This window comes from Jatropha curcas, chromosome 3 (assembly GCF_041381405.1).
Source record: "Jatropha curcas cultivar XTBG-Jc1 chromosome 3, XTBG_Jcur_1.0, whole genome shotgun sequence".
Classification (NCBI taxonomy): domain Eukaryota; kingdom Viridiplantae; phylum Streptophyta; class Magnoliopsida; order Malpighiales; family Euphorbiaceae; genus Jatropha; species Jatropha curcas.
Genome location: NC_143153.1, coordinates 26,299,577 through 26,431,231, shown reverse-complemented (window position 1 = coordinate 26,431,231; position 131,655 = coordinate 26,299,577). Strand labels below are relative to the sequence as shown.

At 30.4% G+C, this 131,655-nt stretch overlaps 10 protein-coding genes and 2 long non-coding RNA genes across 18 annotated transcripts; 7 read left to right on the top strand and 5 right to left on the bottom strand.

The window, feature by feature from the left end:
- The first annotated feature begins 24,139 nt into the window (after positions 1–24,139).
- Positions 24,140–24,954, top strand: LOC149497806 (putative E3 ubiquitin-protein ligase XERICO). Its single transcript, XM_089718777.1, has one exon. It carries the CDS (start codon positions 24,230–24,232, stop codon positions 24,716–24,718), a length of 489 nt encoding a protein of 162 aa, XP_089574903.1. The 5' UTR covers positions 24,140–24,229; the 3' UTR covers positions 24,719–24,954.
- A 14,769-nt stretch (positions 24,955–39,723) lies between these two features.
- Positions 39,724–40,227, top strand: LOC105636504 (E3 ubiquitin-protein ligase RHA1B). The gene has a single exon (XM_012219786.2). The coding sequence runs from the start codon at positions 39,724–39,726 to the stop codon at positions 40,225–40,227; it is 504 nt and encodes a 167-aa protein (XP_012075176.1).
- A 5,643-nt stretch (positions 40,228–45,870) lies between these two features.
- LOC105636505 (RNase L inhibitor protein-like protein) lies at positions 45,871–54,497 on the top strand. Of its 2 annotated transcripts, none has more exons than XM_089719071.1 (10): positions 45,871–46,070; positions 46,156–46,184; positions 46,330–46,376; positions 46,581–46,648; positions 47,919–47,957; positions 48,140–48,276; positions 49,256–49,346; positions 51,740–51,811; positions 52,245–52,357; positions 53,979–54,497. In XM_089719071.1, exons 1-10 carry the CDS (start codon positions 45,991–45,993, stop codon positions 54,089–54,091), a joined length of 789 nt encoding a protein of 262 aa, XP_089575197.1. In that variant the 5' UTR covers positions 45,871–45,990; the 3' UTR covers positions 54,092–54,497. The 2 variants fall into 2 exon arrangements, with proteins under 2 accessions (XP_089575197.1, XP_089575196.1); XM_089719070.1 differs by having other exon boundaries at positions 45,877–46,070; positions 53,976–54,497.
- Positions 54,498–56,347: 1,850 nt separating this feature from the next.
- On the top strand, positions 56,348–57,943 carry LOC105636506 (60S ribosomal protein L30-like). Its single transcript, NM_001308764.1, is given in 5 exon segments — positions 56,348–56,368; positions 56,483–56,588; positions 56,673–56,774; positions 57,745–57,813; positions 57,903–57,943. Coding segments are annotated over 5 exon segments (339 nt in total).
- Positions 57,944–60,332: 2,389 nt separating this feature from the next.
- On the bottom strand, positions 60,333–60,767 carry LOC105636508 (uncharacterized). The gene has a single exon (XM_012219791.4). It carries the CDS (start codon positions 60,669–60,671, stop codon positions 60,444–60,446), a length of 228 nt encoding a protein of 75 aa, XP_012075181.1. The 5' UTR covers positions 60,672–60,767; the 3' UTR covers positions 60,333–60,443.
- A 3,092-nt stretch (positions 60,768–63,859) lies between these two features.
- LOC105636509 (RING/FYVE/PHD zinc finger superfamily protein) lies at positions 63,860–71,643 on the bottom strand. Its single transcript, XM_012219792.4, has 7 exons — positions 71,345–71,643; positions 70,601–70,686; positions 69,614–69,760; positions 69,384–69,492; positions 66,132–66,255; positions 64,777–65,047; positions 63,860–64,352 (listed from the first exon to the last, which is right to left on the bottom strand). Exons 1-7 carry the CDS (start codon positions 71,466–71,468, stop codon positions 64,245–64,247), a joined length of 969 nt encoding a protein of 322 aa, XP_012075182.1. The 5' UTR covers positions 71,469–71,643; the 3' UTR covers positions 63,860–64,244.
- On the bottom strand, positions 68,432–69,377 carry LOC149497805 (uncharacterized). Its single transcript, XR_016320047.1, has 2 exons — positions 69,098–69,377; positions 68,432–68,851 (listed from the first exon to the last, which is right to left on the bottom strand). It is a non-coding gene; the product is annotated as an uncharacterized LOC149497805 (long non-coding RNA).
- A 424-nt stretch (positions 71,644–72,067) lies between the features above and the next one.
- LOC105636510 (UBP1-associated protein 2B) lies at positions 72,068–75,253 on the top strand. Of its 3 annotated transcripts, none has more exons than XR_002284664.3 (3): positions 72,068–73,423; positions 74,596–74,675; positions 74,977–75,253. XR_002284664.3 is itself a non-coding variant. In XM_020680290.3 (3 exons), coding segments are annotated over exons 1-2 (1,266 nt in total). In that variant the 5' UTR covers positions 72,068–72,158; the 3' UTR covers positions 74,597–74,643; positions 74,977–75,253. The 3 variants fall into 3 exon arrangements, 2 of the variants coding, with proteins under 2 accessions (XP_020535949.1, XP_012075183.1); XM_020680290.3 differs by having other exon boundaries at positions 74,596–74,643; XM_012219793.4 differs by lacking the exon at positions 74,596–74,675 and having other exon boundaries at positions 72,069–73,423.
- A 3,484-nt stretch (positions 75,254–78,737) lies between these two features.
- On the bottom strand, positions 78,738–82,235 carry LOC105636511 (uncharacterized). The gene is made up of 3 exons (XM_012219795.4): positions 82,097–82,235; positions 81,274–81,430; positions 78,738–79,430 (listed from the first exon to the last, which is right to left on the bottom strand). The coding sequence occupies exons 2-3, from the start codon at positions 81,391–81,393 to the stop codon at positions 78,987–78,989; spliced, it is 564 nt and encodes a 187-aa protein (XP_012075185.1). The 5' UTR covers positions 81,394–81,430; positions 82,097–82,235; the 3' UTR covers positions 78,738–78,986.
- Positions 82,236–100,267: 18,032 nt separating this feature from the next.
- LOC105636512 (transcription factor TGA1) lies at positions 100,268–107,561 on the top strand. 4 transcript variants are annotated; one of them, XM_089719333.1, is made up of 9 exons: positions 100,268–100,447; positions 102,147–102,387; positions 102,486–102,560; positions 103,002–103,061; positions 103,151–103,228; positions 103,352–103,415; positions 104,139–104,410; positions 105,158–105,385; positions 106,941–107,561. In XM_089719333.1, the coding sequence occupies exons 2-9, from the start codon at positions 102,193–102,195 to the stop codon at positions 107,091–107,093; spliced, it is 1,125 nt and encodes a 374-aa protein (XP_089575459.1). In that variant the 5' UTR covers positions 100,268–100,447; positions 102,147–102,192; the 3' UTR covers positions 107,094–107,561. The 4 variants fall into 4 exon arrangements, with proteins under 4 accessions (XP_089575459.1, XP_089575462.1, XP_089575461.1 ...); XM_089719336.1 differs by lacking the exon at positions 100,268–100,447 and adding an exon at positions 100,493–100,625; XM_089719335.1 differs by lacking the exon at positions 100,268–100,447 and adding an exon at positions 101,039–101,967.
- Positions 107,562–109,421: 1,860 nt separating this feature from the next.
- LOC149497804 (small ribosomal subunit protein eS17w-like) lies at positions 109,422–110,103 on the bottom strand. Its single transcript, XM_089718649.1, has one exon. The coding sequence runs from the start codon at positions 109,984–109,986 to the stop codon at positions 109,549–109,551; it is 438 nt and encodes a 145-aa protein (XP_089574775.1). The 5' UTR covers positions 109,987–110,103; the 3' UTR covers positions 109,422–109,548.
- A 1,422-nt stretch (positions 110,104–111,525) lies between these two features.
- LOC119369203 (uncharacterized) lies at positions 111,526–121,829 on the top strand. The gene is made up of 7 exons (XR_016320048.1): positions 111,526–112,305; positions 112,522–112,649; positions 113,359–113,443; positions 114,246–119,648; positions 119,865–119,992; positions 120,702–120,786; positions 121,589–121,829. It is a non-coding gene; the product is annotated as an uncharacterized LOC119369203 (long non-coding RNA).
- The last annotated feature ends 9,826 nt before the right edge of the window (positions 121,830–131,655 follow it).

Genomic DNA, 131,655 nt, shown 5'->3' with positions numbered 1-131,655 from the left:
ATAGAACCGAATTAATTTAATCTAACTGCAATCTAGTCATCAATCTAACTAGATTTCGGTCTGATTTTATTGTCAGGTCAACCAATTAGAGTTACTATTGTCACGATTAAATTCAACATAATTAAGAAATTGAATAGTCTGAATTGAATTCAACCCAAAACTCATCGATAAGAATTAGGAAAAATAATTATTTCGTACGTGAAGCTTACCATAATTATCTAAATAGCACATTCTTTTGTAAATATATTTATAATGTCCTTATATTTATCTTTCTCGTGATTCTTAATCATACGGTTGAAAAATATACTTTTTTTCATTAATTTTAACGGTAAAAAGGAAAATTTAATCTTTATAAAATTCTTAGCCATGTCGATCTCAATTCTCTCTAAAAATTCAGATTCTCTTCGCCTCCTTCAGCCCAATGTCGCTCTTTGCCGCCATAAACCATCACCGTGTCGCCGTCGAACTTCGTCTCCATAACCAAACCACCACCGGAGCTAAAATCCAATATTCAAACCCGATCCACTCAGTTTGTCCTTCCTCTATTCTCGCCTTTACTCTCACCTCTTTGAAAATGTCGCCGTTGATCACCACCTCCTTTTCTCATCCTCAGCAAATAGAAGCACTTGTCGCCTCAGAGTCGAACAGGTTGCATGTTAGCGGAGCTAACGACTTCGAGCGATGGAGGCCTACAGAACAGTTGGTGTTGTTGCTTTTGCTTTTGGTGAGAGAAATTGGCGCCAGATGCGAAGCGAAGTCAGTAAGGTAATCGACGATCGAGAAGAGGGAGAGACCACTTGAGTGCTCATGAAAGCCATGGCAATGGCAAGCAGGCTTGGTATTCCTGACTGAACATGAATTCTTTCAAAGTTTAATCTTATTAACAAATTATGGATTATACTATAATAGTATTAAGTTATGGACTATTAGTTTTGGTTATAATCATTTTGCAACAGTTGAGAAGGCTAAGAGAGTAGGCAAGAATGGGTTTAAGGAGCAGAGGTGGTTTTGAAATATTTTAGGAGTTTTGATAAGCTTTGGGTTTTGCTGATTTTGGTTTTCCAGGCTCGTCTAATTGTTGGGATGGTATTGACTGTTCATGGCAAGCATTGAAGAAACGTAATACTGGATGAGTTGCTTATGTCTTTTGACGTTAAGGGCAGTTTTGTCATTTTGAAAAATTTCTCTCGGCTCTCTGTGGTTTTTTTTTTAGTGATTGAAAGGAAAATATTCTGCATATTGCATGGAAGGACTACTTAGATTCACGAACGAAAATTTTAAGAATGCGCTCAATATTTGCCCAAAACGAAGGGAGTACTGTAAGGCCACAACAGAAAATGTACGTTTTAAGAACATCATGCTCCTAATTGTTTAATTTCCTGGAAAATTACCAGGATGGACTTTATTGCTGCTTACTTTACTTGAAGAAGAAGAAGAAGAAGTAGAGACTTTCCTTTCTCCGGTGGAAACATTTCCGCCGGTTCTATTTCTTTCCTCTTAGGCTTTCTTCAGTTTCTCCTTTAGCCTCTCTCTAATCACATACACTTCAGCTCCAATGGAAGACATGAATTAAAGGCCATTAAAACTACTCCAAAACCCAAATCTATTTTTGTGTTAAACGTGTATATGGTGAGATTAATAGGAGAGGTTGGAGGGATTTAATGGAGTTTCATGATTATGGAGTGGGTGAATGATAAGTAAGTTATATTTAAGTAAATTAATTCCAACAGTTAATTGGTGGGTGCTTGATTATTTATATATTTATTATAGCTAGATATATATTTTTATTTAATTTGACAAATTTTCTTTTCCGATAATTTTAACCATGTGGTAATCAATAAGTGATTAGACTTCGTTTATTTCCGGAAAATAATTTACCTTTGGAAAATATTTTTCAAGAAAAATGTTTTACTCGAAAAATATTTTTCAAATAACTTATTTTTCAATTGTTTAATTGTAATATTGAAAATTAAATAAAAATATTAAAATTTTTAACTCATAATATAATAACAATATAAATTTCGTATTTTAAAAATTTTATTATTAAATATGAGAATAATACAAAAAAATGGCAAATTATAAAAGTCACCGGTGACCGATAATGGTGGTAGGTGGCGGTGGTCGATGGTGAACGGTGAGTGATGATAGTGGTTACCGATGATTAATAAATTAAAAAATATGAATTTATAAGGTTATAATAAGTTTGTCAAAGTCCAAAAAATGTTTTACGCTTTTGAAAATAAAAAGTCATTTTCTTTAAATATGATTTAATTTTCATTTGACCAGATAAATATTTTCTGTTGACTTATTTTCTTGAAAGCCCCTAAATAATGAAAAATTATAAAAAATATTTTACTGCAAGTTATTTTACGAAAACAAACGGAGCCTATATCAGTAAATTTTAGGTAATTCTGACCTACAAAGCAGAGATTTAGGAGTTCAAAACCTGAAGCTACTACTATTTAAAGTTGAAAGGTCCACCTTAACTTGAGCATGCAGAAATTTATACTAACACACACAACAAAAAAAAAAAAAAAAAAAAAAAAAACTTGTAAATTCTTTTTTTTTTTTTTTAAGAGATTGTAAATTCTTTTTTTTATGAAGAACAAAATCTTTTATTTTTATTAATTTCATTAATTTGATTGGGTAAGCAGTATAATTTTCCAATATTACAAGTCACACTTGTTGTTTTCCTCATTTATAAATATAAATTATTAGCAAGCATAACCGGTAATTTTATATATTTTATAGAATAACAATCATACCTAATAATGATAGATAGCACTTTCAGTAGTAATAATTTATTTATTTTATCATTTTACAGAAACGTAAATCACTCAACTTCCTTAAAAAAAAAATAATGATTCTGTCATGATTCATGGTATATATAGGATGGAATAGAGCATCTTTATGAGAGTTAATTATTATTATTTAAAATTTGCATACTACCAAAAAAAAAATTGCAAAATGTACAGTTTTGGTACACAGATAGAAAACGGTTTTCCTTTATTTGTTTCTGTCCATAAAGAAGTTAGCAATTTAAAAAGTGGATTCTACTTAGGAATGGACAAAGCGACAGAAATATTTTTTTTTCCATGCAGTTCAGTTTGATTTATGTTAGTATTAATTATATTAATTAATAGTGTTGAACTAAATTTTAAATTATTTTTGTTAAATGTAGTTAGTTTTAGGTTGTTTTATTGAAATTATATAATTTTAGTTAATTAATAGGTAAATTAAACGAGTTTAATTGTTTTTTAGATTGTTTATGTTGGAGTATATGGGTAATCCCACATCGGATAAATACAACTAAATGAAAGGGTATATAATGTGAAGGGTGAACCAATCAAAATGGCTTAGGTCATTTTGTGTTAACGGTAAGCCCAACTCATTATAAGCCTAATATTAAATATATAATTGAATTTGATTTGATTAATTTGCTCCTAGGGCCCAGATTCTCGACAGTTTAGTTCAATTAAGTTAATTTTAATTGAATCTTAAATAAAGTTATTATTTAGTTAATTTTATGTTAGTTTGATTAATCTAGTTAATTTTGTGTCACTTTGATGAATTTTTTTAAGCTCAATTTTAGAAAATTTTTTTTTTTATTTTGAAATTAGTTATTTAGAGGTTTCTTAGTTAAAATTAATTTATTTTAGTTTAATTTTAGGTAATTTTAATTTTAATTTTTTGTTCATTTTATTTTAGTTTGATGAATTTTAGTATTGTTATTTAAATTTTAACTGTCCTTACAACAACAGAAAATGTTGGAGTTTTACAATCTACTGCTCCTTTAGCTCGTCCAGCTTCTCATGCAACTGAGCTAGCTATAAACTTAAATAAAGCCACATTAGTACCTTGTTTTTTTTTTTTTTTTTTTTTTTTCACATTAAACCAATACAACTACATTTTTTTTTATCTTCAAAACGGGAAACGTGAAAGAATTAACAAAGAATGAATTTAAAAAAAAAAAAAAAAAGCTGCTGATGTATCTTTATTTCATTGGTGAGTCTATAACTAACATGTTAGACTGAGTTTATCTAAGAATTTCTCTTTATTTGGATGCTCCTCTAGCTCGTATACAAATGACTCGGCTCGATTTAAAATTTTGAATTTTAGATTTTAATTTTATTTCTTTTTATTATATAAATCAGAGATTGATTAGCCACGGACTAGCCATAAAATATAAAATTATCTATACACATTAGCGATAGATTTGTGACCGCGATAGACTGTAAAACTACTCATACAAAGTAGTGACTAATTTATCATCAATTAGCAAAATTTAGCAACAGAATAACGAGAATTGCGATAGATTAGCGATGAGAAAATGACAAAACAAATTGTGATTTGGGGTATTAAAACAGCAACGACTATTTTACTTCAATGTTGGATTACTTAGTCGCTAATCAGCTACGAATTTCTAATTTGTTGCTAATAATTTAGTGACAAGACACACTGTCAATGTTCTTAATCTCTGCTGATTAGTAAATAGTGAATGACGTCAGAATTAGAGACAGATTTATAGGTTGTCAATTCACGTGTTTTTTTCGTAGTGGATGCCACTATTAGTTTTGATCTAACAAGAGAAAGTATTTAGATAAACTCACTCAAATCTAATTTCATTTCTTTCAATATATATATATATATATATATATAATAAAGTTTGTCTGTCTAGTGTATAGATGATAAAATACACTGGTTAGAACTAAACTCATTTTTAATTGATTTGATGTTTAAGACGAGATAGATTTGATAACGATAAGTGTTTTCTGATATATAGATATAAGCTGGGCCTTTTTTTCCACCCAATACATAGATTTTTCTGGTCTTTAATGCTAATACTAAGCTCTACGAAGAACTTCTAACATCGACAACAATCATCCTCGATTTTTTTTTTTTTTAATCATACCTTATCCATAATTTTTAGCAAAATACAGTCAAAACATATTAAGTTGTAAAAGAATTTAAAGCTTCGAAGTTCATCTGACAGAAATTATCAAATTAACAAGCTCCAAGTTTAATGATTTCCAGAATTATTTATCCCAGAATATACTAAAATGAAGTCTCTCTTTTGGCAATTTTCAGACAGATGGAGAGTTCTCAACCCTACCAACTTGACAAAACCCATTAAGTATATTTGTTAAATTTCTTTTAGTTATTATATATAAACCATGTGAGGAGCTATAGGTTGTTGGAACTTAACAACATGCAAGCACTAAGCAAAGATCACCAACAAACACCTTAATATTATTTCATAAAACCACTATAACGCATTACAGAACAATTAAAAACTAAACAGATGAACTCCCAAGTTTACTATAGCATAATCACCCCAGTAATTAACAGTATGCACAAAACTAACACAGCTCACACAATAGAAAATGTACGTTTTGAAGCACACACATCATTCTCCTTATTGTTTAGTTTCCTGGAAAATTACCAGGATGGATCTTGTTGCTGCTTACTTTACTTGAAGAAGAAGAAGAAGAAGAAGAAGAGACTTTCCTCTCTGCGGTGGAAATATTTCGTCCGGTTTTATTTCTTTCCTCTTCTGCTTTCTTCAGTTTCTCCTTTTCCCTCTCTCTCATCACATATACTGCAGCACAGGCAGCTCCAATGGAAGACATGGCTTGAATGCTAATTAGAATCACTCAAAAACCCAAATCTATATTTGTGTTAAATGTGTATATGGTGACATTAGTAGGAGAGGGTTCGAGGGAATTTATAGAACTTGATAATTAAGGAGTTGGTGAGTGATAAGTAAGGTTTGTATGTACATTAATTTTAATAATTAATTAGTGCTTGCATGTTTATTTATGCATCATATCTGACAAACTTGGCATTATCAATCTATTTTATTTTGAGAGAGCATGCAACTGGTCATTAGAAAATTATGAATGCACGGGTTGCATTTTCTTTCAGATTATTTTTAAGTTTTTATATGTATTCAATAAAATATAAGAAATAATTCAACTCCGATGGGTGATATGGATGACAAAGATTCTTTTTTTTCTTAACGAGATCTCGAGTTTAAACTATAGGCATGGAGTTTTTTAAATACTTGAGAGTGAGCGCTCTGCCCTTTTATAGTCTGCCAGCGTGAATACAAATTACTTGAACAACTGAGTTTCAGACACCTGATAGTTAAAACTAAAAAATATAATTAATTCGATTGAATATACATTCTGTATAGGTGAATATTCTCCATCATATATATGTATAAAGCATTTATGACAATTTTTTCAAATTTAAAATTTACAACACGTTTGTAGTACACAGATAGTTAGAAACAGTTTCCCCATTTTGTTTCTTTGGTTTTAAAGAACTTGAAAATAAAGAAGTGGATGCTACTTTTAGGGGTGACTCTCTTCATATGGCCATTATAGGACCATAAAGCACCACGTCAGCTTTTGCCTTGTTATGGGACAGAATTAATGGTGGGTGCATGATTGGAACTCAAATTGACCTTAAACAAATTAGGGTTGGGTGGTCCTTCAATAAGACAGTAAATGGGCAATGGGCATTCTCATGGTACATTCTTGGGTCTTTGTCTTGAAGATGAAACGAGAAGAAAATAATGTGAAAATTAAATTTTTGAAAAATTATAATCGTATCATTTTAAAAAAAAAAAATTATTTTTATCATTGCCTTTTTAAAAATTAGATAATTAGATCCTCGTCTATTAAGTCTCTTATATTAGATTGCTTTGCGGTTCAATATTTGTGATTTTAGTTGTTAAATGCGCACGACGTGATTGGTCCTGATTCTACCTATCTAAGTCTCTAATTTCTCTCATCCTTCAATACTTTCTCAAAACCATAATTCTCAATTGCCACTTGATGAAGAGAATATCTCAGCCTAAATCTCAATTTTTTGTGGGTTTAATTTGGAACTCGATTTTCTTGGAGGTTTTTCACTGTATGTAATTGGAGGTTTCCAACACGTAGAGTCTCAAGAGCATATGGCTGCAATTGGTGCCTTCTTCTTAATGCAGGTTATCATACTCGATCTTCTTCCATATTGCAGAATTATTATACTCTTCTTATTTTATTTTTCAAAAGAAATTGTTTAGTAATTGATGCTTGATTAATGCTTATATCATTTATTGATTTATTGATGCATTCTTGTGTTTTTTAACCACATTTATCACTGTCAAGAATGCAATTTGTTTTAAATTCTCATTTCCTTCGGTTGGCTGTCAGGAGCTGGGCGGCTTTTTTTTAGTTTTCACTGTAGAAGAAAGAATTTGTGAACGATTTGCAAGAGAGCATCGAAGCATGAGAGATTATGGCAATGGCAGCCATTTAAGATGGAATGCAGTTTCTTGTATTCTAAAATCACAAATATTAGTTGGAAAGGAAATCTATTGTAATAGACTTAAAATATAAGAATATATTAATAAAGTAATTAACAAGTTTCAAAAAAGAAGTTTTTTTAAAATAAAATAATAATGAAGTTGTTTAAAAAAAACAATTTAAAATACTTGGCAATTAATGAGTTTTTTGTTTTGGATTATTGTAGTACCATTTCCAAACTTAGCATCTAACAACTCAAATCTTGTAATAAAAATGCTGAAATTCTTCAAATAAAAAAAATGAAGTTCAGGAGTTTTAGCTATCAATATTTGACCCTTTGACATTGACATTTAGCTGCAATTTTTTTTTTTTAAAAAATTTTTTGGGTTTTACATAGAGTGGCAAAGCATCAAGAAGGAGAATTGAGACAAATACATCACAAACGCAGTCAAACCACCTGCTCCATATCCCATTTAAGGATATCCATTACTTCTATTGGAGGATGATGAGTAATTAAGAATATGTCTATCGAGCCATTATCCGTAGCCAAATTAGCCAAATCATCAGCTGCTTGATTTGCTTTATGAAACAATGGAAGATAACAACCTGCCAATTAAGACCTTGAATCTTGGAAATAATATTTGAAAACAAGATAATTGATTAATAACTAATCAACTTCAACTACTAATAATTGATTGTAATTGTTGACCAAGACCGTTAGTGGAATTTGATTATTATTTCAAAGATTACAAATAGATATTATTTAAATATAATATACAAAAAAAATTTTAATTTTCTTATGAATGAAATAAAATAAAACATTAAGATATCACCTCTCTTGTTAGATAGTGATGTCGAGTCCTAGGTGTGAAACTGAAAAACTTTATAGGGAGAGCACAATTAATGTAAATATTATCTAAAAGAAAAGAATCCAGTGTAAAAACTTAATGGGATTTTTAATTTTTACTTTGATTTATCGAATACTTCAATTTATAAAATTACATTCGCTAAAATACTTCAACTTGCAAAAGATATTCTATTGAACACTTAAACTTATAAATTAGATCAATTAAACACTTATTGCATAATTAAAAAATGTGTGAATTACTGTTTCAAAGATTATGTTAACTATATATGTATTAAGTGAATATTTCGCAAACAAATATTAAAAATAAAAAAATATATTATTAATATAACAAGGATTATAATATTATTAAAATTCATAACTTTATGGACGTATCATAACTTATAACTTATTAAGTTTAGAAGTTTTAGAGTGCGGTGAGACTTTTTTTTTTTTTTTTTTCCTTAAAATACAAAATAAATTAATGCATTGGCCAAAGGAAAAGTAATAATGGACGAAAGGGGGCAAAGGGATTGAAAGGTCAACAAAAAAAGCTTATCAATCTTGGTTTGAACCTCGATTATTGCTTGAGATTTTTTTTTTTTTTTTTCTCCTTGGAAGGAAGGGGGCAATTGCGCACTTTCAGTAACACGTGGCTTCGCTACATTACTCTCTCTAAAAGACAAGGTGTACAAGGTCCATAATTATATATGTGAGATTTCATAATTTTTCTCGAACACCCCCATCTTGCAACGTTGCCCCTTTCTACCAACTAGGTTAGCTTTTATACTAGCTACTTTAATTTGTTATGAGGCCATTATTCTCTTTCCAAAAGACTACTAGGCCCACCCAAGTTAAAAGTTTCAATGAATCCATGTCCTACCCACTTCAGATTCTTTCAGACATGTGTCAGACATTTTGCAAAACCATATTCTATTAATTATCTTATTTCATTAATTTCAAGCATTAATGAAAATTTTAAAATGATTATCTTAAATATATATTTTTAAATTATTAATACTTCAAATACAAAATTAAAGGAAACCCAGAAGAATAAAAAAAAACTCTATTTTATTATTTAAGATTGATAATTTATTACATATCTATTATTTTCAAATTCAAAAATTAATTCACAAGATTGATTTGAAATCAGTAGTTAACTACGATTATATTAAAAAAAAAAGAGAATCAATAATATTATATTGAATAAACTAAAATATATGTGGAAAATTGTCAGAATTAATTTAACATTTTTAAAGATGTTAGAATTTTTGAAATTATACTTATTTTGTATGATGTGTTCTAAACGTGTCAGTATCTTACCTTTTCAAAAATTATTGTGTCCACGTCGTATCATGTCTTATGTCCGTGTCTATACAACTTAAATGCCTACGTTTATAAGCTCGGGACCCCACTCTTAGTTATCCGAAACATAGAATAGGCAAGAATTTTGAGTAATTTGTAAAGCACAAACATGACCTGAAAGCATATGCATTATAAATTAGTGAGCCACAATCATAAAGAAGGATATAATGTGTGGTTATTGTAGCTTTGAAGGTTTCCTTAGGATGCAAACGTGTACTCAAACAACTATTTATATTGATCACAAACAAGCTAGTCTTCCTTTTTCAGTTTTTCTAGCACAAAACCATTATTGTATAACATACAAAGTGGGAGCTGTGCACATAAGCTAACTATAATATATACCACTAACCATATTGTCATGCATTAATTAAGTCTAAAATGTTGCGGTTGCTCTACCACTAAAACCACAATAAACTTTGTACACCAATAATAATAATAATAATAATAAATATTGTGGTTTAGAGTGCATTTGGTTTAGTCGGTAGTAAGCAACTTTTTATAAGCGTTTTCACGTTCAATTGATAGTAGTATTTAAGTAAAATGTTTTTAGATTACGGTGTCTTTAAATTTTGAATCTTTAATCTTACATGTAAAATTTACCTAGATAGATAATCGATTTTCACTAATCCAATCATCTATTGATTACTAATGAGCAACTTTAGTTATTTGTGATTGCCAATTGACAATTAAAGATCAGAAAACCAAATATCAATCGTTAAAAATATTAATTTTCAGTATAAAAAATATATGGTAATTTCAAACACTAAACATTGGTTTTCAACCTAATGTCACTGCATGATCATGCTTAAATTAAAACCCCCTCAAATTCATTAATCAAATTAATTAAAAAAAGATACAAAATACTCAATAGACACTCACAATCCAACCGTAATAATATTTAATTAGTGCTTATTAGACAAATATTCTGTTCCAATTCATGATACTCTATTATTCAATAAGTTTATCATTACTGCTCCATTAGATAATTGCCACATTCAATAAGTTAATCCATCCACATCATAGATAAAAGACATTTCAATTACTTCGGGCATAATATTCTTTCTTACTTCCTCTGTTCTCTCTTTTATGTAGAGAAAATAGTATTTGCATAAGAATTAATGAGATAGTTTAGTGAATATTTTGTCCATTTTTTTTCTTAATTTGCCCTTAGAGCACCATTAAAATATGTCTTAAGTTTTAATGTTAGTCAATTCAATTTTTAATTTTTAAGATGCATAATCCATATATTTTGACTACCATTATCTCGTTTCTCTCATAAAATTAGCCAAGAAAACAGAGCTAGGTTAAGAGCATTATAATCTTTTTCCTATTGACATTTTTCCAAAGTTCTCAAATCAAGCAATTTCTCTATATAAAAAAGATACTCTAATTAGAAATTTTCTAATTGCTAGTTATGCAACATTAATCCATATAAGAGAAAACATTAATCGTAATTAATCGAGAAAACATTAATCCTAATTAATCTAATTGCTGGTTATGCAACATAAAATGATCCTAGGCATAGATCAAGTATCAAAATTTGATGAGGCGCCAATTAAATGTGGTATGGGAATAAGAGGTCTCAAGTTCTGAGTCTTCTCCATTATATAAGTTATCACCAATTTGGTGAATGATATTCAAAGGAGAGGGCAACCCCTACTGTATAGCCCACAGAGTTATTTGGGTTCATCGTGTCTCCTATATTAAAAAAAAAAAAGGTGGTCCGATCAATTTAATGCTATTGTATATCCTAAGACTTAAATTTAGTAAAAATATGAAAAGTCGGAACAATTTTCCAACTTGTCTAGTTATATTTCATTCCATCAAGCTGAATCCTCATTATGTCCTCGTCCAAAAAATGAAAAGGATAGACTATATCCATATTGAAATGGGATTGGAAGTCTACTTTACGTCCACTATTTTAGAACAGAATTGAGAATTATCTAATCTCATCTCATGCCGACTCAGTCCTACCTCCTAATATCGAGCATCATCCTTCAATTCTAAATGAGATGTATGAAACAAAAAGAATTCGAGTTATCTAGATTTAGTCTATAACTTCATTCATGTATCCAAACATTAAAAACAGAGGTTTTTTTTAAGTTGTTATCATTCTATTCTTTTGTCTGAATGGTTAAATATGTCTTTATTTCAATAAAAAAAAATAAATTATTATTCATTAATTTGGTCTATAAATAGATCTATAAACGAGATCAAGCAAATAGTCAAAGGAAAAGAACATTGGAGAGATGAATAAAGGGAAAACTTATTTTGATGTTTATTGATGGATGGATAATCTTAGGTGCTTATAATCCAAAATAGAAGTCTAACTTGGAAAACTAAAAGGCACAATCTTAGGTGCTTATAACTTTGATTGAGCCTAACTTTTAAAACCACCATCAACAATAGTCTTAAAGACGATTTTATACCATTAAATCAACCCTACCCTTGATAATTGTCTACCCTATCTAGATTAAAAACATACTCCTTCTGTTCCAAATATAAACCGTTTTTGGTGATTATTTTGTTCCAAAATATAAGTTATTTTGAATATTTTAAAAATTAATAAATAATATTTTTTTCTAATGTTACTCTTTTACAATAACTGTCTTTATGAATAACTATTGGTTGTGAGACAAATGATAATTTAGTTAAATTACTCTTAGTTTTATTATAATTTAGGAGAATTATATTTTAGGACCGACAAAGTAAAAGAAATTGTTTTTTTTTTTTTTACCTATGAAGAGATGTGACTCCTAATAATTAATATTTTTCTTTTAATATATCTAAAATTCTTAAAAGAGAAATAGACTGTCAAAAGTAATGGCAACTAATAGAAGCATGACAACAAAGGGTGCAAAAAAAAAAAAAAAAAAAAAAAAAAAAAAGTACAAGTGACAAACAGCTTTGACAATCACCTAATTAAGTAATTATAATGAAAATTATATGTCACTTGTCAAATAAGAATAGTGTTTGGTGCCCAAAATAGCAATTATAGCAAAATGAAATTCTGGTAATGACAGCCAATACAACAATAGCCACATCCTTGTACAAATATGTAAGTGATAAGAGAAAGTTTTATTACATGAAGTGCTTGAAGATAAATTTTCTTATTAGGTTAGTGTCCTTGATTACGAAAGATGCCATTTTTAGTGGACAACTTTTGCAAAAAGCTATTTAGGTTGTTTGATTAATAGTAAGTGTAACTAATCATAGTTTAGAATGATGTTTGTCTGCCTAATTATAAAACTTGTAATGGCATTAGATTAATTAGCCAATTAATTCAGTTTGATAGGATAATATAAAAATGGAACATTATATATAGTAGCATTCACTTATAAAGTTACATATATAGTATTATACAAATGTAACATGTGCTTATCTAATTCTAAACTCACCGTCTACCCAATTGGTGGAGACCGCCCTCATTTCATGGCCTACATGTTTCTTCCCATCTTTTTGTTAGTATGTATTTGTTTGGAACCTAAAAAGTGATAGCAACTTCAAAACTAATCAATTGCATAGTTGTATCTACGGGTCAGCATTTGGTTCAGTTAATCAAACATAGAATCGAATACATTTTATTTCAATTATTATAGTTTTATTTTTTTAATAATTCAATTTGATTTTATTCTCAATTTTATTGAGTTTTGATAATATTAAATTAATCACATTTGATTTCCAATACATTTATATATATATATATATATATACACACACATCGTCCCTTCTAAAATAATGAATGAATTGAGTTAATATGTAATTTTATTTTCCTAAAAAATAGTATAGAAAATTAAAAATAGAAAGGAAAGAGCAAAGAAAGAACCCACAATAATATTAACGTTGGTTGGGATGGAGTGGTTGAAACTCCTTCTCCCTTAATCGAACGTCTTGAGTTTAAGCATTGGGTATGAAAATTGTTATGCTGCCCCATATATGGGCTTCTGCGGTAATCAAACTATACAGAGTTCAGTAAGCTTTTGGATTTGGATAACGGTAATTATTTTTTATTAATTTAGTTTAGTTATATTATGAAAACAAATATTAATTTTTAAACGTTATATTGTGATATGAAAATGAAATCCGTTGGCCTAATTAACCAACCTTAGGCTGGAATACCAAAATCTATTTAAAATAAGATCTATTTTCTATTGATTTTATTAGAGTGGGCTAAAATTTATTTTAACCAAGAATAAGATGATTAAATAGAAGGCCCATATATATTATAGAAGGTCCACAGCTATTTTGTCAAACAAATAAACCCATAGAAGAGCAAGGAAAAGAGCGTCTTCTTCCGCATCACAACTCTCTCTCTCTCTCTCTCTCTCTGTCTCAGTCATCTTCTTCTTCTTCCTGTTCCCCTGACTGCTCATCTTCGTGTTTTTCATATTAACATTCTGTTTGTAACAAATAAATCATGACTGTAAATGAATTTTTCATATTTAATGTACCATATTTTAAAATAAAAAATTCAATTGAATTTTATAAAATTATGTTTGAAAGAAATTTTTAAATAAACTTTAATTTATTCTATGTTTATTGAACTTTTTTTATGCTAAGAATAAAAATTAATTTTTTTCAGAAAAAAAATAACAATTAATTTCTTCTAAAGAAAAATAATAAATTGATCCCAATATTATAATCAAATTAATACATGAAAATTTATGATTTAAAAAACTAACTAAGAGGTCTTTAATTTATGACTCCGTCCACGCAATTTGAAATTTTAAACCATAATTCCTCCTTCAAACACAATTTCAGAATTTACATTTCTATCTGTTAAATTAACTTATCAAATTACTTATATTTGCGATCTGTTAAATGTGACAGCAGCTAAAAAGAAAGCAACCGCACAAACTCAGGCAAATAGTTGCTATCCTTTTCGTTGACAAAATGTGATATTTGCAAGACAAAGTATCAACAAAATGGATATTTTTCTTGTACCAAAAAAGTAAGGATATTTTTTGCCAAACTATCTTGTTGAGTTTTTTTATTAGCCCTTTAATAAAGAGAGAAAAAAAAAAAAGCGATAGGATATGGGAAATATGAGGTTTTAAATAAAAATTCTCAATGAGAAATTCTCTTTTAAAATGTCTTCGAAAATAATATAAATGCAATTTTATTGATTCAGGCTAATGTAAAGCTCTTTAATCCTTCTTAATTGATTAAATGATAATGTAAATTGTATTTTATTGAAAATCTTAAATAATATTCCCTTTGGTCGATTAAATTTCATAGTTTTTGACTTTAGGGAATAGTTAAGAAAATGATTGAATTATCTTAATTTAAAAAAAAATAATGGCAATTGAGTAAATTATATTTTAATTAATACTTAATTAAGTTTAGTGAAAATAAATAAGGATAAAGTTGAAATAAAATAATTAAATATTGTATGAATAAGAAAAAAATCAAACTGTCAAATTAAATGCAACGGAGGAAGTACAACAACAAGTAGTGATATGCTACATTAATTATTGTAGGAAGTACAACAACAAGATTACAGTACTCCAATCCTTTAAAAAAAAAAAAAAAAACTTCTGGAAAAAAAAAAAAAAAAAAGTGAACAGGAATGAAAGTTGGACCGTTGAGCATGCATTAAAACGACATCATTATTTTAACAAGACATCCTAGTAAATCAAACAAGCAAAGCTCTTAATTTGCCACCTCATCCTCATCATTTTCTTCATAATTTATTTCATCGAAGCCGCCTTATCCTTATCGCTATAAAAGTGCAGCTGGCACCTAATAAATTCGTCATTATCCATCTTTATACTACGATTGGCATATACTAGTACCTTTTGTGAAAAATTCTAAGGCATTCTTAAGTTGTATTTTCACTCGTTAAGTATTTAAATTTATAAAATTATATTTATTAAAATTTTGAAAAATATAAACTATATAACCTCTATGCCTATGGAGACATTTAGCTTCATCAACTATTGTATAAAAATAAATAAATGAATAAATAATAAAAACCAAGATGTGCTCTAGTCGTCCAATCTTAATTTGAGTTTGGTACTATCATTGTTGGTCAATGATAACCTACCTTCTATGCATGTTTTTTCTTCACCTTTTAGTAAACTTAAATATATTTTCCTATATTATATCTGTTTTTGTTTTTATTATTGTTTTATCACCGATTTTAATTTTTTTTTTATCCCTTCTTTGTGAGAATTTGGTCCATTCTTTAAGAGTTTATTACTAAATAAATGTATGGTATTTAATTTTGACAAGATATATAAATTCACCCATCAGCTTTACAATTTTAATTTTGTAGCACTCTTAACTTTTACTTTGACTCATCAAGCACTTCAGTTTATAAAATTACATCTATAAAACACTTCAATTTTCAAAATTATTCTATTGAACACTTCAACTTACAAAATTTAGATCAAATTAGATACTCCTTAAAAAGTTAAAATTTATAAAAATTATTATTGTAAAAGTCATGCTAATTACATACATATATTTTACATACAAAAGTCAAAAATCCTAAAAATTATTGACAATAATGTCGAAAATAGTGTGATATTACCAAAATTTATAAGTTTAAATGTATGATAGATCATTTGCGAAGTTCAGTATGCCACAAGCTTAAAGTTGTAAAGTTCATAGGTGAATTTATGTATTCAACCATTTAATTTTATTTGATTGAAGACTTTTAAATCTTGATTTGCAAATGTGGGTCTTTGATCAATAGAGGTTGGTAACATACCTTGTTCATCTATTGATATTATTGATGCATAATAGCGGAAACTCATTTGTGTAGGTCATATGTTGTAAGGTTTTGAAAAAGTAATTTTGTCATCCAAATCAATTAAAAACTAATTGCTACTATCATCATTTATATATATATATATATATATATATATATATATATATATATATTTATTATTGAAATCATCTTCAAATAGAAAGATCAAACCTATAATTTAAATCACAGTGATTAATCCCGCAAGTACTTTTATCTTTGAGCTACTCCATTCGGGTTAACGAATTTTTTTTCAGTTACTTATAGTAAAGTTCTACATGATATTACTACTACTGAATTATATTTAAACAAAAAAAGCGTCCTATGCTATTGAAATAGAAATGTCCAAACGTTGTGCTGCCTTTCTCCACCATAATTCTAAGTTCCCAGGTGGCAGGTGGTGAGGTCCCCTTTCCAAAGAACGAAAGATAAGAAGGTTTTTGGATTCTCTTATACATTTCTGGGTTCTGAGTTCTGACCCAAACAAGGATAAGGTAATTTCTTGTCATATACAGATTCGATGACCCTTTCCCTTTTCTGTCTCTCTTTTTCTCGTAGCAATTCAACATATAAATTACAAACTGATAGAGACTTCCGTAACTTATCCACGTAATTGATACAATACATCCCACACTATCATAACTCCAGGCTCTCCCGTCAACTTGACATCTTTCCTTATATATAAATAAATCCAAATTTTTCTCAATAATTTTTTTTTTTTAATTAACAACTCATGCTTAACCCGTGTAAAGTGTTTTAAGTGATACAATACATTTAAATTCAATGGATCTCTATAAAATCGGAATTTCAATCCGTAAAAAGTTTATTTATAAGAGAAGCAGTCACGAATAAAAGACGAGAATAGTTTTATATCTAAAATTATAGAACTATGGACTTAAAAAAAATAATAGAATGCATAGCCTTTTTTTTATTTTGCTTTCTGAATTTGTCTAAAAAAATTATATAAAGAATTGAATTTAATTAAAGATAGAATTTATTGCAATAATTAATTCAATTCCATTACTTAGTAGTAGTACTATCAAAACATGAAATAAATGCATTTATTTTTTATTTTATTTTTTTCTAGACTGAGTTTTTTAAATGAGTCAAATTCTTACATTATAACATGGCTTTTCTATTTATTTATTTATTTCTCAATTGTACACTATGTATTCTTTTTTGTATCCATTATAATTTGATTTGAAAACTTTAATATTAATTGTATTCATTCTGTCTCTCTTTATTTTCTAAATTTTTAAATTTTAAAAAGTGTGAAATCCAATAAATAAAGTTCTGTAAGAAGCTCGAGCATGATCAACTTTTGACAGTTTAGCTTGGAGTGGATGCAATGACCTTCAAATATTTTATTTTATTTTCATTTAATTAGAAATTATATTTAGATATAAAGTTCAATTTGCCCCTTCAATTTGACAGTTTGACGGTGGGATGCAATTTATCAAAAAATTAATATTTTTGTATAATTTGTTGCTTGTTTTCGGCAAAAAAATAACATAATGATTGTAAATATTTTTTTACTAATAAAAATAAATTAAAAGTTTAAAATTAGGAAAGAAAATAAAAAATAAAAAATAATTATAAACTTATAAAATTATGTCATGTCTTTTATTTAAAAAGTAATTAAACAAAATATTTAATTTATAGAATTAGAAAGGTATTTGATTATATTGAATATTTGGTTTATACAATATTCTTTTATTTAATTACTTAACAATTATATTTTTTAAAAATCAAAATTTTCTTTCTAGAAATTGGCCTGTTGTTTAGTGAATGAAATTTTAAGGGGTGAATTACTAAAAAAAATTAATTTTTAAGCAAATTGCATATCATTGCTAAATAAATTATGCTTTATTTATTTATTTATCTATCTTTTTGTCAAAAAAATTAAGCTTTATTCTTCACTGTTATACTTTATAAAAAAAAAAAAAAAACTTGTAACACTTTAAATTTTACGAACCACCTATTCTACTTCTAAAGTTATCAATTTGATGATATTGTTCATCTCTCCATATTAATAATAACATCTTTTTATTATTTTTAACATTTATATAAAACACATTAATATAATATGTGGTTAATTAGTATAATTTTTACAACAATAATTTTCATATTTTTCAATTGTTCAATAAGTGCTTAATTAATCAATTTCACAAGTAGCAAGTTGCAGTATTTAATAAAATTAATTTTTAAAATTAAAATATTTAATAGATGTATTTTTTTATAAATTGAAGTGTTTAACGTATGAAAATAAAAATTAAAGATGCTAGTGAATTTATGCATTTGGTATTTTTTTTTTTTTGAGAAAATTACGGTATGATCCATATGGTTTGCGAAATACAATTAATCCATCCATGTCTTTTTTAAAACATACTAATTTATCATATTTTGCTTTCGTTACACTATTAGATCTTTCTGTCTAAGTTTTTGCATCTTTTCTGTTAGGTCAACAAGAAAACATAGAGTTCAAATGAGAGATGCTAAAATTTTACACTGGAAAAATTACAATACAGTCATTGTGGTTTGAAAAATACAACTAATTTGTCGCTGTGATGCATGGACACGCAAGAGGCTTGACGTTCACGTTTTGAAAACGGAAACACCCGTCCGTTTCCATAAATAGAAAATCAGACACCTATTTCTCTTCCTTGGAAACGTTTCTTGCATTAAAAAAAAAAAAAAAAAATCAGATTTCAAATCCAAATCAAATTTGGATGATTTGTATATCTTATTTGGGAAATGAGAAATAATCCTACTTTTAATTTTAACATTCAAACTTCAAATTTAATACAATTTCATTATCTTTTTCTATTTTGACATTTTAATATTTTGTTTTCTTTTTTGTTTATTGAGTGCGAAACTTATGAATTGATTGTCCTTTAAAAATTTTAAAGGAGCTCTTTCTAAATTATTTTTATATCTATTCATATATTTTTCAATTTTATAAATAAATCCCCATATTTTTTATATTTATGTGTTTCTCCTCGTATTTCCGTTTCCTATATTTTTTGAAAATGTCACCCGCGTCCGTTTTCGTGTTTCCCTGTTTTTCTGTTTCCGAGTCTGTGCATCAAAGGTTTGTCCCTATGTCTTTTCAAAATAAAAAAAATATTTTCGTCATTTCATAAATCACTTAAAGGAAAAAATGTGAAAATTGGACAAAAATATTTTATAGTCTAACAAAAATAAACTATAAAAATATTTTTAGTCTATTTGCTAAAGGATATTGATTGATTAGTTATATTTTGCAAACTATAAAAAAATTGTACAGTAATTTTTCCTGTTTCTTAGTGGGAAATAAATGAACAAGCTAACAACAAACCAGTACAACGCAGCACTGCCGGCCGGCCGGCCCCCCATAGCCATTTATCCATCACATCGACAGTAACGTGTTGACAATGGACTGCCAAAAGGTAGTACTACGTGGAAGACTATTATATGGAAGTTTGCAATGCTAATCACACATCTTGGTTATATGAGCTTTGCTTACGATTCAATGGAACGAATGTCGTGTCCATTTCAACTGAAACCCTTCTTTTAACATTCTTCTCATTCCACGTGACTTTAGCCTGTACTATTTGAAGGCCGAGGCCGGACGGTTGCATGGAAAATCGGTGAAATCTTTACTATTTTCCTAGTTTGAATTACTTAAATATTTCTATCTAGGGCTGCGTTTTTAATTAAAAATAAATTGTTTGAAAAATATTTTTAAATTTTTCCGTATTTAAAATTTTTATGAAAATTAATAAATGAAATATAATTTTTTGTCAAAGAAAACTAAATTCTTTTTAAAGAAAATAATTTTTAATTTTTAAATAAAATGGCTTCCAATTTGCAGCATGGAAAACATTTTATGAATATTGATAAACTTATTGTAATCTATCGAGAGACACCATCATCGTTGGTCACCACCGGTAAAGGGTGACTACATAATTTTCATTTTTTATACATTTTTTCATATTTAACAATAAATTTTTAAAATATGAGATTTCTATAATTACAATTTATTGTGGTCTCATAAGTTACAATTTTTCTATAATATTTTTTACCTAATTTTCAATATTACAACCAAATAATGGAAAGTACAATATTTAAAAATATTTTTCAAAGAAAACAAGTTAAATGGAGTCTACCACGTGAACTGGATCTGGTCGTCCTTCTCTCTCTGGCTCTCTCTTTTTTGTGTTCTTCTAGATTTTATTTATAAACTATCGCCGACCATCTTTTTTGGTTGACAATGGTTTCTTTTCATTTCTCTCTATTGTTTTTATTTATTTTACTTAGTTTTCTTTTTAATAATTTTCAAACATATAATTCTTTTAGTAGGGTTATTAGTTTCTCTCCATGAGGTTGTTCCTCTTTATTGAAGAGTTTTTTATGTGAATCTTTTATTTCGCGACCAGTTCAAATTACAAGATGGATTATTAGTTGCTTGTGGTTAAAGGCTTTAGATTTTCAAGTTCAGGTAATTTTTTTTTACTAATGGAGCCTGGTAGTGCAGCATGTTTCTCAATTAAAGTTTGATATATTAAATTATTCTGCAAATGTCATTTATAACAAGTTTTCGAAAAAGCAATGTTTGGAACAATATTGCGGAATATTTCTTTTATCGGCTTATTTGAACATGTACCAATTTTTACCCAAAAAATTAACAACTTCTGCCAAGATTAAGAAAATCTCTAAAAAGAAATTTTCAATTTTCTATATTTATATTTCTTATTTCTAAAGAAATATTATGAGGTATTCAATTTAAATTTATTATGAATGAATTGTTAAATTTTTTTTTTAAAAAAAAAGACGCGCAAATTTGAAATTCGTGATTTGCCAAAAACATAGGTACTGAATTCTTTTAGAATTGACATTTGAAACAAAATTCTATTAATATTATGCAATAATTTGGCTTAAACCAATATTAGTATGAAATACATTCAACTATGAAATTGGTAAATTTATGGTTAATTATAAATTTAGTGTCTCAATTCTCTAAAATTTTCTATTTTAGTGTATTAATAGAAAATATTTGTAATTATGTGTTTAAATTTCAAGAAGAAAAATTCAATTAAATGTCTCAGGCTTACATGATATGCTGAAAATATAAATAGTACAGAAATATTGTACAAGGAAGATTTTTTTGGTGACGTTAAGAAAAATGCTGAGTTATCAACTAGTGAATAGATATTGTTAGTCGACAACTCAGCAAACCTTCTCCGTTACTTTTTTTTTTTTTTTTTCTCCCTTATCATAATGGAGACTCCTGCTCACGTTTGCAAGCTTTTCTCGCCAAGAAAGTCGAAGATAATTACAAGTCTACAAGCAGTATTGGAATAGCCCAATCAGACTGGTACACTCCAAGGCGACTTCATGACAGCCACACCCGAGACAACTTTCCAGTACTAACCCCTCTATCTCTTCATTTTTCCCTTTCTTTCTTTCCAAACACGAATATGGCCGAACTATGCTTTATTCAACAATTGTGCTTCTAATCTTGTTTCTTGTTTTTGATTTTGCAAAGGGATCGACTTTTGGATTATATTTATCCATTTAATTTATTTATAGATTTTAGGCAATGGATGTTGCTCAGGAGGTTTCAGGCAATGGATCTTTCTTTGACTGACTTTATGGAGCTTTGACTCATTCGATGGCCTCATAATGAACTAACAATATCTAGCATTAGTTGACAACTTAGCATTTTTTTTTTCCGTGTCAGGAAAAAAATCAACCTTGCATGATATCTCTATCTTGTTTGTATTTTCGGCATGCTAAGTAAGCAGAAAACATTTGATTAAAAATTTTTTTTGAGTTTTAAATACTTGATTACAAATATTTTCTGTTGAGACATCAAAATAAAAAAAATTTTAGAAAATTAAGATAACAAATTTATAAATAACCCATAAATTTAATTAAACAAACAACAAAAAATAGAGAAAAGTTCTATATTGATAAAAAGAATTTTACCCATCTAACTGTCTTTGGTTATTGTAGACATATTTTAAATATCGCGCAATTTTTCAAATATTCAAGCGAAGTCTGTACGGATTCTTTCGTTATACTACTGGGTCCTTCTATTCAATTTTTGCATCTTTTCTGTTAAGTCAACAAGAAAACATAAAAATTAAATGAGAGATACTAAAATATTATATTAGAAAAATTACAGTAAGATCTCTATGGTTTGAAAAATATAACTGCTTGATTCTTGTATTTTTAAAAATAAAAAGGTTATTTTCATCATTTTATAAGTTTTTTAACGGAAAAGATGAATGAATTGGACGAAACGACTTTATGTACTAACGAAAGTAAAGTATAAAGAAAATTTAATTTATTTCCTAAAAAACAGGGGCATACTAGTTATATTTCACAAACTACCAAAACCAAACTCAAGTTTTTGTATAGATCTCGAGTTATCTGAAGAGTGGGAGATCTCGAATTCAGATTTTCTTGATCATAATTATTTTATCAATTTGGTGAGTTAATGAAAAAGTTACCCTCTCTTAAAAAGATCACGGTGTTATTTCGATCGGTAAAAGTGTCCATCGAAGGACTTGCTTTTTCTTGGAATTCAATTGAAGACGGAGCTAACTTTTTCTTTAGTGAACTCAATGTCGTATGGCATCTCTGCCACCTAGCCGCTTCCATTGGTATCTATTGTTAAATAAATTTTGATAAATGCTTAAGAAATGGCAGTGATCACAACTTTTTCTTTATTATTTTCGCTAAATACATAAACTTTGATAATAAAAAAATTTTGAAATTTTAACAAGAATAATGCTTTTGAAAAAATTATTTTCAAATATGATGCGAAATGAAAATTATTTATAAATTTAATGTTTTGAATCACTTTGAATCATTTTTGAATCAATTAAAATTGAACAAATAAAAATTGAAATCTATTGAAAAAATTATATCCTAGTTTTTATAAAAATTGTAATCGAAACAATATATAGGTGAGACCTTCTCAAATTTTTTATTTTCAAATGAGTACTTTGGATTAACATTTTAGAGATTTTTTAAAAAATGTTTAACCATAATTTATTAAGTAATTAATTAAATGATTAATTAAGCAAATGTAATTATTTAATTTATTTTTTTCCTCTAACAAAATAAAATATATGTAATATCACAAGTAAAAACAATGATTTTAAGATATTATAATAATTATTAATTATTTATAAAAAATAAAAGTCTAGTTAATTTTTTCTTATTATTAACTCATTAATTTATCCAAATTGAAAATTTTATAATTCTTATCAAATTTTTTAATAATTTTTAAAGGTTGATATAAATTTAAAAAATAAAAATTGAATTTTGATCAAACCTTTTCAAAATCCTTCTTAAAAACATATAAAATTTTAACTGTTCTTGTCGAAATAAACCTTATTACATAGATTTTGGTCCCAGTTTTGTATAATGGAAATCAAATCAGATCTTATTATATAAGTTTTGATTGTAATTTTCTACAATGAGAAATCAAAACATTGGAGGCGGATTTTTTCAAATCTCTCTTTCTGTTTTTTTTTTTTTTAATGCCAAACATATATTTTAGTCAAATGAAAACTTTAAATTTTTTAATTATAAAAATACATTCAAAGGATTCATAATAGAGTTTGATTATTTTTATGCTAACCGTCAACCTATAATAATTCTCTTCTTCTATAGGCAATAAATTTTAGGAGCAGCAAAATTTATAATCTAAATATTTACTAAATAAAAGAAATAAAAATACAAGAATTTAGACAATTCGACCATTTTAAACGGATAATAGAGATGTTCCACGTGGCACTACCTGGGTTAGGTAACAAGCGTAATTCCGTAACTTCACCGGTGAGAAAAACATTAAAAAAGAAAAAAGTGTAATTTTACCAAACCAAAGCATGATTAGCTGAACCTAGCGAGTAGCCATCTCTTCCGCGCTATATAAACTCCAATTTAATTCACTTAAAAAGCTTTTCCTCAGCAGCCATGGGAGCTGTTTCTGAATTCCTCTGCCGCCTCTACACGGTGGCCATCGTTTTTCTCAGCCTTCTAGTTCTCGAAGCTGTAATTCTTTTCCGTTCAGTCACCGGAACCGTCGCGAATTCCGACAAGCGCGTCATTAGCACAACTGAATATCTCAAATTGATCGAAGAGAAAAATCCGGCAATTCTCTACACAGAAAAACTCCGGCAGCAATCGGAGGTAGAATGCGCCGTTTGTTTATCGGAGTTTTTGGTCGGTGAAAGCGTGAGAAAATTGAAATGTAAACACACATTTCACAGAGATTGTCTCGATAAATGGCTTCAACAATATCTGGCTACTTGTCCTCTTTGCAGAACTAAGGTGTTGCCGGATGAGATTGTGGCTGATTATCACCGATTGCAAGATCAGGTAGATCAGTACGATGGGAGTGATGAAGAGATGATCTTCTTGTTATCCGGTATACACGGTAATGGTTTACATAGAATTTTTTAGTTAATTAATCAATATTATTCGATTAATTAGGGGATTTAATAATTATATTATGTAAAACTAATAAACTAAAGATTAATAGATAGTTCTCTTAATTGTTCTTGAAATTTTATAATAGTAGAAGAAGAAATTTTTGAGTGGGTACCAGTGGGTAGGGACCTTGAACTTTAATTATGAGTGATGTACGATATTTCATTTTCATCCAATAACTTTAGTGGATAAGTGTGCTTTTCTTTTAATTTCCTTTAGTATTTTTTTTTTCAATAAAAATTAAAATTGGAAGCCAAGCTCCAAGCAATTAGTGGAATTCGGCGAGCTGTAATAAAATGTAATAATAATAATTATATATTAGGATGTAGCCGCTCAAATTTAGACTTAATAAAAGTTTACTTGAGTTTATTTGATGAATTTATTAAATTGAGCTGTTCAACTCATTTTAATAAAAAAATAAGCTTAAACTCAGCTCATAATTCACGAGCTAACTTAATAAGTTATAAATGAATTAAGTTTGAGTTTAATTATTTTCAAATGATTTGAGCTCCACGTATGATTTCTAAACTCGAACGTATCCTTAATAAGTGGAGCTCTAGTTTACTAGAGCTCTATTTGGCTCAACTCGGCTTATTTACTATCCTTATAGTACAATGTAATGCAGGCAAAAACAATTTAGTGTATATTATACTAGCACTATCAAAATGGACAACCTGGCCTACGCTGACTTGGTCCCAAAATGGGCTAAGCCGAATATGCTTGTTAAAAAACGGGCTTCAAAGCTCAGCCCTGCCCGTAGCGAGCCCGTGAACATGTCCATTATTTTAAAGAAAAATGTCAAATAGAGGTTAAAGTTGACATTTTTCCATAATTCCACGTCAGCTTCCGTTTATTTGGCAAAAGTGCAACTCTTTTTCGCCAAATCAGTTGTCACGTGTTAAAAAGTGGGTCTCACCCTTTCGCAATCAAATTTCTGATTAGTCATGTCATCTAGAAACATTTAATTGCAAAATTTAAATAATTTAATATTCAATTATTGTCATTTTTTATTAAGACACCAAAATAAAAAAGAAGTAAAGGTTCTAACACTAAAAATATAGTTTTTTTTTCAACCAAAAATATAATAATATAATAATCCTTTTTTTCTTTTGCCAAACAACGGTGACAGATGCAAACTAATTACAACTTTATAAAGCTTAATTAATTTACTTATATAGTTAGTAAATAAAGTACCGTCAAAAGTCAAAAGTTTGAAGGCTTTTATTTCTTCCACGCGTGTGTATATATTTCTATTTGCAGAAAATTTAAGTTGTTGTATGTATGTCGACTCTAATGAGAGCAACTGAGGACAAAAATTTAATTATTACTTTGGACTTTGGGAAAAAATTTTATGTCGACTCTAGTAAATTTTTAGTTTTCCTTCTAAAGCGGGCCATCTGCGTATTCATCCGATTCGATCCACGTTGGTTTGGCCCCAAAACAGACCAAGTAAAAGAAGCTCATTTTGAATACGATTCTCAATTTTATTATTCAGATCCGACAAAAAATATAAGCGATCTTGAGCCGTCGACGGTCTTAATCCCATTTTAACGATACTATATTAGATTTATATAATCATGCAAAAGCCAAGAGATCAATCCTTGAGGAGGATCTTCTAAAATGTGTGTACCAAAAGCATAGGCACAAGCAATGTTGGAGAAATTCGCAATAAAATTCATCTCTTTGCACACATGAGCCACATCACAGTTCCGGTTATCCTTGATAAGATTTGGATTGCAAGCACAAGCTGCTGAACTACACTGGACAAGCAAACTTTTTCTTGAATAAGCTGAACCACAGTAGAGCTATCACTTGTTAGGATACCGGCAATAAAATTACGAGAATAATAACACAGCGGAAAAATTAAAATGGGACACATAAAGATTTACGTGGTTCACCCTCAACTGTTTAGGGCTACGTCCACGGGACCAACTCCGAATAATTCTTCTACTATTACAAAATAATAGGCTTACACGAGAGTAATACAAAATAGTGGCACTCACAAGTGTTTCCCAAAAAACACTCTAATAATCTTCACTATTTTCTAAACCCGTAGTTTTAAAAACCCTTTCTTAAAACTATAAACTTTCAAATCTTTTCTTCACAGATAAAACTGATCTGTGGCTCACACTGAAACGAGGCAACTCCTCTCCTATTTATAGGAGAGGTTAGCGAATATGCAGCGTAATCATCGCCTAAGAATGAGCTGCTTTCACCAACCTTTGAATAGCGCAATCACCGCCTAAGAATGAGCTGCTTTCACCAACCTTTGAATTTCCTTTTTCTTCTTCCGCGGTATGGTTTTGACTGGCAAGAAAAACGTGTGTTTTATTATTATTATTATTATTATTTTCCTTTTCAAATGTGAGTGGGTCCCACTTGAGTGGGCACACCACCACCAACAAATCTCCCCCTGCACGCTCAAGTGGGGACGTCAGCCATATTCTCCATCATCCCTGAAGCTAATCGACAATATTCAAACTTGTCTTTTGGAAGAATCTTCGTTAACATATCTGATCCATTTTCATCTGTATGGATCTTCTCAAGCTGTAACTGCTTCATCTCCAGTACATCCCTGATCCAATGATATCTAACATCAATGTGCTTTGATCTTGAATGAAAGGAGGAATTCTTCCCAAGGTGAATGGCACTCTGACTATCGCAGAATATCAAATATCGTTCTTGATGAATTCCGAGTTCATTCAAGAACTTCTTCATCCACAGCAACTCTTTGCATGCTTCTGTTAGTGCTATGAATTCTGCCTCAGTTGTTGATAGAGCAACACACTTCTGCAATCTTGACTGCCATGACACAGCTCCCCCTGCAAATGTGATTAGATACCCTGATGTGGACTTTCTCGAGTCAACATCCCCAGCCATATCTGCATCGGTATAACCGACTAATACTGGCTTCTCATCTCCAAAGCATAAACATACTTTGGTCGTACCTCGAAGATACCTGAAAATCCATTTCACTGCAGCCCAATGTTCCTTTCCCGGATTTGAAAGAAACCGACTCACTACTCCGACTGAGTAAGCAATATCTGGCCGTGTACAGACCATGGCATACATCAAGCTTCCAACTGCTGAAGCATATGGGATCTTTTCCATCTCTTCCTTCTCTCCATCGGTAGAAGGGCACTGTTTTGAGCTTAATTTAAAGTGATTAGCAAGAGGACAACTAACCGCTTTAGCATTCTCCATTTTGAACCTTTGAAGTACCTTCTCAATATACTTCTCTTGTGACAACCATAATTTCTTGGTCCTTCGATTTCTCATAATCTTCATACCAAGAATTTGCTTTGCTGGTCCCAAGTCTTTCATAGCAAAAGACTTACTTAGCTGTTTCTTCAAGCTATTAATTCTGACAGACTTCTGACCAATAATCAACATATCATCTACATAGAGCAAAAGAATAATGTAGTCATCATCAGAGAATTTCTTTACGAAGACACAGTGATCTGAAGTAGTCTTTTTGTAGCCTTGCTCCCCCATAATAGACTCAAACTTCTTGTACCACTGTCTTGGTGCCTGTTTTAAACCAAACAAGCTTTTCTTCAACTTACAAACATAATTCTCTTTTCCTTTTTCGATGAAACCCTCTGGCTGCTCCATGTATATTTCTTCTTCCAAGTCACCATGTAGAAAGGCAGTCTTCACATCCATTTGCTCGATTTCCAAATCAAAACTGGCAGCCATTCCGAGCACTGTCCAAATGGATGTCATTTTCACAACTGGTGAAAAGATTTCATCAAAATCAATACCCTTTCTTTGATTGAATCCTTTCACAACCAGTCTAGCTTTGTATCGTGGTTGGGAGCTGTGTTCTTCCTGCTTGATCCTGAACACCCACTTGTTCTTCAAAGCTTTCTTGCCTTTGGGCAACTTTACTAGCTCAAATGTTTTATTCTCATGCAAGGATTTCATTTCATCTTGCATGGCTTCAATCCAGTTCCTTTTGTGTTCACTTTCCATTGCTTCTTTAAAGCATTCAGGTTCTCCCCCGTCAGTCATCAATACATATTCATTTGCTAAATATCTAGTAGATGGTTGTCTGACTCTACTAGACCTTCTTAATGTTTGAGAACCTTCCGGTGCTGGTGGCTGAACATGAACACCATCAAAATCTTCTTCTGGATCATTTTGATAAGGAACTTCTGGATTTTCTAACTCTGGCTCTTGTTCTTGTGGAACATTATCTTCATCTCCAACTTGTCTTTGTTCTGTTGTTGGAGGAACTATTTGCACATCTGTTGAATCATTTTCAGATCTATCGGCAGCTTCCTTCTGAGTCGTTTCAACATCTTCAATAGTCTGATTTTCAATAAATACAGCATCTCTACTTCTTATCATCTTTTTCTGGACTGGATCATAAAATCTATAGCCAAATTGATCTTGGCCATAGCCGATGAATACACATTGTCGAGTCTTGACATCAAGTTTAGACCTCTCATCCTTAGGAATATGCACGAAGGCTTTGCATCCAAACACCCGCAAATGATCATAGGAAACATCCTTTCCTGACCATACTCTTTCTGGAGTATCATACTGAAGAGGAACACATGGAGAACGATTTATAAGATGAACTGCTGTAAGAAGAGCTTCACCCTAAAATCTTTTAGACAACTTTGCATGTGAGAGTAAACATCGAACTGTCTCCATCAAAGTTCTATTCATCCTCTCAGCCAAACCATTCAACTGCGGCGTCTTGGGAGGTGTTGTTTGATGTCGAATACCATGCTCTTTGCAGAAAGCATCAAATGGCCCAGTGTATTCTCCACCATTATCTGTTCTGATGCACTTCAGCTTCTTGCCTGTCTGTCGCTCAACCAAGTTTAGAAATTGTTTAAAAACATCTAAAACTTGATCTTTGGACTTCAAAGTGTATACCCAGGTCTTCCTAGAATGGTCATCGATAAATGTAACGAAGTATCGATTTCCACCATATGACATCGTCAATGGTCCACACAGAATGTACAAGATCTAACACATTCTTCATTCTGGAAGGCTGAGAAATCTTGAAGGCTACTCTATTTTGCTTTCCTGCCATACAATCAGAACATTTCTCTAAATGGACTTTATCCAATCCAGATAGCATGTTGTTTTTGACCAGAGTTGTCATTCCTTTCTCACTCATGTGGCCTAGTCGTTTATGCCACAATTCAACTGCACTGTCATCCTCTGCTACATTAAAAGCATCTCAGGAGAGCTTCGCATGCATCACATACAGCTTTGGATCTTTCTTTCCATTTGCTATCACCATGGAACCTTTTGTGATCTTCCACTTCCCATTTCTGAAGGTGCTACAGAAATTTTCATCATCAAGTCTGCCAACCGAGATTAAATTTGAATGCATGTCTGGTACATGCACGACATCTTTTAAAATTAATCTCGAACCATTTTCTGTCTCCAGGCAGATATCTCCCTTACCGACGACTTTCAACAGTTTACCGTCTGCTATCTTGACCACACCCAAATTTTCTGGTGTGTAAGATGAAAAATTCTCTCTCCGGGATGTTGCATGAAGTGTAGCCCCACTATCAATTACCCAACTGGTCTCTTGGGTTGCAAGATTGATAGTGTCTTCAATGAACAGTTGGAATTCAGCAATGACATTAGCTTCATCATCACTGCTTTCTTCTTTCTTTGCCTTGCCTTTGATCTTCTCCTGATCACTTTTGAACTTCCGGCAATACCTTTTAATGTGCCCCTTCTTCCCACAATGATGGCACACAATATTGGTAAATTTGTTTGATCTACCTCTGCTCTTATCTCTTGTATTTGTACTTCTAGATTGGCTCCTCCCTCTGGACTGGTTATTTCTTTTAGCATCTGCTAAAAAAATGTCTGACTGAGATGAAGAAGGATTCTGTGCTTTGCATCTCATTTCTTCATTCAGAACAGCATTTTTAACAAATTCCCAGCTAACTCCACTCTGTGGTGTAGAGTTTGTTATTGATATCTTCAGAGTCTCCCAAGACTCTGGTAAGGAGGCAAGCACCATAAGGCCGAGGATTTTATCATCAAATTTTATACCCATATTTGACAGCTGGTGAATAGTCGTCTGCATTTCACTCAAGTGATCTGCTACAGAGGTACCTTCTTGGTATTTGAAATTCATCAGCTTTGTCAAATAAAATAATTGGTTGTTGCCGGATTTTGAGGCATATAGCTGTTCAAGCTTGTCCCATAATGTTCTAGCGTAAGTCTCGTTACAGATGTGGTTGTACACATTATCATCGACAAATTGTCGAATATAACCACAAACTTGCTCGTGCTCGAAAGCCCATTTTTCATCAGTCTTGTCTTCCGGTTGGCTTGAACCAAACACGGGCAGATGCATTTTGGTTACCATAAGGAGATCTCTCATTTTATTTCTCCATATATGGTAATTTGCGCCATTTAGACTGATCATTTTGCTCATCCTAGCCTCCATAATTTTTGAGTGAATAGTATCCGTATATGCAAACAGTATCAGTATACGGGAATAGTAACTGTACACGTGAATAGTACTATATGTGAATAGTACCTGTATGCGTGAATAGTATCTGTATGCGTGAATAGTACTATACGTAAATAGTGCTGGGCTTAACAGTGACGGGCTCAGCAACAACGCCAATAGTAACTATTCACCATCAACCACGAGTTACTATTTTACTATTTACCACTAGGTTGATTTTGCAACGTCTTTCCGAGCGGACTGCACCAACGGACTCGTCGTAATTTTCTCGTCTTCGTGGTGTATTTATTTTCAAAATATATCCACAGATCCGGTACCGTTATCTGACCGGCTGAACCAGGCTCTGATACTACTTGTTAGGATACCGGCAATAAAATTACGAGAATAATAACACAGCGGAAAAATTAAAATGGGACACACAAAGATTTACGTGGTTCACCCTCAACTATTTAGGGCTAAGTCCACGAGACCAACTCCGAATAATTCTTCTACTATTACAAAATAATAGGCTTACACGAGAGTAATACAAAATAGTGACACTCACAAGTGTTTCCCAAAAAACACCCTAATAATCTTCACTATTTTCTAAACCCGTAGTTTTAAGAACCCTTTCTTAAAACTATAAACTCTCAAATCTTTTCTTCACAGATAAAACTGATCTGTGGCTCACACTGAAACGAGGCAACTCCTCTCCTATTTATAGGAGAGGTTAGCGAATATGCAGCGTAATCATCGCCTAAGAATGAGCTGCTTTTACCAACCTTTGAATAGCGCAATCACCGCCTAAGAATGAGCTGCTTTCACCAACCTTTGAATTTCCTTTTTCTTCTTCCGCGGTATGGTTTTGACTGGCAAGAAAACCGTGTGTTTTATTATTATTATTATTATTATTTTCCTTTTCAAATGTGAGTGGGTCCCACTTGAGTGGGCACACCACCACCAACATCACTTTCCACAAGGAGATGGCTAATACCCCGTTGCTTAGTAAGCTTAATCCCTTCCATTATTGCCTATAGTTCTCAATTGGAACAGACCAAGAGCCAAAATGAGAAACGAATCTAGAAATTCATCTACCCTCGTAGTCCCGAATCAATCCCCATCCACAAGCCAACTGCCTAACTAGTGATCCATCCTTATTCAGTTTCAAAAGGGAAGGTGGAAGTTTCCAAGAGATACAGTTCCAATTTTTCCTCGTCCTATTACTTTCAAACCCAAACAGAAAAAGAAATCAGGGTTATGAATCTCCAAAGCTAAGAAAAATAATTATCCTTATATGGAAATTTCAAGTATAGAAGTTGCTTATTAATTTGTTATACGTTTTTTGAGGATTAAATTGTTTTGCGTTAAGGAACTGAACAATAAAAGGTGCATAAACATGAAAAAGATATGCAGAAAATAATTGCCCCTTTTTTTTTTTTTTTTGTCAAGAGATATTATGATACAAAGGATATTATTATAATTTTGTAATTTAATATGTCTAAATTCCTTTCAAAAAAACTTTTAATATGTCTAAATCTAACTAGATTAGAAATTATAAATTGCATATTTATTATAGGCAGAAATGCAAATTTACAATTGCAATTGACAAGGATTGGGATTTGATCCAAAGACCCAAATATTGTCGAGTGTCTATGCCAAAAAATTAAGTTGTCTGCCTTGAGTTAATGAAAATGAATATCTCTTAGCAAATATAGTATCATCTTACAAAGAAAATAAAAAAAAAAAAAAAAAAAAAAAAAAAAAAAAACTATTTAAGAAAAGCATACAAATTACCTCAATTCAGAATTTCATAAGCCTAAAGTATACATATTTTTTTGCTTTCCTAGACATGAATTTGTTAGAGGGATCATATAGCGAATATAATGAACTGTGAAATCTACTATTTGCCAATGGCTGAATGGAGAGTTTTTATGGGCTGGAGCTAGCTTGGATGTCCATTTTGGAAGCAAACTGGTTTTGGGTGTTCATTTCTTCGAGGCCCCTCCCAAGATATCTTGTAGCTTGCTGCTCTATGATGTTTGTGGAGTCAGCTATCCAAGATGAGTGAATGTTTAGTTCTTAGCTTTCTTTTCTCTTATTCCCAAAAAAAGAAGAATCCAAGTTGGAAAATACTTAAGAAAAACAAAATTTGGGTAAAAAAAGTAAGCCCATAATTAGGCTCAGCCCATAATGAATCGTGAATTAGAAAAACTTAATCAGCACTAGTAATATTACATGCAAGTCAAAAAAAAAAAAAAAAAAAAAATCAAAGAGATTGTTTATGTCATTTTAATTTTTTTTTATGAAAAAATTTTAATTACTTCAAGAAGAAGAAGAGAAATTGAAAATTGAAAATGGTGGTGGTAATTAAAAATGGTTATGTATGGGTGAGTTTACGTGAGGAAGAGACGAAAGAAAAATTATAAATTTTGAAAATTAATTTTTTAAAATTTATATTAATAATGTGGTTTGAAATATTCTCCATTACTCCAATGTCAATTCTGTAAGAGAAAGAAAGACAGAAGTGACTTAATAACCACTTTGATACTTGATGCTTAATTAATGATGGCTCTAATGTGAATTAAGAGGTGATATTCTAGTACAATTATAAAATTGACCGTACTATGGATTTTATCTCCCCATGTATAAATTAATAATAAAATATTATATTTTTATTAATTTACATAATAATACAACCATCAATAAATATTTAAATTATAGTATGAACATTTGAATGTTTAAGATAAACTATAAATATAAAAATATGTAAGATTTGAGGTTTTAGATATAGTGCATTTATCTCGTATGTGTGAATTATCAAATTTAAGTCTTTTATAGTATAAGAGCTATTATCAATTTGATATATGTTATTCAAATGGTAGAATTAGCTTTTCTTTTTATGTATTCGATAACATAAATAAAAACTTCTATAAGTAAAAGACAAAAATAACCAAGTTGACATATTTGATGACATCAATAAAAGCTTTTTATACAATTTTATTTAAAAAACTATATTATTTTTTAATGATTGATAATATTTTATATATATATATATATATATATATATATAATCAAAAGGTTTAATTCCCTCAAGCTATAGAGAGTAAAAGTTTTTTACTCTCCCGCAAAATATATTTTTTAATATTAAACTTATATTTTCACGTTAACAAAGATTGAAGTTGCTAACCATTCTAATCAAATCATTGTTGTTGGTCAACCATCGACAAACTTTTAATGTAAAGATTTTAGTGGAATCGACAATGGAGCTACCATTCACTCCTAGAACCGTGGGAGAGACTAAACCCTGACATTTGATATATGTCATAAATATAATTTCTCTCCATTCATTTTATTATTATTGTTTTTAAATTTTGGCCCATAAGTAAATTAGTTTATTAATCAATTACAATTTAAATATTAATACATTTAAGGTTATATACATCAACCAATTAAGTTGCCCGTTGAGCTGTTGATTATCTCGTTTAAGCTCATTTATTAACAAGAGAACCTCATATAAATTAAGTTTGAACTTGTTTAATTATCGAGCTCATTTTATGAATGAATCTATAAAATATAATTTAGATGACTCAAGTTTGAGTTTGATTATATACGTTACCATCAAATGTTGGAGTACGTGGATAATCTCACATCGGATAAATACTAAAAAGGCATATAATGTGAAGAGTAAACCAACCAGGTCATTTTGTGTTAAACATAAGTCCAACTCATTATAAGTCCAATATTAAATATGTAATTAAATTTGATTTAATGAATTGCTCTTAGAGCCCAGATTCTCAACATCAAGTCCAATTTCACGACTTAACTCATTTATAATCTTATATAATAATAGATTTTAAGATAAAGTTTAAAATTAGATTAAATAATCAAACTAATTCTCAATTTATAGGTCATCAAAAAAAAAAAAAAAAGAAAAATAAAACGCAAATAGTTTGAATTTAAATATTTAAATTAATACATAATATAATAGCCTTTAAATTTAAGTTTTAGAACTTTCTTTTCTAGAAAAAGCTTAAAGTTTAAATATTTCCAGAAGGAAGAGGGGACACCTTGCCGTAAAATCCAAGAGTAAAACACAATTAAGAAGCAACTAATCTCACTTTTTATAATTATTTTTTCCTTTTTGTGAGTTGAAAAGTCGCAGTATGTACCGTACAATTATGTATACCAAGCACAAGTCAAAGAAATGAAAGCTTTTGGAGGTAAATTTGATTGTAAGATGTTTTTAATAGACTTATGGGAGACTATATTTATTGGTGTGATACTACATATCAATCCAAAATCTTTTTGAAATCCTTTCAAGCTCGAACCTTTTTTCTATGTAGGGCTTAAAATTTATGTTATCCCAAGTATAAGCCTTTTATTTCTTGGATTTGCGTCGAACAGATTCACGAAGGAGCAAAATATTTCTTCTAAAATATTTAAAAGAATTTCATACTCAATGTTTAAATTCAAAATCTCTAATTAAGGAAGAAATGATCATTGTCATTCACCATCAGGATTAAAAATTAACATTTAACTATGAATTAAAAAATAAAATATATTTTTATTAAGATTCCGTAAAAAAAACATTATTCTTTTATAAAAGGTGATATTATTTTTATAAAGATTAATGATTTAGTCACAGTGGTCATAAAAGGTAAATCAATTACAAAATAGAACGTGATTTTATCAAGATTCTACAAAAGACATAGTCTATTTTGTAAAAATTAATAATTTACAGATAGACATTCTAAATTCATCATAAAAGGTAAATCAATTACGGAATAAAATATATTTTTATCAAGATCACGTAAAAGACATCACTATTTCAAAATACATTATATATATATATATATATTTTTTTTAACAAGAGATTCTATAAAAAATATCACTATTTTGTAAAAAGTGATATTTTTTATAAAAATTATGATTCAGCCACAAATTTACAAAACAAATGTATTTTTATCAAGATTCCATAAAAGGCATCGCTATTTTATAAATGTAGATTTTCTATATAAGGGTTAATTTCCCAAAAAAAAAAAATTATCAAGATTCCATAAAAATTATTTATAAAAAAAATCTTATAATTATTATTAGCATCAATCAACAGTAAATCATAAATAAATACATCAATCATTTAAATCAGATACAGAACCAGTTACTCAGGCTAATATATGAACCAGTAGTCACCATAGCAGAGCACCCTCAAGGCCTCGCATATATTCAACGTCATAAGATAAGAGAGCTCATGTAACTTCACAGAAATTAGGACGTCCATTGCAAATTACCTTGACTATTTTTGTATTGTAGGAGAAGTAGCTAGAAGAGATCGACTGCTATCTCTTAATAAATGATTTATTGTGAAATTTTTTTTTAATTATTTTCTTTTCAAAAATAAATAAATAGCAATCAGCGGCCGCGTTTACGGTTGGCAGAGGCGGTGGATAACGATATGATCCACATGGATGGCAACTTCCAGCCGTTTCCGCCAGCGCTGCTCCTCCCCACCAACTGGCAGTACCACGTTATCATAAAGCAAAGGTCCACCAAAATATATGGCCCACTATCTTATCCAGGGAAGGGTTTTTGTTCCATACTGTTGCAAACTTGGAACGGAATATCTCATCCACATCTGCTTCCATTTTTTTCCAATTTTTCGTGTGGGCCACATTAAACAAGACTTCCTGTCTGGCGACTCAATAGAATCTATGAAAAAATAGAAAGAAAATCTATGTATAATCTGTAATAAAATATAAATAAAATGAGTAAACAGATGGCAATTAGTAGCTAACACTGTTAGAACAGGGTTGATAGCTATCCCAGTAACTAAGAGCTGCTGAGACTCTCTTTGGTAAGCTTTTCAATGTTTTATACTAACATTTTAAAGTTTAACATAAACCATCGCTGTGGTACACTTTAATGTTCAATGAATGATAGTAAATTATAGATTACTAAAATAATTAACAACTATTAAAATAACTATTAAAACAACTATTAAATTAATTAATTTGGTCAAACATAAACTAGATTTCAATTTGCGTACTAATTGTTTTAACTTTTTAAGACCTCGTTTGATTCAAAATAGCTAATTTTTCCGGAAGTATACTTCTCAGAAAGTACACTTCCAAAAAAATTATTTTTGAGTAAAATATAATTTGTGTGTGTTTGGTATGTAAATAAACTTCCAGTAAAGTAAATTGCTCTCAAACTATAAATTATAATAATATATGTAATATAAATTTGAGTGAATTTAAATAATAGAATAAATTGGTAATGCATTGCACTTAATTAGGGAAGTGCAATTTCTCATCCCATATCTAAGGAACTTACTTCCATTGTGTAAGGGAAGTTGGATGATCTACTTTCCAGAAAGTAGAATTGATAGTGCAAACTAAACACAAGCATTTTATGCATTTTTCAAAAAGTTCCACTTTCTTAGTCAATTTACCCCCAACCAAACATCACCGAAGTCATATTTAAGAAAATTAACTAATTTAGTAGTTGTTAACTATTGCAAAAACTATATTTTATTAGCATGTCATCAAATATTAAAATAAATAATGTTTATATTTTCTCCGTTTCAAAAATACAATTTATATTTTTTTTTTGTTTTGTCTCAAAATATAGTTTATTTTTCTTTTTTAGATTATAATTAATCCTTAAATTGTCTATTATACTCTTATTAAATTTTATCTTATTTTCAATGATTTTCATTAATTTTTATTTATTATTTCAATATAATATTGCTCATGTATTATTTAAGATGGACATAATAAAAAAATTATATAAATAAAATTATTTTTTAATTATAATAATAATTATTTTTTTAATTTGTATGAAAATAAAAATCGAATTGTTTCTTTGGAAGGAAGGAACACGGAACCGTAGTTTTTGACTAGACATTAACGGAGGGAACAGTAGTTTTTTAACTTTAGTCAAAACACTCGACTCCTATCTCAAAAGCTATTGTTGACTAGACATTAACGGTTGACAATCTAAGCTTTATCACTCAGGTTATGTATCATTTGCAGCAATTTATTTTATTTGCCCACTATTATAGTGGGCAAATAAAATTAGGGGTGGCCACGGAACTGGAACCTGTTCCGGTCCCAAAAAAATTAAAATTGGAAACGAATCGAAAATTTTCAGTTCTGATTTCGATTTGGAACCGAATGGTTCCGGTACGGTTTCAAAACTGATAATTCCGATCGATTTTTCGGCAAATCGCATAATTTTAAATTTTAAATTTTGAAGACCGGTTTTCAAAATTTAATAAATTTGTGAAAGTTATTTCTAAAAAAAATACACCTAAAAAATTTAAAAATGATTCAATTAAATTTATTTTTTTAAAGACTTGAACTTAATTATTTTTTTAAAAAAAAGTCTTCAACTGAATTTATTTTTTGTTTAAAAAAGTTTGAACATAAGTTTAAAAAAAATCCATTGAATGAAATGAGCTATTTATAATAAATCCAAAAAATTATTTTTTCAAAAATACCCTTGAAACTAGCCATTATGTAGCCGTTTATGTTTGTTGGGAGGGGTAATTAAGAGATTTCACAATAATTTTTTTTAAAAAAAAAACTGACAATTTCTAACGGCTAGAACCGCCAGTTCGAACCGGCGATTCTAACCGGCCGGAGAACCAACGGTTCCATCCGGTTCCGACCGGTTTGTGGAACCGTCGGTTTGCGGTTCCAACAAAACTGGAATCGAAACCGAACCAAAAATCTCCGGTTTTGATTCTAATTCGGACTAATTTTGGTTCTCACCGGTTTTGGTTATGGTTCAAGACCGGTTCGAACCACCGGTTCCGGTTCCCGAAACCGTAATATGGCCACCCCTAATTTCGCTTTCTTGAGTTGAAATTTGAACATCTAAATTGATTTATTTCTATTTTGAAACTCAATAAAATATTTATGATATAATTTTTAGGATGAAGATTATTAGATAAATTTTGAGCTAAAAGATACGCATGTGAACTGGAGGCTGGAGCCTTATCTTTAAGAAACATCTTGGAACCAGACAATCAACTTCCTCGTATACGAAAAAATCTGACTTCCAAAACTAGGACACGATTTTTCAAATATTAGCAACTTTTTTAAAAAAGAAAAACAAAACTCACGCAAAGAAAAGTAAAAAAAATCAATTTAAAAAATAAAATATTCTTGACAGGTTGCATGAATTATCAGTGTGTCATATGTAATCAGTCATTCATATAAATTATTTAATTTGGTGGACTGATTTATAAAATTTGGATAAGATGGATATTAATTTATACCTAAACTATTTCAATTTTAGAGTTTAATCTTAATTTTAAATTCCAATATTCCTTACACAGATAAGTAAAATTATATATTAACGTGTCGTCAAGGAATAATAATAAAAAATTAATATAAAAGATGCCAAATCTAAAATCAATGTATCCAGTCATATTCACCTCAATCACTATATATAGATGTACGATCTTTTACTTCTTATGTGCATTTTGTATTCAAAAAAAAAAAAAAAAAAAAAAATCTTTTTCTCTGTACCAACCATGGCGGCTTTATCTCTCTCTCAACTCTTCTCTGTCCTCAAACTCCTATCTTTCCTCTTCATCAAATTCTTTCTAATCAACACAACACTTGCCATCCAATCTTTAATCGCAGTGGTTGTCAGCTCCGGCCCACGCGTACTCACCGCCGCGCAATTCCTGTCTTATATTGAGGAGAAAATTCCGGCGATTCGCTACACGAAATCGCTAATCTGGCTGCCAGAGTCACCGGGATGTGCAGTTTGCTTGTCGGAGTTTGTGGAGGATGAAAGTGTGAGAAACTTGAAGTGTAAGCATTTGTTTCATAAAGATTGTGTTGACCAGTGGTTTCAACAATGCCGGTCTACTTGCCCGCTTTGTCGGACTATGGTGTTGCCGGACAAGGTGGTGGGCAGTTATCGCCGGCCGAAAGATGATGATGAGACAGAGTTTGATAGAAGTGAGGGGGAAATTGTTTTCTTGGTATCTCCTTTGCATGGAAATGGGATTTTCACTTATTTTTGGTAATCAATTAACAATTATTTTAATTATTTGTAAAAGATTAGGATTTTTTTTTTATTAATTAGGATATAGAGGGAGTTATGAAAGTGTTTGATTTCTGAGTTTTGACTGCAGAAGAAATTTTTATTTAGCTTCTGCAGAAATTATGTGAGCATAATGTAAATTTTTGCAACCCATATATTTTGGGTTCTTGTATGTATTCTTTAACTATATATTTAAATATCTTCTCAAAAAAATTATATATTTAAATATTTATTTATGTGAAAAAGAAAATATTGCGAACAGAAATTAAATTAAGGCAATATTATGTTTTTATGTTCAAACTTGATTGACTATTGTTAGAATATTATCCCATAGAGGTTGGGATTAAAAACATAAAAGGACATAGTTGTTGAATGAAAATCATCTAAATAGGTACATTTAATTACTTTAGGGTTGTTAAACAATATTAGCTATTTTAGTATTTATTAAAAATAGCTGTTTAATTTAGAATAATAAAAAATGACATTGATTATTTTTTTGAATAGGGAATGGGGGAATCAAATCTAGATTTATTACCGGATCGTATATGCATTTACCACTAAACTATGTCTTAGTATGCAGACATTAGTTGTTTTAATTAGCTAAATTTAAAGAAACAACGATCAGTATGATTGTCAAAAAATTTAATCAATCTTTGTGAAATTGTTAGAGTATTTGACGTTTTATAAAAAATTTTCTCAACCTTTAAAAACTATTATAAAAATTATGTTATCAAGTACCACAATTAACATAAACAAAATTTTTTACTTGATTAAAACACACTCAAACGTTACCGTGGAATGGCCTTAGCAATGATTAAATCTCATCCTAAGTCTAAATGTAAATCCTACATAACACGTTTATTTTTGCTTATTTTAAGGTTTTTTTTTTTTTTTTTTTTTTTTTTGTTTTGACAACGTTAGACGTTTTCTCTTTTTTAATTGGTTTTAATTTATTTATGATGCACCCGAAAATTTTAAAAAAATTAAAATTGGAAAAATACATGAGAAATATAAGAAAACTAGGGAAGACCCGTGCATTGCTCGGCTTACGGTATTATTATTTTTTTAAAGAATTATTTTATTAGTATATTATAATTTATACTTCATAAATTGCATTTACTAATAAATTAACAAAAACAAAAAGATCTTTTAATTAGTGTGAACCAATAAATTTATCTTTATAGGTGTAAACCAATAAATATAGTTGTATATATAAAGTTTCAAAAATGAAAAACTAATTTAAGAGTCTTGTTTAATAGTTTCTTCTAAAAATATAAAATCTAGAATATATATATACACGGAGCAATGACCATATTTTGCATTCATAATCACTTCATTCAGCAATTTGAAAAATTCAACCAATCCCGCAAGGTCAGGTTTATGCATTAATAAAATTAAATAGTTTAACATCACCACAATCAAAAGAAATAATATTGCAAATGTGAAAGTTTATATTAGTATCAATCTAGTATATGCAGAATCTTTTTTTTTTTCTACTTGAAGCTATACTGAAAAAATAGAAAGAGTTCATGCTAACATAAATTTTTGAATATTAATAATTAATAAAAGCAACAAAGAACATTAAAAAATAAATTGATAATCAAACACCGTTACAAGTTGAGATTTTAAAAAGAGAATAATCACAGCTTCAAAGTCAGGTGGAACAATTTTAAATATATAACTTCAAATCATGCATATTTTTAATTGAATATCATTGCCGGGTAGGAATGATGACGGAAGCGAAAAACTCTTCTTAAAAATACTATTGAGCCTGATTAGGAGTATGATGGTTTATGCTTACTTGCGAAAAGATAATTGGATTGTGAATGTAAATAAAAATATATATAATACACTAACTGATGTGCTATAAAAAGGAGAGAAAAGAAAAAAATTCAATATACAATAAATTAACAAAAGAAAGAAAACAAATTATAAGTGGCTTGTATGCTCTTACAAATAAATCTCATTTTTTTATTAAAAATTTAAAATAGCAATGTCTTTAGTTATATTATGTTATCTTTTGTTATGATTTATAAATGTATCCTAATTGTTGGATTATTTTCGAATTGATTCGGTTTAATTTGACCAAATAGATTTCATGGTAACCGAATGAAGAGTATGAAAATCAAATCATCTATTTTGAACATAAAAGTCAATTCAATTAGTAATGCAAGCGACTGAATCGAAAATCAAAAATCATTCGGTTATCACTATCCAAACCGAATAGTAACCGAACTCTTAAAATGTTGTCCGTACAAAATTGAAATGAGCCAATTTGATCCAGTTTGATTATTTGGTCGAACCAATACTGCTTACCTTAGTCTCACCCTCTGTTTAATGGTTGAATGTCTCATTTGGATCGAAGATTGATTATGTTGAAGTCTTCCCTAAAATGTCGACTTTTCGACTCAATTGATCAACAAGTGGATTCAAGTGCATTTCATTCGGTGAACCAAGCTATTATTACATTTGAAGAACTAAGTTGTATTTTTATTCCTTTCCAAAAGAAAAAAAAAAAAAGTTGTATTTTGATATTTTATGTTGTGGCCTGAATATTAAATTATCATACCCTAAATATTATTATTATTATTTGATAATTAATACAACCTCCTTTTAATTAATCAGAAGAATTTTGAAGATAGAATTCTAGAAAAATAAACTGAAGCTGTACCAATAATTTGTTTTGTAGATTTTGAAATAATAATAATATAGCCTGCATTAAAGTTATAAATAAATCAAACCACTTATAAGTTGTTTGATAATCGGCTAGAGGTTTTTTTTTTTTTTTTTTTTTTTTTAATAATCGGCTAGAGTTTTTTTTTTTTACCCATATATTTTATGCAAAAACAATTATCTTGTTCATTTAAGCTACTAACTATGATTATACATAGATAAATATGTATAAAATTAAAAATTTCAAAAGCCAAATTATTTTTAAAAGTTTTAAATTTTTAAAAAATTAAAATCAAACATTGGATAAAATAGGATATTTGTTAAATTAGATTAGATTTCAAAATATATTGTTATTATCTAAATCTTAATTTTAAAATTAAAAAAACGTACAACCATTCAATTAAAATATAGAACAATTCAAAAATTTCAATTAAAATTTTTCAAAATTTTAAATTTTGAAAAAATAAAAATCAAATACGAAATAAAATAGAATAGTTGTTAAATTATATTAGATTTCAAAATATATTGCTATTATCTAAATATTAATTTTAAAGTTAAAAAAAATATAACTATCCAATTAAAATATAGAAAAATAAAGAAAAAATCTAAAAATTGCAATTAAAAATTTTCAAATTAAAAAAAATTAAATTAAATACCAAATAAAATAGAATAGTTGTTAAATTAGATTAGATTTCAAAATATATTGGTATTATTTAAATATTATTAATTTTAAAATTAAAAAATATAACCATCCAATCAAAATATGGAAAAATAAAGAAAAAATTCAAAAATTCCTAAAAAAAAGGATAAAATAGAGTTCTCAAATAATAGAGTGCCAACTCACATTATTTTGCTTTAGGATTATATATATATATATATATATATATATATATATATATATATAGAGAGAGAGATCATCATTTCAAAACATCAAAATAATAAAAACTTCTATAGAAACTATATAATTTTTAAAATCAATTGACAAGTCCATATGTTTTGAAATTTTTTATTCAATTATTTTGGATCTTTCTTTTAAATTTTAAGTTACATGATTTAAGTTTTTTTAAATGTAATAAAAGTTTTTGAGATGAAATATGACAATTTTTATAATTAAATTAGTTAATTTATCAAATTTAAGAGTAAGTTTTTATTAAAAAAAGGAGACAAAATAAAGAATATTGAAAGAATAAAAAAGAGGAAAAACCTATAACCTTTAAAATATTGTGACAAAAATGAAAAAAAAAAAAAAGAAGGTATTTGACATTGATTGATGAAATCTTATTGGCATTTTATTTTGAGGGATTTGGTTGAGCTGATGAGAATTTTAATGAGCTACTCAGTTAATAGTTAATTTGCATATATTATAGGGAAAATTTATTTGGTCTAATTTGGTTCTCGCATAATTTTCATTGTATCAGGTCAAAACACTTAAATTTCTATGTGTATATTGTGGGCAAAATTTACCACAGAAATCTATTAAGGGCATTACAAACATTTCGAAGTGTACCATGAAAATTATGTCAAATCTAAATTAGACCATTTAACACGATTCTATATTTTATAAAAATAATTACTAAAATTATTTTTTTTAAAAAAATATATATATATATACTTTATATTTTAAGAACAATCATTATTGAAACTTTATTAAGTAATAAATATGCATTAGTTAATAGTTATGAACAATTGCTATGAGCAATCAAATATCACCAAGAGTTAAATTAAATATACCTTTCCACTAGAGAGGTTATTATCAATTTATTGAAAATTATTCAAATGAGAGAATTAACCCTGCTGTGATATATTTTTTCTTTCTTTTAATTTCAACATTAATAGAGGGAAAATTAATATTTTTAATAACATTAACGGACTGTTTTTATTTTTTTTAATGATTAATAAAATTATTAACACAATTAAATTCTTTTTAACTAATAAAACTTTTGAGCTACTTTCCTTTATAATTTAAATTTAAATAATTTAAATATAAATATCATATTATAAAATATTAATTTAGAAAATATTATGAAAAAAGGAAAATTTCAAAAATTTCTAAAAAAAAAAAAAGAAAAATAGAATGTTGTGAAAGAAAAGCTGTCATGTCAGCATTTTTTTAAATGTTTTTCACCGTTGGGAGTAATACGTGGATGATTGTCCCAGTGAAATTTCACATCATGAATTATTGATTGAATAAATCCTTTATACTAAAATTAATTTATGGACATAATTATTATCAATTTATTTTAATGAAAACCAATTTATTGATTTATAACATAATTTATTTTTTATCAGTTCATTTATCTATAATAAATTCTATGCCTATTAAATAAATCTATATATAAGTAATTTAATTACATATTTGGAAAAAAAAGAATTCATGTAAGTTAAAGGAAAATCATATATCAGCAATTAAAAATTTATTAGAGGTATTGAAATATATATATTTTTTGTTAATAAGGTGTGGTGTGCTCACTAATTTTATAAGAAATTTGGTAATAAATTCTCTTTTTTTTTTTTTCCCTTTCTTATTAGTAAGCAAATGAATTAAGTTGCTCATTTGCTATGAGATTTTATCTTTTGAAAGAACTCTTTTTATCACAAAATATAAATTGTTTTTGGGTGATTATTTTATCCTAATACATAAGTCATTTTGAGCATTTTAAGGAACAACAAATGATAGTTTTCAATTTTACCCTTATTTATAATAGATATAATAAATATTTTCACAAATAATTACTATTAATTTTGAGATGAAAGATAATTTAAATTAAATTATCCTTAATTTTATTATAATAAAATAATTAATTGCTTCTTTAATTTTTATATAAAAACTTTAAACGATTTAGATTTTCAGACATACGTGTAATAACTAATGATGTGAGTTGAGCTCATCTTTGATCAAAGAGAAAGAAAAAAAAAAAAAAAGAGAGAAGTCTGCCTAGAATGCACGTGAATTGCACGTGCATGCATAAACCCCACTGGTTGTTATTCTCTGCTGTGAAGGTTCTCCTTCAATTCTTGCGGAGAAAGCCTGTAAGTCTGTAACTTACTAACAGAATCAATTACTACCAAAATAATGGGTCATAACAAAACTAGGCGATCGAAAATTCACAATTCCCATCGTGGGCAATCCAGCAGGACCAATCAACTGGATCGGTAATTCCGTTTTTAAACATTAAATTCATATCATGTCATTGTTGGAAATTCGCTGACTGAATGGTTTTCGTCTCTACTATCGCAGAGAAGATGAGTCGCTTCCATCTGATCAAGGTATTACTTCTTCTCTCGCTATTTTTTTAATATAGTACTTGATTTCTTTCCTTTTTTTTATTGCGTATCAGGTGTTTGATATATGTTCGCATTGGTGTGAGTACCATTTTTTTTAATATTTAAATTAATTGCTTACTGTTTGCAGTTCCGGAAGCGAACGCAAATGTCCCCAGAATACAGCTTGCAATGTGGGTATGATCCTTTTACTGTCTCTCTTCTCTTGTCTTTTATATACCTTTATTGTTAATACAATCTTTTGACATTTCATATATAGTAAAAGAAAACTTCGTAGAAAAGCTGTAATTAGTAATTTAAATTGATGCTAACTTTTTCTGATTGATTTTATTTTGTAAGCTTCAGTCTAATTGTTACGACTTTATGCTATGCCTTGTTCAGGACTTTGGACAATGTGATGCAAAAAGGTGTACAGGACGCAAACTTGCAAGATTTAGTTTATTGAAAGAAAGTATTTCTACAACTTTTTCCCTCCATGTTATATTTTCACCAGTTGTTTACTCATTATGTGTGACAGGAGTTTGTCTTATGCTAACCATATTATATGGATGAGTATAAGATCTCATGTCGTCTTTTATATCATTAACATATCATCTTGAATTAGTTTATTTCACTTGCTTGTGGGGAAGACAAGAGCACCTCTATTCCCATAATAATAAGATGCAATTTCAATGCAAGACTCATTATTGTTTCTATTATTTAGTTACTGGGTGGCTAACAGGAAAGCTTGGAAAGAGAGATGGTGTGGACTCTTTTAGATCATAATACAGATATTTTATATGTAGAAAGCAGTCGTGTGAAAGGAGATATTCATTTGAGAAGGTTGATAGACAAATTATTAACAGATGCAATAAAAAAAAAGAAAAGGAAATCAACTATGAGGATCTAGGTCTGAGATCATCAAAGTATTACTTCATAGATCCCTTTGGTACCACGGTGATATATGTATTGGTTAATGAAAGTCGATGTTAATTAATGAAAATATCCATAAATACAAATATGTGACATTGATAGAGTAAGGAAATAACCAAACAGAAGATCAAAGAATTCTAGAATGGATATGAGAAGAAGAAATCTATATCTCAATTCAGAACCAAGTGTTACAGATTACAATCTTCAGATATTGAAAATGAAGAAGAAGAGAAATAGAAACTAGAACAAAAGGGAATTCTTGAATCCTAAGAATCAAGCCAAGAGCACCTCTAAGAATCAATACAAATGAAAAGGAATGTTTTCTTCAGATGCCCTCCTCCTTGCACTCTGCTGTACTATATTCACGATCACCCCCTTGGTTGTAACTAAATTTGGACAGGTGTCCCAATCATTGGTGTGGCTGATGTGTCTCCCTTAATTCCCAAGGCAGCAATCCCCATGTTGATCTTGGGCCCTTCTTTGGACCTTCTGGAATATACCCTTAACGGCTTAGGCTGAGGTCCATCAGACATCATGGTCTGTTATGATAAATTCGTTGCTTTCATTAGTAACCATAACCAATATTGCGGGTTGCATCATTTCATACTTTAAAAACCTCTGTCACCATTTGCAATCACACAGCTAATTAGGCAAAATAATAAAGATTAAGCACTGTAGTCGGTTTCACATATTTCATGGATCATCCGGCTTGTGTTCATTATGGTTTTTTTTGCATTGAGACTTTCAATATCGCAAGTAGTTGCTACTCGTGTCATTAAATGAACTATTGAATGGCTATATGCAGGAGTTACGTGTCAGTAATGGTTTTGGAGGCATTGTTCTAAGGTAACAGCAACACCCTTTCTTCATTACCTTATAAGTTTGTGATATCATTTCTTCCCCTTCAGTGACTTCCCTTCTAATCCATTTTTCATACTTCCTTCATCCATTTGCTTCGTTCTCAATATGGAAATCATTTGTCAAGTTCCTTATTCATCTTACTATGTGCTGTATCTCTTTGTTGGCAGTCCTGTTGGGACTCAATGTGTCTCTAAAGAAGATCATAGCTTAATAAAGAGGAAAGGATTAGCTGTCGTGGATTGCTCGTGGGCACGTTTGAGTGATGTACCATTTGTGAAATTGCGTTGTGCTGCTCCTCGGTTGTGTATGAACATCAACTCTTTTTAAATCTTACCTTTCAGAATTATCTTATTTTACATAAGAATGTGACCACATGCATCTGCACTTTCCTTTACCAGATGTCCGTCACATACATCTTATACAGGTTTTCCTTTAGGGATCATTAGTAATTAATTGTGCATTTTATGGTTCAGTGTTGTTTCTGATCATTCTTCAAGTTGCCACCATAATAGTGGAATGTATTTGTGTAATTTCATTGCGTAATCATTGAGAACCTTATTATCCTTGAATTTGGGAATTTTCTTTCAGTTTTCTTTATTTTTTATTTTGTATTCATTTGAAGAATTGTCTATTGTCAAAAAAAATTAATGAAAAGAAAGTTTCATAAAGATGGCGGGTGTTTGTTTCCGAAAATTGTGTTTGCAGTTGTTTTGTACTATGAAGTAGCATTTTGATGTGAATGGGCATGGTTACCCAATTTGCTCAAACCCCTAGGTAGCACAGACTGGGATGTGTGTGCCGGATTGTGGTACTTTCGCAATCTGGATCACAATGGTACAGATCTGGATCCGCAAAAGTAGCAATCCTGTTCTTATTTGAAGAAGGAGATGATAAAGTTTTGGCTTGGAAAACATCAATGAACTTATGGGCAGGTCATAAACAGAAGAAGAGGAATGGGAGAGAGTTGCAATGTGAAGAAGACAATTTTTTTTTTTATTTTTTTTTATTTTTTTTTATTTTTTTTTTTTACGTTATGGTGTTTCTCTATCTGCCTCTCTTCCTCTCTGTGTTTTAAAACCTAACCCCCATTTTAAATTTGGGCCTTCTTTAACATAATACCTATAGGGCCTTCTCTAATATAAGGCCTGATTTTAATGACTTTAATCTTGCAGAGTAAATAGCTCCTGCAAAGTAGGTGATTATCTACAATTGAGTAATTTTCCATGCTTATATAATGAATTGGTTGCTTTCTGATAAATTTGGAATTTTCCTATGAATTGCAGTACCGTGGCTTGTAGCAGCAAATCCTGTAAATTATGGTCGACCCTGTGAACTGTCTTGCGTAGAAGCATTATCTGCAGCTTTGATAATATGGTGCCAAAATTTCCAACCCAATCCCATATGAAATGTTTATTATGTGCTGATGTTGTGACAATTCTTTTACCTTTAAATATCCCGCTTTTACTGAATTATGGTTACTATATCTAAGGTTTAATTGTAGAATAGAAGTTGTATTGATAATCATTTTGGTCATTTCTAGACCAGTTTCTTTGTCTGGAGTCAAGTTATAACATTTTATGTTGCAAGCTCTTTTGTTTGATTTTGGCTCTTAATGAAGCATTCTTGCTGTTATTGCACACGATTAGATGATGGAAATTTTGCTATCTGTTTGTTTAAGTGACAAGGAATAAATTTTAGGCAGCATATGTTTACACAGCTCGAGATGCCCATCTGAAATCACTACTGTTGCTGCCAATGGTTTTAGATGCTAAATATTGCATTCTGTTACATCCCACTGATGAAGACCTTTTCATTGAACTCCACCAAGGACCTCTAAAATTCACTATATAGCCATTGAAACCTAGCATTTGACAGAAGCTTGGCAAAATTTTTTCAATATAAAAGGAAGTTCATGTTACACATTTGTATTTTAAGGTTATTAGATGTAAGGATCAGTCAAATCTCCTTAATGTGCTTGATGAAAGGTGCACCACTGAATCAATAGTTCCAAATCAATATAAGATATTGATAAACCTTTACTTGTGAGAAGGTAGGAGTGGCACCTATCAAGTAATAAACGAGAGAAGAAAGGTTAAGGTGGGTTAGCCATTTATGTCGTACACCACCATAGCCCTCGTAAGGTAAATGGAGTACCTTGAAGTAGATAAGGCTACTATAGGGAGAGAAGATCCAAGATGACATGGAAGAAGTGATTAAGAAAGATCTTGATGTGCTAGGTTTTTCTCAAGAACCAACGCAAGACAGAGTGGAATGGATGATTGGCCGCCTCAAAACTAGCTTTGGATTAAGGCTTAGTTGTTATTGTTGTTATACATTGATAAACCTTAATGGGGTTTGAAACTAATTCTCTAATTATATATCTGATACTTTTTGACACTATTTTATATTGAACATTGATGTTTAATGACTTTTCTGAAATATGTTACAATGATGCGCTATTTACGCATTAGGCTTCTAATTGTTTTGTAATCAAGTTTTTCCACTTGAATTACTTGTTACTTTTAGAATGAGATATTATCAGTACAGTTTTTGATATATTTCACATTAAATTATCAATGTTCAGTGCGTTTGACCATGCCTAAGTACCAGCATTTGCAAACATCTTTTGTGAGGACAATTTAAAGAGTTGTTTTTCCTCAAGAATATTATGAATATTCTTGATAAATGCTTGTGGCATGTTTAATTCTGGTTTTGATTTTCTGTTCTTGTATTATATTTCTGAAAATGAGAGTATTTTTTTTTTTTTGTTCATTGAAAAAAAAAAAAATCTTTCAATTATTTTTTAGGGATTGAAAACAGTTTTTGGAAAATCAGAAAGCTATATCCTGAAAAATGTTGGAATTTTGGGTACGTCAAACTTATCTTACAAGTTCTTGAAGAGAAAGTCGGCCAAAAGAAGGTCCATTTCAGAGGATAATTTGCCCTTTTCTTTTCCATATACAACTTTTGAAAATAGGAGCCAAATGAACCCCATGAATATTTTTCTTGTAAGATATGAAATCCATGGCAAGGTATGATTCCATGTCAGTGGCAATCTATGAAGTACCGACATGGTACATGGGATATTTAAAACATGAGTTAGACATGCATGCCTAAATTTCTGTGTCTACAGAAATTAACACGATATACATGTTTATGAGTGTTATGTTAGATAAGTTTCTAATACGACACGACACAGACCTATGACTTGGACACATGCTGAAAGCTGAAGTGTTCATGATTCATAGGTTGCAGACTGGCAGTTTATTGGTTAGCAGCTGTAGCAAGCTGGCGATGTTAAAACTAATGGTTGTGATAATGGCATAGGTAATTATTGTGCTGGTAATATAGGTCATTTTGGTGAAAATGTGAAACAAGAGCCCTCAGTTTAAGTATGTGATTATAGTATAGAGTTCCTGAATTCTGTCATCCTATTTATTTTTTAGATTAGATGATCATAATTGATAAATTTGAATTACTTCAAGACGGATACTTGAACCTTCACTTTACCCTAAAGCATCTGTCAGACAGGGATGCTTCAACATGCTTATGACACTTTGACACTCCAAATAAAGGCTTCTGGAATTGTGTATATATAGGATATTCTTACCCAAGTCAAAGCAATTGCGCTAATCTGTATCTAACACAATGGGATTGATAATATTCTAGGAAACTGTTTAAGCTCGCTTTCTTTGAGTGTGAGTTTCATATTCTGGTCATAAACTAAATTGTCTTATGTTTCGCACTAACATCGTATTTTCTAACAGTGGGGAAGAGGACACTGCAGAGTTGTTGCTGGGGAAATTCAAATGGGGTCATGCTTTCTCGAGTCTTAACAGGTGCTTTGTTTTCATGTATTCTGAGTGACATTTTACTTAAATATTTTATGAAGCATGGTTTTCTTTAAACCCAATCAACCTAAAGTTGATAACTTCTATCTTCAATTATTAGAAAACAAAAATTAAATATTCCTCTACATGAGCTTAAAAAGGCTGTTTGAAGACTCTTCAGTGGCTATAACTTCTATGCTTTGTAATTACTGTTTCGTTTTATTCTATTTTACATTTTTTCTCTATGTTCATGTGCGTGAAGAACAAAGTATGTTATTCTTGCAACAATTCTCTTGTATCTGGTTCTCTGGATAGGTGTTCCCTTGTTTACTCTGAATTTTATGTTGCCTTCCATTTCCTATGTCAGAATACTTTTATAACTAGAGTTTGAAATTTCTTTTGGCATTGATTGTTATGTTGTTTTGGCTTCCAATTGATACAGAGAACTTCTAAAGGCATACTCTGAATGTGAAAATAGTGCTGCCATCATTTCTGTCCAAAATGATTGGCTTTCTGCACAAAGTCAGGTTCCAAAAGCAGTCCCAGAAGTTGAAGGTACTTCTTCTTCACCGATAATCAGACTTCTCTTTTCACATCATATGGCTACTCAAAAATTGAAAGATCTTATTTTTGAAAGTGAAAAATGATACAAATGCTTTTGTTATCAGCAAAAGCTTTGGATTATTTACTTCTCTGAACCTTTTATCCTGTATAATGGAAAACTGGATATGCTGTTTCTGGAACTGTTAAACCAGTCAGCAATTTCAACTTTTAGTTTTACATAGAAGGATCTATATATTCTCATTCAAACTAGTTTATACTGTCTCCCAGACATTTCCATTACCTGTGATTTAAATTACATTAGTCAATGGTACTAGCAAGTTTGGCCTGTGAATCTCACTGTGGATCCTCCTAAGTCAACCATCATTTGTGGCACACCTTCTAAATCAACTATCATTTAGCTCTTCTTTTTCCTCTTCACCTTTATAGTATGCAACTCTTCTTCCTCTTACTATACTTGGATTGGACCTCTCTGGCATCTTGGTGAATTTATTTTGTGTATTGGAGATCTGTAGAATATGGAATATAGTAAAATTTGGAAAGGTGCATTCTGTGCCTAGATTATAGAAAAACTCTTCCTAACCTCTTTTTTCCAGTACAATGGAAAACTGGATCTGCTTGTTCTGGAACTGCTGAACCAGTTAGCAATCTCAACTGTGATTTACTTTACATAGAAGGATCAGGACATTCTCACTAAAACTAGTTTCATACTGTCTTCCCAACATCTCCATTACATGTGATTTAAATTATATTACTCAATGGTAATAACAAGTTTGGCCTGTGTTCTTCTCGTGGATCCCCCTAAATCAACCATCATTTGTGCCACACCTTCTAAATCAACTGCCATTTAGCTGTTACTTTCCCCTTTAGTTTTATAGCATGCAACTTTTCTTCCTCTCGCTATACTTGGATTGGACCTGTTTTGCCATCTTGGTGAATTTTTTTCTTTTTGTCTATTGAAGATGTGTAGAACTTGGATTACGGTAAAATTTGAAAAGGTGCATTCTGCACCCAGATTATAGAACAATGCTTCTTACCTATTGTTCCCTAGTTTCTACGTTACCGTCGAATATCTTCTCTTTGTATAAGCTAAACTTAGATGGCAAGACATTCATTGTTGGGATCTTTATTTTACAAATAATCTTACATCATACAATGTTTGTGCTCTTATAAAATCTATTTAATTTAGGTGCTTTTATCCTATTTTTAGATATTTAGTAAAGAATGCTATCTGATGACTTCACTTATCTTGCTGCATCTTATTAACCATAGGTCTAATAAATAAAGCTTGCAACTGGTCCTTACCCTGTAAGATTGGCTAGCTATAATTCAAATTGATGTAAGCTTCATTTGTTTTCTGATGGTACTCTTGATTTCAGAATACATTTTTGGGATCATATTCAGCTTATCTTTGTATGCCTTATTTCTCCATATAAGTCTGCTTGGGGGCCTATCTGATATTCCTATTATTATTTTTTGATTAACTAGAAAGAGAATGCTATGTACGGTTTGCTTCTAAATCTTTTCATTAGATTCCTCGAATGGCACTTACAATCTGTAGAAAATAAAAATTTCAAATTATTGACATGTATGTCTGATTTCTCCACTACAGCAGCAGAAGTAAGCAAAGATGAGGGATCTTATAGTGATTCAGATGATGGGCTTCCACCACTCGAAAGGAATATGAATCATTTGAACTTCCAAGAAAGTGATGATGAAAGTGAGTAGGTAGAATCCTACTACATTTGCGGTTACATGGTGACTCACAGCAAGAACAGCTCCATTCCCACATCTGCTTCCTTGGATTGATAGCTCTTGAGCCTTAACCTTTTCTCCCAGACTAACGCGACTCTTTAATTGTTAGAGTAATTTCCTTTGTAAAACCAAAGCAGTTGCTTGGATCTACTATCTATAACTGTTAGGATTATCAAGTCACGGCAAAACTGGTAGATCGGTGCAAAAAGAATAAGGTTTCTTTGGATTTTCTTACAGTTTAGTCTGTATGTTACGTAAATGGTTCGATACTATCAGATAGTTGCTTCGAAGACCTGCCTGTAGAAAGAGCTGTTCCTCCCAAGCAGTGGCATTGTAAATATGCTTTTCATATCATTTATAGTAGCTGAAGAATTGTTTACATGCTTTCGCATCATATGCTTTTATACCTATGAGGTAAGTTACTATGACGCAAAGTGCACTTCAACAAAATTTTACCAGCAATGCTATAATTAGGATTTGTTATTTATACTTGTTGGTCGGATGTATCAGTCAAGCGTATGTATACTGATTACTGAGTGAGCAAAATCATTCAGAAATATTTACAATACTTGCATTTAGGATTTTTAAATCATTTAATATGCATTTGTATTATATATCTAATATCTAGATATTAATTTATAATGTTTATATTTATATTCAAAATTTATATATTCACAATAGTTTGGGTATAAATAGTTGGATTTTTAATTAAGAACAAGAAAAAAAATTAAATTTTTTAACGAATTAAATTTTGTTAAATTAAGTTCAAGTACATAAAAGGATTCAATTAAATCTATTTTTAATAGCGTTGATTTTTTCGGACGGTTTTACTTATGTATATGTATAGGATGGATCGTTAGTGTTGAAGATTTGAAAGATATGATTGGAAGACATGAATAGTTAAATAAAAGAGAGTTAAATAAAAGAGAGGGTAATCTCAATGATGATAAGTTTCCTAGGCCTGCGTTTGGTTTAAAATGGTTAATTTCCTCGAAAATATAATTTCTAGAAAATATATTTCCAAGAAAATTATTTTCAAGAAAGTAAAATTTGTACGTGTTTAATATACAAATCAACTTTCTAAGAAGTGAATTGCTTTTGAACTATAAATTACAATTCATAATATAAATTTGAGTGAATTTAAATAATAGGATAAATTAGTAAATTCATTGTATTTAATTAGGGAATTGTAACTTTCCTATCCATATTTAAGGAACTTAGGTCTTCTGTATAAGGAAGTTGGATGATCTACTTTTCAGAATGTAGAATTGATAATGCAAACTAAATACAAACACTTTATGCATTTAATGAAGAGTTGCACTTCCCTAGTCTACTTACTCCAACCAAACATACTTAATATATTTGAAAGGTCAGTTTATTATTTGCTTCCTGAAATTTGATTACAACTCCACTATTTTTTGAAATCCATATTAAAATATTCATAAACTTTAGTTTTCTTAACAAATCGGTCATTTAGCTTTTGTTGACCATTTAAGGAAATATTGTGGTAAAATATCTAAAATATTTTGAATAGGACTATAAACAATTTGTGTTGAGCTAAGTCGAGTGCTGTTTGACATATCAATTCTTAGACCAATATAAATTTCTCACTGAAATGTCTTTCTCAAAATTAAAAGTTCGCATATAATTTTACCATAACCTTATAAATGGTAATTTGGAAAGTTCTAATACATAAATTTTATACTTTCGACGATTATACTTATAATTCTTAAATTTCGCAAAACCTTATTATGAATCAGAAATTTCATATTTCAATAATAATTATGCTTCTCACAAAAATGAAAATGAAACATGAAAATGCAAAGTCATGATTGAAATCATGTAAAATTATTTTCTTTTTAACGAGAGATATAATTATTATTTAAATATAAAAATGTAGGGTCGTGATTAAATACCACAAAGTCCAGGAGCGTAAAATTTATGTATGAAGGGCACGTGGAAACGAGGGAGGATAGTCAAATTCCCATTTTTTTTTTCCTTTAGAATTCTTCTAAGATAGATTATCAGAAAGGTTTTGTTCTTAGCCCAAACCCGAACCGCCTCAGCTTGGGGCTACCTGGAAATGGATTGGGCTCAGGTTCAATTTTAAATAAAGTCCAGTCCACCCACTCAAACCCTACTATTTAGCGGAAGATTGTTCAAAAACCCTACCCGATTGGGAGCAGCCAAGAAGTGTAGGGTTTCGGCGGCACCACTCTCGCGGAGAAAATGGTTTCTGGCAAGAAAACTGTACGTCCTTCTCTTCTTCCCCTTATCAATCATCTCATCTTTCGCAAAATTCCTATTTAGATTTGTAATTTTTGTTGTCGTTCCTAATTTTCCCCCTCTTTTGTGATATTACAGAAGAAGACCCATGAGAGCATCAATAACAGATTAGCTCTCGTGATGAAGAGTGGAAGGTACACTCTCGGTTACAAAACCGTGCTTCGGTCTCTGAGGTCTTCCAAAGGTGAAACCCTGTTTTATAACTCGTTTCATTTTTTGTGTTCTTTTTGTTTATTTTATTTTAATTGTGGGTATTTATTATTGGTAGGCAAGCTTATCATAATTTCAAACAATTGCCCACCGCTGAGAAAATCTGAGATCGAGTACTATGCCATGCTTTCTAAGGTTGGAGTACACCATTATAATGGAAGTAAGTAACTTTATATCTTATACTGGATCTTAGATTTTTTACATATGATGTTTATTTTTATTTTTATTTTTTTGTTCATTTAGATATCCATTATAGTTGAGGATATTAGAATAATGTTTGTGTCTGAATATGAGAATGGGGTAATTGCACCCATAAGATTAATACTGTTCACCTCATTAGCTTATATATTTTAATTTCAAATTTTCTGCTGATATGATGAGCTTCTAGATGTTACTTGCATACCATTTTAGATTTTAATTGCATGTTGTCTAAAAATTCGAGTTATATGAATTGCGATGTCATATACTGTTTAGCTTCCTTAGTTTTTGGTTAAAAAAATTAGTCACTTTTTGAAAAATGAAACTAACACCCTGTTTAGACAATTATTTTTTGGATTTTATTCTCTTCTGAAGTTAGAATTGTATGTCATATTAAATTTGTGTTGTTTTATGTATATTTAAGATTGTATATGAGTTGGATTTACTTAATATGGTTTTTTCAGATTTCTTGCTATACATTTTTTGGTATATCTTGCAGGGTTCTTTATTGGACATGTAGTCTTTGAAAATATAGTTTAGTATCAAATACTAAGTCTTTGCGTCTTTTGAACTAAACAGGCAAATGTAAAATGAAACATCCACGAAAAGACTGATTGATTGCAATTCATATGAAGATTATAAAGTCATTTGTAAGAAAGTAAATCAGCATCAAATCAAACAGAATTGCAATCCTTTTTTTTTTTTTTTTTGAGAAAATATGAGGGATTGGGAATGTGGTTGTCTATGATTGCATTATATCCTCGTATGTTTCTTATATATCATGCTGTCATCTAATATGTATCTTAGATCCTGAATTTGTTCGACTAGTTATTGAAAGCCCAAGTTTTCCGCATGTATGAACAGCCGTATTCTTTATTCAGTGTTTATAACTTTGAAACTAATTTCGTCATCAATGTTATGTGGTTCTGTAGACAATGTCGACTTGGGAACTGCTTGTGGGAAGTATTTCCGTGTTTCTTGCCTTAGCATTATCGATCCAGGTGATAACATATCGAATTTGTCTTTTGAATATTGTGTTAAAGAATATATGTGATCCACTGACATTTGAATGAATGTCTCTGTTGTACAGGTGATTCTGATATCATCAAGAGCCTCCCTGGTGATCACTGAGTAGAAATACATTTCTCTTTCAATATCAGCTTTCCTTTTAAAATGTATGAGGCCTCTCAATTTGGACTCCCCCCTCTCTTTTCCCATGAAATTAAACAGTAGTTTGGACTTATTTGTCAAATTTTGCCTAGTTTGGAGATGACTACTGTCGTGTTACTAATTTTATTTATGGGAAATCATTTACAATCAATGCTCTAACCCTAGTTATGCATATGCCCATGCTGAGTCTCAGATGCAGTTATAGATCTTGTGTCGGCAAATGTGTTGTGGTAAATTACTGAAACACCCCTAAGGCATATTTTGTTATACTTATGTTTGAAAATTTGTGGTTACACTACTGTTTTTCACTTTATCTAGCATCAAATTCTCTAATGACTAGTCATTTTGGTAGCATCAGTAGGTGCTGAGCGAACTGTGGTCGGAATCCCATCCAAAACCACTTGTGTTAAGCAAGCACTTTGCATTTTTGATGATGTTTATCCCAAGTTTTGAAGCGAGATAATATTATCTTTAGTAATAGGGACACTTGCGTTGCTTTTTCTAAGCCTTTTTATTTTCCGGCATAATCAGGTGGGTGATTTTCCAAATTATGTTGATAAAGTAAAATATTTTATGCATTTGGCCATTTTCTTGCCATTTGTCCATCATAAACTATAGTCACAAATATATCATATGGTACAATTATGTGATTGTCATATTATATGAATAATGCTTTATTAACACAAATCCAAAAACTTATGGTAGATTGAACTCGACATGATATCTATCTTATGTGATAAATATCCATAAATCATATGCTGTTTGTAAAAGAATCAAATGATGTCATAAGGACACATGACTAGTGGATAATGCACGTCGCATACTCTTGTATGTTTTGATTGTTTGAACTTCAAAATCAGCATCAATCTCATTTAACAGTAAATCACCCTTCTTCTTTTGCTGGTCTTCTATGTAATTTTGCAACCCACAACGAGCACTAATAATAGGATTAATCAGTTTTGAATTGAAGTACTTACATTATTCATATGCCTATTCACTTCATTCCAGCAAAGCCTTTCTTTTTCAAGTGTGAGATTCCAATTGGAAGAGAAATCCTATACATGAAAAAACTTGGCCCTAATTGTACCACCGAATATGCGATAAGCAGAAGAAAAAAAAATAAAAGACGTGCTTCTAAAAAAAGTTATCCTCCGATGTGGAATATTAAAAATACTTAACTATGGCTGCAAATAAGTTGAACTCAGCTCGAATCTGCCAAGTTCGGAGCTCAGATGATGAAAGTTGGAGCTCGATTTGAGGTCGGAGTTCCAATTCAAAAAATTTTAAACTCGAGTTCGTGATTCGATACTCAAATAAGTTTAAAATAAATATAATATATATATATATATATATATGTATACGTAAAAGTTCAAACTATTGTTTAAAATAAACACTATATCTATGCATATGTAAAAGCTTTTTTGAATTTTTCTCAAACTAAATTTGAATAATTTATAATCTCTATTTAACATCCCATTTGGTATGCATTTTAGTGAAAATATGAAATTCATTTATAAACAAATTTTTGTATTTATTAAAAACCGAGTTGGAAAAGCTCATGAGTAAGCTCAACTGATTTTTACTTCTATGTCAAACGTTCTATGTCTAGCATACCAAACGCTCATGAGTTAGCTCAACTGATTTTTACTTCTATGTCAAACGTTCTATGTCTAGCATCCCGTTTGGTATGCATTTCAGTTAAAATATGAAATTCAGTTGTAAATAAATTTTTATATTTAATAAAAAGAGAGAAGAAGAGGGTTGGCTTTGGTATATATATATATATATATATATATATATATATATATATTTACTTCACTTGCAGAAATAAGCTGTTATGGAGGGTTCAAAATCTTGAAGACCCTTCTGATTTATTTTGCCATTTCTGATTTACTACCATTGCTTAATACCGATGTTTATGGATTGTTCGTAATGTTCCTAACTAGTTGCTTTTAATTCTCATTTTTACCACACCTAAAAGAAAAAAGCTCGCTGATGATTAAAAGGAAAAATTCACCCGATTTAGTCAATTTCAGTCTTAATATAATATCTATCCGATTATTACAATTTTACCATAGTACGACGTTACAATTTTATATTTGAGTCCACGCGTTTTTACATGTTAAAATGGTCAATTTACCATAAGAAATCGCGATTTTGGTAAAATTGATTCGGCATATTTCCCGATGAATTCTCTCTCTCTCTCTCTCTCGTTTTATTTTTTTCGAAGAAAAAGAAAATCCTATCCAAACTCAGAAAGAAGAATCAAGAAAGGATAAGGCAATATAATAAGGCCAAAATAACGTTTTCGAAGAAAAAATCAGAAATCTGAAAATGCAGATCTTTTCAATTCAAGGAAACTCCAAAAGAAGATAATATTTCAATGTATGATTCAAAATCTTACAGGAAATAGAACATGATAATACAAATATATACAAATTATATGAAAATCAAAGCAATATTAAGCAGAGAAGAAACCATTAGAAGCAGCAACGCCAATTTGGGTTTTAGGGTCCAAAAACCATTTCACAATTTCAAGATTTTCTTGCTCAACCTTAAAATTCTTGACCCTTTCAGAAATAGAAGAAACCCAATTGACCTCTATTTTTGTATCAGCACCGCTACCTTTTCTTGAATTCTTGACTCTCCTTTCATACTCCTCTGCTACCAAAATAGCAATATCCGCCATTTTCGCTTCTCTCTCTTTCTCTTCAGGTTAAAAATATTGAAATTTTGATTAACTGATGGACAAGAAGGGTGAGATGAGAGGCATTTATAGTAGCAGTAGGGCAGCACTAGTTTATAAAGTCTGGATAAGATTTACAGGTGGACTGGTTTTTATGTATTTGCCTTTTTTTTATTGGAGCATGTTCAGCATTTTTTATGCTGGTTTTTGGGTTGATGGTTTTGGACGTGGCAGTTTTCACCGACTACGCGTTCTCTTATTATTATTATTATTATTATTATTATTATTATGATACTTCTAATTTCTAAACTTAGATTAGATAGATGAATGTTCATAACCAAAACAATAATATAATAAAAAATTAATTAATGATTATTGTCTACATCAAGCTGTTAACAGTTAACACTCCATGTCTTTGGGAAGGCCGCTGGCTTTGGTTCCATTTCTTCGTTCATAGGTTAATGAAATTTGAATGAATTTATATATTTATAACCAAATTCTGGAAAAAAATTTATAATTGAAGAAACCAATTGAATACTACTATATAGTTTGATATAACAAACAGAACGTTTTCTAAGAGAATTAATTTCAATAGATTTTTCTGTTGCTTCACTGTCACTGTTTTATTAAAACAAGGTTCAGGAGCTTTCTGTTGCCTAGAACAAAGAGGGAAGAGAAGAGCAAGCAATTTTGGACAACTCACTTTTGAGACGGTGGGTTTGTTTTTGTGATAAAAACCACCGAAATTAAACCGAAAACCGCTTCCTGAAATTAATTGAAACCCGCACACAAATTCGATGAACTGGAAAACCGCTCTTTGCACTTACACGTGGCAATTTCATAGGATTTTTACATTTTGGAATTTATTCATAAAATTTGATATTCCTGGTAAATCATTCCCAAATTGTTGGTATTCAGAATGAAGAAATTAAAACTCCCACTTGTTTGATCAACTTTTTTCTAAGCAAATTGAAACTTATAGCTTGGCCATGAGTAGGCCTATTTGTTGGTTGATGAATGATTGTTGTTTGAAAATATTTTTAATAACAATTGCTATTGAAATGTAAAATTATAGTTAGAGCTATAACTATTTTTATAAATTATTATGTATTATATATTTCTTTTATTTTTTAGATTAATGTGTTTCATTTTAATGTATTTAAAATATTAATTAAAATTTTTATAGTGAGATTTAATAGTTTTATATTTTTAGATAATTAAAAATAAAATGATCATGTGAAAGTTTTAATTTAAAAAAATAATTGTAGTTAATAAATACCATTCAGCTTATGATGGAAGCTGCTATAGATTAAAATTCTTGTCAAATATCTCTCGTTTAGTTGCTGGATATAAATTAGCTATCAAGTGTATGAATTAAATGAATAGAATGCCACCCAAATAGTATTAATTAGTTTTTTTTTTTTTTTTGAATTTTATTATTATTTCCATCAAATACGTTAAGTATTTTTTACATTTTATTCAAACTTATTTTACTTTTCTCCTCTCTTAAAATTAATTGAAAATCACTAAGAGTTGAATAATTAGATAAAATGCAATTTATTAGATAAAGAAATATTTTATTATAACTCAAGTCATTTAGTTCTTCTTTTAATTACCATATAAAAATCTTAAATAACAAATAGAGAATTTTTAAAATAGTAACATAAATATTTCAATTCTCCTGCTACCGGACCACATATTACCCTACCAACATCTCTTATAAAAATAATCCTAAAATCTAATTGAATTTTGGTTTTGCAACTTTAATCTTATGATGCGCTGAATTTTATGAATGACCTATTATATACTTTAATTTGTAAATTTTGATATCATTGCACATAGTTTTTAGGATTTTTTACTTCTATATAAAATATTAGTTTGATGTATAATTAGTATAGCTTTTGAAACAATAATTTTTATATATTTTTAACTATTTAATAGGTATTTAATTAATCTTATTTTGTAAATTGAAGTGTTCAATAAAATAATTCTATAAATTGAAATATTTATTATAAGTAATTTTATAAATTAAAATATTTAATGGATCAAAAATTAAAATTAAAGGTACCATAAAATTAAAATAAAAAAATTCAGAAAATTTATGTGCCTAGCCATCGAATTTTTTAAGAAAAGTTTGACATAATCCAATGAATCCACCTCTGATTTGGAAGATTCTCAAACTAAATCACGCGTAGTATCATTCAGTACCAAGTATCCATCCTGTGAAACAAAAGTTGAAATTTTTAAAAAATTAAAAATAAATAAATAAAATATCCCTGTCCTGCCCGTGAGGTTTATGTCATCTGCCACGTGGGTTTTACAAGTCTGTCGGCAGTAATCCCTCTTAAGTCTTAAGTCACCAGCAAAATTTAAAAAACAATAAAGAAAAGCAAAACCGTCTTTTCCTATATATATATATATAAAACTTTTAAAGTGAATATAGAAAATATTATTTCAATTTTTTAAAAATATTATTAAATAATAATTATTATTATTCCTAAATAACTATAACTAAAATGATAAAAAATATTAATAAAAAAATAATTTTATTAACATTAAAAAGGTTCAAATAATGATATAAATACAAAATCAGTTGTTATAAAAAAACTTTAAAACACAACTGATGGAATGAACGAGTTATAAATCAATCACTAATTAAAATCTTTATCAAACATCAATAACCAAACTATTGAGTATACAAGAATCAATTAAACTAAACCCTTTTTTAAGTTTTATTTTTAATTAAATCAAATTAAAATTAACTAAACTTATTAATAGATAAGATAAATTTTTAAATAACTAATTGAAATTAACTAAACTTAGGAATACTTCTTGCACTTACATAGACCACCAAGTCGTGCTCACCAAGTCAGAAAGGTGGCAAATTGTCCGTTTCTGTACAGGTAAACCACAGATTTTTTTTCTTTTTTCTTTTTTAAAAGTTCAGAGCTGAATTGAGCCTTATCCCCATATTACGACAGAGAAATCTACGTGTGGAAGAAGAAAGATACTGATCGAGCAAAATCTAGTCTGAACTAATGTGAAAAGTTTTTTAAATAAAAGATCTGATACAAATTGGCCATCCAAAAAAAAAAAAAAAAAAAAAAAAAAATTGTTCAGTGACAATAATAGGTAAGCTAATTTCATGTAGAAAATCCATATATCCATTATGAAAATTAACAGTGTATACATAATAAAAAAACAAATGGTTAATGCCATAAACACATCTCTAATACAGAGTGTAATTCTTTTTTGATAGATTACAGTAGAGAGAAAATATGAAGAGAAATTTTTTGTTAGTTATTTTCAGGACACCGTAGTTCACTTCTCTTTACTGATCTTACTATCATAGTACAATACGAGGAAATTTTTCACAATTTATCATTAATAGATTTGTAAATGTAATTTGAACATCATCAAAGAGCATTTGATATTCTCTTACATAGTAACTGCAGGAGGCGTTTAGTGTTGAATAAAATTCAAAGGCTTGCAGTATAGATTGACCTACCGGATAAAGTACCACTCCATCTCTACAGTATGTTATTCCTGTGATCAATGATACGGCACTCAATTTACTCATAATAGACCCAGACTCTTCAGCTGGTGAATGTGTTCTGGTGGGAGAGGCGGAGGAGACCAATCAGATCCTGTCATCTCGCCATCGACATCCTCAACAACATATTCCTGAGAAAGCAGAAGGAATAAAAGAAAAAATCAATTCATGTTGTTGAGAAATATTAATCAAATAAAATTTGCATAAACATCAGAGTTAATATGTGGTGCACAACAATTTAACAAAGATTATGTAGTGGAAAAAGAGGATTGAATCAATTATATAAAGCACCGACACTTCAGTCTTAGATGAATATATATGTGTCAGACGCATTTCCAACATGGCACAACACATTGCCAATACTAGTGTCACGTGCTAACTCCTTAAAGAATAGCTGTGTCAATGTATCTGTGTTGTATCAAATATCATGTCTTATGTCCATATCCAGTCTTAGAATGTTAACACTCAACTTTCAGCCATACGGTCAAAGTCACAAACCCCATACTGGTGAAAGACCTTGGACCTGATGAGATTAGAAGATGGTTACCCACTCACCTTTGTTAGCATCCTTTTTGCGAGTATGTGATAATGGCGTTGCCAAATTCGTTGTCCAACCATAGTAGCAACCAAAACACTATAGAATATGCCAATCACAGTAAATAGTCCTAGCACAATCAAAGCCATTATAAATAACAATGGTAACCCTGCTTCGCCAGCACCTCCTAAGCAACCGCATTCACCGGCTGCACTTGCACAGCTTTCAAAGCATGTGGTACAGTCAGTCCACATACAAAGAGTACCAGGTAAATGGCAGTCTGCACACATTCTGCAAAAATAAGAAAAGCAAATGAATTACCCAAATTATTACTAAATTGAGTTGCTAAATCTAGCAACTGCAGCTCAGTAAGATGCAAGTGATGAAAAAAATTTCATGAGTTCGCACCATTCATGTAAATGCGTGTAATACTAAAGAATGTCTAGCATCTGCTGTTTTAATGGGCTCAAGTTTAATGAACTTCGATCCCATACCAAAGCACAACTCACATATTAGTGCTCATCAAATAAATAGACATTCCTTCGGCACTTCATTTATTTTTTGCCTAGTAATCCAGTACAATAGCACAAAGGTAGATTTTTTTTAAGGCACATTGTTGTACCAGTGACATCCATTATGATTATCCTCTCCAGTCACCATACCTTACAATGAAGGAGAGGAGAGGAGAAAGAAGGCTGAACCAATCTAGCAAGACAGTTTGTCACTTCTAATTGCTTATTTTGTGCAGTAAATCAGTTGATAAAACAATTTGATAAATTTCAAGGTTGAATTCAATTTGCTTTCAAATTTCCTCCATCCTTTCCTCTGCATAGACAGGACAAAATAGGCAAGCAAAACAAAAACAAAACCCTAGTGCAATATATAATAATTATGAAAAGTAGAAGAACTAACGGAAGTACATACATCATCCTTTAAAAAAAAAAAAGTGTACATGCATGACAGTCACTGTAGTTCGCCTTAAAGTTAACAAGGAAAGAACACAATCAGAAAAGACTTTTTCATCTTAAACTTGGAGAAAAAGGAGGGTGGGTTAGCTCTATGGGCCTGGATATAAAAGAATTATTATAGCAAGAAAGTTTTGCAAAAATGTTTTCAAGATTCTTCAACATCTAAGAAGACATTTAAAATTCCTCATTCCTTCCACTGAACATTCAGAAGCAATGGTAAACCAAATGTGTGTCTCTCCCCAATATGATAATCCTTATAATCTACCAAGCAAAAACAAATTAATTGTTCCAGATACCAAACAGTCAAGATCAGTCTAAATTCTAATACTCATAGCTCTCTTAAAGATCAAACCAAATGAAAGAACAATATCATTTGCATCAGCTTTTGAAATAAATAAAAGAGATACCCAGGCTGGCAGCAACAAAGACATAATTCTCGACAAGGCTGAGCCAAATCACTGCGAACTCTTCGATCATAACAAGTAATGAAGCAGCCAGACAGCCCCAGCAAAGCAAAAAATAATAGTGCTCCTGTACAGTAAAACATTCATGTAAAGGTACCATCCACATAATCAGGCCAAAAGTTGTAATAGCTAATACACTAATCCTTAAAATTAAGAAATGTCTAATACTGTTTTATCTTTAATCTAAATTACGAACTTCAATGAAAATTTCTAACTTAGCAAGCAACAAAAAAGATCCAATCCATGAATCATAACTAGAAAAAGGAAAAATATCCACCAAGAATGACCAACTGTTGCAGTCAGCTCAAGGTGAGATAACACAGAGCAGAACTAGAATGCTCTGTGACAATATATAAAGTTTCTGTAGGCTGAAAGGTAAATTCACAAAATCAAAACTAAGCCAACTATTGCATAGTAATGATTATTGGGCAGTAGAAAAAAAAAAAATATCATGTCCATAATGCATGCTAAACATAGGAATAGAAATCCGAATGAATGCAATCCAAATTCCTATTCCATGGTGCATGCTAAATATAGGAATAGAAATTATATTCCATATTCCATTCCATTCCTCACTCCATTACTAAACATAGCCTTAGCGTAGCAGAAAAGAAATATTAAGACATTCACAGAAATCCAAGAAATGATAAAAAAGGAACAGGTGCATTGAGTTCTGACCAATTAAAATATGTACAATAACACCATATGAGCATAAGTTAATGCACAGTCATCTGACATAGTTATATGGGTGCATCACCAATGCAAAAGTAAAGTTGCAGAGGTGGAAAGAAGAGTGAAAATGTGATGTGGTGTACGGACGGAAGCTATTTTAAATTATTTTGTGTCATGTCAACTTATAGAATGTTTGGTTCTAAACAAAGCTGTCGAAAAGAGGAGGGGAAGAAATCATATATCCAGCATTTAACAATATCACATAATAGATCACATGAACAAAACAGAAAGTGCATTAACAAGGGAATTGATCAGTTGAGAATCAGTTATTGTCACTGCGTACAGATGGCAAAATTTTTTTTCCTTTGTTTTTTTTTAAAAAAAAAAAGAAAGTAAAAGTTGACTTGAGCTGCCCATATAAATGTCCCTCTCTTGACAGGGCTGGTATAAAACCCATCATTTTTCTCCCTTAGATAACTACTTGCAAGATAATAACGTAAGAGAAAGAAAAGGATACAAAAAAGTGAAACAAACATATTATGCAAACACATACAATAATCTGCCAAATCAAATGGGGAAGAGGACAATAGTCACCTGTATGTCAATTCAAAATGCAATTCTGGACCTTGTGAAAGAAGAAAGAGAGAGAATTGTGGGTGTTGGAAGGGGAGAAGATGGACATGGCCTTGTTTATATGAAGCGGGGCTGGTTAACAGCCACCTTACTACTTGACAAAAGGGTTAGACGGAGTTTCCGCGCCGCGGGGGGGGGGGGGGGGGGGAGGAGATGGGAAGAAAAGACAAAAAAATACAAGTAAAGACAAATATATGAAAAGTACTGATAAAGACAACATCTTCAATCAAGGAGCTAGTTATGCAGAAGAACTCAGGCAAAATAAGGCAGCAACACCTGATAAAGACTAGCAAGTGCAGAATTTACTTCTAGCAAGCACGAAGAGTAACAAAGAAAGGCAATGGCTTACTCAAAGATTTGATCTCAGGACTTAGCTTTTTTTATTTTTTCCTTCGTTCGTCAGTTAGTATAATTTGCAATTCTCCTTTTTACATTCTCGTCGTCAAAAGTATGAAGCAGAGCGAAAAAAAGGCAAGGTGTGAACAGATGTTTGCTCTCAGGACTCACTTTCTTTCCAACTATAATAAAATAAATGTTGGAACCCTCCTTTTTTTTCCTTCAAATTCTCATCTTCAATTTTGGAGTTCCCTACACAATTCTATTGCCAAAGGCTTCTTAAGTTTTTTTTTTTTTTTTTTTTTTTTCAAACTTAAGGGATTTTCTAAATCCATATTATAACTTTGGAGTTTTAACTCCATCTCCTTTAGGTTTATATTTCTTTAACTCTTTAAATCTTGAGTTTCTAACTCATGTCCAATTCATGAAGTTTTCAACTTATCAAATTCATGGAGTTCCTAACTCCACCTTTATATTTATTTACAATAACTAAAAGTCAATTTCTTTTGAAGAAATAAATACACCTCAAAATAGTTGATTAATTGAACTTGTTAAATGATTTAACTTAGTTTAATTAATAAGCAAATTAAAGCCTAAATAAGTTGATTAAAATAAGATTGAAACTTTCATTCATTTGATTAAATAAGTCAATTAAAATGAAAGGAAGCTTCAAAACTAACTCTAGTTTATGTCTAATTTAAAACCAAAGATTTGTACATCCATGAAGTATTGAATTTCAACCAATGGAACTTTAGTCAAAAGAAAATAAAATCTAAAACCAAATGAACTAAATTAAAGTCAAAAATAAAAATGAAGAACCACTATCGTTTGATACAAAAAGTGGATATCTGGACTTATCTTTTTTTTTTTTTTTTTTTGACCTGAAGTCATGCCAATTGTTCTATTAATCTAAAAAGTTAATAAATGGCAAATTAAAATTCTTTTGGATTATGAATGCCTTGACTCCAGTAAAAAGGCAGCTTGACTGTCCCCCCAAAAGCAGCTCCAATTCTAAAATCAACCTAAAATTTTAAAAAAAAAAACACTTAAAATCATAATAGCTATAGGTAGAACCAAAGTGCTTCTCTTTGAATCAAATGATTGCAATTAAGGTGATACAGTTATGAATGGGACCTACCTACGATAATAAAAAAGCTTCAATTAGTATCATATACACGTCATTACATTTAGTTTGGTTACTGTCACTTTGGATAATTTAATTTGTAATTTTTGGTGAAAAAGATACATAATGGAAAAGTAGAACTAACCCCAACCAATGTTTAATATTTGGCATGATAAACCAAGGCCAAAAAGTTTTGCAACTTTATGTGGCATGAAAATAAGGGAAAGTATGAAGCTCTAATCATGAAACACTTGAGGCATTTTTCTGCACCATTAAGGAGCAAATAATAAGACCATGAGTAGATCCATAAGAACAAGTCTCTTTACTAAAAAGACTTCAGACATAGAAAATTATGGGGAACAATGCCACCTAACATAAGAACACATTTGGAAGCATTTTGATAAATATTAGTTCAAGCTCTTGAGTTTTACCACATATGTAATAGAAGCTAAGTTCACTATCAAAGCCCCAAGCATGGCGAAGCCAGGATTGCTGGTAACTATCAATTAAATACACCAAATATGCAAGAGAAGCAATTACCTGGACACAAAGAACATAAAGATATAACAATAAATTTTCTGAACATGAGGAACAAATGAAAATAAGTATAGCAAACACATTAAAATTTAAAAGAATTGATGTTAGGAAACTGATAACCTACAAGCTGAACAGCCAGAAAAATAAATGCAATATCTCTAGTCACAAAGAATCGAAATTTCAAAGTCCGCCATTTCCTATCAGCAGCAACATGAACTCTCAAATGGTAAGGGGCCTTGCAGGTTGTGCAATGAGCAAATGCAAACCCTTCCTGCAAACATAAGAAAGAAATTACTGCAACAATTGCAAAAGATCAAGATATTATAACTTCACCAAAAAAGTGAATGGGCATGCATGTCCAATTAACTTATTAGATTGGCTAAAACAGTAAAAACACAGCTTATGGTAAAAGATCAACTTTTTCTTCATCAGCCATCAGTAGTTTATGAAACTCGAAATGAAAACTAAAGGAGGTGAATGGCTACAAGTAAGATGAGATACTGCTGTAAATATGTACAAAACAATCTATATCAGCCTCCAGATAGCCAAGTTTAAAATCATTTATGCAATAACACATCAATTCAGCCATGAGAAGGGGACAACAAAGTGTGTCCATATCAAATATGAATAAGGTCTCCATTAAGCCAAGTTAAGACTGCTAAAGCATCACATTAATCAATAAATAAGAACTAATGCATTTTACATGAACATAATGTATGTTGCACAGAAAAAATAATGGATGCAACAGTGAAGTGCACAAACACGTGACATTGTATCATTTCAATGAAGTGCCTCTTACAAATATGCAAACCTACTTCAAGTACTACCAAAGGAGATATACTGAAAAGAAAACTTAATAATTTTACAGCATAGACCCACATGAACAAGCTCGAGGGCATGTTTAACTTTGATCAACACCACTGATTATTCATTGGCCTCTCAGAAAGGCTTCAGTGGGATCACAAGAGACTTAGGTCACAAAATGCAGTTGCATGGAATGCAAGCAATAGTGGATGATCTGTAACAGATACACCTATATCACTAAGCTCACACAAGCAATGATTTTACTAAATTAGGAGTCAGGATAGAGAAATGAAGATGGCGATCATACCCTCACAGCTCTCCAATGGTCCAAACATTCCCGATGTACATACTTTGATGTTCCCTTGCATTTGCATGGTGCGATAAAATCTCTACCTAAGGGAGGAAAAGGTATGAAATAAACCCGATCAGCCTGAAATATTCAAGTGAACTCCAGAGTCCAAAACGTATTAATAGAGCATGTAAAACAAAAGCTACAAAAAAAAATGCAGGTATTCTTAAGATCAAATCATTTCATCAAAGCTCAGATGCTGGAAAAAAAGTTATCTTAGTTACCAAAATCTTAAATATTGAACAAAAACAAAATCGACAAAAATCATAATTAATGACAAATTTGTACGCTTTCCAAAAAAAAAAAAAAAAAAGCCTCCAAAAGAAAACTGACAATCATAACGGCAAAAGGATTGAGACTCAAGTGATATTATTTCACCCAATTTTCCACTGTTGTCGCCGTCAGTGGTTTAAGATAAACATCATTACGGCAATAATAATAACAACAACAACAATACTAAAGACAGTAATACCAAAAATGAAAAATGACAGCCTAAACAACAGTCTCACCAATCTAGAATGCTGAAATATTTCCAAATTTCTATAATCCAGAGACCAGGAAAAGAGAGGAAACAAGTTTCAAACTTTTTCAACTTTCCGATTAACCAAACAGAAAATTAGTAACAATAGAAGAACGAAATATAAATTTGTGCAACCTAAGCGAGCAAATTTTAGGGGGTGAGAAGCAATATTAACAAAATACCGTCGGTTTCGAGGCAAATTCGGCACTGAATTTGCTCGCCGGGGCCAGCCTCGAGGTCGATCTCGCTAGGCTCGGCGATCGGAGGAGGAGGGATAAGGGGGGAAGAGTCTGCGTCATCAGCCATTGGAAATTGATCCAAAGAGACAGATGACAAGTTATTGAGAAATTATGGATTTCATGGATTTCCAAACTCTGTGTTAGTGAGTTTGGAGAGCAGGAGAGGTATGTAGGTCTACTCTCTGACCTTTGCTAGCGGTTTTGTTTGCAGAATGAAGAAATTAGAAATAGAAGCAAAAGTGAAGTTTGTTGTTTACCTCACATGTCTTCATCTTTCGACTTTTTTACTGTTATATCCTTTCACCTAAATAATTTGTAATTTATTTTTCTCTCCACCTATAAATAAATAAATAAATAATTTATTAACTTTCTATGAAACTGAAATCATGAAATGTATCTTTTATGATACACAGGAGATTTTACAATAAGAAAGATGTCAGAGTAATATATGGAGTTCTTCAATTTGTTCAGAATTAAATTACAATTTTTGTTTGAGGAAATTAAATTACAAATTTTAATCAAAATATCATTTCATCAATTGGATAAATTAAAATTTCCCACATTTATTTCATATTGTCAATATTATCAATTGGAAAAAGATATTAATTTATTTTATATTACTTGTAAATAATAGAGGACAAAGGTCGCCAACTGTAACTTTCCATTGAGAATCAGATAACCGTAACTTATACAATACCTTCCGCTTAATACCCACACCTTATCCTTCTCTCTCTTCGGTCTATCTCAGTTGTCTCCAATGGCGAAAACCCAAAAACCCAAGAAAATAAAACTGGTAAAAGTATCTGATGCTAATTCCAAACAAAACCCCCTTCAAAAACCCAATTTAAAGAAACGTAAGAGTGAAACCTTCGCCTCATCACCTGCTGCCGCCGCCACCGCCAGCAGCTGTCCTCCCAAAAATACTCAAACAGATTCTGATTCAGATTCCGACTCTAGTTCAAATTCCCATTTTGATTCCGACCCCGTTGATATCCCAACCCTCCTTGAACCCTACACCAAAGAACAGCTTATCGAACTCATATCTATAGCTGCTACAAATAACCCCTCTATTTATCCCCTAATTAATGAACATGCTGACCGGGATGCCTCCCACCGGAAAATCTTCGTCCATGGATTTACTTGGGACACCACGCGTGAAAACGTTCTCTCTGCATTTGAACCCTTTGGTGAAATCGAGGAGTGTAATGTTGTAACGGATAAAGTCACTGGAAAAGCTAAAGGGTACGGTTTCGTCTTGTTCAAGACGAGAAAGGGAGCAGCTATGGCCTTAAAAGATCCAAAGAAGAATATAAATAATCGGTTTGCAAGCTGTCAGTTGGCATCTATTGGTCCAGCGGCTAACGTAGGTAAAGATCAGGAAGTTGGAGCTAGGAAGATATATGTGAGCAATGTGCAAGTGAATGCTGATAAAGAAAAGTTGAAAGCTTTCTTAGCTAAATTTGGAGAAATTGAGTCTGGGCCAATAGGATTTGATAAAGAAACGGGAAGGTCAAGAGGGTATGCTTTGTTTGTTTATAAAACGGTAGAGGGAGCTAAAAGGGCATTAGAGGAGCCTCACAAAATGTTTGAGGGTCAGCAGTTGCATTGCTCTATAGCTACGGAAGGGAAGAACAAGACTAATCAGGTGCAAATGCAGCAACAACAGCAGGTGAAGCAGCAATCACAAGATCAGATGTTGGCAGCAGTAGCAGCAGCACAGAATTTGGCATTGTTTGGACAGCAACCTGGGATTAATCCAGTGTATGGTGGGTTGTTGAGTAATCCGGCTGCTGCTGCTCCTGCTGGCATGATTAATCCATTGATGGTTGGTGCAGTGAGCCAAAGTCTTGTGCCAACAAGTCAAATAGGTGGGCTGGGACTTGCAACTCAGTCAGTGCTTGGGACTTATGGGGCAGGAAGGGGATTGCAACATGTTTACTCAAACACACAGACAGGACAGGGTGGGGTGGGTAGGGGTCAGGGACTTGGCAGTTCATTTGCCGGATATCCACCATATATGTGGTATGATTTACTTAAGCCAGGTTTATATAATTTTATTTATTTGTTTAATTCTATGACCTTATTTTTTTATGCATGCGTAATTTTAGTTTTTTTGGTACATTGTGAAAATTATTGCTTTTGTAGATTTGGAACAACTAAAATTTGGTACAGGTCATGGACTGTAATTGTGCATTCTTAGCTGAAAATTATGCATGCACATTTTAGCATATGATATGGAATAGGACAAATTCACTTAAATTTCACTTTGTGCAAAGATTGAGGTCAAAACTGTCTCATTTTCTGGACAGATTATATGTTATGCATTTTAATTAATTCTTGCTTGAATGCTTATTAATGAGGCTTTAATTATTAGATTCAAGTTTCTTTGTTTCTTTTTCACCACATTCATTCATTTCACATTCCTATATTTTATAAAGCTGAAGGTTTGCATATTTTCACTCACGCTTCTTCTTGTCCCTTGCAAAGTTACAATGTTTGCTGATGTAACTGTTTGAGGTAGGAGCGAGAGAAAACAAAAACAAAAAGATAGTAGTAAGGCTGAAAGCCTTTGAGTTCGTATTGCATTTACCTAGGATAGCAAATTCTAGTAAACTTTAGTCTCAGGATGAGAATGAGAATGAAAACTACTTATCCTAAATGATAATCTTGAACCCACTGAGTATTTGTTATTAACAAGATATCTGTGGTCTGCAAAATAGCTGGACTGAATATATAAACTGCTGCTTAATATTATAGTACATGTGTCCTTATTAAACCTTATCTTTTTTGTACTCTCATTTCCTTTACATACCTGCATCCAAATCTCCATATGGGACACCATTCACATACATAACTCTTTCATTTCTCTTATTCTTTCTTTCTCCTTTGTAAAAACTAGCGCATTTTGGTTTTAACAATCTCCTTTATCTTCATTTTGATGGACTTCTCCTTTTCCTGTAATTCGTTACCTAGCATTTTCTCTTCTCATGTCATCATTTCACTCCTGGAAATTGCTGCTTTCGTAATTTTAAACACAAATTCTATCAAGGGCCATTGTATGCTATTCCCAAAATATTTTCACTCTAGCATTCATAATCAAAATTTATCTCATTTTACAGGTTTATTTTATTCAAGTGTTTCTAATTCTATTCATCACAAGGTTTTCAATTTTTCATCTCGTTAATTGCATGCAGATTTGGATCCCAAGCTTAAGACCAGTGCGGGTAGATGGCTTGTAATTGGTCAGTTTTAAACTATAGTTGTTTAACAAAAGGTTTGTTCATTGGATGGTAATCCATCCATGAAAAGCAAAGTTTCTGTTACAAGTTTTGACTAATGACCATTGGCTGGGTCAACACAAAGCAACTTCAGTTTCTCTTTTTTTTTTTTTTTTGGGTGATCTGCTCGCCAATTTTCTTTTCATTCTTTTTGTTGATGTTTATTATATCTAGTTTTATATTCTCAATACTTTACTTGCAAGTTTGCATGTTTTTAATAATTTTTTTTGGTTTGAGAGGTCAATGATATTTTATTTTTCTTAACTCCCTTTAAATGCTTGGGCTCCATATTTGCAGATGATTTGCTGCAGAGCTTGAGGAATGATGTCCATGTACCTTTGGGGAATATTTACCTAGGAAGTTATTGTGGGCCAATTGCTAATAGAAATTTGCAGTTGGACTGAATTTCTCATAGTTTACAATCTTCTATAGCCAAGCTAAAGCAGAACTTGGCAAACCATTTCTCTTCTTCTTAACCTTCATCATTTCGTTCTTCCTTGTTTCCATCTTAGACCTGCTTGTTGTAAGATTTGACAACTTTGGTTTCCTTATGAAATTTTAATTTTATTGTTTATTGGCCCTTTTTGCCCATTGCTTCTGATTTCTTTTATTTACATTGAAATTTGGCCCTGTGATGTTTTTTTTCTTTTTGTTTTTTATACATTTGGCAATGCATACTCTAATGTTCATCATTAGCAGACAATTTGGATATGCTGGACAGACAGTATTTCTTTCATGTAGAACTTTCACTTATTCTACTTTTGTTATTTACTTCAAAGTCCAAACATATTCAGCATTGTTAGATTAGGTAATTTGTTTATACTAAAATCTTTCATCTAATATTTAGATAGCTATAGGCTTGTAATTAATATTTTCTTCTTTTCTTTTCTTTTTTTAAAATATTTTTTCCAAGTATCAATTTTAAGAATATAATTATCATGATTTGAAATATACAAAATTTTTATCTGTTGTATTCTATAGATATGCATCTTATGAGTGATTTGGAATTAAACTACTGGATAATTTGATAATTTGTCATGGGAGCACGAAGTTGAATCCGGTGACACAAAGTCGCTACTCAGAAAGCCCTCATTTTTGAAGGGCTTAATGACCAAAAAGAGTCCATGCCCTCTTTTTTTTTTTTTTGTCAATTTTGACCAAACTGCTAATTTTGTTATTTTTAGTCTAATTTGAAAAGTTAGTTGCAATTTTTAGCCAGTTAGGCAAATTTGATTATGTAATATTTTATTACTAAATTAGATTTTTGTAAAAATATCTGCTATTCTTTTACGTTTTAATTTCTCCTCCTTGTCTCCTTTCCCTTTCTTTTCTCCTTATAGCCATTTCAAGTTATATCTTCTCAGGTTCATCTTTGTTATTTGTATCATTGTATATTCCTCAGCTTCAATTTAAGTGATCCAAATTGTCAAAGTCTTGGATTGAATCTCCAGAGTCAGATCTTTGTGCCCTTGATTCTTCAATCGATATGCTCCACTCTTTGTCTTGCTCTTGTTATTTAGAATCAAACCTAGAACTCCCTTTATGTGCTCTTTAATCGGGTTATCTGGGTGCTATATTTATGAACTTGAGAAAGTTGACTTTGCTTATGGTTGACTTCTATTAATTGAGTGTCATTGATGGGGTTTAACTGAGTCTTTTTCTTGGTAATTCAATGATATGAAAGACAACTGGGTTTGATCAAGTGAATATTGTGGCGGATTATTGTTATTTCTTCTCAGTGATAATGGATTTGAACCATTTGAGGAGGAAAAAAGATGGAATAGAAATTTTGTTTTCAACTTTGAGTTTTCCAGGAATCAAAGTCTTGACAAAGCATTGCTGGCACTAGATGGGAGCAATGCTGGATAGGGAGAGAAAGAGGGACTAGGGGTGGGGATTTACTTTTGAAAACTATTTTTTATTTCAATTATGATCAACCTTTGAAGGTTTAATCAAAATTGAAAAGAAGCTCTGGGATTTTTTTTTTTATTTTATTTTGTTGTTAGGCATTTTATAAATATGGCTTACTTGTTTAAGGATTGGCTTAGCCATAGTTATTAAAGGTTAGCACGCAAGAGCTTGCACCTCAAAAATCCACAAGCCGCGACCTCACTGGGGCTATTGCCTTTGGGTAGAGGCACATGCCTTTTTTGCGGTTTTCTATTCCCACCCCCAAAAGCCCCAAAGAGTTAACTGTGGTTTTCTTTTCAATGTTGTCTAGCTAGCATCTCTTTACATAAGATAGATAATAAATAAAAAGAAATAGAATGCAACACAAGATCCAGTAATGTGCTCTGCAATCCAGCCCCCACTCCATCTAGTGCTCACCTCCTGCAATCCAGGCTCCAGCCAGCAGCCATTCAAATATGTTTCTCTTAATTTCTCTTACTATATTTGCATTTTTTTTTTCTTTTATTTTTACATGTTCTTAATTCTACTTTCTTCCCTTTTAACTCCATTTATCTTAAAATATAGACTGTTATTCTGCTGGTTTGTTTTTTCTGATTTATGCATGTTCTGTTTCCATGTTTTTCTGATTTTGTTTTTCTTTTTTTTTTTTCTCTGATATCTAAATATAATTTTCATGTTTATGTGTGTTTTATTTATTTATTTTATTTTTGCACCTCCTCGCTCAGGAAGCATGCACCTAGGCTGCCCTTTAATTACTGGTCTCATCTGTATTTGTACTAGACTTTTACTTGTTCTGGATCAGAATATCTAATTTAGTTAAAATTTAGGATTTCAAGGTCAAGCAAAAAATTGGTTTTACAGTGGGTAGAGAGTTGGATTTTAAGCTTGGATGCTTGTAAGTGCAATTTTATATCAACTACTATATTATTGTTCTGCCTTTCTTGGGTTGAGAAAATAGATTTTTACCCTTCTCTGTTGTCCTGGAAATTGCTGTTATTATTTTTTTGCCCTTCACATTTTTGCTTTTATGAATATGTGAATGCCAAAACATCAACTTGATCGAGCAATTATTTTTAGTTATAAGATGAGCTTGCTATTGCAAAATTAGAAAAACAATATGCAGGCTGTTTTTATTTTGTCTCTTCTCTGAGATGGTTAGCAAATGCTGTGAACTGAACTTCAATGGAAAATGATTCTTGTGCCTTGCCCATATTTTTGAGAATATTTTTTCTGGTTGGACGTCTATTCTCCAATGTTCTCCTTTTCTATTTATTTTTTATTTTCTTTTGATGTGCTTGTTTGCGTCCAATTTCATTTTGGATCAAATGAAATACATTCAAATGAAACCAAAATGAGCCAAACCGAACCGGTGGCCATGTCTGGTTAGTTTAATTGATAAGGAATAATATTTATTGTCCTTACCAACTGAATTATTTCAGGAATACTAAAAGTCACATATTTTAAAATTCATTTAATATGTTGGATCACGTCAAAAACGGAGGCAAGTAATATAATATTAACAAACTCAGACCGCAATCTGAAATTATAATAACCTGTTTGTAATTTAGGGAAATTGTAATACTATAAACAAAATTTAGGGAAATTGTAATTTAGGATCAGAATAACCTGTTTTATTATTGCATTTTGTTCTAAATACAGTGAAACAAAACATTTATTTTTTCAGAATCAAATAAAGCCTTAAAAATTTTCCTACAGTGTTATTAAACCCAGCTTGAACATTGATTCGGCTAAAGAATGGGATAGCTGGATCATTGGTTCAATTAATATGTAATAAAAATATTAATAATATATATTAATTAAATAATAATAATAATAATAAAATAAATATAATATCAAAATATTAATAATATAATATCATTGGATCATTGGTTTAACTATAGGTAAATCGATTCAATTGGATCTCTTCTTTAAATAGTTCAAAAATAAAATCAGTCTTGGTTTTAAAATCAGTACTCTTTTCATCTGCAGTAAAATTATGGATTCCTTCATATACTTGCTTATTCTTGCATTTATTTTCTAAAACAATAAACATTTTATTAAATGCAGTTTTAGGTAAAAAAAAAGGAACTAAGAATGAAACAAATGGGCACTAAATAAATCAGCTCTAACAAAACAAGGAAAGGAAATTGCTGATGAATTCTACAAGTAAGCTTTGATTAAATGTTGCTAAGATAATCACCACATCTTCTCGAATTGATCATTTCCCGCAGCTCACAGTTCTACAGTACTCTAATCATGCAAACGAAAATAAAATAATTATGCATAACATGTTTGTCCTAAGAAGGCTACCTCATAATCTAAGTAGTTCCATAAAAAGTTAGAGAACAAGTCACAGGAAATAACGTATTTGAGGAGCCTCTACTATTTTGTCTATCTCACTTCTTCCTCTTCTTTGGGGGCTGGAGGGCTTCCTCGTCTTCATCCTCCTCATCTTCATTCTCTACCTCCTCAACTTCCTCCTCATCTTCTTCCCCACCATCGTCGTCGTCGTCATCATCATCGTCGTCATCGTCATCATCTTGATCCTCACCATCTTCTTCATCATCATCATCCTCTTCCTCTTCTCCATTCTCTTCTGCTCCACCCCCAGGACCCTTTTTAGAATTGCTCTTGTTGTTGTTAGGGTTGTTGCCGTTGTCTCCTCCATCTTCAGATGATATTTCCTCTTCGCCTTCTCCAAATCCACCATCTCCATCGTCGTCGTCATCCCCATCGTCTTCATCGCCATCATCTCCACCTGCATCAACTGGCTTGATCTGCCTGTTTGTGTTATCTCCTTTCATCCTGGGTTTGTTAGTCAGCAATGAACCAATAGGGTCCTGAAAACCAAATTTAAGAAGTACATTCCGCAGCAGGTCAAAGCAAAGTGTTAGGCAATACCAATTACACAAAGCAATTAAGCATAGTTTTTAAAAATTAGCCATATAAAGAAGACAAATGGTGTTTATTCCCTGTTAACCATAATCTATCTCACAAAATTAGACGACCCAAGCGAAACTTAATACTTCTCCCCACCCCTCCTGAGTTGAGATCACCAAAAATTATAGTCAGTGATATCATTTTAAATTGATTCCCATTTTCATCCATAAAAACTTTCTTTAAAAAAAAAAACACACATCACCGTTCTTTCGGCCTTAGTTTATCATCATTTAACATGTGTAAAAACTGGTTAAAGGATCATTTTCACTGCTGCCTATAATAGTTCAGGACATTTGATTCTTGTTTAGTCCATCTCACAAAAGCTTTACCAGTGTGTATGCGAAGTTTGTAATTTCATGGGAAAAATACTCCATCAGATTAATAGAATTTACATAAAAGTGCAGAAATAAATGAGAGCATTTGGGAATTGGGGGCAAAAACTATCTTATTTAAAGAGAGTCAAAAAACCAAGAGCTGAATGCCTTATATGACCATAAACTATATTATTTCAGGGGAAGAATAGCCAGCATAGATTCTCTTTAAAAAAAGAAGTGGGGTGACATTGCCTCTATGCCAGTAGAATATGCTGCCCCCACGATAAGGAAAAGTAAATAATTTGATAAATGAATTATGTCATTCAACTTTCATCATCAGAGGCATCTTTTCTTTTCGCCCACTTTTTCCAATTAGAAACTAGATGCAATCTTGCAGAAATTAAGCTTATCATCCTTGTAGCATCCTAAATTTACATAATCTATTCCTTGAGCTTGAATCCTTGAATAAATTGTACAAAAGAAATACTCATCCAAATCCCATATATACATATATAATCACCATGATTGAACAGTCTAATATAATATATCCAAAATTTAAAATTTCATTTTCCCCTTTCTGTTACTACGAATTTTTCTCTCAAATAAAACAAAAAAGGAAAAAAAAAAAAAAAAAAAGATTATGCTATAAAGTCGACCAAATTTCCCACCGCAAATAAAAATAATTGCAGAAGAGGACAACCCATGAACAAGAAATAGACCAAAAAAATTAAATTAAAAAAATTTGCATATAGTATTACAAAATTAAACCATGAGGAGCAACATGTATTTATTTTTTTTGGAAAACAACAAATCATCGAATTACACGTGTCAATAAGACAGACTATGAGATGTAGAGCATCGTCAAAAGAATATTCCAAACCATGCCTTGTTATAAAACAATATCTATGTTTCTCTTCCGTTTGACTGATCTGACCTGTCCTACTATAATTAGTAGTTAATTACAAACTGGCAAAAAAAAAAAAAAGATAATATATTATATTTCAATCGGCCACACGTGTAAGAAACCTAGTCTCAAACTGCATCATAAACTATGGTTAAACATTCTCTTCCAAATGCAGACTGCTTCAACCCCACTGCGCACTTTAGCGCAACCCAACCTAGACATGACTAACTCGGATCAAAAAATGAGGGAAAAAAACTGGGCGATTGGCGCACGTTAAACGTACGGAAAAGACAAGGAAAAAATAAAAAAGCCAATCCCAAAAGTCATACAGCGCAAGCTAACAATATATGATTGCGCATATTAGCAGAAAATAGAAAGTTGAAGCAGGTAACGATACATGTAACATAAGGCCGTACCAACAATCGACCGTCCGAGAAGAAATTGAAAATATTAAATTTAAAGAAAAAATAAGGAAAATAAGCATGTTAGAAGATTTATCAGAAGAAAAGGCACACTTTAACTTACCTGGGCTAAAAGCTGAGCTTTGAGCAGGGCCGAAACTAGCAAACTTGCTACAGCATCCCCGGCGTACGTTAGCACACCGTTACCTAGCGTAACGGTCACTGAGCTGTAGTTAGCCTCCATTTGCGTGCTTTGAAAAAGGAAAACAAATAATAGAGACCTGCAAAAACATGACAATGAACTGATGACCATTAGATCTAATTAAAAATCTAATTGAGCCGTCAGATCTCACACCATAAAATTGAAATAATTTAAAAAAAATGCTTCTCCAACAGTGGTAAAAGTTCGAATAGAGAAATAATAAGGATTTTTTTATTTTTAGAAAAATAATAATACTGAAAAGATGTACTTTTCAAGAGAATAAAGACAAGAAAGCACTTTCAGTGAAGGAAAAACTCGCCGGAGAAGATTTTAACGGTGTACTTGGAAGATATTAGTCAAAATTCAACCGAAAATTGAAGATTTTGACATAATAATTGCACCGAAACAAGTAAAAGCTTAACCGAAACGATTAAAATCTTTCAAAACGTTGATTTCATAGCAGAAATGGAAATTCCTAATCTTTTATAACTAAATTTTTGGAAAATAAACGAAAATTTTCGTTGAGAAAGAACGAAAAGAGGAAATTAAAGCAAAACGAGCCTAAAAATCATCAGAGATAGACATAAAACTCTCGGAATCGTTAGTAAAGAAGAAATTCACAGCATAAAGTGGTTAATAATCCAAAAAGTCGAAAAGAATCTCGAATTGAAGAAACTAAAACAAGAGATCACTACAAACTGGCAATTCGAAGAAAAATAAAGCTAATCATGAAGCGAAACCTTACCAGAAATCAAGATCTGAGCAGAACTATAGCAGATCTGGAGGTTTGAAGCTCTAAAACCTCGAGAAATAAGCGTGGGATGCTCCGTTCATTTTGCACCGTTCGATCGTGATCGTAGAGACACAGAGACACCAAGTTATAGAAAAAAATATCTCAAAGAGAAGGGGAGAGAGAGACAGAGTACTGGTGTGGGTGACTGACTGACTGACTGACCGTAATTTCTCAGTCAGGTATCGGGCAGGACGGGCAGGGTCCTTCTCAGTATAAAAAGAACGTGGGCTTGGGCTGCCCGGAGTAAGAGTAACGACAAGTTTTGGGTTTTTGATTTGTTTAATTGTCTTTTTATTGATGATAAATAATGATTATCTTGATTTATTAATTATTTTAATAACCACTCTCACCGTGTCTATCTTTCCTTTTAATTTATTGAGCCAACGCTTTTGGTTTAAGTCTCTCTCTCTCTCTCTGTCGTGTTTTGTACTCTATTGCCAATTAACCATGGTCCTAACCGCGGAATCTGGTTTAACTCGGGTTATCTAACTCCAACTCATTAACTCACTTCCACCTCATCCATTTTGTTACTCTTGGCGTTAGCTTACTCTACTTAACATTAACTAAAAGTTTAACTTTATTTTAAGATTTTTTTTTTTTTGAAAATATAATTTATTAATAATAATATTAAAAACTACAAAAAAAAAACTCATATAAATAAGATATAGAACTTTACTATTAGTAGCTAACAGAGTTTGCTAATCTTTTAACAGACAAAAAAATTCATATTTTTTTAACAATAAAATTAAAATTAAAAAATATAATATTCAATCTTCTCGTTTGAATTGTTCTTAACAAAAGATATAAATCTTCATAGTATTACCTAATTCGTTAAGTGATTTGAACGATAAAATAATAACTCTTCTGGATCTTCTATACCTGGATTATTTTTTAAAGAATTTGAAACATATAATGAATACAGATGAGTTTAAGCCACTATGCTGCAATAGCATCAATGGAGAAACAGACCACACTATCAAACTCCATTGATCAAATATCCATACTTGTAAATCAAGATCTAAAGTATTGTATTAGTATTTTATTAAAATTAAATGATGCATATTAAACTATTATTAAAATCAATTAAAATATAATTATTTAACCAATAATCAAGGTAATTGGCTAATGTATAAATGAAAGTTTAAAAGTTAATATTTTAATTTTGCAATATATCAAGATTTAATTAATAGTAATACAGTGCTTCCTCCATTTTCAATTTAGCCTTTCTCAATACATATTTTTATATAATTAATTAGAAAAATGGATTCGAACCTGAATCTATTATCAGATTGCAATGCAGTTACTACTAGACTATATCTTGTTATGTAATTTGAACAATTAATTAATCTTGATTGATGCAAAAAGTAAATAATATCTCATATTAAACTAAGGGTATAATAGGAAAAATACTTGCAAATTTATATTTTTAATTAAAATAATTAATTTTCTTAATTCTTGTGAAATGGTAAGTGCATCTGTCAACTGGGGATAGAGGGAGTAATTTAACTAATATATTTATTGACAAAAAGCATATTAAATAAATGAAAAATATCAAACTTTAAATATCGTTCACTTCTAAAAAAAAGGAAATAAAATAATAATTTGCAACAAATATAAAAATAAAGTAAGATAAGAATTTTAAGACAGAGAGGGTAATTTAATTAGAGTAGACTTATCCGAATTATAAAAATATTATTTGTAATTTATAACATTGTTAGTTATTTTCAAATAAATAAAAATAATTTAAAAAGTAAAATACAACCTGTCCTAGAAAAAAATAGTGAGAGAGTATAAATTTTATTTATCATCCCAATTTGCGTGGCAATAAATTATTCACATGTTGCGTGTGCACTTGTCCGCTCAAGTTGGTTATCTTAATTAGGAGTGTGGACTATTTTGATTTAATTGTAATTGAATAATGGAATTAAATAGATAAAATATAGTCACTTTGACAAGAAAACTTTGATTTTTGTTTGTTTGTTGATTTACAATTTTTTTTTTATTATTTCCAATTTGCTTATCTCAAAAATGTTAATTGAAATAACTAGATTTTATTTTTATTATTTAGATTGTAATTTTAACAATAATCGATGCAAAATTTTTGATTGTATGTAATTTTCAATAATTTTATAAAAATTTTAAATAAATAGCTGATAAAGTCTCATGAGTTGCTAAAAGCATCTCCAATGCTAACGTAGATTGTGGTTTATGTGTCATATAAAATAGAAGATATAAATAGTTATGTGATTAAATGTTCTATTTATAGATGTTGCATTTCAAATTATCTGTAATGCACTACTTGCAAATCCCCTTGCATATCCTCTTTCTTCTTCATTTTTCTGGGTCCATAATTTAATATACAGCCAATCACTATAGAGCAATAAATGACACATTGTCTAAGAGACCCTCCAGGAATAGGAAGTGTGATCGATCATGTGTATTTATTTTTTTTTAACACATCAATTTGGCATACCAAATAAACATTAGCATTGGAAAATATTTTTACAAAAAACTTTGCATTTTTTTATGTGACAATTAAAAAAAAAAAAAAAAAAAAACGATTCACATTAGCATTGGAGATACTCAACTAAAAATATCATTAACTGGTATTTTTTTTTATCAATTTTTGCTAGTTAATTTATATTTATATCATGTTTAGGCTTTATTGACTTTATAAAAATAATTAGTAAAAATTATTTTTTAAAATTAATATTTTAAATTCATATTATACATACATTACTAAAATTTTATCACACGACAAACATTTGTCAACAAACAGCTTTCTAACATTAACCAATCTATTTGCAATTGTTATGGATTGCACAACAAGAAGCTAAATTAAATATGTCCTTAATAAAATAAAATACAAAGTCTTACCTCTTCTTTAGAATAAATAAATTCACAAAATTTCGTGAAATCTATTTATAAATCCATATTATTATGTTGAAATGAAAAAAAATATAGCTTTTAATTCTAGAAACTCAATTACATGAAATTAAATATAACTACAACAAATTCCACAAATCATAAAAATAGGTGGAATTTCCAAATGAACTATACAAAATTAAGCGACCTAACTTTTTATGGTACATCTACTCTTCTCCATTTATAAAGTCAAATTTTCAATTTTTTTACTTATTTATTTATCAAACTTGACCAAAACCATTTAAAAATTTTATTTTTTAGAAAAATATTTTCTTATTATTGTCTTTTTTATTTTAATATTTTCATCTCTTATTTTAATTTTTTTAGCATTTTTTTACTATCGAGGAGAGAGATTCAAGTTAAATATACATTTATCACTAAATTAACTGAAATATTTTTATTTTATATATTTATTTTAATTAACATATAAAAAATTATATAGCACAACATAAATATAAATTAGTATTTATTATTTATTTTTGTGAAATTACTATTTTAAGATATTTTAGGAAATAAAAGCAAATAAAATTTCAATTATAAATTTATTTCATATATGATCAATTAGAATTCAATTGAATTACATATTTTAAATTAATCATACCAAACATGATTCATTTACAAATGAATTCTACTATAATTCAGTTATAAATGAATTTCATATTTTTAATTCATTTATACCAAACGGAGTGTTATAGTCACCATAACAATCTCAACCAACCATGTTAATCCATATACAGATTTAATTTTATTTTTCAACTTAAAACATTTTATACTAATAATGCTATCATAATATTATAGATAATTATCAAATCAAATGTACTTAATAATTTACTAACTAGAATATTAAATTAATGAACTGTAATAAAATATAATTAAAAATTTAATTATACTACTATTTCTGTTTCCAAATATTTATTACATTTAAGAAAGTATTATATTATCAAATACTTATCACGTTTGTGGATTTTATAAATAATAAATTATTTTTCTGTGTTACCAGTTGTATATGAGCAATAGTGATTGAATGATTTTCACTCAAATAATTTATTGTAATTTAAATAAAGTGAAAGATTTTTTTAAGAAATATGAAATACTCAAATGTGACAAGTATTTGGAAATGGAGGGAGTATATGTTAATCAAAATTTTATTACGACTCACCCAATAAAAGATAGTGTTATTTCATACTCTATCAGTCTTAAAATAAAAATCGTTTAAGGTTTTTACACTAATAAAAAATAATTAATTCTCTTAAATTATAATAAAATTAATGATAATTTGATCAAATGATCATTTGTCTCAAAATTAAGAGTAACTTGTGAAAATAGTTATTATACCTAATGTAAATAAGGGTAACATTAAAAAAATATCATTTATTATTTCATAAAATATTCAAAACGATCTATATTTTATAATAAAATAAGCACTCGTAAAACAATTTATATTTTGTGAACGCAGTAATAGTCAACTCAATGAATGGTAGAATCAGTCTAACCTTCTATAATTGAATCTTCAAGTTTTGGAAATTGGATGAACTTCATTGATATCTTCAAAAATCAAAATTCCATTTATTTATTAGTACTCGTAGAATGAAGGAAAGAAATGTTTAAACTGGTAAATAGTAGTAATTATTTTAGTAAAATGGTCGGTTGTTGAAAATTGAGAGGCAGTTGAGGATCATAACCCAAATAATTGGACAACACTCAAGAGGTACTATATATATATATATATATATATATATATATATATATATATATATATATATATATATATAATGTTATAAATAATAGAAATAGTATTTTAATTAAAATACTCGGGAGAGAGTGCTTTGCTACACCCCTAATTTCCATACATGTCCTCCCTTACAGGTAGTGGATCCATAAATATTTTTTTTAGGATCAATATATAATTTTTTTACAAAAAGAGGCGTAAAAATATAAATAAGTTGAATTTTATTGATTAATTTAGACAAATATATATATACTAGAAAATTCTAAAAAAAAAAAAAAGAAGACATCTCTTTTTATTAAGTGGATCCGTTACTGCTTTATAAGTCTGCTCAGTGCGAATCTAGATTAATCGGACCAGTAGACTTAGAACACCGGATAGTTAAAAAAAAAAAAAAAACAATTATCCAACAAAACTTAAGAAATAATTAAAAATATTAAAAACACTTTGAATAAGTCAATGTGGAGAATTATGTTTTTAAAAATCGTTGAATAAAAGAATTTGTTATTATTATAAACAATAATGTTAATCAATGGAAAGGATAAAGGAATTTGCTTAATCTACAACCTAATCGAACCTAACTTCACGTACTCTAAACCAACTCCTCGGATCATACGAAAGGGAGAAAAGTATGCGGTAGTCAAAGTTTCAATAGTCAAAAGAAAAATTTTAATAATAGAACCTCTAAATTGATTTTGATAATAAGAAAAAGAAAAATCTCAAACTAATTATCAATTTTTTTAATTATTAGACGCAAAATTAATTTGAAATGGGTTAACAATAATTTAATATATATGGAGACAATTTATTATTTTTTTCATCTATTAAACAAAATATTACAATTATTTTAGGTGGCAGCACTATTTTATTAATGAAAATAAATGTAAAGAGAATATATAATAAAATAATGTAAAGAGAATTTAAATATAATTTTAAAAGGGATTAATTTAGAAAAACTTATGTGTTTATAAAAGAAATTAAAAGAAAATATAAATTTATTAATTTGGGCTTTGAATGTCAATATCCATAGCTAGGTTCAGGACTTAGTCTTCTTTTGGTAGTATGATTGAAGACTGTAAAGTGAAAAATAGAGCTGAAGAAATCAGCCCACAGGTCCAGGTTCTTAAGGTTAAGCTATATGTTTTGTTATATAGCCTAAAATACAGAAGAAATCAGCCCATCATAAGGAAAATTTTATCCCACTCTTTGCAGCTTGTAGACAATGTTTTCAGGTGGTATTCAATTTAAAGAAATTATGATAAAAGAACAAAAAAACTCTTTTTTTTTAATCTACTATTTCTTTTTTTGATTTGTTGGGAGTCCCGATGAGTTAAAAAATACTGCAGGCTATACAACAGGGGTATCCTTTTCTAGACTCATCAAATATATTCGAGAGGATCGAACTCGAGACATTTAACTCTTCACATAAGTGAGAAGACTAACTAGACGATAAATGTATCATTTTTATAGTAGAATAATTTTATAAAGAGAATTTAATTATTGGTAAATGAATCACAAAATTGAATAATAGATAGATAGCGATACAAGGATTCATGAATATAAATATAAAACATAATTTAATTCAATTAGTTTTGTATAAAAAAGAAATTCCAATACTTATCTAAAACAATGGACCTAATAAAACAGAACAGGCTTAGAGATGAACATTTGTGGGCCATTAACTAGAGGGCCCAATGAATTTGCACATGATTAACAATGTATAAACATGATTAGAAAAGGTGTTTTAACTTTTAAGCATGCAAAATCTAGTAAAGTATGATTACCTCTATACACCCATTTGGATAAGGCTCATTCTGGATAGATAATACTCATCCATCATGTTTTTTTAAGGATAAAATAGGTATATAGACAGTCAACAAAAGAAGAAAAAACAAAGAGAGAAAAAAAAATCTGTTTTGTTAGCATAATAACTTTCTTTAGTAGGCCAAATCTCTCAAGGCACTCAATGTAGGGATAAGTTACAGAAGGAAAAGAAACAAAGGACCTTTAATTTGCAATTTGCAAGAAAGTTAGATCTCAAATAATTTTTAAATTTTATATATATCAACCTTTAGTTATTTATATAATTTAGAATCGCGCGAATATAAACTGACTTTTAAGATATTTTCTAATAAATAGAATAGTTAAGTCAATGAGGTAGTGGTTTGGTTGGTCTTTTCACTTATGTGAGGAGTGAGAAGTCTCGAGTTTGAGTCCTATCGATTACTTCATTGGACAATTTTAAGAATAAAACATGCCATTATTCTAAAAGAGACATCTTTATTAATTTTGGAATATATAGTATCTCTTTTTAGATATAGAAGTAATTCTTGGAAATTTAGTCCAACTGCAAAAGAACCTAACCCAATGTTTTCTTTTTCTTCAAATAGGAAAAGATTCTTGATTAGCTTTTAGTTTATTTTTTATGTGTAATGGCTGGCTTATTATTAATTTTAATAAATTTTTATCAAGATTTGGATTCAAGCTTCTGAGGTTGGCATTGGAAAAGTTCTATGATTCCAAATTGTACTTTACCATTCTTTCCAAGGAATGGAATGTAGGTCATTGCAAGATAATTTAGGTTTTAGTTTGGCAGTGTTAAAATATTTTTGTTTAGCATTCAAACTGAAAGCTTCCTTTTTTTTTTTTTTTAGTATTCGGGATGGAGGATTCGAATTTGGGGCAAATATATCGTACAGGAACTTGGCTATGCTTTAGTGTGCAATTGAAAACTATTTTTTTCAAAAAGTTTAATATTTTAATATTTCAGAGATGATGAGAAAATAAATATATTTTAATATGTCGAAATTGAAATGATTTATATAATAAAAAACCGTTGTTCTATTTTATTTAATCCTTCTCCTCTATTCAAAATCCAAACTCGAGACTTGCTGAAAAAAATTTAATTTTATTTTTTGATAATTTAGAGTTTTTTACCACTCAATAAATCACATTTATTAGTAAATTAATTTTAATCAATGTATTTAATATGATACTTTACTCAAAACAGTAATATCAAAAATACCTGCAATGATCTAATTATCGATAATTGAAACATTAGCATAAAACTAAAACACAGAATTAATAATGATGACATAAGTGAAGTGAAGTATCCTACTAAAATAATATAAATTTCTGAATTTGGAAGTGTTCAAACATTAATCATCATAGTACAATAGACCTAAATGCTAAAAAGAATTTAAATAATGCATATAAAATACAGAAGGACTAAATAAAAATAATCAATAATTTATTATAATGATAAAGACATGGGGATATACAACCATTTCATATTTTTAATTAAAAAAAAAGAAAATAATCTATTAATTGGATAAATCTCCCTTTTAATTATAATAATACAACAAAGATTGGATATATTATTTCAGTTTCAAGTTTCACTCATTTTTCTATTATTTTTTTTTATAATATATGATTTATTAATTATTATTACTTTGTACTATTATAGTATCATAGGATGCAAAATATTTCAAACTAGCTGTACTTTTGTAGCTAAACAATGTTGGATTGGAGGGTCCAACTGTACACATGTCCTGAAGCAATTGTGTCCTAATAAGCCACACTTATTTTCTTCCAAGAGACACATTGACTCTTCACCCAGCATTAAGGGCAGTCATAATATATAATTATATATAAATAAAGCCAAAGTTAAATAAATAAATAAAATTTAAAAATTAGGGTTCAGATTATTCTAAAAAAAAAAATCTTAACACTATTCTAAGAAAAGAATCTTAACTGGAGAAAATTATGTCTTTGACTTCATAAGATTCAAATCATTTTGATTTCTTTTTATTAAAAGGAAATTGAATATAGGTTTCTCTACTGTAAGAATATGTTTTTACTTTTTATATAAGAATGACTTTATTAGCCATTAGGTTCAAATCATATTTATTTTTCAGAAGTAAATAATATGCCCTGTTCAATGGAATTGACATTGTTCGATTTGATTGACTTGGTCAGGACAACTTTGATTCAAATCAAAGTTCTAAGGTAATTCAACTCAGTTTTATAAAATTTAATCCGTTAGGTTTAAAATTAAACTGAATTTACTAAAAAAAAAAAAAAAAAAAAGATCGAATTGAGTCATTTCGGTTTAATTCAATTCTAATAGTAATTTCGATTCGGTATGATTTTGATACTAAAAATTAGATTTGTTATTCTAAATCTCGATTTGGTTCAATTTTAAAGCAAACCGCCCTTTACTCGAAAATATAATACATTAAATAAATTAAATTTTGCAATTCCACTAACATGATATAGAATAACAAATCCCTAAGTGAGTTTTTATCCACCTATAAGTGGTAGAATATTCTCTTCACTATTGTATTAAATTTTTATTTACATTTTACAGAATCTGTAATGAATATATATTTACCTCATGAATGTTTGGTCTAGGTAATAAAATTTAAGAAACAAAAATTGAAACTATGAGAATATAACAAACCAATAATACAATGACTTGTGGTTAGAATTGATATATACAAGAACTTGAAATGAAATTCATCAATTGCAATCAATTGCAAGAAGAATAATAAGTAAAGAATCATTGCCCTTTACGATTCTATTCAAGACGCAAAAGAAACACATTCATACCAACAACAGCAGAATGTGTATACACACGTTATCTATCAACAAATTGTTTTAGTTCAAATGAGAATATTTCATATCATATATAGAGAAAAAAAAAATAATAACAGTTTTTTAAATTTTTTTTTAAAATTGAATCTCTGATATTGAATGTAGGTAAAACTTATTTTATACGTGGATGCATGTATTCCAACATAGATGGATGAATGGCCATAAAAAATTTGCCTAGCATCAAATGGCAAAGAATTTATTTGAAGAAAAAAGTGCAAATAGGCATCCAAATTTAGAGTGACCAAAAAAAGAATCTAAAGAAACATTTTGTCTCATCATTTTATTCTTGAAGATCCAAAATTTCTGACGCCACATTAGCCATTCTTAGTGGCAACCCACTTTAGATTGCACTTGAGAGTAGTAGGAAATTATAAAATTAGAATAAATAAGACAAGTGTTTACGTGACGTTTCTGTTTCTTTATTCAGAACAAAATAAAAAAAAAAAAAAAAGGAATTGAATTAAAAATAGAGAATATGAAAAGGAAAATCACTAAGGAATCAACCAACCATTATACATAGTAGGCACCACCCACTTGCTATATAGTTGCCAACTTTATATGCATCATTGGCACCATTACCTTACCTAATTTTATTAATTATTATTCACACTCTTATCCTATCTTCTTTATTTTTTTTTCCTTAGTATATATATATGTATAAATATAAATATATAACATTAGGTTTCTCTCCTACTAGACAATCCATTTACTTTAATATTAATGAATTTGTTAATTAAGATTATGGTCAAGCCATTACACCTCCCCAACCATTTTTAAAATGAAAAGAATTAAACTAAATGGTAAAGATGATGTAATTGAAATTTTAAATTTTAAATTTAAATTAACTTGTTGTTTCTTAGTCAAAATGGATGAATTAATTCTATTGGGTTTGGTGTATATATTTCAAAATTTTATAAATTCAATTGTAAAAAAGAAATTTGAATTAATTATTATAAACATAACTAACTAAGTCGAAAAAAATTCGATTCAATATAACAGCAACCACAATAGTTTAGTGTTAGTCTCAAACTATTTGATAATTCAATTGAATTTTTTAAAAATATATATGTGAAAATATGATCCTAAATCCAAATTTAATTAAATTAACTAAAATTAGATGCATATTTTATTTTGATAATTGGATTGAAATGGACATGAATTATTTATATACACCAAAAGAAGAAAAAGGAGCAAAGAATTAGAGTAAAAAAAGAAAAAAAAGTAAAAAGAGGAAAGGTAGAAAATGTAGAAAATTTCAATTAGCAGATAGTGTGGTGTGGTGTAGACATAGGTAAAGCGAAAGTGATAATTTTGGATGGAGTTTCTATTCTAAAGTTAAAATAGAATTATATAGTAAAGTGATGCGTGAAGACAACATGCAACAACATCAAATCATATGGTATATAGTATATATTTTATTCTTTTGCATTTGCATTCTTTTATTTGACAATCCACATCCAAAAGTAGTGAATCCTTCCTAGTTCCTACCCTAAAATGACACGTCCTTTCCTTTTTACTGTATATGTATACGTGATAAATTTTTTTTTTTTAATTTTAAGATTTTTACAATTTTCATTAATTCTTTTACTATTGATATCTTAAATTTTATTTTAAAAATAATTGTAACCTCTGTGTTTTTGTGATCCAAATTTAATTAACATGACTAATAAAATTAAGGCTTAATTATTAAAAAAATGTCGGTAACTTTTGAGTTTTTTTTTTTTTTTTTTTTTTTTATCAATCAATACTCTAGCAATTATTTTTATTGTCAATTTTGATCTCTATCTAGAATTCGATTGAGCAGAGACAAACCAACATTTGAAATTAGGAGGACAAAATAATATATGATCTAGTTAGAAGAAAATTGTACAAAAACTAAGGGGCAAAGTGGTTAAAAGTATGTCAAAAATGAATAAATGATTAAGGTTTCAGTCGAGACATGTTGATGTAAAGGATGAATTTTTATTTTTATTTTTAATTTTCAACACAGAATAATTTTCTTATTTAATTAATTATATAAAAAAGAAAGCTTTCTTTTTTTATTATTTGATAATAATACAGATTTTGAGTGGAAATGTGACATTATTTTTGAGTTTACATATTATCTTAAAAGTATTATGATTACATTATTTATTTTAGTTCATAAATCTCATTTGATGTTTGTGCATTAAAGTAAAACTAGAGACGGAAAGCATTATAAAAGAAGTAAGAAAACAAATTTGAGATGAAAAAGACTAACCCAAAGAAATAGTATCATCTTCTACTTCTATTGGTCTTTTTTTTTTTCAATTATTTTCAAGTTATAATCTATATCTATATATATATACAAAAGCAAAGCAGTTTGCATTTTATTTAAGCCAAGTGTAAGACTCTAAAATTGCCAAGTACGAGGAAGACAACAGTTATTTAGTATGGTTGTAAGAAGATAAGTTATAATGACAGCAATGGTAAGAAGATAAGTTGCTTTTAGATAATGTCTTTATCTTAAATAATATTTATTAGTTACATCCCATCAAGATAATATATTAAATTAAATTAAAATTTAATTAAAATACAAATAACCCAAGTCATAAAATAAGAAATAATTAATTTCTTATTTTAGTGATTACTTTGGTGTATAAGATAGTCTTGTATAACATGAGCTAGGTTGTATGGATATGTGACACGAGATACGAAACGTACGGGATACGATAATTTTTAAAAAAAGTAGGACATTCACTCGCTTAAAACACATTACACTAAATAAATAATAAATGAATATTTCAAATAAATAAACAATCATTTATAATAAACATAAAATAAAAAAACACTAAATTTCTTATTTCAACGACACAAAAGCAAATTAAAAAAAAACACTTCATTTTTATTGGTAATAAAAAAAATCTTAGTTAATTAGCGATGTATGGAGTAGTCTCATATACCAGGAGTTAGGTTGCACAAACACAGGATATGAGATACAGGAACGTACGGATACGGCAATTTTAAAAAAGTAGGACATCCATATACTTAGGACACACTATACTAAATAAGTAACACATTAATATTTTAAATAAATAAATAATTATTTATAATAAATTATAAACATAAAATAAAAAATACTTAATTTCTTATTTCAATATAATTAGTTAAATTCTCAAAATTATTATCACTATTGAAAAATATATTAATAGTGTGTATGTATTTTTTTATGTAGGTTATACCATGTATAACTTTTGCTATTGCATACCTTATGAAAAGTTTCACATGATACTTAAGAATACATATCTTGGCATCATAACTTTTTCAGCATATCTCAATAAGATATAATTTATCATTTTATTATATAATTTTACTATTTTTGAATGATGTTATAAAATACTATTTTATATTTTAATATTACTCTGCGCATCGCGCTGATTAAAAGGGAAAAAAGTAATTATACTTTCAAATAATATCCAATGGGAGGAAAAAACCTAGATCACCTTTAATAAGTAAAAATTATTTCATTTAAAAATAAAAAAGGAATATAAGGCAAAAGAATTTCGATAATTTTCTCTTCAAATTAAAAGAAAAATAAAAAACTATAAAAATAAATTTATAGAGAAAAATTAATTTTATTTCTCTTTTATATCAAAAAAAAAGTCACAAAAGTTTTTTCAAAAAAATATTTAGCCCATTCTTATTTTTTCTGATTATTCATTAATAAAAAGAATACAAAAATAAATTAAAAAAACACTTCATCACGCGATATGAGAATGTATGCGATTCGATAATTTTTTAAAAGGTAAGAGATCCACACGCTTATAACACACTACACAAAATAAGTATAATTAATATTTCAATTAAATAAACAATCATTTATAATAAATCATAAACATAAAATAAAAAAAATACTGAATTTCTTATTTCAATATAATTAGTTAAACTCTCAAAATTATTATCGCTATTGAAAACTACATTAATAGTGTGTGTATATTTTGATGTAGGTCACATTAGAGGTGTCAAAATGGGTCACGACACATGAACATGATTCGCCTAACACGCGAAATAAATGGGTTAGAGTTGAGGTTAAACGAGTTCGTGTCGTAAACGAATCACTAATTTATGATACGAATATAAACGTGTTGTGTCGCGAGTTGACACTCGGGTTAGGCGAGTAATCCGTTTATTTAAGAGTAAAGATGTAATTTTAGTGTTAGATATAAATACTCTAACTAATACCTATTTAAATTTTATTGTTGTATTACTTTTTTATTTTAATTATAAATCTTAAAGAATTTATACATTTTACGTGTGAAAATTTATTTTTAAATATGATTGAGTTAAATAGATTAAAAGTTAAAAATACTATAAGTGGGTCGTATATAAGGGAATATGATATTGTCTTAAATTGCAATGGCTTGTACATGTTGGACTTTGCCAACAAAGATAATTGGAGAGGCAATTTGGTTTGTCGGTTTGACAATTTTAGCTTGAGACCCTATTATTGAAAAACAAAACTAAAAAGAAAAAGAAAAAGAGAAAGAGAAATAGAAAGAAAAGAGTTTGGCAATTGACAAATGAGTTAAAGGGAACTTTGTTTTGCAAAAGATATTGGATGTGTTAGTGTTACCGATTAGCTACGGGCAGTTTTCAGAACAGAAATGTCCTTTTGTTCAAACGTTCTTTGTGCTATCATCATCATGCAAAATAGTATTCTTTCCTTTTGGAATACGTGTGTCCAAAAATGAAGTATTATAAGGGTGTCTACTATTTGATTCAACAAGTAAATAACTTTCAAATAAGTTGAAATTGGTTATGTGAATTATTTGTTTTTATCCATTCTCAATTCCTAACTAAGTCTGCACTAATATTGAAAAATAATAGATCTTTTGAGACAACTTCCTTTTGTACGACTGTAAATTTACCTTTTTTTTACTGTTCACCACCAATATATCACTATCATAAATTAGACACATGAAGTTATACTTAGGACATGACTAAACATCAATATTCTCTCGCAAACAGCCAAATACATAATTTCACCCCTCAACTATATATCTTTATTTCGAATATTTTAATTTATAAAATTAATACTTATTAAATATTTTAATTTGTAAAAATAGATCAATTAAACAATTGTTAAATAGTTGAAAAATATGAAAGTAATTATTTCAAAAGCTATTGTAGCTACACATTTTATCAATATTTTGCACATAAAAATCAAAAACTTTAAAAATTTATCATTGTTATAAAAATTTATGAGTTCGAATGTATAATATGTCATTCACATAATTCAAGATATCATAATGTTAAAATTTCAAAATTCAGGGGTGACTTTATGTATTATGCCTGTCACAAACACTATTTAATTCAAACTAAAAAAAATTAATGAAACAAACAATTTTAATTTTCAAATTTAATTCTCTCTCTTTTACATACGGTAAATAACAAAATGGAATAAAGTTTCACATATTTACTTATATATAAAAAAAATGTTGATTTTTTTACAATAATATAAATACAATAAATTGACATATATGACATTTAAAAAATATTAATTTGATGAAACCGAATCAAATCAAATCCATGTATAAAGAAAAAGCAACTAGTTTCAAAACCAAATAACATGGTGATGCACATAAGCCAAAATTTCTGTTAGTTTAGTATGTAAAATATAGCAATAAGTGGAGAACAGAAGAAGTAGAATAGTTTGAATTTTAATGTAGAAAGAACATGGAGAGTAGTGTTGAGGTCACGATTGTCCCCATAAGTACATGAAGAGTCAATATGTTACTATAGGAATTTGCACGTATGGATTGGCTTTCGTTAGGTAGCCTCACCAAAACTTTTGAAATAACATATAAATTTTTATATTTTTTAAGAGACATTTACCAAGTGCATTAGGAACCCCATTTATACTTTGTTTTGTTGTTTTTCTTTTTTCCAATTTATCCAATATAAAACCCAACTTTTATTTATTTTTAAATTATATTGAGATAAATGCAATTATTATTAATATATATTTGTACTGAAATAAGTGTGATATTCAATTTAATGGCGAATAAAATAAGTTTTAGGCCTAATGTCTCATCATTGTACTTTATATAAAAAATTTTGTGCCACCCTTAATTTTTACTTTGATTTATTAAATATTTTAATTTATAAAATTATACTAATTAAATACTCCAACTTGTAAAAATTATTGTATTGAATACTCAAACTTTTAAAATTAAATTAATTAAATATTTATTAGATATTTAAAAATGTGAAAATTGTTATTTCGTTTATCCGTAGATCTGCAAATGGTGATGACCATAGTTTAGCAAAAGGCATCCCATTCTGTGTCGGATCAGGTTGAATTTCTTAATTCACCTCCTATTTGTATTGTCATCTTTTGAGGCTTGAAGGCCTTTAGTTATCCAATCATACCATTCTTAAAAAAAATATATTATTATTATTTCAAATTATACTAACTACATGAATATCTTACACATAAATATCAAAAAGCACTAAAAAAATATTATTGTTAATATAAAAAGATATATAATATTAACAAAATTTGTAACTTAAAATGTATAATAAATCACTCACAAGGTTTAGAGTGCTGTAAAAACTTTTTCGGTAAAATACAAGGTTGCAGTTGATTTTATAATATTAAATTTAGTAGCTAAGAAAACTCATTATACAGCGTTCCTTTTATAGTGGGTGATTTTATTTTATTTTTTTTAATTTTTATATAATTATATATGGAGGTTGGAAGTGAAAGAAGGGAGGGGTGGTATATGCAAGAATATTCACTTGTTACATATGGTTATTGGTATTTAGTACTATCACTCTCAAAACATAGGACGGCTAAGGTTAAGGTTGAAGTGGATGACTTTAAATTTTACCCAAACGCACCTCAAAATAGCAATCATGCTTGTAATGATCACCTCCTCTGTTGACGTACTTTGCATTCTCAAGTACATTCATTTCCTTACCTTTTAAGGATGTTCTTATTTTCTTTAAACTATTTGAGCCTATCTGCCGTAAAATTAATAATTTTAATTCTAACAAATTTCACTTAAGGGTCGGTAGGGGTCCGCAACATAATTAATATAAATTGAATAAATAACATTTTTGGATAAAAAAAATAAATTGAGTCAACCTATTTATTGAATACGATCCAATCAAATTAAATCAGTTTAGTTCAATTTAATTTTTAATTTTAACCTAATTTTTTTAAGTTATATTAATTTGCTTTTAGATTTTTTAGATTTTTAACCTTTTCAAACAAAAAAAATTTAATTCTTTCTAATGAAATTGAAATTGAAGGATATGGAAAAATTTTTTAATTTATATTATAAAAAAATCTAATACTATTAATTGTGATATGTTATATTGATTAAGTCTATTACCTTTGTCGCATATGGAAAATTTTGATCAGAGCCAATTTTATTAGAAGAAAGTATTTCTCGATCATAGAGAAAGTTTTGTAATTTCAGTGCAAGTACATATTCTTTGCCTTTTTCCAAAGAACCCCCAGATCCATTGATAAAGGAGAGCTTTTCATTTCTATAACGTCAGCTTCCAAAATCCCTTGTCCTCAATATCAAACCTATACACGCAATAAGCCTTCGTGTGCACACGCGCTATCCATATCGCTCCAATAACTGACGATCAAATTCCCGCGAAAAACATCTCACTTCAACCCTTTCCACGCTATTAAAAACGCGTGTTCTTCACACACAATAAATTCCGGGAACTTTGGCCATCGCGTAACAGAAAAACTCTCCTATATGGAATAATGTCCATGTGTCCCGTCGACGACGTCACCGGAGTATGACGTCATATGTAAACGCAGAGAGCGGTGTGGGTGCGTAGGTTAAGCATTCTGAAAGTAGTGATAGATACCTGGTGTGCATATTAGCGATAGTGGAAGAATATGTGTAAACTTTGACTCTCTGTAGCTCACTATGGGTTAAAGCCAGCCAAGAACATCAAAACAAAACAAAAAAAACAATATATTAATATTATTACGTATGCACAGTTTTATTTTTTTATTATTTTTTTTTGTGTGGCTGATGGGATAATATTTTATTATTTGTTGGGCAAGTTTGGATGTGGATGTCACTCATTCTTCTATTGAGGGATTAGCACTCTCTGAATATGAAAAAATCATTAGCCTTTTCAACAAATCAATTCAATTCCCTTTTCACATCAATCTTACTCTTATAAATTATGATTTTAACTTAATTTTTTTGTTTAAATGTTAATTGAATTTTAAAATTAATTACCAAAAAATTTTGAGATAATTTTCTAGACTTATGTTTGAATCCCTTATAACAAACTTACATTATTTATTTTTGGATATTTTGTTTCCTACATAATTGGAGCCATATGAAAAAGATTTGAATCCATAACATTTATGGGAAAATAATGAAAAATAATTGAAGATTGTAATTTAATAATTTATAATTTTAGCCAACTAGATTTGTTTTTTGGTCTTCCAATCTCGTATGGAAGACGTGAGGAGTGAAAAGTCTCGTCGTAAAAATTATTATTAATTTAGTAGATATTATTTAAAAGAATAGTTTTTTATTACTATGTAAAATATATATTCTTTCGGTTCATTGAACTTCAGCCGAGAGCTAATTAGTTTCATTATTATATTAAGGGCTTGCTTTAAGATTTTTCCAAATCCGGATTTAATTTTAAAAAAACAATGTCATTTGTTAAACAATTTTGAAAACTTATTATGATATTTTAGAGTATCAAAACTAATATATATATAAATAAATAGTAATATATAAAAATGGTATAATTTAAAATAAAAAGAACAGTTGAAAGAAAGGAGAGTCTCTTTTAAGCTGTCGTGTTGCCAAATTGATTCTTGTTGGAAATGATAATGGGACAAAGGGTATGGAGAGGATTATTTGAACAACTAGGAGTGTTAGGGTTTCGATTGAGACTTCAAATTTTTGCTTCTGGTTCTCGTGTTTTGGGAGGCGGGAAACTCTCTCTCTTGTTTCTTTGACTTCAAATAACATATAAAGGTTCGTAATTTTTTTCAGACCGTTTTTTGGTCTTGGTTTTTCTGCTTTTTTTTTTTTTTCAAAGACTCTGTTTGGTTGCTGAGAAACTTGAAGGAAGGGAAAGAATAGGAAATTAAACTTCCTTTTGGAGTTTGCAGCTGTTCAGTTGTTACTAAAACGTGTTTGTCTAGGAATATTGGTACTCAATTGAATTGAAGTGAAGTGTTTTTTGACAGATAAATATTGGATATATTAATTATACATACAAACATACTGTTACATATATGTTTATTGTGTGTGTGTTTCTGCATTCTTGGTGTCTTGTTTTCCAATAGCCAAAAGGTGTTCTGTTTGTTTGTTGCTTAAAAAATTTTGGACTTTGATCTTTTTTATGCAGGGTGGAGTCATGGTATTGATGAAAATAACAAATCATTGATTAGTTGAAAGAATTGTTCTTTTCTTAAGAAGGGGGGAGGAGAGGGGTTGCTTTCCTGCTTTTTTTTTTTTTATAAAATGAATTTCTGGTTTATTTGGAAGTAAGATTCCAAAAACATGATTGCTGCAAATAACTGTGAATTTTTTTTTCAAATTACATATTTAGAAATGTTTAGCTGCAGTAGAGAGCGGAAACATCATTGTGTACTTACCAAATTCTTCTACTGCTTTCGCTTTTTGAAGTCGAATTTTTGTCTATGCATTTGCACTTTCATGGATGCTTTTTAAGTTGATAGTGAAAAATGCTTAAGGAGATGTTTCTGGGAATTTATACCCTTTTTAGTGTGCTTGTTTTACTCTTTTTTTTGTGGAGCTTCTGTTGTGGTAACCTCAAGCTCAATCATCTTTGACTTTTATTTGTTCTCATTTGACATCTCCTTTGGCTATCATCCTTCAATACCGAGCGATACTATTCTAAAGCATCATTGCTACTATTATGTTGATAAGTATGCATTTAGGCAACTTGGGAGTTTTCCCTTGATGCTTCTTTACTTATAAGACCAGAGTTATTTCCTTTACCTTGGATGGAGACTTTTTCTTACTGTAAAATCCACAATAATTTCTTCCTGATTTATCTTGATTTCCAAAGACAAGCAAGTAGGCGCACTATAAGCATGTCGAGGGAGACGAGTAAACAGTGAGATCCAATTTGGAAATGACTTGGTGATGTCTGAACCTGGAAATAGTAAAATAAAGAGGAAAAACAATATGATGCTTAGCGAATGATCTTTTCTTCCATGATGTTGTAAGATGCGTCTCGATAGGGCATGATATTTATTTTCTTGGAAGATTGTGTGCCCTTTGGTGGAAACTTTTGCAAGTTGGGCACTAGCACAAGTCACAATGCATCCTTCATTTACTAAAAAAAAATTTGCATCTACCTTTGCTCCCTAGATTCAAGTGATGGCAGAAGAACATCATGAATATTGATCCATAGTAAGGCATTTTGTTTGTACTACGATACCATAATCGTGTATTTGTAGTGTCACTGTCATGTAATTAGTTCACTTCCAATTCTTTTAACTCCAGGGAACATTGTCCCCCAGGTGCAGCTTTATTCATTGAGATAGTAATTACCATTTGCATTTCATAGCATTTTTTTGGGAAACTCAGTTTTTGTTCCCACCCTGAAAATGATTATTTCAACACTCTTGTCTATGAAGATTCTTCTTAATATCAATTTGAGTAGAAGTTTTATGTTCTTTTTGTGACCACATACCTGCAGTTATACCAAAGCTTAGTGAGCTACCTCTATCATCAGTACAAGAATCATGAACTCCCCATCTACACAGTTTGTCTCCTCAGGAAGGATGGGTATGTATGAGCCGATCCACCAGATTGGCATGTGGGGAGAAGCCTTTAAGAGTAATGGAATTCCAAATGCATCTGCATCAGTTTTTATGGCTGGCAATCCAAATACATCTCAATCAATAATTATACCAACAGACACAAAGCTAGACAATCAGGTGCAAATTGTTCAAGTTCATTCTGCCTAATCCTTACAGTTTGGGGTAATTTTTTCTGATTTAAATACTAAAGCATATATGTGGTATAATTTCTGTAGTCAGAAGATACTTCACAAGGTACTCTTGGGCCTCCTAGCAAGTACGATCAAGAAGCAACCAAACCCACTGATAAGGTAAGTTCGATGGTGTCGCAGTCTCTATGTCTCTCTAATATCTTCCTGAGTTAATAATTTACTCTCATATTATTCACATAAATTTTCAGCTTTTAGTTCCTGCATTTTTTTTATGCGTGTGTGTTTGTTCATCAAATTGAGATATGATAGCAAGTTGTTCTAACTGATCATTGAGTTGCATTGCATTGGTAAAAGAAAAGAAACCTTTTAACCCTTTGAAGTTGACAAATCTGATTGATTTACCATCTTGGTTCCTTCTTTTTCTTCTACTTTTTTTTATCTTAGTAATCAGGATGTTATGTTCTCATGTCTTTACAATCAATTTCTTTTCAATTTATTTTTAATACAGATGTGAAATGTTTTGACTCATGACCTTGTTTGAGGGCTCTTTCTGAAATGCCTGACTACTTGGTTCACCAATTTACATATTAATTATCACAGGTACAAAGGCGTCTTGCACAAAATCGTGAGGCTGCTCGTAAAAGTCGGTTGCGGAAAAAGGTATGAAGGATTGGATGTTGGAAATGATGACCTACATGCAACAAGTGACTTGGTATGCTAATTTGAGTTCAGTTTTCTTTTCCCTGCAGGCTTATGTTCAGCAGTTAGAATCAAGTCGTCTAAAGCTGATTCAATTGGAGCAGGAGCTTGAAAGGGCTAGACAACAGGCAAGAAGAAGATTACTATTGAGCAAATGAGCAAATAAATTAACTTTTTCTTTATTAGTCTATTGACCTAATATACCCTCCCCTATTCCCCTTATTAATAATTTAATTATATGTTTATTGCAGGGACTATATATAGGTGGTGGAGTAGAAACTAGTCATCTGGGTTTTTCTGGGCCAATAAACTCAGGTTTGTTTACCAAATTATTGGTGCCATTACATTCTTGTTTTGATTTCGCTTGAATGTTGATCTGCCCATTTCAGATTGCATCTCTTTCTCAGTGATTGGTTTAGTAATCGATGTCTGTGGGTGTGATAAACACAAAACTTTTTTTGCTTTTTTCTTTTTGGTAGTGGGAAGGGGGACTTGAACCTAAGTCTATTCCCTAATTGGAAGATGCACTACCTCTAGGCTAAGCCTACAAGCACAACAAATTTGGGACTTCACCTTGACAAGGATTCCAGTCAGATTGGTTATTAACTGTTCATGATTCAAAACTCAAGTTTATAATACATGTTATATTTCTCTTTTTATATGCTATGAGGTATTAGGCATGCATTGATTGTTACTAGAGAATAAGGCAAGTAAAAAATATAAGGAAGTAGCTGATCAGGAAAATAGCCCAAGCTTGAAGTAAATTCTTTTTTTTTTTTTTTTCTTTTTTCAAATTTTAATGCATCTTATTGTGTATGCTTCTGTTCTGAGATTATGTGAAAGATAATGATACCATGGGACTAACACATGTGAAAGCAAATTGTTGGCTAGTAGTCAATTATCTGTATATGTTCACTTGTGCTCCACAAGAGAATGTAAATTCGTGTCTTAAAGATTGATATGCCTAACTATCTATCATTCCTTAGCTATTTCATTTTTTTTTTATTCTAGTTTAAGCCCACACAGAGAATTCTGCAGGGATTGCCTCTTTTGAGATGGAGTATGGACACTGGTTGGAAGAACAAAATAGACACATCTGTGATCTGAGGACTGCATTAAATGCTCATTTAAGTGATATCGAGCTTCGCATACTTGTAGAAAGTGGCATAAACCACTATTCTGAACTTTTCCGTTTGAAGGCAATTGCTGCAAAAGCTGATGTTTTCTATCTGATGTCTGGCATGTGGAAATCATCGGCAGAAAGGTTTTTCTTGTGGATAGGAGGATTTCGCCCTTCAGAGCTTCTTAAGGTGAGTGTGAAGGTTATGCATTCTTTAATTATATGGGGTTGTTAATGTATTGAACTAAGGTTAGAAATTTTATGATCTGCATACTGTTAATATCTCGAGACATAATAGCACACAAGGATTCTTCTACTGGAGGCTCTGGGGTAGGATTAGACATTCATACGCATTAACAGTTGAACCTTGGTTGTTGCTAAATGTTCACGTGTCCAACTGATCAGATGGATCTGGTTAACTATCTTCTGTGCCAATGTCTCAGACATTGATATTTTTCATTATCACTAGGTCTCTTCTAGAAAACCTAAATGCTATTCATATAGTGTGGCTATGTTGTCTTCTATGAGCATTGGCTATTGGCTGCTTGGTGTATGTTACAAATTACTTTAGAATTTTGGATGAGGCACTTTTGTTATTATGGTTTTCCTACACTTCCCAAGGGGTGATTGTGACTAAACTCACATTTGGAGAGGTTGGGTGAAATCATGCCTAACTTTAAGAATCTTAGCTTCAAAATATGATGGTTGTGCATAACTTTGATGTACATTGGCTTCTTTCATATTTTTTCACTAATTATTATGTTATGATCAACGCACGTTTTGCTTTTCCATTCTTTGGTGGTCTCCCCTCCCAAAAAAAAAAAACAAAAGAGAAAAAAAAAAAGAACAGAAAGATAAAAAAAAAAACCTCCTTTTTTTTTAATGAGATTCTAATCCAACCTTATTCTGAAATAAATCAATAAGATTTTGATTATAGGTTCTCAAGCCTCAACTTGAGCCCTTGACGGACCAACAACTTTTGGATGTCTGTAACCTTAGACAATCATGCCAACAAGCGGAAGATGCTCTTTCACAAGGTATGGAAAAACTCCAGCAAACTCTTGCTGAGACTGTAGCAGCTGGTCGATTAGGTGAAGCAAGTCATATGCCACAGATGGATACTGCAATGGAGAAGTTGGAAGGTCTGGTCCGCTTTGTGCAGCAGGTAATATAAGACATCCTCCCATTTACACTAAATACTTAGTCAGTTGGTCTTCATTTGTCTCTCTCCCTCTGTCTCCATCCATATTCTTGCCCATCATATTGGCTCTCTAGCAGTTCATATGTTGCTAGAATCCTTTTTGAGTATGATATAATTCATAATTTATATATGCTGAGAGCTTGTCATGAAGAAAATAGTATCAACAATCATCATTAGTATCACATATTCAATTAGAGAAGTGATTAAAAATAATTTTTCAAATAATCTATTAAATAACAGCACGAGTAATCTTGTTCATTTTAACATGTCACCTCTCTCTTAACCTGTCTCTTATCTTTAATGTTGCATAATGAGGATATGTAAAAAAGATGGTCTTTGGTTCCATTGTCTCCACTGCTCAGTAACATTTTTGTCTCCCTTTCTTCCTATTACATGTGTATTGATAAATTATTGACAATAAAATGAATAATAATTGTATCATCTTGAAAAGAAAGAAAAGGTTTTTATGGGAAACCTTTTCAAGGTAAAGAGCATTAACAGAATAACATATTTTTGTTTTATATGGCTGAACTTATTTGGGATATTTTTGAAGAAATGTATTTGTTTACTGAAAATTCAATCAAAATGGTCTATCTTTTTGTGAAAGAAAGTTGAACTAAATAATACTTTTCCACACTATTTGCTAACTATTTGACTCTTTGTTTTAATGGATTAGCCAATTCACTACAGAATTTAAAGCCCTTTGCATAGGATTTGCTTTTCTTCTGGATATTTATTTTTACTGGAGGTTTGTTTTTTTTTACAAGCCCTTTGGTTTTCTTTGTTTCTCCTTTTAATTTTTCCCTTCTCCTGTTTGTTACTTTTTTCTAGTTTGTAGCGCCATAAGAGGTTTATTGAAATAGAAACACCTATATTTCACTCAGTTCTGATGAGGCAGCAAACTTGAAGTCATTTGATATATCATTGCAAGGCACAGTTCACTTTGTGAAACATATCTGACTGCATTTTCTTAGTATTGAGGAAATAGCTTTGATTTTTATTCCATGGAACCTTGATTTGAATGCAGATTTTCTTTTAAGTGACCATGAACTAAAATTATTATCTATTACCATCATTTATCATTATTTGTTTAGGAGCTAATATGTTCCATGATATCCTTGGAAGATTCATCAAGGTATCTTGCAAACCTAAGTTTCATAGGTTTGTATCAGTTTATGTATATAGTTTCATTATCTTTATTCAACTTATCACTGAATTTCAGTGTGGTAACTTCAATTTTAGCATAAAATTGAGTTGATTTTAATTTGTATTGAATAAAGCAACTATTGCTCTATTCTTGTAGACTTGGTCAGGTTTTTGTTGCTGTCGTCCAAGTTAAAAAGTCATCATCCATTATAGAATTAGAGCAGAAAAATTTTTAAACCGAATTGAAATCTATGAAAATCTTGTCACTTTATTGGACACAATAAAATCAAGTGATTCTTCTGTGTTATGAAGTTCTGCGCCTCTGCATGATCACATATTACTGATAGAACACTTTTTTTTCTTTTCCAAACAGGCTGATCATCTCCGCCAGATAACTCTGCAGCAAATGTCATTTATCTTAACAACACGTCAAGCTGCTCGAGGTCTGCTTGCCTTGGGTGAGTACTTCCAACGTCTACGAGCTTTGAGTTCACTTTGGATAACTCGTCCTCGTGAGCCTGCCTAGTATTGCATCAGAAGGGCTTCAGCAAGTGAAAATCTCGTCGAGATAAATTATCAACAGAGCCATAAGTTGGCAGCCAAAGGTGTGCCTTTTGGTAATGATGTTGTAAACCTATATAGACATAATTGAAGCTGCTGACATTTTTCAAGCAGCCTGCCACAGTTGAGAAGTTGTAAAAGTAAGTAGCCATTTTATCAAAAGAGCAAAGTTGGTAGTTAAAATCAATTTTCAATTCCTATCTTACATTGTATTGTCTTCAAATGGGTATTTTTTTTTTCGTTACACAGTCTCTATATAACTGGATGGGTTGTCTTGTAAATTTTTGCAGAATGGTCTTAGGTGTATTGGATATGTCTTGTACATAACACAACGGAGAAACTGGTTGATATGTATATAGTTTCATCTTCATGCTCTGTATGCTTATATTAAACGATTTTTTTTTTCATGTATCAAAATTGAAAAATTATTCAATTTTTTCTGTAGTATGAAGGAGACACTACACAATTGGATATGGATCTCTTTATTATAATATATGGATATGAATTTGAATGAGTAGATGTTGATTAATAATATTTTTATGGATTTGAAGGACTTATAAATTTAATTAATATCAATAAACATAGAGCATAATTTAATTTACTTTAAAGACACTTGCAATTTTTGACTAGACAAAGCTTCACACATCTAATGATAGTTTTTATTAATTAAGCACCCAATAAAATTAAATAGAAAAAATAAAATATAGCAATTAGGAATAAATTTATATTTCTCAAAAAAGGAAATCGATTTATAATAATACAAAATAGCCGAATAAGAATTTGGCTTCATTAGACTTTAAATATTTAAACAATTTAATTCATTGATAAAACTTAATTCAATAATTATATATGGATATACATTTTAATGAGATTGAAGAAAATTATATATAAAAATGGTAATGGATTTTCGATAATGTAATCGAGTCAAATGTGGAGAATGAGAATGAGTTCTCACAATTTTCATTTCGATTAAAAAAACACATAAAATGATAGCTGAACTGTTAAAATCAGTTAGCCTAATTTCAGATGGCAGCTGTAATATAGTAATAAATGCTCCTCAGGTATCCTGTTTTGGGTTTCGAAGCTTTTCTATTAGCGATGACAACCAAAAAACCATGTGAAGTGTACTTGGTTCAAATCACAGGTTATCTGAAAGTGGTCATTCGCGGATGTGCTAACCAAACCCGTAAGTAGTTAGTAGTAATAATAATCATGTTCACAAGGAACAAGCTTTAATATTATCGGAGCTCATTCAAAAACAGTACAATTTTATCATGGAACGTGCAACAAATGGTCAGGATCCAATTCCAAATGCTAAAAATCAGATATATTAGAGCCAACAAAAAATGGAAACTTTTCAAACTGCATTCTGAACAAGAGAGAAATGAGACGGCAATTATCCTTTTTGCAAACTCTTACGACAATCAAAAAAAAGTTAGAAATTTTAAAAAAATAACAGAATTTGACCCATCAAGAAACCAAGCAAATACTATTTGTATCACAATCATCTAATTCCAACTATAGTTTGATCTATATACCGGAATCGTCTTCCGGTGACTTGTTGCTGCATAAAGAGACACCTATAACCATTTAAGCCAAAACCTGCTCATAGATAAACCTTTAAAATCCAAGATCATATAGCTGATCCATTTGCATTAGTATTTTCCTTCAAACACAATCATCATAAAACAAGTCATTTCAAAAGGGAGCTTTGGAAATTGCAAAACGCTATAGCAACTGGAAATCATTCACCACTAACAAAGCAAACTATCCAGAAAATAATCCATATAAAACCCTCATTCAATTTGTCTCAACAACAATAATGCCATGTTCGGTAAGCATTATGGAATGAAAATGCATCTAATTAAATTACATTAAATTCTATTATCAAATACCAAAAAAAACCTAGCCTAAAGGAGTTCCACCGTTCAACTACTCAAGAAAAAGAACAAAAACTGAAACAAAGAAGAGCTATTGATAAGCCTGAATGCAAATAATGGTTCTTGCCATGACTATTTTATCCCCAACTACAAGTTATTTGACCCAACAAACTATTGTCCACCACAAACAAAAGTAAATATATACTCGAACACAAATATCAAAACATGATTTTCATCACCAAATTAAGTAAATGAATGAACTAAAACTAAACTGCATTTCTCATTAGTCATCCCGCTGACTAGAACTAATAATCTGGTTTTAAAAAAAAAAGCATGCATCCCAACAAAAAAAATATTAGGGAACAAAATGTGGCCAAATATTTTAAAAATTACTAATTAATAATACCGAAGCATTTAACTAAAATCATCACAATTACTTATAGATTGCATAGCAACAAAATATTTCCAACATGATTAAAAATCCAGTCAAACAAAAACAACATAAAACGAAATAAAAACAAAAATTTTTCTAATAAGTTTTTAAAACCTTCCACCAGGTCTGCCACCAGCACCACCTCTCCCAAACACGAACTGGGTCGCAGGCGCTGCAGCCGGTTCGACTTGGAGAATCCCAGGAATATCAGTCATACCCAAAGCAGCAAGCATGTCAATAGTCTCCTTATCGACCTCAATCTGATCAGTCTTGATGGCAGAGACATCAGGTACAAAGTCCATGCGCCGCTCGCGCTCTTCCTCTTGAAGCTTGAGTGAGATCCCGCGAACCGGACCCTTTTGGATCCGTTTCATTAGATGGGTAGAAAACCCTGCAATCTTATTTCGGAGACGTTTTGAAGGGATGATAGCCACCTCTTCAAGAATCTTCTTGTTGGTATGAAAATCAAGTGTCATGCGCGAGTAGTAGCGCTCTATCACTTGGCGAGAGGATTTCTTCACTGTCTTTGTACGTACGCGACCCATTTTCCTGAATCAGAGAGCGCTCTGTTAGGTTTGGGTGTGTGAGTGTGTGTGCAAGGAGAAGCGGACAGAGATAGGAGATGGAGGAGGCACTTAGGGTTAGGGTTTTTGTTCATATATAGGATAGTCCAAAGGAGATTCTAACATGGGCCTTTTATAATACGGGTTTTTATCCCAGTCAAGGAAATTTAGACCCTAATTGAGTTGTGTTGGGCCAAATTGTTTTGGGATATAAGCCCAAATCTAAAATTGCTTGATTTTATATTTCCTTAAGTAAAGCTAAACCCATTACATTACAATTTAGGGGTGTGCACGGGACCGCCGGATCCGTTTTCGAAAATCCTCCTGAATTTTCTGTCTCAAAAGAATCCAATATTGATTTAATAGTTCTGTCTCAAATTTCATTCCAAAAGTAAAGTAATTATAAGATGAGATTGGTTCTTTGATTAAAATTGATCTATAAAAAGTCAAATTCCATCCCGTCTCGTTTCATTCCAAAAATCGGATATTTCAGTGCCATTTTCTCATTAAAATTTTTGGTTTCTCTTTTGTATGAGCATTTTATGAATTTTCAATCATGTCCACAAAAATCATTTCATACTTTTTATTTTTAATTTTTTATAATATCAATTCTTGTTAAGATAATAAAAATATGAAAAAAATAATATGCAATTTTTCTAAATATAAAATGAATCAATTAATTAAACACATAGATATTTTCTCTATTATTTTATTATATTGAATTATTTGTTATGTTTAATGCTATTATTGTTTATTTTTCAGATGATATTCAGGATTAAATCAAGTATCAAATTTAAATTAGTTTAAAGACAATAATAATAGAACAGTAATGAGTTAAAATTCATAAAACAAATGTAAAGTTAAATTGTTTGGTTTATAGTTTTTGGGTTATTTGGTTTTGTATATTTAATACTTTTATTAACTAGGAAGCAACTATTAATAAATTTTCTATTATAACTCTACTAATAGATCATCAATAATTCAATTAATTATTTAATTTATTTTAACTCAAATCTGAATTTATAAATTTTGTTTGATTCTAATTAATGAGTATAATATCTTTTTATGAAAAAATAAGTTAGTAAGACTAAGAAAAATTCTGATTTATTACCGATTCGATTCATTTTATCTTATTTCATAGACCCAAATTATTATTTCTTCCCTCCTAAAAAAAGAGATGAGATGGAAGGAGAGTAGAACTCTATTTTTTATATTTGATACTTTGAGATTAGACTGAAAATTATATAATTTCGATTCTATCTTGACCCATGCACATCCGTACAATACATAGATTTTGATGGTATGGGCCTAGATTATAAGAAAAACATAGAAAAAGAACAAGAAATTACAAAATGTTTTGTTTTTTATGGGCGGCAAAAATACCTTAAACATTTAAGCAATTGACCACATGATCTGGCTGATATGAATCCTTGAAAAATTAATGTTTTAAAAACCAAACTAAATATTTGTAATACCCCGAATTTTTATTTTTAAAACTTTAGAATTTTTATTAAATCAAAAATCTAGATTTATGTTGATATGGGCTATTAAGATCGAGTAATTCTAATTGAGCCCAAAGTTTTACGAATTGGGCTCAAGCCCAAAAACATATTATTTAGAATTTTCGTTTGGGTAATACTTAAAATTTCGATGAAAATAAAATGGAACACTAATTGTTAATCGATTAAAAATGTGTCTATATATATGTAACTACTATATAAATTAATCAGCCTAAAATTAAAAATCTTTGTTATTAATATTTTATGAATAAATTGAGAAAATATTACGGAATTGAACAAAATAATCAAATAAATTGAACTGGACCCAAAAATCAAATTAATTTTTCGAAAACCAGATGAAAAATCCATAAATCAATTGAAAAACCAAGCTAAAACCATGATTTAAACCAAACCAGACTCGAATCGACCCAAACCCCATCCACCAATTAGAAAATTCTAGACAAAAACAAAAAAAAAAAAAAAAAAAAAAAAAAAAAAAAAAAAAGAGAAAGAAAAGAGAAACGAGAAGAGAGACTCAGTGGTCTCTCTCTCGCTCTTCTCTCTCAACAAACCCCCTCCCCTTTTCTTCTCGTTCCCTTTTCTTCTCGTTCTCTGACCACCGGCGGCCAAATCCGGCAAATAGATACTCTAAAAATATCTACTCGTCGCAAGGAGTTTGATTTAAACTTTGGTTTGCGCGGTTTGAGCCCGGATTGAGAGAAATCTCGACCGAAACGTTTAGCACCGTTGCAACAACTTCTCCGGCGATTTCCCATCGTTTCCGATGACTTGAGGTGTCGAGGTAGGTGTTGATCGACTCCTCTCTTCTTCCTCTTTCATTTGGTAGGCTCCTCGTCGACTGTAATAGCCGGAATCGGAAAACCCAAAATGGGTATCACCGAACCTTTCCGGTCAATTTTCGGCCAAATAGTTCACACCCACCTTGATTTGAATACATATTAGTGATCCTCTCATCGAAACGAATAAAATGATGTATCGTTTGTCAATTTTGGTGAAGGTTAAATTTTCCGGCCACCATGCACGGCGGCGACGGCGGTGGTCCGGCGAGACTCCGACGAAGACCCCGAGAGGCAGAATGATCTCCTCTTCGCGCGGATCACGGACATAAAATCTGATTTTCAATCGGTACACTCTAAAGCTTAATTCGCAATTTTTGAATAAATCCCGAATTAATTAATTAATGAACTTAATTAAGTATTTAAGTAAATTAAATTAAATTAAATTAAATATTGTTAAATATATTTCATGAATATTAATTATAAGGTTGGTACTAAAATATATATTCCTAGCTAATAATAACTTTTAGGAATTTTATTAACAAATAAATAGTTATAAAACAATTAATTTTAATGGGCTATGTGAATTAAGTGACCGAATAAATGACGGTTATGGCGGACGGGATTAGTGGATATGAATTTGCCCGATGGATGGGCTGTGCGTGTGGATTTGTGAAAATTTGATAAATTGGGTAGTACAGTTTATAGAGGAAATGCTGCCGAAATTTCGGCGAACACTTAGTAAAGAAATCCGTAATAGATAATACGACTAAAATGATTATCGTTTGTGATATTATATTATCAATCGTATTAATACTATTAATAATATTATTATGATTAATATTCGTATTCTTCTTAGCGTTATTATAAAATATTACTTAACGGATAACTAAACGTTTTATTTAAAGGCGATAAATTAGAATAAATAAATAAATAAGGAAACCCAATATATATCTTAATAAGTGAATTAAATGACTGGAAACCAAAACTAATAAACGAATATGAAAGAGAATCTTTCAAATTAAACTTCTTACTTAGAATTTTATTGTTTATTTTAGAGGTTTATAAAATTCTGAAATGCGAGGACAAAGGCTGGAAGCATGTGGCTAGAAAGGCAGTCCCTTTAGAGGGCAATAAAGAACTGTGAGTAGTGTTAGATAATTCACCTCATCCGCCTGCATGCATGCATTCACGGCTAAATGTTATCATGCATTATTTTATTGAAGTGCCATATTATGATGCACTATTTGTTGATAGTAAAAATTGTTTGATTACTTGTGCTATGAATATACTGTGCCTTGTTTGTGTGGAATTGGGATGAAGTGGACCACCATGGGTTTGTGAGGACGGTCTGTGATGTGGATCCTGAATATGATATGATATTGACCGTCGGCCGGGAAAATGGGAGATCGGCGCCCCCGTGTGCACCTGATGATATGGGTTATATAGAACCACAGGATGGCCTCTTGTTGTTGCGCACCTGATAATCTAGATTTGATTGTAGCCCGCAGGGTGGCCTCCTGTTGTGAGCACTTGATGATCTAGATTGGATGGAGACCACCGGGTTGCCTCCTGTTGGTATGGAAAAGAAAAGAGAGAGAATGGAAAAACAATGAGAGGACTGGTCAGTGAGGATTAGACCAGTTGGCCGTATGGGGGATCGGCTCCCTGGTGCACATGTATGAGAGGGCGAGCCATGTGTGAGGACGGCTCGTTGGGGTTTCAGGTGGTGCCACTGACTAATTTCCACATGATGTGATTATATGAAGGTGATAATAATTGTGATTGCTGTTGTATTGCCATTTGTGTGAAAAACTGCATGATCATATAACTAAATGGGTGACCACATTAAAATATTTTAGCATTTGTACGATTGTGTGGGGTGAGAGAGTTATCTAATCCTGCTCACTGAGTTTAGTACTCACCCCCCTTCCAACCTCCCCAGGTAATAGATGGAAAGAAGAATCCTGGAGTCCAAATGAACGAACGAGATGTGGATCGATAAGAGTAATAATTATTGAATATGTAAATGCAAAGGGTAGCGAATTATGGAGTAGAGTTCCGCAATTGTATTCCAACTGGGTTGTAAATGAACAAATAGAGTATAAACATTTATTATTTGGATTGTATTTTGGATATAATCGTGAAATAAATTATTGGGCCTGAATCCACAATTGTGATTAGAATGCGAGTTTTAAATAGTACAGGCTTACTACGGGCTTCGGGGGCCTTAAGCCTACCCAGGTCCTAGTGCCGGTCCGGCCCATGGAAATGGGTCGTGACAAAGTTGGTATCAGAGCATAAGTTGGGCCGTAGGAATCAATTGCGGAACATAGGAAATTAAATAGAGAACTCCTATGTTGGGATCGGCCGTAACCAACAAAGGAGCTGTAGTCGGGATTGAATTCCATTTTAGTGCCGGTGGACGCATCGTGCACGAGGATGGAAGGAAATCTGTATGAAACTTAGGACGAGAATTAAAAGTACAGAAATAATAGGGAATTATAAAAAGAGTCCGGGTAACTGACGTTTCTAAAATAAATACTTTGAGTTTTGCTAAATCCCCTCCATCTATTTTGAAGCAGAGGATCAGTTGGAAATTGGTGTAATGGCCTGATCACCCAGTACACCATGATTCGACAGGAGACACTGCTTCAAAAATTATTTGAAATTATTTAGAAAAGAAGTTGGAGTTTTAAAGATAATAAGAAAGTAAATTTATTTGAACTACGATTTGAGAAACATGTTTTATTATTTGCTTATTGGAAATTGTTTTGAAGTTGCAATTAATTGTTTGGTTTTATTATTTTGTCGGCATGTCAAAAATTTATCTGATTTTAGAATTTAAATTATTTACAATGATTGCATGTTTGATTAAATTTTTATCATATTGTCTATCCCGAGGACTAAATTAGGCCTATAGAAATTAATACTGATAAGTTAATAATAAATAGTATAGAATATGAATCTGACTGAAAATGTCAATTAAGATGTAGATTAAATTCTAGAAATGTTACTGTTAGCGATTAAAAAGTGAAAATGGTAATTTAAATTAAATCAAGGGTTAGAAAAGGAGGATCTAAGACAAATAATCATAATAGACAAGAAATCCTCAATTATTCAAGGCGAAACTTAAGAATATAAAAGAAAATGTTAAATGAATTATGTGCTTGAATGTGAAGAACATAATGTTAACTGAATAGGTCAAATTAATTATAGCAATATAAAATAATGTAAACATGATAAAGAAGCAGGTAAAACTTCCTCTGAACAATTAGTATGAAGGGTAAAATTTTGGGTGTTTTAATGTAGAATTAAAGTGGTTAGTGAATAATTGGGCAAAAGTTGTGAAGTTAAAATTTGATTAATATGGAAAAGATTGACTAATAGTTAATGGAAGTAATTACAAGCCATGAAATAATTATGAATCTATTATAATAAAATGAGCAATTAGATTGAATCGATAATAGACTTATGAGACTAATGTGTAACTAATGGATAGTTGGTATAATCTAAAAAAATTAATAAGGTGAAAGTTTAATTTGTAATAAATTTATTAGACATTATATAATTAAGATCCTAGCACATGTAGGATACTTAAAGGGCTAGACTAAGTTCGTAAATCTATTATAATAAAATAAATGTAGAAGATGGTGAATAACTTTAAATCACAAATGGGGAATGAATGGGGAAAGGAACGTGGATGCTGTAGGAAAGCTTAATAAATTAAGGAAATTGGATGTATCTAGGTAGAGAGTTATGTAGAAAGGGCTAATACTACTTATTAAATTTAAAGAACATTTATATAAAATCTGCTTTAAAGAATTAAGTGCGAAATTAGATCGAGGTGCTAAATAAAATAAAATAAAAGTTAATAAATTCGGAAGAGAATAAAGGTCAAAGATAACTCATAATAATGAAATAGAGATTGAAAAATTAGAATAAAGAAATCTGAGAAGCAATGACCTTAGGATGGAAATAAATTTTGTGTAAAATAATGGTTTTACGCCTTAGATTCATGTACCCATCCTTAAAACTCTTTTACGGATAAGACTTAAATGAGGTTGGGTACACTAAGGAGATATGAAGGATAAAAGAAAGATTAAAATGAATCAAAAGGCTAAAGAATTTGGATAAGACTAGGGGATGTTAAATCGTAGAAAAGCCGATGATGATAATATGGTCAATTAATTTATCTACTGTGGAATACTAGAATAAATAATTAGAAACAAATTGGGAAAGAAGAAAAATTCAGATGTAAGAAATATACATATAAAAAAAATAAATAAATAAAAAAAATAATGATGATGATAAAATAAATAACTAAATAAATAAAGATAAAATAATAATATAAATATAAATCACTAGTGAAAATAACTTTTGGGAAAATTTAAGGTGTGGACCAATCTACTCGAGAGGCTAGTAATAGCAAAAGGAAAATTATTTTAAAAGTTTTTTAAATAGTCAGTTACCCATAGGATGGTCCACCTAGGCTGTAGTTGTTAACTCATTCGTCGAATTTTTGAATAAACGATTAATCTACCAATTTATATCAGTGAATATTAGTAAATAAAGACTTAAATTGCTCAAAAATCCTTAGTAGACACATTTGATGAAAGGTTTGATATGAGATAACTAGTGTTGTAGACCATTATTATAAATGAACCCACTGAAATAAATTCTTTCTTAAGAAAAAGAGATATGACATCAATAAAAGAAATGAATTTATTAAGGTAGAAATTAACTTGGTATAAGAGATACAAGTTAGTGAAACTTTGAAAGAGGTATATTAAGAATTGAAATTTTAATACTATGCCTTTTAGACTACAAGGAATTGTGACAAATCAGAACTAAAGAGACTTGATATGTAAATTTAAACTTTCAGGTAATTTACGAGATCATAAGAAAACTAGTCAACTTTAGGGGATGTTTTGAAGTTAAAAGATATGTTACTACAATACAATTTAAATATGTGACAATTAATTTTTCCGAGCTCTTCAATAAATATTAAATTAATTAATTTAAATCCTGACAGGATGGTTGTCGGTAAAGAAAAAGAATATTCGAAGTTGATCCTCCTGTGAGACAAAGCTTTGACTTAAATTGATTAGGGGGCTATCTTAAACTGATATCAGTAGTAGATGTAAACAACCCATAAATGTATTAAACAATTAAACTTCAAGAGGAAAGTTCGAGAATAGTTATTGAATTAGTGAAATGTACAGTTACTAGTTGATATTAGTTGAGAAAAATTAAGTGAAACGAACTGTGAAGTGAATCGTCAGGTAATTAATAAAATTTATGCCAACGAAAGGATGAAAGACATGAACTAAGTCGAGGTGTAGATAATAAGGTGGCAATGTGCTAACCTGAGAAACTAGAAATGATAAGGTGAAATGGATAAATTCAAGGAAAGTTATAAATACCTTGTTAGACTAAATAATAAAAGAGAAGATAGATAAATTGATATGATATTAAAAACTTGAATAAATAAAAATAAAAATAAAAATAAAAATAATAAAAAAATAATAATTTTAAACAATTAGCTTATGTATTATAAATATGGATTAGGGCCTTGCTATTATTTCATAAATAAGGTATAAACTGAACTGTCATATGAAAACGAGTAAATTATGTAATTCAGAGTTGGGTGAAAGAAATGGAATTAATGAAGCCTACTTAATTGGTGTGATGTCGGAATAGTAAGACACCGTTAGGTCGGGACTTATGAACTGTTATTGAAATAATAGATATTAGGTTGAAACGATAGTGATCTATAAGCCGTGGAAAATCATGATTCGTAGTATAAAGAAACTAAGTGGAAGGAATACTTAAATAAGTATGCTTTAATATCCTTAAGATGAATTAACAAGCAACATAAGTGAAATGAGAGGATATTATGAAAGTCAACTTTTAATGATAAATGTTCAGATAATTTATGGAATAAGTGATAGACATAGGGATGGCGATTAAATAAAGAGTGTAGAAATTCCTATAGAGTGAGCTCGAATAACCCTACGATATTATAGATAACGAAAATTACAAGAAAATTTTTCTTAAATTTTTGGATTAAAGTAACAATTTTTTTTACTTTGATTAAGAAAAGATTTAGTGCTAACATATGGGAATTTAATGAATCATTTCTTATTGTAGGTAAATTAAATTTCAAATTGTTTTGTTTTTGCAAATTATATATTTGGTTTTCATAAAGAAATGCGTAATAAAATTTAATATATATATATATAGTAAGCATTTTATTGAAAGGCTGGGTTAATTATAAGATTTTTATTTCAAAAGATTTCCTAGCAACGGAATTTTATTCTAAACATGACAATTGGCGGTAGAAATACAATCAAAATACCCCACTCACTTTGTTTCCTCGGTCTGTATTTTCGCTCTTGAGCTGTCTCCTTGGTATTGGAAGCAATTTCTTATAACTTTACAATTTTCCATGCGTCCATTCTTATTCTGTCCCACTAGATTCAATTCGAGGACGAATTGTCTTAAGGGGGGGAGATTGTAATACCCCGAATTTTTATTTTTAAAACTTTAGAATTTTTATTAAATCAAAAATCTAGATTTATGTTGATATGGGCTATTAAGATCGAGTAATTCTAATTGAGCCCAAAGTTTTACGAATTGGGCTCAAGCCCAAAAACATATTATTTAGAATTTTCGTTTGGGTAATACTTAAAATTTCGATGAAAATAAAATGGAACACTAATTGTTAATCGATTAAAAATGTGTCTATATATATGTAACTACTATATAAATTAATCAGCCTAAAATTAAAAATCTTTGTTATTAATATTTTATGAATAAATTGAGAAAATATTACGGAATTGAACAAAATAATCAAATAAATTGAACTGGACCCAAAAATCAAATTAATTTTTCGAAAACCAGATGAAAAATCCATAAATCAATTGAAAAACCAAGCTAAAACCATGATTTAAACCAAACCAGACTCGAATCGACCCAAACCCCATCCACCAATTAGAAAATTCTAGACAAAAACAAAAAAAAAAAAAAAAAAAAAAAAAAAAAAAAAGAGAAAGAAAAGAGAAACGAGAAGAGAGACTCAGTGGTCTCTCTCTCGCTCTTCTCTCTCAACAAACCCCCTCCCCTTTTCTTCTCGTTCCCTTTTCTTCTCGTTCTCTGACCACCGGCGGCCAAATCCGGCAAATAGATACTCTAAAAATATCTACTCGTCGCAAGGAGTTTGATTTAAACTTTGGTTTGCGCGGTTTGAGCCCGGATTGAGAGAAATCTCGACCGAAACGTTTAGCACCGTTGCAACAACTTCTCCGGCGATTTCCCATCGTTTCCGATGACTTGAGGTGTCGAGGTAGGTGTTGATCGACTCCTCTCTTCTTCCTCTTTCATTTGGTAGGCTCCTCGTCGACTGTAATAGCCGGAATCGGAAAACCCAAAATGGGTATCACCGAACCTTTCCGGTCAATTTTCGGCCAAATAGTTCACACCCACCTTGATTTGAATACATATTAGTGATCCTCTCATCGAAACGAATAAAATGATGTATCGTTTGTCAATTTTGGTGAAGGTTAAATTTTCCGGCCACCATGCACGGCGGCGACGGCGGTGGTCCGGCGAGACTCCGACGAAGACCCCGAGAGGCAGAATGATCTCCTCTTCGCGCGGATCACGGACATAAAATCTGATTTTCAATCGGTACACTCTAAAGCTTAATTCGCAATTTTTGAATAAATCCCGAATTAATTAATTAATGAACTTAATTAAGTATTTAAGTAAATTAAATTAAATTAAATTAAATATTGTTAAATATATTTCATGAATATTAATTATAAGGTTGGTACTAAAATATATATTCCTAGCTAATAATAACTTTTAGGAATTTTATTAACAAATAAATAGTTATAAAACAATTAATTTTAATGGGCTATGTGAATTAAGTGACCGAATAAATGACGGTTATGGCGGACGGGATTAGTGGATATGAATTTGCCCGATGGATGGGCTGTGCGTGTGGATTTGTGAAAATTTGATAAATTGGGTAGTACAGTTTATAGAGGAAATGCTGCCGAAATTTCGGCGAACACTTAGTAAAGAAATCCGTAATAGATAATACGACTAAAATGATTATCGTTTGTGATATTATATTATCAATCGTATTAATACTATTAATAATATTATTATGATTAATATTCGTATTCTTCTTAGCGTTATTATAAAATATTACTTAACGGATAACTAAACGTTTTATTTAAAGGCGATAAATTAGAATAAATAAATAAATAAGGAAACCCAATATATATCTTAATAAGTGAATTAAATGACTGGAAACCAAAACTAATAAACGAATATGAAAGAGAATCTTTCAAATTAAACTTCTTACTTAGAATTTTATTGTTTATTTTAGAGGTTTATAAAATTCTGAAATGCGAGGACAAAGGCTGGAAGCATGTGGCTAGAAAGGCAGTCCCTTTAGAGGGCAATAAAGAACTGTGAGTAGTGTTAGATAATTCACCTCATCCGCCTGCATGCATGCATTCACGGCTAAATGTTATCATGCATTATTTTATTGAAGTGCCATATTATGATGCACTATTTGTTGATAGTAAAAATTGTTTGATTACTTGTGCTATGAATATACTGTGCCTTGTTTGTGTGGAATTGGGATGAAGTGGACCACCATGGGTTTGTGAGGACGGTCTGTGATGTGGATCCTGAATATGATATGATATTGACCGTCGGCCGGGAAAATGGGAGATCGGCGCCCCCGTGTGCACCTGATGATATGGGTTATATAGAACCACAGGATGGCCTCTTGTTGTTGCGCACCTGATAATCTAGATTTGATTGTAGCCCGCAGGGTGGCCTCCTGTTGTGAGCACTTGATGATCTAGATTGGATGGAGACCACCGGGTTGCCTCCTGTTGGTATGGAAAAGAAAAGAGAGAGAATGGAAAAACAATGAGAGGACTGGTCAGTGAGGATTAGACCAGTTGGCCGTATGGGGGATCGGCTCCCTGGTGCACATGTATGAGAGGGCGAGCCATGTGTGAGGACGGCTCGTTGGGGTTTCAGGTGGTGCCACTGACTAATTTCCACATGATGTGATTATATGAAGGTGATAATAATTGTGATTGCTGTTGTATTGCCATTTGTGTGAAAAACTGCATGATCATATAACTAAATGGGTGACCACATTAAAATATTTTAGCATTTGTACGATTGTGTGGGGTGAGAGAGTTATCTAATCCTGCTCACTGAGTTTAGTACTCACCCCCCTTCCAACCTCCCCAGGTAATAGATGGAAAGAAGAATCCTGGAGTCCAAATGAACGAACGAGATGTGGATCGATAAGAGTAATAATTATTGAATATGTAAATGCAAAGGGTAGCGAATTATGGAGTAGAGTTCCGCAATTGTATTCCAACTGGGTTGTAAATGAACAAATAGAGTATAAACATTTATTATTTGGATTGTATTTTGGATATAATCGTGAAATAAATTATTGGGCCTGAATCCACAATTGTGATTAGAATGCGAGTTTTAAATAGTACAGGCTTACTACGGGCTTCGGGGGCCTTAAGCCTACCCAGGTCCTAGTGCCGGTCCGGCCCATGGAAATGGGTCGTGACAATATTATGTTGGTGCCATGACTGGATTGCAGTTGGATTCAGTCAACTCGGTTCAATCGAAATTTTTTTAAAATTTATAAATAAAAATTCAAAATAATGAAAGGATTTTATAAACAAATAATTTTAAATTATAATTTAAGTCATTTATTATTAAATATCAATCAAAGCCAAAAGAATAATAAATTTTTGAGTACATTAAAATATGCAAGATGACTCTTTTATTTCTTTAAACTAACACTTGTTATTTCCATAATTAAAAAGCAAAGACAAATCTCTCTTGAGAAAACCAACATAATCAATGTTTGAATTTCAAATTCGATACCCATCAAACCAGTCCATTTTTTTTTTTTATTTAGATTATTTTCATCTTTCTTTTGATACCCCATTAAAAATTAAAACACCCCTCCCCTTTGCAGATGCCTCAAATAGTTTTACAATATAGTCCACCAAATCAATCTCATATGTACTTTGCGTAAAAAATCTCATGACACTCTCATTTTTTATTTTGACCTATTAAACACTTTAATTTATAAAATTTATCAATTAAATACTTCAATTTGCAAAAAAAAAAAATTATTGAATACTCAAACTTCTAAAATTAGATCAACTAAACACTTATTAAATAGTTAAAAAATATGAAAATTTTTATTTCAAAAATTCTACTAATCACATATTTAGTGAATACATTGCACGTAAATGCCAAAAACATAAAAAAAAAATGTTGTTATTATTATTATTGTTTTTTGAAAGAGAAAATGATTTCATTAGCTCAAGGGAAAAAAAATTCAACGAACGGTAGGGAATAGTATTCTAAATATGAAAAAAAAATGTTATTATTAGTATACATGCGTTATAATATTAGCAAAATTCGTAACTTTAAGGATATAATATGTCACTCGTAAAGTTTAGGGTGTCACAAAATTTTTCCGTAAAATACAAGAATATATTTATGCATTTGGTCATTGATTTATTAATTACTTAAACATATTTTCTCATTGCAAGTAGCGATCTCACAGCAAAGAGCCGCCTTGTCCCTAGCACATAAGAAAAAAAATCTGATTCTTAGGCAGCTCATGTAATATGGGATCTTTTATTAAAACATTGCCATTAGAATAAAAACTGGGTTTAGGCGGAGAAATTTGGTTTTTGGATGTTTCCAGATTTTTTTCGGATCAACTTAGTTTTTATTTTTTCTAGCTTTTATGTTAAACCAAATCAGACCAGTCATTGCTTTGATTTGCGAATTAACCGGTCTAATTTTAAAAACACTGTGAAAAATTAAATGTTCTGCATATGATACAATAGCAATTGAATGTTTTTATATAATAACAGAAAATCTTCAACCTCCTGCTCTGCCTCCTGTTGCCCTTTTTATAATATACTTTAGCACTAGCATTTGACCAAAGATATGTTCTTTTTCACTTTTGGTTATCCAGAAACTATTTAATTTTTCTCCAATATCTCAAAGTTTCTCAAATTAAATTATATATATGTGACAATTAAACTTTTAATTTCAAGTTAGTTGGGATAAGTAGCTAGTTCATTTTCTTTTATTCACTAATTGTATGTTATTTCCAACATATAATTTTTTTTTTGAAGCAATTAGTAGTAGGAATTTAGAATGGATATGCAAAGTCTATGATCTTGATCATTCAAGATTAGTTCTTCTAAAAGTTTTTCTCTTTTGAATTAGAAAATCATGCAGATGTTGATAAAAGAAAACACAAAAATCTAATGCTATTTTTGTTTGTTAAGCACAATAAATATGACTATATACTTAAGTTTAAAATTATGAAAATTTCTAACTATTTATTTACAGTTTATTGATAAAAATATATCCAAATTTTTTGTCTAATTTTCATTGTGTAGCCAATCATTTGATTTCTGTAAATTGTATAAACAATCACGTTAATAACTAATTAGCTATTAATTATAGCTAAACTTGGAAAAGCATATGCTATAATTATCTATTAAAAAAAAATTCAAATATCATTTTAATTATATGGTATATTTATGTGCAAGAACCTCACAAAATTTATTAAATATAGTTTATAAATTATTGAATACTATTTAATAATGAAAATAAAATAGAGAAAAATTATGAACTTAAAAAGTAAATATATATGGTACGATGAAAACTACAGCAGTAATTTGCAAACTAGTTGAAAGTTAGCAAAGCTGTAATAGTGTTAACTGTTAAGTCCTCATTTTTCCCATATATGCCCCCACTTTATCCAAAATTTAGATTTGAAACCTCAAATTAGAAATGCAAATTTAATGATGAGGTACTTTTGATAATAGGGAAATGCATAAATTTATTTATGTAATTTACAAAAAAAAAATATATATATTATTTTGGGACACTTTACAAGGGATCTATTATCTTAAAGTTATGAATTTTAATAACATTATGCCTCTCTACATAATAGCAATGACATTTTTTTTTGTGTTTTTAATATTTGCGTGTAAAATATCACTTATATTTAGTTAGTATAATTTAATAATTTTTGTTATTTTTCAATTATTTAATAGATGTTTAATCGATCTAATCTTTTGCAAGTTCAAATATTTAATAGTGTAATTTTACAAGTTAAAATATTTGATATTTATAATTTGAAGTGTTTAATAAGTCAAAATAAATATTAAGAATATCAGGAAGTTTTTTTATGTAAAGTACATGACCTTTTAATAATACAAGATAAAGATAATTTTAAACATTTAAATAAATACATATAAAATAACACAATTATGGGAAGACACAAAAATCACGAGAAAAAAAAATTGATTTATAGTAAATTAAACGATTTTACAAATATTTGATGTATCATACATTGAATAATTTGTTATGAATTAATCTCAAATAATTCCACAATAACCTAGATCATGCACACCACTAGATTCAACAAAATAGATTGAATAAGAAAAGGTTGCGTACCTGACATCGTTGTTCGTCGATCTTGATGTGTAGAATTAGGTTTGCAGCCTTCCAGAGAATTGAAGAATCGATTTTGCGGAAGCAGTACGAAAGGAACGTAAAACTGAATCGTATTCAACTCCTCTGGGGACCACGACCTTTATATACATGTAGGGTTAGTACAATTCCTATTTCGGTCCTTTAACGAAATAGGAATTATATAATGGTCTCTACACTTAATATCTATAATTAGTTGATACCTCAATAGTCAATTATTCACAATCAAGACCACATTTGAAATTGACTTTACAATTGGACTGCTGTACATATTTAATTTTACATATTAAGCCCACAATAGAAAATTAAATCCAACAATCTCCCACTTGGGCGAACATATGTTAAATAAAATACATACACCAAAATGAGCTCAACAAACGCAGTCATACAAGGTATCCAAAAACAATCTCGTCCATTAGTTATATTGATAAAGAGCTGAAGAAACATTCGCCATAGATCTCATGACTAAGTTCATCATCAACTACATTACAAATATCCCTAAATGACATATATTCATTATAGAAGTGTAGCATGAAAACTACATGTAATGTGATCATCATGTTTGTTTCCAACTGGTCACCAACAAAAGTGAGATCAAGCAAAACAACAATAATAATACAGAGTGTAACCATCAACCAAAATGAGTACTCAACAAAATTTCATAATAAAACATATCCAAAATAAAATAGAGCATTCAAAAACATAATGTATGCATAAAGAGCAAACTCCCACTAAAACTAGACAGTCTCAAACAAAATGATACCCATATGAGCGGTGTGCTCATGGAAAACTTTCGGTATCACTGCCTTTGTAAGCGGATCCGCAATCATAGAGTTTGTTCCAATATGCTCTAAGGATATCTGTCCACTCTGTACCCTCTCCTTCACAGCCAAGAACTTAATCTCAATGTGTTTTGATCGAGAAGAGCTCCTGTTGTTGTTGGAGAATAAAACGGCTGACCTGTTGTCACAATACAACTTCAGTGGTCTTTCTATTCCACCTACTACACGCAGCCCAGTGACAAGGTTTCTCAGCCAAATAGCTTGATTGGATGCCTCATAAGATGCTACAAATTCAGCTTCCATGGTGGAGGTTGCTACTAGAGTTTGTTTCACACTCTTCCAAGAAATAGCACCGCCAGCCAATAGAAAAACGTAGCCAGATGTGGATTTTCTACTGTCTTGGCATCCAGCGAAATCAGAATCAGTATACCCAATGATCTCAAGCTGATCTGATCTCCTATATGTAAGCATATGTCCCTTAGTCCTCTGAAGATATCTCATGACTCTTTTGGCTGCTTTCCAATGATCCATTCCTGGATTGCTGAGATATCTACCTAACATGCCAACTATAAAAGAAATGTCTGGACGAGTGCAAACTTGAACATACATAAGACTTCCTACAGCTGACGCATAAGGAACCTTTTGCATTTCCTGAATTTCAAGTTCACTCTTTGGACATTGTTGATTACTAAATTTATCACCTTTTGCAATAGGGGTATCCAATGGTCTAGAATTCTGCATACCAAATCTCTTGAGCACTTTATCAATATAGCTCTTTTGTGATAATCCAAGAATACCTCGAGAACGGTCTCGATGTATCTGAATCCCTAAAACAAAAGAAGCTTCACCTAAATCTTTCATCTCAAAATGCTTTGAAAGAAAAACTTTGGTTTCATGTAGCAAGACTTTACAATTAGTAGCAAGAAGTATGACATCCACATATAAGACCAAAAAGATGAACCTACTCCCACTGAACTTATGGTACACACAATTTTCAACAGCATTTGCCTCAAAGCCAAACGAGACAATTACTTGGTTGAACTTAAAGTACCATTGACGAGAAGCTTGCTTGAGTCCATAAATGGATTTCTTTAATTTGCATACCAGATGTTTTGGATCTCCAATTACAAAATTTTCTGGTTGCACCTTATATATTGTTTCATCAATGTCGCCATTGAGAAACGCAGTCTTCACATCCATTTGATGAAGCTCAAGATCAAGATTTGCAACTAAGGCCATGATTGTCCTAAAAGAATCCTTCGAAGAAACTGGAGAGAAGGTTTCTTTATAGTCAATCCCTTCCTTTTGAGTAAAGCCTTTTGCTACAAGACGTGCTTTATATCTTTCCACATTACCTTGAGAATCCCTTTTGGTTTTAAATATCCATTTGCAACCAATGGGTTTCTTTCCTTCAGGTAATTGAACAAGATCCCAAACTTGATTGTCTTGCATAGACTTATACTCTTCGTTCATTGCCTCAATCCACTTATGAGAGTCAGAACTCTGCATGGCATGATAGAAACTAACTGGATCATCATCTATCATGTCTACAGTATCCTCATGTTCCTGAAGAAACACTATATAATCATCTGGAATAGCACTTCTTCTCTCCCTAGTAGATCTCCTCAAAGGCATTTGAACAGACTCTAATTCTTGAGGTTGTTGAATTTGTTCTTGAGGAAGAATAGCATTGTCTTGAATTGGATCTTGAATAGTGACAGGAGCAACTGGAGTCTGTACGCTATCAGAAACAACAAAAGGAATGAGAACCGAATCATCCTTACTTGGTTCCTCTTCAAAGACAATGTTTCTTTCTTTATTTCTCCCTCCAAAATCAACATCCTCAAAAAATGTTGCAATTCTCGTTTCAAAAAAAGTTCTGGAAGTAGGATTATAAAACTTGTAACCCCTAGACCGCTCAGAATATCCAACAAAGTAGCTGCTGATAGTTTTGGAGTCCAGTTTTGTTTCATTCGGCTTGTAAGGCCTTGCTTCAGCTGGACATCCCCAAACATGAAGATGCTTTAGACTAGGCTTACGTCCAGTCCAAAGTTCATAAGGTGTTTTAGCAACTGCTTTAGATGGAATCCTATTGAGAAGATAAGCTGCTGTCTTTAACGCTTCACCCCACAGAGACTCTGGTAAAGTAGAATGACTAATCATACTCCTTACCATATCCATAAGAGTCCTATTACGTCTCTCAGATACACCATTCATGCTGGGAGTACCAGGCATTGTATATTGAGGGACAATTCCACATTCCTGTAGGAAAAGCGCAAAAGGTCCTGGACGTTGTTCGCCTGAACCGTCATATTTACCATAATATTCACCACCACGGTCAGATCGAACAGATTTAATCTTCTTTCCTAGTTGATTTTCAACTTCGGCTTTATAAGATTTAAACACGTCCAAAGACTCAGATTTTTCATGAATGAGATATAAGTAACCATAACGAGAATAGTCATCAATGAATGATATAAAATATCTTTGGCCATTTCTAGTTGCAATATGGAATGGACCGCAAATATCTGTATGAATCAGTTCTAAAACATTGGATGACCGAATGGCACCTAGTCTCTTTTGTTTAGTCTGTTTTCCTTTAATACACTCAATACAAGAATCCAAACCTGTGTAATCAAGTGTATCTAAGATACCATCAGAAACAAGACGCTCAATTCTCGATTTGGATAAATGACCCAAACGTCTATGCCAAAGTACAGCTGAGTTATCAATATTCAACTTTCTTTTGGTACCTCTTGTAGTAACATGCAGGGATTCATGATAACTAGTATCAATGTCTAACATATATAGATTATCACATTCATTCAAGCAACCAGTACCCAAAACTTTTGAATTCATAGATAAAGTGAATACACTGTCTCCAAAAAAACAATGAAAACCAGATTTGTCCAAAAAGGAAACAGAAATCAAATTCCTTCTAAAAGAGGGAATAACAAAAGTATCTATAAGATCCAAAAAATAACCAGTACTTAAACATAATCTAAAATGTCCAATTGCCTCTACTTCAACCGGATCGCCATTTCCTACATAGACGTATCTTTCACCGTCAGTTGGCTTTCTGTAGTTGAGGCAGCCCTACAATGAAACACTTATATGAGCGGTAGCACCAGAATCCATCCAATAAGTGTTTTTAGGAGCTGAAGTTAAATTAACTTCACAACAGACTAAAACAAGGTACTTACCCCTCTTTGCAAGCCAAATAGCAAATTTAGGACAGTCCTTTCTCAAGTGATCCGTCTTTCCACAAAAGAAGCATTTTGGCACATAAGGCTTCTTTTGTACTGGATCTACAGCAGTAGCAGCAGCAGGTTTCTCAATAGCCTTTTCAACAGTCTTTGCAAAAGGCCTCTTTCTTTTCTTGTTCTTGCCCTTCCCAGCTGAAGAAACAAAATGAGCACTCTCTCTTTTGTTAGAATTCATCTTTTCCTCCTCATCAACACAATGAGAAATGAGCTCGTTAAGAGTCCATTTATTCGGCTGACAATTATAGGAAGTCCTAATTTGTCCATACTGAGAAGGAAGAGAATTCATAACCATATGGACTAAAAGGTCATCTGGTAAAGCCATACCCAGCGCCTTCAGTCTCTTTGCAATCTGAGACATGCTAAGAATATGCTCCCGAACACCACCATTGCCAGCAAACTTCATGGAGGTTAATTTTCCTAAAAGTGTTCCCACTTCGGCTTTGTCATTCTTTACATAAGCCCTCTCCAGCTCGGCAAGATAGTTTTGAGCATTGTTCTTTTCAGCTGAGACAGAGTCTCGAACATGTTCTGGGACTCCTTTCTGCATGATCATCAGACCTAAGCGATTAGAACGCTCCCACTTCTCATACTGAACCCTTTGAACATCAGTGCTCGTATCAGTAAGAGGAGCAGGTTCGTCCATCCTGAATGCAAGATCCAAATCCATACAGCCCAGAAAGATCATAATGTCTGATTTCCAAGACTCAAAATTTGATCCCTCAAGTTTAGGGACACAATCAGGATTAAATGACATGTTAGCTGACATCGGAGAAAATAAACAAATAGATAAGTATAAGCTCACAATCCACAAATGAAACAATTCACATAAGTAGAGATCAAAAAATGGAAATAAGATACAGACACAACATTAATATTCTCATCTTTGGATGTAAAACATTAACTTGTAATTAGTATCTCAACGCAGCAATCAAATATTGATAACATAGTCCTGACAAATAATAAATCTTCCTTTGGGCCGATATATCATTGTCATGAAAATAATCAAACAATTATCACATACTTATTGCCAACATGTATTCAAAACTCAGCCAGATAGCAACCTTCCTTTGGGCCGATTAACTATCCGCAACGAATTCTAATACACCTGTCTAATATTCTAAAATAAATCAATTCAAGCAATAGAGGTCACTTTGGTGACTTATTGATCAAATCAATTTATTTTAATAAATATCAAACAGAATAGGGACTTAATCACTCTAAATTTTAATCTCAAGTCGACAAATTAATTCATTTAATTGTAATTAAAACAAAACAATTGCAATTAAATGAATTGATTGTCTAAATATTTAATAATCTAAAATTATTTAGCCTAAAAAAAAATTATAATCTAGTCTTTAAGTCACTAAATTAGAGACTAAATTATAAAATAGGACTAAATAAATTTGAATAAATAAAGTTCGGGGTCTAATTTAATTAAATATATGTTTATGTGTCTATACGAAAAAAAACAAAAAATTAGGGACCTAATCTGAAGTTACAGAGAATTAGGGGCCTAATATGAAATTACAGAAATTTAGGAGCCTAATCTGAAGTTACAGAAAAATTAGGAGCCTAATCCGAAATTACAGAAACTTAAAGGCCTAAACCGAAAGTTTCCAGGGACCTAACTGTAATTTGCCATCCCTAACCCTAAAAACAAAAACGATAACAGGTCCGCCGCCAACCAAAAAACGATCTGAATTTTTTTTTTTTTTTTTTTTTTAAACAAAATCCGGCAAAAAAAAAATATATATATATATATATAAAATATCACACGGACAATTAATCGTCAATGGCGTTTGTTCAAAACCTCTTACTTGTTCTTGGGGAATCCGAAGAACAGTGAGAAAAAAATTTTTTTTTTTTTTTTTTTAATTAAACAAAACCCTCAATCCGTAAATAGTAGGGTAAACAAATAAAAAGAAAACATACGAAAATCAATCTAAAATCTAGCAATTATGCACAAGGCTCTGATACCACTTGTTATGAATTAATCTCAAATAATTCCACAATAACCTAGATCATGCACACCACTAGATTCAACAAAATAGATTGAATAAGAAAAGGTTGCGTACCTGACATCGTTGTTCGTCGATCTTGATGTGTAGAATTAGGTTTGCAGCCTTCCAGAGAATTGAAGAATCGATTTTGCGGAAGCAGTACGAAAGGAACGTAAAACTGAATCGTATTCAACTCCTCTGGGGACCACGACCTTTATATACATGTAGGGTTAGTACAATTCCTATTTCGGTCCTTTAACGAAATAGGAATTATATAATGGTCTCTACACTTAATATCTATAATTAGTTGATACCTCAATAGTCAATTATTCACAATCAAGACCACATTTGAAATTGACTTTACAATTGGACTGCTGTACATATTTAATTTTACATATTAAGCCCACAATAGAAAATTAAATCCAACATAATTTGGTAAAAAATAAAATAAAAATCAATTTTAATGTTCATAAAATTTTACCAATTCTTTGATGTTCATTAGGAAGGTAAAATAATACTAGAAGTCACTAAAATTTTAATTTATATTTAACTAGCCCGTAATCTACGCATTGCGCGACTGTAAAATATTTATGTTTTCATTTCAACTGCAAATATAACATAGTGTATTGAGTAAATTAAAAAAATTAATTTTTTTCTAAAAAAGTGATTGTAATTATTACTAAAATAAAATAAACTTGTATACGATTTAA

What these genes read in the sequence shown, in the direction of transcription:
- LOC149497804 (XM_089718649.1), bottom strand. Translation starts at nt 109,986, where the DNA reads ATGGGTCGCGTACGTACAAAGACAGTGAAGAAATCCTCTCGCCAAGTG.
- LOC105636512 (XM_089719333.1), top strand. Translation starts at nt 102,193, where the DNA reads ATGAACTCCCCATCTACACAGTTTGTCTCCTCAGGAAGGATGGGTATG. An exon ending in AAAGTCGGTTGCGGAAAAAG is followed by an intron (nt 103,062 to 103,150) that starts GTATGAAGGATT and finishes TTTTCCCTGCAG; the next exon opens with GCTTATGTTCAGCAGTTAGA. An exon ending in TGGTCCGCTTTGTGCAGCAG is followed by an intron (nt 105,386 to 106,940) that starts GTAATATAAGAC and finishes TTTTCCAAACAG; the next exon opens with GCTGATCATCTCCGCCAGAT.
- LOC149497806 (XM_089718777.1), top strand. Translation starts at nt 24,230, where the DNA reads ATGGGAGCTGTTTCTGAATTCCTCTGCCGCCTCTACACGGTGGCCATC.
- LOC105636511 (XM_012219795.4), bottom strand. Translation starts at nt 81,393, where the DNA reads ATGGAGGCTAACTACAGCTCAGTGACCGTTACGCTAGGTAACGGTGTG. An exon ending in AAGCTCAGCTTTTAGCCCAG is followed by an intron (nt 79,431 to 81,273) that starts GTAAGTTAAAGT and finishes TTTGGTTTTCAG; the next exon opens with GACCCTATTGGTTCATTGCT.
- LOC105636510 (XM_020680290.3), top strand. Translation starts at nt 72,159, where the DNA reads ATGGCGAAAACCCAAAAACCCAAGAAAATAAAACTGGTAAAAGTATCT.
- LOC105636509 (XM_012219792.4), bottom strand. Translation starts at nt 71,468, where the DNA reads ATGGCTGATGACGCAGACTCTTCCCCCCTTATCCCTCCTCCTCCGATC. An exon ending in ACCATTGGAGAGCTGTGAGG is followed by an intron (nt 69,761 to 70,600) that starts GTATGATCGCCA and finishes TTATGTTTGCAG; the next exon opens with GAAGGGTTTGCATTTGCTCA. An exon ending in CTTTGTTGCTGCCAGCCTGG is followed by an intron (nt 65,048 to 66,131) that starts GTATCTCTTTTA and finishes TTATTTTTGCAG; the next exon opens with AATGTGTGCAGACTGCCATT.
- LOC105636508 (XM_012219791.4), bottom strand. Translation starts at nt 60,671, where the DNA reads ATGGCGGATATTGCTATTTTGGTAGCAGAGGAGTATGAAAGGAGAGTC.
- LOC105636505 (XM_089719070.1), top strand. Translation starts at nt 45,991, where the DNA reads ATGGGTCATAACAAAACTAGGCGATCGAAAATTCACAATTCCCATCGT. An exon ending in GAATACAGCTTGCAATGTGG is followed by an intron (nt 46,377 to 46,580) that starts GTATGATCCTTT and finishes TGCCTTGTTCAG; the next exon opens with GACTTTGGACAATGTGATGC. An exon ending in TTGTGCTGCTCCTCGGTTGT is followed by an intron (nt 48,277 to 49,255) that starts GTATGAACATCA and finishes TATGAATTGCAG; the next exon opens with TACCGTGGCTTGTAGCAGCA.
- LOC105636504 (XM_012219786.2), top strand. Translation starts at nt 39,724, where the DNA reads ATGGCGGCTTTATCTCTCTCTCAACTCTTCTCTGTCCTCAAACTCCTA.